Raw genomic sequence first — 144179 nt, 5'->3', positions numbered from 1 at the left:
ATTTTAGAACCTTAGCAAGAACCTTCCAAATGGTCAATGCTCAACTTTTTTCTTAAATTACCCAGCTTACCATTCTGCTTATTGAAATATATAACCCTTCAGAAAAAAAACACTTCATGCTATTTATTTTGCCAAAGTGAAGTCATACAGGGAGCAGAGCGTATAAATACAAGCAATATGAGGTGTTTTAAGGCTGTCCAACAAACAACACCTGCCTCCCTTCTAGGGCTGCAAAAATGCATTGATGTGTCATAATACAGGTTCCAATTCAACGGTACAGATTTTACTATGTTGGAATTATAATTTAGTAGAATAATAATAACTGTCTATATTCAACTACTACTACAAATACAGTGCAGTGAAAAAGTACTTGCCTCCTCCTGATTTCCTCTATTTTTGCACATTTGTCACATTAAAGAGTTTCAGATTCTTGTAAAATATAACATGTAATATAGGACATGGTGAATATAAAGAGACACAAAACAGTTTTTAAATCATCATTTCACTAATCGAATGTAAAAAAGTAAGTGCCCCCTAAACTTAATTTTGGATTGTGCCACAATTAGCAGCAATAACTGCAAACACTGGAGATCAGTCGAACCTCTGTTTTTCTCTTGATTCGCAGTAGTTTTTGCCTCTCAACTCTCCCATAGATGCCATTTTTGTCCAGTCTCTTTCTAATGGTGGAAACCACTGACCTTATCTGAGACAAGCAAGGCCTGGAGTTCCATGGATGTTCATATGTGTTCTTTTGTGATTTCCTGGATAAGTCGTTGCTGCTACTCTCTTGGAGGAATTTTGGTAGGCTGGTCACTTCTGGGAAGTTTCCTCACTGTTCCAAGTTTGCTCCGTTTGGAGATACTTGCTCATGCTGAGGTTTGCTGGAGTCCCAGAGCATAAAATATGGTTTGTAACCCTTTCCATACTAATATATTTCAATAACTTACTTTCTCATCTCTTCTGAAAATTCTTTTCTTTGTGGCATAATGTGCTCCTTGTTGAGACCTTTTAAAACAATTCACACTACTAAAATTTTCTATTTTAGTGGTGTTTAAATGCAATTTAGTTGATCTCAATTTATCCCAATGGCTTTGTCTTATATTAAATCTTATTTAAAGATCTAAAACAATTGTGTCAAATATGCAAGCTAGAAAATATGAAATCAGCAAATACTTTTCACAGCACTGTTGTTTCTCACTCTATTGCTACCTTTTGTTACAAAAAGGCATCAACAACATAAAAAAAAACTTTAATGTGGACATGTTTATGATAATCCTATAATGAATGAATAATTTTCAATATCTGCACTGACACACCCAGCAAATCACATACATAACAGTAATATTATCTACCACTAAAACTAAAAATCAGTATTTTTGCCTACTGGTATACTGGTGTAGACGATATTGCCCAGCACTACCCTGCTCTGTTCACTTCCACCCTACCCACTCACCCACTCAGTCCCCTCCTCCAGTGTTGCATAACTCTCAGGGCCCATCTGTGCATTCTAGTACTACATAGACCAAGACATATGCAAGCAGACAGGCTCTATCACATTCCTAATGGAGGACTGAAGGTACAATGCTGTGTACTTAACCTAGAGCCTGACCAACCAAGGCCTAACCAGAAGAAATGTCATTCATATCTTCGAAGATCCTCAAACAATGTCAACAACAACAAAACAATGGTCTAAATACACTTTTAAAAATACTTAATGGATCTTCACTTGGATGTACATTTCTAGGAAAGTCCATTAATTAATATAGAACCTTTGCAGTAGGTGGAGGTTCTTCAAGGGTTTTTTAGTAAATGGAATGGCTAATTGTAGAGCTGCATAAATGGTTCATAAATACAAGTACACAAGCAGCTAAAATTAAACACCATGACTATGCATGCATGCTCACACACATCCACTCCTTCAGTGTTTCCCAAAACTGCTCCAGAAGGCCCACTGCCCATCACATTTTAGTGCTTTTTAGCACTTGCTCTAAAACACCCCTTTCAACTTAGTATGGGTTTGGTAACCTTATCAAATTGAGCATCTCGCCAGCAATCCATTCTGAGAATTTGTTGATGGCCCCTTATACTTTGTTAAATCTGCCACCAGAGGAGATAGACCATGTGCGCATTGGCCAAGTTAAAACGTATCAGCATGCAGAATTGGCCCTTGCTCTGGGCTGCTGTGTTTTCTATCTGTGTGTAAAAGATGCACAAAGCTTCTTTATTGTTGGATGCATGGTGATTCATTCAGGGTCGAAGTGCTTATTGTTGTATTGTTTAATTAGAATGCTAAAATAAAATGTGACTGACATGATTATATGTGTGTTATATTCCTATTAATGCAATTTTTAGTTAAAAAAAAATTTTGTGAGACAAACAATTAAAAAGCAAACATTTTTGCTTCTTTACATAATAAATAAAAGCAACACTGGAAAACTGTGTTATTTATGGGGAGAAAATATCAGAAATAGCCATGTTTCTGCATTAGCCTTAAAGGGTTAAAACTATTTTCTGTATACCAAAAAAGTTTTTATATTGTACAAGTTACAAGTTTTTGGTACTATGTAGAACTTCAAAAATGTTCTTCACACATGTGCCTATCACTTACAAACATGTTTCTTTAAGAAACCATCCACTGCAAGGTTCTTTAAGGAACCAAATGTGGTTCTTTTATGGCATTGTTCCAAACACCCTTATTTAGTACCTTTAGTTTTAAGTATATAGGTCTGAGAGATGGTGTAGAAGAGTTCATGGATGCCTTTATCAAAACCATTATTTTTCCAGCTGGATGGATGGATCTTTTAAAAATAAAAACTTGAAACTACTCAAATAAACAGTTCTTTAGGGAACCAAATGTGGTTCTTCCATGGTATCGTTCCAAAGGACTTTTTTGGCACCGTTTTTTAATAGAGTTTAGGATATGCTACCCATGACTAAACCATTAAAAGAACAAAGAATAAGCAATGCCATATTACAATCATGATTCGTCACAAGTAGATGGTGCGAGGAGGAGGAAGAAAGAATGAAATATTTAACACGTTTTCCACAACTCCACAGCATCTGTGCTGAGGCTAGAACTGGGGCTCTGGCAATGTTCAGTTCTCTAAACTGGCTTATGTAAGAGCCTGCAGCAACCTACTGAAGAGGGCGGAAAAACAGAGAGAGAGAGAAGGGAGAGAGGGAGGAGAGGAGAGAGAGAGAGAGAGAGAGAGAGAGAGAGAGAGAGAGAGAGAGAGAGAGAATGAGAACAAACAGAAGCAAGACACTGAGCTTTCTCGCTCTGCAACAGCAGTCTTATCGGTTTAGCAGCTCCCATCCTATTTGCTGCTCCCTCGCTTACCGTGGCTCCACGCTGATTTGTGCATGGCTGGACCGTTCTCCCTTCAGCCAAACAGCAAGAAAATAACACAAATAAACAAGGGAGGAGAAAAAATTAGATAAATATATACATATTTACACACATATCCATGTATAAATATATACACTATACAGCCAGAACTGGTAAAATGGACTGTGTCCAGGTCTGTGTAGGAGTAGCCCCCAAGTAGTAGTTTGAGACCAGCTTCAATCACCTAAATTCTATTTTTGAGCAGTGAAGGAAAAACACTGCAGTTCACAATGACAAGTCGTCTTTTAATAATACCTAAAAATATGGCAAAAAAATCTACACAAAAATATGTAGTTTATTAACATTGTCATTGGGTGACATCTACACCAATTTATATTTGGTTAACTCCAGCGTATGTTAGTTGTTGGAGGCTTCATCCATCCATCCATCCATTTTCCAAGCCGCTTCTCCATCAGGGTCGCAGGGGGGTGCTGGAACCTATCCCAGCAGTCATTGGGCGGAAGGCAGGACACACCCTGGACAGGTCGCTAGTCCATCGCAGGGCGCTGGAGGCTTCAGAACAGTTGAAATTCTACAAAAAACTAAACTAACGTGATTTTTAGTAATGTAAAAGTGGTTTTTAGTTTTAGTTTAGTTAGTAATTAAAAGAGATGAAAACGGAACATTCAAATCAAAACTTGCAACATCGGGCCATTTTTTCATTGAGTGCCAGTACACAGAAAACATGGATTCATTATTTTTATTATTATTTATAGCTTTACAGAATAATCTGGGTCCAGGCCCCATGAGCAAGCCAATGGGGACAATCACAAGAAAAAAACTCCCTTGTTAACACCAGATAGCAAACAATAACAAAAGTGCAATATGTACAGATAATAAGGTTTTGACATTAGTGTAAAATACTAAATTACAGAAAAAGGGGAAAAGCAGGTGTATCGTCAGGAGGGTCAGTGGCATGCAGGTGAGGTTTTCACTTCTTAGCTAATATTAAGTAAACAAATAACAATTGCATTAGTTATAGTTCTTTTCACATTGTGTTGACTAACATTAAAGATTGCATTTGTTAACATTAAAAACACATGAAATACAACAATAAAATTAGTAGCTAATATTACAGTCCCTGTCAACATAGTTTCAAATGTTTACATTTTTGTTTTAATAGTAAAGATATGGCGCATTTAACAGTGTTATATTCATTAAATAGTGTCAGAACAGAAGATAACATGGAAAACAAGGCATGTACAAGCAATTGCTCTTGTTGAACAGGTACTTCAACAGCGAGTCTTTAAAAAGACTAGAAATCCTTAGCCCAACGGCCCCCCAAAACAAGACACATGGAAGTGGGGATGCATGAGAGGGCACAGCATCCAAGGAAGATAGGTACTTCTAACACACAGTAAACTCACCTTCACTACATAACACAATAACACTATGTACTCCAATAACAACAACAACGAGCATACTTTTTACCTGGAAGCGTCACTTTGCATAGCCACATCTCCCAAACTCCCCACTTCACTGTGGCCCATGGTAGACGCCACAATGTATGTATGTTTTTATATATGTATATATATATATATATATATATATATATATATATATATATATATATATATATATATACACACACACAAGTACAAGTGAACAGTACATAATTCCAACCTGCTAGTATACCTGCTGCATAGCTGTGTGGCCGTGTTAAAATTAACAGTGGCTTCTCCCAGGCAACATAAACAATTCAGCTGTTGTGGTAGTTGTGAGTGAACAATTTAAATGGTGTCTATTTTAGACATCTTATTAAATTTTGCACCTAATTCTCGAAAACTCATCTTCATCATATGACGAGTAGCTCATGGACATATCATGTCCAATATCTAAACACTTAGCAGCACTAACATAATATCTGTAAACAATAACTATAGATAGCAAGCTAACTGCAGGGCGTGCTTCTGAAACTGAGATTATATGCGCACCCATTATGATCATATGACCACAGTAATACTCCAGACACAATGAAGAAATTTCTTCTCTGCCTTACTATGTGTCACGACTGTGAAGTACAATTATGGGTGGGTAACATAATATTAAGCTAATGTATTATTTTATTTCAGCAGTTAAGGTAAATCGCTAGCTATCGAAGTCTCATAAATCGCTAATAGTAGGATCCTGCAGCTGGGCTACACACAACAGTGTAATAAGCATTCATAACAAGCACTAAATTAACAAATGCAGTATTCTTTCAATGCAAATAATCAGTTATATGGTACAATATGCCAACCAGTATTGATTCAGCTTTCATTACTGACATTGTATCTTTTATTTTAGGGATGGGGCACACTTTTTTACAATCTGTGCTGTATATGATACTCTGTTCCTCTCAGGTATCCTGCAACCATGTGAAAACTCAGCTTTTTGTAATTGCTTTTGCACTGTAGGTTTAAAAATGTGTTTGTGGAAAAATGTGAAAAACAGTCCTCCCACGCCTGTCACTGAAGATGCTGATGTGGATATAATTTTCTGTCTTATGTCCAATAAACAGTTCTCAAACCCATGATTTAATTTTTTTTGAGTCAACACAGATGATGGCAGTAATAACGGTAGCAAAATCTTCATGATATTGTAAAGGCAAAGGGTAAACTTGTTTACAATGTTTTTTTATGTCTTGAAAGGGCAACACTATACAAGCTCCAGATGCCCTTAAGATGCACCTAGAATAATTTTTGCTACATTTTCGGTGTTGGGAACATAATTCACGAAAAAATGCAGATGTACAGGCAAAAGTACAGTATAATTTCAAAATGATATCTGTGACTAAGTGAGAAGGCTACATGTGCATGGCTTCATAAGCTAAAATGAAAAGTTACTGACCACTCGTTGACCCAGAGAAATTCCCCACATGCAATACACTGCTTCACTTCCTGCTGTTGACTTTTCTGTCTTTGTCTCTGTGTTAGTAGTAATGTCACGACTGACATAGTTACCATATTTATTAATGAATGCAGGAATGAAATAGCCGTGTCACTGTGAGATTCTCAAAGCAGACCTAGAGGGAGAGAAGAAGAGCGAGAGGGTGAAGATAAGGGAACTGCTATTGGATAAAGGCAACAATTGGACTCCCCAGACTCTTCCTGGACACTTCTTTGGATGGAAGTCATGTCCCTCCAGGTCAAGGAATCAGAACTAGTACAGGCTACATGCTTCACTCTAAGCCATAGATGATGGCTCACTATGGAGTCAGCCTCTTAAGCCTTGGATGCACTACACAAATTCACATATTGCAAAAAAGACATCTCACAGGACCCATCTGACTAGGGTAGTTTTACAGTGGCTGAAATATTATATAGCATTTAAAGGTATATACTATATTTTTATTTTAATAGAGGTGGCAAAAAGTGTCTTTGAGGGATTCTATAGAGGAACAACATTTAGTTCCTTAAAAATCTTGAAATATAGCAGTTTTAATCAAGTTTTTTATAAGAACTATCCACTGAAAGTTTTATTTTAAGGAACCTAAAGTTGTTCTTCTATGAGATTTCTAAACAGACCTTTTTGGCACCCTTATTTTTAAGAAAGTAGAAATCACACACCACCCAGTTTGTAACTTGTGTGCAGAACAAACCCGAACAAACTCAAAACATTAACATACAACATGAAAATAAAAACATGTTCTCTCCTGTTACTTTGTGACGACAAAGAAAAAGAAGAAAACATGGAGGCACAATAACTTGCTGCTGTTGTTTGCACCATCATTTGCCCTGACAAAAATGCCTATGGCAGGCCAAGTTCTATAAGAGTGCAAAATCATGCAGTCTATTCGCCTAAGTCCTACCTAAGACCAGTTTTGTATCATACAGATAGCTTGTTATGTACATAGAATGGCACAGGAAGACTACAAGGAATAAATCTCAATATAATATATGAAAAAACCTCAAATGTTTTTGTTTTCCCCACTAATGTTGGGAAAATTAAGCAAAGCAAACTAGCAAGAAGGTTCACTATTAAGACATAAGTGCTAATGTGTGCACTGTGAATAGGTAGCTTTTGTTTACTTGATTACCACTGTTAACGTAATGGTAATTACTGCTAGTGTCTATATGGCATTTGCAGTGTTATAGTATCCTCCCTTACTTACTTCCTCAAGCATTCAAATGTTACTGGAGAAGTCTGTTTACTTTTTCACAAGTATTCAAAACAAATAAAAAATTATTGTGTTTGAACTTTAAAAAGTAAGTAACCTGATTGACTTAAACATTTGAGTTCATTGAACTATCAGTAAATGTAAATAATAATAATCTGTATTTTACATTCTGTTAACATATTATTTCAAGTTTACTTAACTCAAAATTTTGAAGGACCATTTTTTTAGGTTGAAACACTGCATTTTGTACAGTGATATCTCTATAAAATAAGTACACTCAAAATAAGTAAAAATAAGGAAAAAGGGAGAGTGCTTATAATAACTATTATATTCATAATAATAGCAATATTAACTTATAAAGCACATTTTAAAAGTATTTCCCAACTGCTAAGCTTATTTATGTCTAACGCACCCTTAGTGATTTGGTTCTGGAACCTGACATTGTCCACAGATGTTTATATTGTTTTATGTTTATCTACATAAAACAAAGACAACCTCTGTTTTATTTTGTCAGTATTTTTCCTTCTGTATGCCTTTTTTATGCTCACAGTTTCCAATGGCTACTGGTAGGATAGATTCAGATATGACTTATGGATGAATATACACTCCTAGATTAGGTCCAGATTGACCTAAAACTAGAGGCAAAAATTAGAGACAGTGCCCATCACACACTTCTCTGTTGCAACTGTGGACTACAACTGCTTAACAATCTGCAGAAAAGGACCAACACAGACTTATGCAGATTGTAAATCGTAGCAGTAATTGGGGTAGAACTCCTTTACACACACAGTTAGACCACATATGCTTCAAAGCACGGATGTTATGTTCAAACTCAACTGAACAGGTGGTGTTGGTTATTTGAACTACACCAGGTAGTTTCTTCATTTCTTGCTCTTTTTAGAGTAGATTTATGCCAAGATTTCTAAGTGTGTGTGTGTGTGTGTGTGTGTGTAGGTGGAGAGATTTACATGCAGTAGGGACGGTAAACATATTTTATCACTTACTCAAGCACACAGGCAGTAAATCGGGTTTGGTGCCGCATCCCCCCTCATCTCAGGGCCATAAAATGGATTAATGAAACCTGCCCCCTCTTAAGGATCTGCCACATACACTTACATTTACATGCCGCCTCCTCTTCTTCTTACATGTTTATTGCCGAAGAAGATAACCTTATAACAGATTTATAAGAACAATTATAAATGCCAAGACACGTTATAATGGTTGCACAATATATTGGTGGTTGACAAATTATTCACAGAAAAACTGGAAAATGTAATTATTATTATTGGTCTGAAAATGGATTCACATGCAATAATTAAAGCCAAAAATGTGGTACCCCACTTTGTTACTTCAGTTCATTGGTCTTATTTCTCAAATACTGAAACATAAGAAACATCCTTTCTTGGCTGATGTTACTTTTAGAGGTTAGCTATGGTAAGGAGAGCAGGGCACAATTTAACATGGGATAAAATCCTGTGGAGTTTGTGAGCTGCTCTCTGACAGAGATGTCTTATCATTAAAGTTACTTTGTTCTTTTTTTTAGTTGTTTATATGGTCACAGAATTCACACCTATATAACTTCCAACAGGATCTTGGAGTCTGTGACACAGCAGCATTTTGAGATATATAACCAAAGTGGTAGCTTTAAGTACAGTGTAAAATAGGCTGAAGTACTACTTCACTGTTACAACTAAGCCTCCTAAAGTGAACAATGAGATAGGTTGTTTAAATTCTACAAATGTTGATTTGTATGGAATTCACTGTGTTTGCATACATTTACCAGACCTTTCTAGCAAATATTACAATTAATCCTGCCTATGGGGTTGGTTCTAACATTTCCACTCAATCCTCTTTTGGCTAGATTGTTCACAAACAACATTTCCATTTTCATTTCCAGGTTGCTCAATCTTGCTCAAATATTTTAAAAATGATTTAGACAAAGCCTAAATGTGTTAGGCTGCCATCTCCTGCTCCCAAACTGTCAAGGTAAAAAGCTCCCAGTACTGCTGTAGGATTACGAAAGGTAGATGAAATAACCCAAAAGAGTTTCCTTGCTCTCTACCCAAGATACTTATACAGAGGCCTCAAAATATTAGTGAGATTCTGTATCATTTAATATTTCAGGCCTCTGCAGATTATATTATATACATTTCCCATTAAATGTTTTTGGACACATTGACATCTTTTGAAATATCCTGAGTAATGTTTGATTTTCCCTGTTACTTTCTAAATGAAGTAAAAAGTGTTTACTACAGATATATTATCTACATTTTCTATTTATTATCATATATGACAATTTCAACATTGTTATCAATCTCCTCAGTTTTTCATGTTTATGTTTTCACTTTTACTTTACAAATTAAGTAAAAAGTAGTAGCAAAAATCTTGTTCACATGAAATGCTTCTTTGGTCTTTATGTTGACCTAATGTCAAGCACGTCCTGCTTCTTTTTAAGCACAACATGCAATGCGTCTCACATTTAAGTGATGCCTCCTAAATGTGAAAATAAATCAACTTGCAAAGCTTTACAATTCAGAAATGTTATGGTTGTCTGTACTGTTGCAGAGGTGTAAAATTCAGGTCCAGAAAGTAAAGGTCCTTCCCAGGATTTTGTTCCAACAGGCTGGCTTCTCTAGTTACATCACACCACCAGCAGAGCTGTCCAGGCAGTTGGAACAAAATCCTGGGAAGGACTTTTACTTTCTGGACCTGGATTTTACACCTCTGTAAATGAGTATTAAAATATAGCATAACATAAACAAAATGACCCCATTTGCAAGTAACAGCTCTGTTGTTTTACAGTTGGAAGTAAAAACCTAATTGCACCTTCCAGTCAGCACTGTGTGTCTGTGTATACGTTTGTGTGTATGCGTTTGTATGTGTGTCAGTGTATGCTTTTGTGTGTGTGTGTGTGTGTGTGTGTGTGTGTGTCATGGTCAGTTAAAGACAGCGTCATAAATCTGCCACTGGAGGCACCAAAATCACAGCTTCTTCAATGTGGATAAACATCTGACACACACAAACTCACATACAGATGCTTACATAGGTAAAACCATCTGTCACTGTAAAGCATGGTAAAATATTTTATTTGCTGATGAGTGCAGTAATGCAAAAAATAAAAGAGAGAGACATAAAAAAAGACAGAGAGAGAGAGAGAGAGAGAGAGAGAGAGAGAGAGAGAGAGAGACTGGAATTCATAAATAAATAAGGAACACAATACTGGTTGACCTCAACTGTACAGTTCACCATCTAGCATCAAGAGACAATAATATTCAAGGGTTATTCACATGTACATTATGGGTGCATTGCAAAGTTCACACAATATGCCTCAGGATAAAGATCACCAATGTGTTATGGTGGTGTATGTACTACGTATATTCAACAAACGCCTCAATGAAGAGCCACATTTCTCAGCCTGGTTTGTTTTGGCACAGAAAGCATATTTTAAGATTTATGAAATATTCATCACAGCAAAAAACCTGTTTGCACACTCAAACCACAAAAGCAACCGACTGGAAGCAGTTACTAGTCACACATTATGGTACTGATTTTTCAATTACTAGTAACTCCATGAGGAAAACGTCTTTGAGTGTGAGTGCTCTTATATTTATTTTCAACCAAAGCTGTTTAAATATTACCCATGAAGGGTTATACAAGTACACAAACAGCTAACATTAAAAAAACTAATGAATGTGAACACAATGAAGGAAAAAAATCAAGGTGAACACACCCTCACACACATCCACTACTTTCTTGTTTTCCAAACCTATAGGCTTGGAGGCCCACTGCCCTACACATTTTAGTGCTTTCCTTGTACACAAGGAAACACGCCCAGTTCGACTCAGTGAGGGGCTGTTAAACGGCCAGGCCAGGGCCCATCGGCAGGCCCAAGTTTATTACACACTTATTTAACCTAAGAATAGCTCAGCCAGTTTGCACTGAAGTCCTTGCAGTTACTGAATAATAAGCTTAAGTATGTAATAAGGCTAGGATTTTAAGAGGTTAAGCGCTTTTTATTAGAGTAACGAAGAAACACGCTGGAAGTGTGACTTACATTCCTATTCTTGCATCTGCCTGTTCAAAAATGTAGATTGTGAGACAAACAACATGAGAATCTATACATTTTCAGATTTTCAGCTTTGTCACATCAGGTGTGTTATACATCAAATAAAGATATCAGCACTGAGGAATTTAATTATTCACAGAAAAGGAGACATTAAATGGAAAATGAGCTGATTCGGTGAAATAAGCCTTGGGAGCAGAGAAAACACTACATTGTGCAGAACAGTAGGCCACTACTTCTATACCACTCTTGTCTGCAATCAAACATGCCTAAGAAAACAGATATGATATCCTTAAATTTCCCACTGACGTGATTAGAGCTGGCACAATCCTCTTTTTGCTTTTGTGAAACCGATACTGATATAAAAACCTTGACATACATACCAATCTTAAAAAAACAAACTCCTAAGCTTTAAAATTAGCGATTTTAATTGAAACACTGTAATTAAGAAATTAATGAACATCTAAAAACAAGCTATCGTGCTCTAATGATTCAAAAACTCTGTTAGCCAACAGGACGAAATATACAGCCAACATGACAAAAGGTGATTGTGAGCTATTTTATTCTAAATTTGTGGCACGACTGGATTGGATTCATTCTCTGCTTCCCTCTGATAACTAATCAAGCATTCTCTAACATCGGATCTCTAGATATGATATGAAATCATGACCTCATGGACTTTCATTGAAACTATAAATTCTGAGATGGAAACACAATACAATTTTCATCAAAGAGGCAAGTGTGTGATAATACAAATGTGTCATAATTTTAGCTTGCGGTTTGCACAGTGCTTATTGGTGGGGTACGTTTTGTTTACTTGTTCGCTACATTAGCATCATATCTTCAGTACAAAGTTTAAAAATAAATATGCCCTAGCTAATTGACAATATTTGGGATTAGAGCAAAAATATGTAAATTAGATTTTTTTATTCTTACTATATTGTTTCCTACTTTTTAGCATTCTTTTTTGTGTAAGAAGTTTGAACGATTTTGTGAAGACATTCAAAAATGCTGCATAGCTGATAGCTCGAAAACATGCCATGGCAGACTACACTTCCACTGAAAGAGCCATGTGGTGTCATCCCCCCACCCCCACCACACTTCATACACACACATGCACAAGCACACACACACACACACACACACACACACACACACACACACACTGGTAGAGCTGTTATGTGTTGTGGGAGAAACCTATTACACTGCTACACTGGAGCAAACAAAAAACGTCAGCTAATTTACTTAAAATGAAAAATACAACATAATTATTTTTATTTTATTAGTTACTTATAGTAACTTATAGGATAACTAACACTTTTCAGATAGTACATAAGCAACAACAGACCTAGTAGATCAATTGCTACTGTAGTAGTGTTTCATTCTAACTTTCCGACTTCACTGATGACAACGATCCACAGAACTGCTTTCAAACACTGCATTAGTTTAACAAAGATCTGATCTGTCTCTTTCAAAACAATTTTGTGGTCCTTTGTGCAGTTTAACCCCTTCAGAGTCATTCAGAGTGGTCTGATGTGAAAAACACCATTCTAGAGAAGCTTACAGAGTAAGAAATGTTCACGATGATGGTCACAGGAAACAGACAGCTGAAGAATGTCTCTAAAGGCTACTTCACACAAAGTTATTATATCAAATGGACATAGATACATTGCCAGGATCTTTTTTTTTTTTTTATTCAATCATTGCTAAAAGCGGTACTAGGTAAATGGAATAATCAATCTTAAGGTTAAGCCGTTAAACCTAAAGGTATTTTAATTCACTGACTCTCTTTGCTATGCAACACATAAAACATTCACAGTAGATACTGAATAATACACAGTACTTAGCCTAGTGAATAATGAGTCTTAAGATTAATAACTGAGTTTAAGGGGTTAATAATTGGGCCTGATATACTTGTATATAGTCTTTTGCATCTAAACCATATGTGTGTGCAGAAAGAAAGAAAGAAAGAAAGAAAGAAAGAAAGAAAGAAAGAAAGAATCTTTCAAGGGAGCCACATCTATGACCTGTGTTTACGCTTGCCGACATAGTAGAAGAGGGAAGAAGGAGTTGAGGAGAAACAAGCCAGCACAGGGAGCACCTCCGCCTGACAGGGGATCCGGCACAGGCCTGCCTGTACCCGTCCCACCCCCAACCACTGCTGCACACCTGGGCCTCCACTCAACTTTGAGGTGGCTCCTTAACACGACTCAGCATGCCTCTGTGTGTGTGTGTGTGTGTGTGTGTGTGTGTGTGTGTGTGTATACAAGAAAGACTGAGAGAGAAGAAGAGAGAGACAGTTTGGGAGGTCTGAGTGTAAAGGGACTTCCCCCACTCAGCCTTCTTTGACAGACACGAAGATAAGCATAAACACAAGAAACTCAAATGACGTATTTTTGGCAAAATTGTACTTTTTATCTTAACTGTTAACCTCTTAAACCTTAATGCCATATTACTCAGTCATTATTCTTAAGGTTTATAATTTATGAATTGACCTATTCATGCTCAAATTGCATTCTTTTGTCACTACTGCGAGGTCACTACGAATCCCATTCAATCTAAAGTGAAATCACACTTTGCTTAAAGTAGTGATATAGTGTGTGGTTTCCTTTTTAAAAAGTTACTGAGCTGGCTATGTTGTTGTAGTTATCAATCCTAGACAGATGGAACAACAACAAATTTGCCACTATACTAGTATCAGATCTATTACCCAACTGAAAAAAATACACTATCTGTATCTAAACAGTGTAGCATTTCACACTGAAATTAATCATTTGAATTTAATAATGCACTGAAAGTACTTCTGAGGAGTTGAAGTGTGAGCCCATATACAGATCCTTAGAGTTAAAGGGGTTAAGGTTTGCTTTCATGCCTTATGTACCTTTACCTGAATGAGTAATTAAAGTGAGAATTAAAACAAACATTTCTGAGCAACTGAGACACAAGCTGGACCTCTAGTGTTCCTCACAAAAACAAGGCAAGAAAGTTTCTCTCTCTTTCTTTGCCCAAGCCCCTCCTGGTGGGAGGGATAACCCCCCCACCAGCACTGCCGTGTCAGACTTCAAAGAGGAGACTGAGCTCCCCCTGCATTCATCAGAGGCTAACAGCTTAACCACTGAGTTCAAACAGCGCACCCACACCCTCAGTACTGAGGAGTTGAGGAGCACTCACATAGAACACACTTACACAAAAAGCTAATCTATAACTACATTCTCAATCTCTCTCATAAACACACACACACAGACACACACACACACACACACACACACACACACATACAGTGTAAGCTAATCTGTAACTACATTCCCAATCTTTCTCATGCATTTTGGCTTCCTAAGGAACATTTCAGTACATGGTTCATGTTTCATGTACTATTTTTGTAAACAAGATTTTAGTGGTTCAAGAACCTTTTTGAAATGTAAAGGTCCAAGCCAAGCCCTTTCATTTTATATATACAATACTATGGAAAATGTTTTAAGCACCTGAGGAAAATAGATTTAAAATGCTGTGTATCTGGGCAGCAAGAATATGAAAGGTCAGAAATGACTAGTATTATAATAAATAGAAATAACACTAAAATAATAACTGCTGATTTTACATATGTCTGTATTTGTTTAACCAAACCTCTCCAGCTGTCCAGTTTTATTTATAGTTTTCATCCAATATCTGGTTTGGCTAATCAATGCTTCATTATGTTAAATCAGGTGTGCTGGTAATGGAGAAATCTGAGTCAAACTTGGTTTTGTTAAATTAGCTCACAAGACATCAACTACTTTTCAAAAGATTTTTATTTACATTTGACTGTTTTTAGGTTTATTTGCATTAATTCTAATCGATTAACATTAAAAACTTCAACAATGACCTCAAAATGCATGATTCAAGCCACAATAACACATTTTGAAGTGAGGATTTGTGCCATTAAACTTCTGGGCTGTTTGATTTGGGCCATTTTGTACCAGGTGCTGGATAAACATTACACTAAGCATGCTGGGTTACTTTAACCTAGCCTCTCAGGTTAGAAGGGTTAACCCAGCATGACGGGTTACATCCTTTGGCTAGGAGCTCGGTTTTAAAGCCTGGGATATATTTGCCTTATTTGAGTTATTTTAGCAGCTGACAGTTAAAATAGTGATAGGCTTTTATTCTCATGCACAAAAATTCAACACAAACTGAAAAATGATGATAACTTCCTAAAATGTGACACAAGAAATGCAAAAAAAAAAAAGTTATTTCTACTGACGAATGGGGTTTTATTCTTTTTGTGAAAAGAAGCTGTTAATGAAACACTGACATAAACAAAGGCTTAATTATGTTACCTTGTACCTTGTTTTTGGCACAAGAAAGCAATATACAAGTTAATTTAGTCATTTGTGTGGTCTGTATTGTTTGTGTAACAGTAGAATCTGTTCCAAGTGACTCCAACAAATAAAGATGTGTGTGCACAAAAGCTGCTAGGAAGGCCATTCCATGTGATAAATGGTTACTTAAATTGCTGTTTCAATTAGGTAACATGATTAAAAACATGCACCACAACATACAAATGCTCATACAAACTGTACTTGACTCCATAAACATCTGACTATAGTGGAGGGCACACCCTCTGCCCTAGATTCCTACTCTCAACAAACCGTCCTACAGCATCACAAGTGTTGCTGTAAAAAACACTGCTGAGAACACATCCGCTGGAGAAAGGCTGAGAGTCAGCCTGCACTTATTACTTTAGTGCCTTTTTTTGGGGTGACATGTTAATGGCCATCCACTGGTCCACTGCAAAGCAACAGAGCAGAATCTCACTAGATCAAGTTCAACCTGACTTGGACAAATTCTGCCTTATTTGGTTTGGAGTTCACCAATAACATTCTGACAAAGACCAGAGCCAAACAATCTTATGTGGATGTTAAAGCAGCAGTACCTTGCATATTTAACTAGTGTGTGGGAGTAGGAACAAGTTTAAAGTATAAGTAGCTGCAGTGCTACAGAACACAAACTCCACTGCAAGCTGAAGCGTTTGAGAAGCCAGAGCAGACTTTCTCCAGGAAAGGACTTGGAAAGTACCCGCTCCTTCCCAGCATCCACCCCTCTTCGTGTGCGCGAGCATGTGGGTTCTATTAGCGTTTGCAGCAGTATTTGTTTATGGAGCACTCTCTTGCGCAGGCCCCTCCTCTGGAATTCCGGGTGTTCCAGATTTCCTGAACATGCTTCAGGAATTCTGTGACCTGATTCTACAAACTCAGATTTCTCTCTCTCTATCACAAAAGTGTTTAAATGTTTAAAACCAAAACTGAAGACATGAGCATTGTGAAAAATGAAAGAAAGAAAAAAAGAAACTTCTAACTTTTTTCAAAAACAGTCGACTGTAAAACTAATATCTGGGTACAACTGAAACAAAAATGCTCTTTTGTTTTTAGCCAACATGTCTAGTTAATCCTATTAGCCTACAACAGGAAGTGCCCTTTTGCTCTGGATACAATAATGCCATTTCAACCCTTTCACTTTCAAACCTCAGCATGAAAATTTGGAGAAAACTGCATGTGTCCTTCATGAGACGAAAACAGAAGTACAAGACCCTGGATTTGACATAAATAAGAAAGAGAGTGACTGACTTGGGAAAGTACAGCAGTACACATACTACTGTATTGGTCTTTCTTTCAATATTAAGTACATGAAGCATTCCTCCTTCCTCCTCTCTGCTTTGCTGTTGGATTTGTACAGCTCTAAGTCTCAATGTGAGGGTGACAGAGTGGACACCAGTAGAGGGAGTGCATTAAGGCAGGATGGCAAACAAACACACACACACACACACACACACACACACACACACACACACACACACACACACACAGCTCGCTCACTCACCACTTCCTGAGCTGTTTCCTCAGTGCAGGGACACTCCCTACAGCAGCAGCTAACCCTCGGCTGCAAATAGGCTAGCACCTCAGAATTAGAGCTCTGACAATCACTCGACATGAGTGCGTGTCCTCAGATGGGTAGACTTTTGGGGAATATGTTCGCTTTCTTTAATATGGTATAGTAACGTTGATAAATGATTACAGGCACCTTACAGGCTAAAGAAAGCTGTCTAAATCAAGCTCAAACAAATTATATCATGGGGAACTTTCCACTTTTTTGAAGTAAAAGTTTGACATAGTATGTAAACTGGAGGTCTGTACAGGTGTGAAACTGAAGCCTGAAATGGACAAGTACCCACAAATTTGAGTCCTACATTTGAAACCAAAACCTGACCCTGGGACAAAGTGATACTTTGCACAACTGTAATACGCAAGAGAGAAATGTGTGAGAGTATATGAAATCTACTACAGAAAAAATGATTAGAAAACAAACCCGAGCCTGCCCTGAGAGGTCAGTTAGCAGACCTCTAATGTGAACACTTGCTGAAGTTTCAAAATGGACCATTCAAGCCCCTTTCCATACAGTCCATTGATTTTGGTTGAGACACAATACACAGTTGCCAATCATAACAGAGGTCATTTACATATATCAGTCTGAAAGACAAAGTAACAAAACCAGCCTCTTTCTTCTAAGAAATAGAAAGAGGCTGCAGTGTTTGTGAAAAAAGGCACTTAAACATCACAAGTGGACAACAAAATTGTAGCATATTAACCCATTAAGTCAAAATCATCTTGTTTTAAAACTGCACAGCAATACAGAAAAAAGTGTGGTACCGTATATGTTTATTATTTATTATTATTAACAGCCTACATGCAAGCTATTTTATTTGCAAGTGTCAGGCACAAAATGACTAAGAAGACTGATGAAAATATTCTTTCAGAACTTGACTTTTTTACTTTTCCCTTGTTGATTTGAAATATGCCATCACGGACAGTCTAATTTGGCAAGTCTAACGCTTTTTGGGGTGCAGTGTTGGAGCTAATAGCCTACTTCACACATGCTATGGACATCAGAGGGAAATGGGCCCTCTGCAGGAGAGCGAAAACAGGAGAAAACAGACGAGGGGAAGAGCAGCGTCGTTACACTCATCACTGTCATGACGCAAAAGACCCCTAAAATGATGAAAATATGAATCCCCCGTAAGACCGCCTAGTCATTACAAACCGTTTAAATGTATGAAAGCTGATGAAACGACGTGTGTTTGTTGGGTTTTTACCTCACGTAAATGTGTTTTTGGGGAGATGGGCTTTTTCTCCTCGGCGCTGTTTGTTAGCCGCTGCTAGCGACGCGCAGCCTCCTCGAGCCTTCCGAGCGCGCGGGCCCGCGTGGGCGGTATTTGTGCGCGCGCTTGCGTTCGTGTGGCCTGGTTTCTGCCTCTTCGAGGGGACCAAATGCCCCCAGCAAGGCAGCAAATGTAAGCTTTTGACATTGAGTGGTCATCGTTTAGACTTAACAAAACGTTGTATTTTCTATTTGAAAGAAGTGAAAAGTGTGTTTGTTAAGGAAGATTGTGGATTTGGTTTAAGATAACGAGCTGTATAGGGCCTATACTAGTTTTAGCTAAATCAGCTAGGATATTGCACTACCTTATTTATTAACGCTTAGGAATATGGTTAGAGATATTACCGTGTAGAAAGGTATCAACATATATTCCTTAGTTTGTAGGAAAAGGAGAGATTGAATGCCCCTCCTCCTTGACCATTTTAAACCATCAGAAATGACTTGAAAAGGGAAAGAAATATGTCAACAATTTGGATTCTATATATTTTAAATATGCAGGTAAGCTCTGGCCTACAAACTAACCCCAGAGTCTACCAAACCAAAGTCTCATACAGTTTTCGGCTTTGTGACTGAAGTCAGTGTAAGTCTTTTTCAGGGCTGATGTTTAGCTGTTATTGTCATGTTATGAATTGATTTTATGAGAGTTTTCACCATGCACTGACATACTGATCAAACATTTGCGATATCACTTCGCCTGTAGAATGTAACACAGAGCTCACAGTTTAGACAGTGGTATATCTAAAATAAGAGTGTTGAGATCAACTGTGAAGGCCTTAAATAAAAGTGTACCATGTGTGTCCGAGAGAGATACAGCTCCCTCTTTCTTCCACTCTCCGCATCTCTCCCAATTATGCCCCCTCTTCACTTGCCCCCCCCCCCCCCCCCCCCCCCCCCCTCCTCCTCATCCCCACCCCCACCGAATACGCCCTCAGTCCGGGCAGGCAGATGAGTCTCGACAGGTCACAGAATGCCGAAATTCCAGTTGAGCTTCAAACCTACATAAAAAAGGGAGCTGGTAGAGAGAGAGAGAGAGAGAGAGAGTGAGAGAGAGAGAGAGATTATATTAAGGTAGGTTATTAGAGAGAGAGTGATTCGGTGTATGTAAATAAGATATAGCGTGAGCACGTGTTCTCCTGGGTGCGGGTGAGAGAGCGTGCGCGTGCTTGTGTATGTGTGTTGGAGGGGGGGGGGGGGTGCGTGTGCGAGGGTAAGAGAGAGATACTAATGGAGCAGAATATGAGCCCTACAAACATCACGTCACAGCGTCATTTTTTTATAATCAGTGACTGAACATAATAAGGAGGATCTACCAAGTGAAGAACTAAATTATTCACAATACCGCAATCTGCATTTGTCCGCCTGTTTACACATTGCCCCCACCCATTTCACTCCCCAGCATGCACACAAACACGGTGCGGACCCTAATTTTTAAACTTTTCAAACTTTCCACATTTTTGGACAGTTTTTGTAGGAAGCTGCTTTACGGGAACAGATAGGCTACAGTGGTTGTTATGGAAACCAGTCTCGCCTGAGGGGGAGTGTGGAGGTCAAGCCGACCGGTTGCCGTGGAAACCGCTGGAGCGCGGAGCCCCGCCCCTCTCAGAAAGGCGAATCGCGAAAGAGGTCGACAGCTTTTAATTGGCCGAAATTCAGCAGCTGCGGTGCTCGACCCCGCCCCCTCCCCCCGCACAGCTCGAGTTCTTAAAGGGGAAATAAATTAGCCTACAGTTTTGAACCGATGTGGAAAACGTGATTCATGCGTAGATATTAAAAACGCCTCATAATATTTTCCTATCATTATTGTATTAATCGAAAACCGGTTTTAGCACTTACAAGGCCTACATTCCCTGAGAAACGTCTGATCTCTGTCTCTTATCACCCTACCCTATTGCACAACAGAATAACAAAGGGTCGCTCTCAGAAGGGCACACTTACACACTGTTACATATTTTTAGCCTCGGCGCAATAACTGTTGCAAAGCTCAGCGTAGCACAGCCGTCCATATTCACGTTAGCCCACAGTTTCGCGTTGAGGGCATGTTTTGCATTTCAGTGCCAAATATGATTTTCCACATTACTATTACTATTATTTTCAATTATCATCAATTTGCTAATGACCGTACACTCTTCTCCTGTCGGCCGTTACAACGTGATAAAATACAATAAAGTCTATCAGTAATCGAAAAGCAGCGAGGACGTGTATTTTGTTCATCACATGTTAAATGATCTGACCTAATACTGAAAAGCATCCGTACAAAAGTGTAGCTTACCGTGCAGAGCACCATCGCATCAGACTCAGACCTCAAGTTTAGGCTACTCGAGCTTACCTGACCACGAACGTAAAAAGCAAACAACGGATCAATGCACTCGCCCCACAAATTTACACGCAGCTCTCGGGGAAATGTCGAAGATGCACTTTTACACTGACTGCCTTGTAAACGCCATGTCTGTATCATGAAAGGAGGGCTACTACGGTCCAGGACGTACGGTGGCGTACGACTGTGAAGTTGAGTGTTGCGATTTATGTTCAAGTTGATTACTTTGCCTTTAAGTTCACAAGGCATCTATCTGCCAAGCAGAGGAAGCTCCGCCCTCATATTTCACCCACTGGCCCTCCTGCCACCGGAATGCCTTAAGAGTGTCCTGGGCAACGCGCAACACACTTCAAATCCCACAATTCTCCTTTGATGAGAAGTATCCCCAACCGCAAATCCTCGCAGAGCGGGGAATGTAGTCTTTGCGACTTTTAATTTGGAGCAGCGTTGAGTAACAAGGGACTAGTTCAGGGCTTTAATGTGACAAAAAAAGGACATCTAAATAGAAAAGTATTGCAAAACGAGCAGGTCAGTCAACGTTTTGCCTGAATGAAGCTGAATGAATATTTGACTCTTAAGGCTTTTTTAAAGCAAAATATCATATCCAGAAATGTAAATATTATATGGACCGGTGAGTAGCACTTCAAAATATGAACAATGGATGAGATATTAATGAGAAAAATATAAAATCAGTGTTAGTCAATGTGGTTTAATGTCTGTGAAAAGAACATGTATTGCTGTTAAGATAAAATTACTATGAAATGATTCGTTTATTTTATTAGTTATGAGATCGTTCATTTTAGGAGCTGGCAGATTGATTTTTAGGGACAAAATATAGTGTGATATGCATTAAAACATAGTGGCTCTAGTTAGTACTAGTAAGCTTTTAAACAGCAATCATAGCGATGATTACCTTTTAGATTTAAGTTGCTACCACCAAATACTATAGCATACTATTGCATTACCCTGAGTGAAGTTTATTTTTTATTTTTTGACGTCACTTTAAAGGTACTGCAAGACTTTTTAATGAAATGCTACAATGAATGTTATTAGAAGTTTTGATATTACTGCATATGAAGTGGGAAATTTCAGACCATGAGTCATCTGCTTTTTCAGCCATGTAACCAGCAGAGAACCATTAATATATGATGTACAACTGAAATACCAAAAAAATACATATTGTACAGCGGAAAACAGGGTGGGCCTGGGGCTGTGAAACAGTAAGCATTACATGCAGGACCCTGCTGATTCAAACTTAAATTGAAGGCACATCTCTCTTACCTGCAACTACCTGCTATCTTGTATGATGTCACAGATTATATGTGTGGCAAACATTAGGCTTGTTTAGTAGTTGCCTTGGCAATGGTAACTTGTTATAACTCTGAATCCCATTTCTCACACATGTTTATGGTTACCCCTACATTCATTCAGTAGCAGAGCTAAACTGCATAATACTGACAATGCATTTCTCATAGAATGGGGTTTAGTGCCTTAACCAAACTTGTTTGTAGGCAAGATATGTTTATTGGGGAAAATATTGAAATATTTTATATGAAAATATGAAATATTATAGTTTTTCCCAAAAACAAATATAAATGGTTTGACCTGAAACATCATTCCATTAGTTTTCATGACTATCAGTGCTGTATCAGTCATTCTTATACTGAAAAAGAGATTCATTAAATTTACTTCATTCAAGTGTTATATTAACATATGTTATATTAACATAACTGTTGCTAATAGTAAGTAAGCTGAAAGACAAAACTGTTCACTTTATCCATGTGGAAATGTGCAAATGTGCAGTGTAAAAGAGATGTTAAGACACTGGTTGTCAATGAGCTTATCCCAAACAACAAAGCCAATCTCACTGGATTCATGTTTGAAAACAATGTACACTACTTTGCCAAATGACCGTCAACATTGGTGGTAGCTGTGATTATAAAACAGAATTTGGAAGGAAGGTAAGCGTAGTGGAGTCCCATTGGGCTGGAAAACATGGGGATTAAGATTTGAGCATTCACAGACACAAAACTGTTACAAAAGCATTACAGTTCCAATATTGCAAGTGCAATGTAATGAAGCTATGGCTGGACCCGTCAAAACTTACCCTGAGCAGCTTACTCTTCTGGTTCTCTTCCAGCATTGCGAGCTGAAATCAAAAAGAGGTGAGTATAATGGAGGTCAGATGGGTAGACTGAAAACATAGGCTTAGAACAGTAATGCTTTATAACAAAGCTAGCAGCAGAAGGATAATACTGTTTTCATTTACTTTGTGATGGCATTAAAAGTGATATTTTGGTACATCCCACAGTTCTATTGCACCCTACTTAAACTGAAAATCTTTTTTTCATGTCAGAAACAAATAGACACCTATGTAACCGATTTAAGAAAGCAAAACATAATGGTCAATTGTCTACACTGAACAGTATTAAAAAACACTGACTTTTACGTAATGTTAATGAAGGCCTAATGACCTTGTTTTCTCTGAAGAATTGTTGTTCAATAATAGCATGAATTATACATTAACTGCAATGAAACTGATGCCTAAGATATGTAGTAACATAGTAAAACATAATCTTGCTTCAAACCAGCTGTCCAAAAAAGAACAAGCAGTCTGTCAATATCATATTAGGTGTGGGCATTTCAGTCAAATTTGATATATGTGTTTATTAGTATTTATTTAAAAATATTTTAATAACCCCCCCCCCCCAATAAAAAAGGAAAGAATAAAGAATACTCTAATACTGCATACTGGTCGCACTGGGAAGCCATCACCAGAGAAACTAACAGCACTCAGGATTACTATTGCTGTATTAATTTAATAGCAGACCCAGAACTCAAATCTATAGCGGGTAACGTGGCACCAAATTTACACAGAGAAACATGTCAATCTGCAGTCCTGAAGTTTAACATACAAATCTTAATTGTCTCTTGTCACCTCTGCTAATGTTTCTAGCCTAGTCTAGCTTTTCACCTCATAACTTTTAGACAGACAACAGTGAGTTAATGAAGAGATAGTCAGCTGATACCAAACCCGATAGATTCAATTATGTTGAAAGTTTTATCACATTATAGTGAGCAGAGTGTAAAATGAGCTTAAGTATTGTTTATTGGTGCTTTTTGGTGAATCCATCTTATGTGCCATAGCTGCTTTGGCAGTGTGCAGTAGGCCTTAGCCAGCTGCAGTAGTGTTTTTACGCTTCCTTCTTTTAACTAAACAGATAGTAAACTAACAAAAATAGATGCAGGGTCTTCATTTATCTCTAATAGATATAGTTCAGATATGTCATGGTTCCTCACCATAAAATGTATGTTCCAGACAAGCTGATTTGCATGTCAAAAATCCTGACTTACTATTCAACTCACAAATATTCAAAAATTCAGACTCAAATCAGCACCATATTATGATGTGGTCACATGGTCTTTTAGTATTATTTTAAGACACCTAGTGAAACCTCATCTTGAACATTTGTAGATTGCACACACTCCACGAAGAGGATCACTAATGCTAGCTAAGTGGCAACACTAGCACACAAATGACTACTGAAATCTTCTTCAGCCAAAAGCCTGAAGCTATTTCAAAGGTGCAGAAAATACTGTTTGTGTACTCTTAGCAAAAGGAGTTACCAAAAAATGTTCCCTGACCTCCATAATAATAGATGAATCTTTTCTGGTGCTATGTAGAGCCATTTAAAAAGGTCATATAGAACAGGCTCTCCATTACAGAGGAGAACATTTAACAATGTAAAGGGTCATTTAAGTTTAACCATTCAAATGGTTCTTTGACTTGTCATAGTGCCATATCTAACCACTGCCTTTAAAGAGGAAAAAATAACTTTGGACATAAATGAGCACTGTTTTATCTGTGTTGAAACATACCTAGAATAGTGCATCAGGGACCCAGGTAAACATCTGCTGATGCCTCTGAATTCTGTGCTTGCTGCAGAAACCATGAGGGAGTGGTGGCCCAGCAGCAGAAAGACTGAAAGAACGCCACTTAACTCTCAAAGGCTGCGTTCACACTTGCATTGCCTAAAAGTGTAAATAGCCCCACCCGCTACCATTGCCGACCGTTATAGAAACATTACTGCAAACGATGCCTTGTATTCAAGCAACATTCAATGTGATCTCGTCACCACTATTGTTGATCAATAGCTTTTCAAATGATTGCCACATTGATACATTTTGGAACCATCATGAGAGTTGGAGTGGAGTTGAGGAACCAGATGAAGGTAACATATGTGACACCCCTGGAGCAGCTGAGGGTTCAGTGCCTTGTTCAAAGGCACAATGGCAAGACAACAGAAACTTGAACTGAGTTTCTATTAGGACAGCGCTCCTGGTCCCAAACCAAATCAAAAACCCTCTGGCTCAGTCATGCTTTGGTTCCTGGTGTGAAGCAGGGATGCACAATTATGGGAACTGTAGGCCAGTGCTGCAAGCCAGCATTTTTAATGTACATATCTATTAATCCTGATACCTAAATGTTAATTTAAAAAATATGTGAATTGAGAGTATATCCATTTGTATTAGTGTTACAGACAATTTTATATCTATAAAGACATTTATTTCCCAGAAGTGTACAAATAAACTTAAATAGTTTAAAATAAATAAAACACAGGCATTTCAACATGGCAGCCTAATGTATATTAATGTTCTGTTCTTTCAGAGGACAAATACATACAAATACGTCATCAAATATTGGCATGGAAATTATTATCTGCTGGTACCAGTAGGATTCCAATGTCAAGCCTAGGAATCCCAGTTAACCCTTTCAAGTTAGTAAAGTCATGTCTTATATACAGGTTTTATAACAATTATTAGTGCTGGGCAATATATTGTCCCTCCTGGTACAGGTATTGTACATTAACACTTATTTTCAGTTAGCAGTATTAATAAATAACAAAAACCTGCAGTTTATGGTAATACTGGAAGCTTCAAAGTGATTTGAAATAATGGTTCAAAATGTGCAAAAATAAATAAATAGTACATTTACAACACTGTGTGAGGTTTCCTTCAGCATATTTTTATAGATGAAAACAGAACAAAATAGTCTAATCAAACTATGTAAGGTTTGTACAACATTTCTTTAATATACTCTACAAGTACTCAAGCATGGGGTTCTACACTTAACACAAATGTACTGCCCAGTACTAGTAGTTGGTTTATACACTTATTACTACAATGCAGCAATTCAGTAATAAGTAATACAATACTACTTATTACTGAAGAATATGCCTGCAGTTTAAGGCTTATAAGAACAGCAGGACAGCACTTCCAACAGAGCTGTTCTCCATCAGTTATTGCAAACTGTCCTACTGTCTTAGCATTGCATTTGTAGCATAACATAAGTGAGGAACCATCCTGAAATATTTCATTACCACAAAATACCTGTGTGCATTTCTGGTTACTAATGTGTTTTTGTTGTAAATGCGAGTCATTCTTATCATCATGCTACACTGTTTTGTCCTAAAATGAGAACTGTAACACATGCAGAAAGTACACGTACTGCCTTTAACACCATAAAATGAAAAACAATCTACATATCTTTTTTCTTGCTCTGTTCTCTTCTGGACACATACTCCTAATGAATGACTATTCCACTGCCTTATCACCATTCTAGTTTGGTCTGAGACAGTTCCCCTCACATGTGTATTGATTTCTTCCCTTGCAATGCATAGCTAAGAGATGGGTGCTCCTGATCCTAGGTATTGTTAAGATGCAGAGCTGGTAGCTCCAGCACTTTGCCTGTGGTTGCACACTGGAGATCTGAGAGAGAGAGAGAGAGAGAGAGAGAGAGAGAGAGAGAGAGAGAGAAAGAGAGAGAGCTCCACACGATCTGCTGGATCTGCATGATTCACCCACTAATGCTAGAGAGGTTTCATTAGTTACGGAGAGCAGCAAAGCAGTGTGAGAAAAACTGCTACAGTGACATAGTGCAGTAGTTCCTGTTTATAAACCTACTTAGGCTATTAGTTTTGCAAAAATAAGGTAAAGCTGACATAATGTGGGGTTAAGCAAAACAACTTTTAGCAGCAGAGTTATCAAGGAAGTAGCTAGTATCTAATTATCTGAACATGTATGTAAAATATAACTTCTATGGATTTCTAATGACTTTCTTTGCATTTTGAATGATGCTTAAAATGAAAATAGCAGCCTTATCTTCTATATTGATATCTGCACTATCGTGTTATTACATGTTAGTATATAAAAAGATTTAACCACTGTGTAATAATGCTGAATATAATGCCATATTGGTTTGACTGCGTTCATTGATGAGTGGATAAGTACTTTAATTCAAAGCAGAGATGGCATATTGGTATCAGTGGGTATTGGGACGATATCAGCAGAAAAAGCTGGACGATACTGGAGGGAAAAAAATTATGAATAAGATCCAACAGTTAATAAAATCCAGTCCTGTTACAAATTTAATCCATTGGGTGATGTGTTGCTTTTATCTGTGTAATTCCTCCTGTGGGCTAGATGTTTGAGTAGTTTGAGCATGATAGGTTACTTTTAGATGCTCATTTTAAGTGATGTGCTTCTATTACAATAGCTCCATTATAAAGTTTCATTGTTTTTTAAAGAAGAAATGTCAGACTGATGTCACCATTAGATGACACACGTTTTAATACTGGCATCAGTAAATAAAAAGTGCTATCATGTCATCTCAAATTCAAAGTGAATAAAATGAGGGAGTTTGTATACATAGTATACTACTTTTCAATGTTTATATCTAAGTTATATCTGAATTCCTTTAATATGTCATTATTAATGATGTAGAATAAGAGCAGGAGGTAACAGTGATTACTTTCACTCTAAAATTTCTGTGCTACAATACAGTCTCTCTCACAATTTACATGTAATGTGTCAGCATGTCCATGTAGTCCATGCTAACAATTAAAATGAGTACTTTTGGTAGATAACATACAAAACATGAAGATTTCAGTACGTTGTAGGCTACATACTGTGGAATACCTTGTAGAGAAAACTTAACGTTACAACATATATCTGACTTCCTTTAATATGCGCAAGTAGTGCACTGAACATAAAAATATGTTTTCTGCCTCTCCCTTTACATTTAGTTCCATTTAATCAAAATTAGTGTGCAGACACTGGTCAAACTGCATTAAACTGTTCCCTACCCAACATGTGTGCTCGAAGAGACAACCGGGTCCTCAACAGTCTCAGCGCCTCATGAGAACATTCCAGTTTGCTAAAGTCAGTTTGGAATTTGAATAGCACAGAAGAACCGCCTCGCTCTGATTGGCCGGATTCGGTGCGGGTGGACGGGACTTGCCTGCCACTTACTGGCGCTTTCGCCCGCTGATTGGACGACGGCGAAGTGGGCGGGGGACGGCGTTGCCGTATAAATACTATGGCAACGGGTTTGAAGCTAAATGCTCGCTGGCGCCTTTCGCTCGCACTGGAAGCGACGAGCGCGGTTCAATGTTTCTCCACGGAGTGCAGTACTCAAACCTTTGCCCCTGGCCGAAACACCGTGATTTCGACTGAGCTGAGCGCTTTTCCTCGGGAGTAAGGAGGCGTCGGAGGGCAAAAGAAGAAGCAGCCAGCCCCCGAGACCATGATCAGCGCGGCGGAGTGCGCGGTGGACGCGCAGAGTCTCATCTCCATCTCGCTGCGTAAGATCCACAACTCGCGGACGCAGCGCGGCGGCATCAAGCTGCACAAGAACCTGCTGGTGTCCTACGTGCTGAGGAACGCGCGGCAAGTCTATATGAACGAGAAGTACGCCGAAATCTACAGGATGCAGCAGTATGAGGAGGTGATGACCGTGTGCAACGAGATCCAGGAGCTCGACCCGCTCGACGTAGTGGCCGCCGCCGACGAGTGCGAGGAAGTGGGAGCCGCCGAGCAGCAGTGCTGCGCAGGCGGCATGGCGAGTGAGCCGCCGAGCCTGTGCGGAGCGCAGCCGTGCTCTCCCCCCTCCACGCCCGAGGAGGCGTGCAAGCCGTCCGAGGCTCTTTTCTACCGGAGCTGCTGCGCGGAACCTTACCCACTGCCGCCGTCCCCATCGCCGTGCGATTTCTCGCCGGCGCACTGCAACAAGACGACCGTGCTGGACCTGGACACGCACGTAGTCACCACGGTGGAGAACGGCTGCTTGCACCAGGACTGTTGCACGCCGCTGCAGCCGTGCAGCAGCCCGGCTAAAAAGCGCAAAGTGTCGGACTACAGCTGCTGCTACTACGCGCCCGAGCTGGAGGACATTTCGGCGGAGCCCGCGCCGTGCAAGCGAGCCAAGCTCGAGGACTGCTGCTCGGACTGCTTGGACACGGCCAACATCTCCAACCTGATCTCCATATTCGGCTCGGGTTTCTCGGGACTCGTGAGCAGGCAGGCGGACTTGGAGCAGGCGTTTAACGGCCAGTTTTGCAGCAAGCAAGCGCTGGCTAGTTTAGGCGCCTGGACGAGAGCCATCGTAGCTTTTTGACCCCGCGTGTGGTGAAGAGAGAGTGAGAGACAAAAACACAGCCCCGGACTCGAAGACAAACGCTTTATGAAATTGTACAAAAGTCTAAGACACAGATCGACTTTATTTTTGCAGCAAGATGTTATTTAAACGTGTTTTTGTTTGTTTTTAAGTCACGGTTTAGTTTCGTTTCAATGCTAGGAAGAGGGAAGGAGCCGAAGAGTGGTTTGTAGCCTGAGTTAGCTAACCTACCACTTGGGATGTGTCCTTTTAAAGCAGACAATGTTAACATGATTTTTTTTAACCTTACTGAAATAATCTTAACGAAGTTGAATTTCGTTGCCTTAAAGCCCCCCCTCCCCCAGAAAACGCGAACTGCTAGCTAGCTGTCACCACGAAACATGGGCAAGTCTGAATGTGTTTGCTAGTGGATTGTTTCTTTCTGGTTTTTCTGCTCTTTTCAGTTTCACTCACAAGGAACTTTCACAAAGATCTCGTAAAATAACATTACCCATGTCATGTTTGAAATGATCCAAACTAAATCAGCTTAACTTTGCACGTTCTCAGTCACGTTAGAGTGGTATGTAATACTTTTATTAGGCTACATTTACCATCCAGCACGACTTTGTCGAACTTACTGCTCACAGGAAAAACACCATGTGAAGCTCCAGAGGACTGGCATATTTCCGACTACATCTTTAATATCATGTAAGGCAATCGTGTAGGCTAATGAAGGTGCAATATTTGAACTCCCTCTCTTTCTGTCTGGCTTGTTGTCTTCTCTGTATCTTGAAGTGGCCTGGTGCGTTTTGTTGACTGCACTGACTTAAAGCACCAGTTTCCTCTCCAGCGTGTGTGTAGTCCACCTATGCCAGTCGCCTCATCACATTGAACGTTGGGGGCCATGATTTAACACTACAACTCCCAGAATGCACGACGGAATTTAATCAGCCAGGTGTTTGGGTTTATGATTTTGTTTCGTTGTTGACTGTTTGGTCTCCAGAGCGTTAGCATTTCCCTTCCTTTTACTCTCTTAAAAGTTGATTAAGCCTTCACAGTAATTCATGATGCCAGCATTTGCTTGGTTTTGTGGGTTTGATTTTATTTTCTACAATGTTAGACCTTTTGTTCTAAAAAGGCAATCTCATAAGTTAGCCATAAGTCCTCACATTATATAAGCACTATGTGTACTGAATTAAAGACGTTTTCAGACGTACTCTCCATATTTTGTTGGTATTCTTGTATTTTTGTGCATATTAAATTGTATATCACCGGGTAAAACTGTTTTAGAAAGTATTTGTTTAAAATTTATAACCTTAATAAAAAATGAATTTCATTTCTGGTGACTTGTGTTCTTCCTTCTTGTCCTCACTTTACTACTAAAGCAGTGGATTCATAGCAAGCTTCAAGAGTTTTGGGCCACCTCACTGCAGATCCTCACCACAACACTTTTGTTATACACCTGACAGCTAACACACCACTACATGACAGTAAACTTTGCATCCAGAGACAAAATAGTACTTCATAGTTGCTTCATAGGCCTACTGCAACAGCTGCTGCAGTGCTTTCATTGGTAGTTAACATTTGCCACGTTGATCTATGGTTGTGTACACTTGAAAATGAATAAAGTAATAGCACTGTATAAAAAGAACATAAAAACACCTGATAAAGTTGTAAGAAGGCCACATGGGCTTTACCACACTATGAAGGATGTGTGACCTACTCCAATCAGACTAATACTTGACTAGTTTTGTACACCTCTGAACATTACCTTACCCCTTCATCAGTGTCGGCCTTCTGGGGTCCTGCTGATTTTGAACCTTTAATGTTTAGCAGCCTGTCAAAACTTTTCGAACAGACCTCACAAGCAAGTAGAGAAGAGATATTTTGAAGCCACAAGATGCAAAGCAAACACTAGAATTCAGTACAACTGAAGCACAGAAACTGTGAGATGGACAGTGCTGCATGCTGTACTTTCTAACCAGTGCTGTACTGGGCGCTGCTGTGAGCCCTTGTGTTTTTTTTTTTTAGCCAGGCACTTTTGCAAAAAAACTCGCAGGCTGTGTTATCTCTGCTGTGTGCCACATGGTGGTGTTCTTCAAAATCGATGAATGGAGGTATTAGAGCGCCTATGGAGCGGCACCTCGGGCTGACCTCGGATCCGTTTGCTCCCCCATAACCACCCCCACCCCTCCCCATCCTCCTCCTCCTCCATCTCCAGCTGAAACCTCTCGACTCCTCTCAATTTGAGCTGCAGCAGCAGCGTCGAGCACAGGGGGCTGCACCTACTCCGACCAGGCTGTTATAAAAAATAACTTAAACCAAAAAATGCAGGTAAATTGGGCGACATTAAAAAGATAGCCGGAGCTTTAGGCTTTAAATCGTACATAAACAGCGTCGTATCGAGTGTGTGTGCGTGTGTTTTTTGCGGGGGACGGGACGAATGTGTTTTGAGTGTCGTATAATCTGGCAAGGTTAAGTTATAAACAGGTTACTGTTTCGGGAAAGGAGATTAGAATGACGTAATTGCGTCGAGGAGACGTTTCGTTTCCACGTTTGCTCGCACGATTATAAACGTACATCGTCGCGCAGTAAACATTCACACAAACAGCTGACTTTAATTTAAAGGCGTTTCGTGAGTTTTTGTAGGGAATAGTTTTATTATTCTGGAAAATTGTATTCGTCGTACACAAGTGGCTTACGTTCAGCCGTGTGTGGCGAGCTCCCCCCTGTGGCCGTAGATGGGACTGTTTCAAAAACGAATCAGTTCCTTGTAGACGGCTTGTTTTTCAGCAAAGGGACCAAACTCTTTCTACGTTTTGCACCTAAGCAGGATAAAAATCCTAATATTTTAAAGTGAGTGTGAATAAAACCTTATGTATTTAACCACTCGCCAACCCAACAGCCCTCTGGCGCATAAAGGTGATTTCACTGACACCTTAAAACTCACATATTTTGAAGTGGAATTTAACTTTAAACGTCTGATTCTTCTTAAAACCAGAGACACGCCAGTCTTATTTTATCAGGGGTGTGAGTGTGGAGCCCTGCGGTTGAATACAACGGAGCAGGGGGAGGGAAGAGGGGGGAGGGGTGAAATGGCTGAATTAAATCGTTTGCCTTTATCCAAATTAGTCAGCAAAAGCTGAGCTGATACCCACTCTAGTGGGAACACAGGCCAGCATCAACAGTGACTGGGCAGATGCTCAAAGGGCCATAAAAATAGAACATGCTTCATGATCCACCTCTTCATGATAAAACAACAAAAATTCAGACTCCACCAAATCAAGTACAGTGAAGGGAAAAACTGTAACCAAGGTATATGAAAGTACTCTTCATAACTTCGAATAATAATTGGAAATGACCAAATAAAAGTGAATACTACCTCTTTTTTCATAATCTAGTCGCCGAGATGTAGACAGTCATTCAGAGAAGCCTGATGTGACCTGTGCCTAGGGGTTGTTGTGTCTTCAGCGTGAATATAGCCATTTTTCACAATGGAGCTTTCAGAGGCATTAAAAGAGAATTCCACCGATTTATCAAAATGTCTGTGAAATTAAATGATTAAGATGCAATAAAGTCATTCGGAGTAGTTTGATATGAAATGCTCCATTCTAGAGAAACTTGCCAAGTCATAATTTTCACAGTGGTGGAACCAGACGTCTGAAGAATTTTACACCTTTAAAAGGTCCCACACAAAAAGTTTTTACATGAAATGGCCACAAATATGCTGCTTGATATATTGTTTTACAATATATTTGAGATAAGATTTTGGCCTGAAACACTTTAAAAAATACATTCATGGTGGAAAAGTATCCTCAAAGAAAATTTGTTTGACATACTATTATTTTAACAATAGCAACATTACATATAAAAAGAAATACTCAGAAGCCATGTGTAATTCACTGATGGTTTTGGATAGTAATTAAAACTGCTATATTTGTTATGTAGACATTGTGACCCTTGGTTCCCAAGACCACCACTGTAGAGTCTGAAACTTTCTCTAGAATGAAGCTTTTCACATCAAACAACTCTGAAGGTTTTTTTATTTACAGCTCAGCCACTGAATTAAAAGTGGAATCCCCCTTAAAATGCTTCAGACATCTGGTTCCTATCAGCAGTGTTGTCAGTTGTTTAGCTTGTCGAGAACAGTGCATTTCATATCGAAGTTTTTTTGAAAAATCAGTGGAATTCCCCTTTAAGGAGTTTTGTACCTTGTGGTTTCCAAATTGAGATGAAAAAAAAAAAAAGCTGTCAACTTTTTTTAATGCCTTAGAGTTCAGGAGTCCAGCTTGTTACAAGAATGAAAAAAGACAACGACGAGGCCTCCAGTCAGAATTATTTTCTCATATTTTTCAGTGAAAGAAATGGTAACAAGGGTATTGCGTCAGAACTAGACAACGGGTTACGCAGGAAAACAAGTGCCTTGGTAGAAATTTCTTTTCTAGACAGTAGTGTTATCATAACCCTAGACTAGCTACAAGATGTACAAGATGTACAAGGAGTACTTTACGCTACATACTATCAGTACAGGAAATATAGCTATAGCTCTTAGTATTTCACTTAGTAAACGTTCGCATTATGATGTTAAACATTGTCCAGCAGGAACCTCTGCCTTGCAGGTGTATAGTTCTGCCTTAAGTCATCCAGAAAATGCACGAGTTATTCTTTTGCCTTTAATCAATGGTCAGTTCCTGACCACAGAGTCTCTCTCAACCTAGTGGTAATGCTGATGTGTAAAAAGACAGCAACACTGATGTGCCTGATCTCGTACCAGCACTACATATACTACACTTTGTGTCACTTTAAATGAATCCATACAAATAACATCTGGTCCAAAAAAAACAAAAACAAACAAAAAAAACATCAAATATGCCATAAGTTTTGCACTTTTGGTCACAATGAATGATCTCCCCATGCATTAAAATGTGCAGAAGTGTGTTCACTGCAGGAGATGTGTTAACTTATTTTCACTTAGAAAACTGACACTGTACAGTTAACTGTACAGAGATGTAATGTCAGTGAGTGGAAATACAATGAAGTGGACATTGAATTGTTCCAACTCGTTATGAATGATGGGGTGGCTATACTTTGTCCGTTCAAGGCTTAATATGAACTTTGATGAAAGGTCCATCTGTGCTGAACTCTTAGATTACCTTAAAACCAATTATTTACACATTAAATCTGGATGCAATTCACCCTCCTTTAGTGCAATAATGTATGTGAACCCAATTTTTACACCATGTTGAGTTTTTCCATGGAAGACTATGGCAACAAGATGGGTTTTCATTTATCGCACCTTTTTTTTTTCTTTCGGGGGTTCTACATTAAAGGTACAGCCAAAGCACTCAGCTGTAATAATTCAAACTTTGCAAGAAATAAACATTACAAACATGTAAAACTAAAGGCAGGTTATTAATGCCATACAGTGACAAAATGACACATGAGCATAACATACGTACATTCACAGCAAATACAGGCTTCAGCAAGTGGTGTACAAGTCAATAAAGCCATACAAATCACAAAACTGTCCTTTTGAGACAGATGTGCGTGCACACCCACACAATTCATCCATTTGTCAATGATCATTATACACTCTAAATGGGGAAAATTGACAAAGTGCCTGTTTCTTCCACATCAAGACCAAAACCAAGCCTTTACTTATCCTTTCAGGCTAGCTCTACTCTTCATATGTACATTTACATAAATAAATAAGAACGCTGGAGATCAGGAATCAGCACATGAGTCTTATTGCGCCATGGACTATACTTAGGCCTAGAACAGAGCACTGTGATTTTTTTTAGAGGGGGGAGGGAGGACTCTGTTTCCAGCCTGCAGGGAAATTCAGAAATTTCAGCAAAACAAATTCCATCATTAGGGTGGCAGCCATGCTAACTTGGTGTTAGAAGTAGGATTTGGACTGTAGGCACATGTATTAATTCTGAACAATGGGTAAATATTGGGGCTTGATGATTGTGGCTAGGGGGATTCAGTGGTTTACTCAGGGGCTTGAGTTTTGGTTGTGCTCTTTGATTGGGTCTTCCTGCTGCCATTCATGGTTTCACAGACTGGATGGAAAGCAGACTGCCGAACTTGAAGTGCTGGATGACGGGGAACTTTTCTAGACACTGCAGAATTGGAAAGGCAGAAAGATAGAGAGAGAAAAAACAGGCCATTACTTACATTTTCTTATACTTTAGAAGTCACATATACTAGCAGCAATCAGGAAGGAATGTTGTAATTCAACACAAATATTTTTTTTCTCTCATAGCTCACTCAAACAAGCAGAAATATTCAGTCAAAACTGCAGGTTCTGAACGTTCAATCTACACCACACTTGTGTTTGTGAGAAGAATAGAAGATATATTTAATTATAATTTGATTTTGATGAAAAGGTCAGTGTCAATACAGACTGTATGTACAATGTAAATGTAATTCAATATTTAACTACACAATTCATGAGGGTGTAAAATGATGTCAGAATCATAGTGGTATCGGCAATTTCCTTAAAAAAATTTTTTTTTAAAAAATGACATTTTATGTTGTATTTACTGTACACTGGAAAAGCAGAATATTAAGGTGATACTCTGTGCAATTTTACTGTAATTGTAACCTTAATGTTTACAGTGTTGGCAGATATGTCCATGAAATATATTGGATATCAGCCCACAATTCCTGTAATGTTGCATCCCTAGTAGTAATTCTGTAATTACTCTTCTTCTTCTTCTTCCGGCTGCTCCCTTTAGAGGTCGCCACAGCGGATCATCTGCCTCCATCTTGCCCTATCCACTGCCTCCTCTACTTTTACACCAACCATCTCCATGTCCACCTTCACTACATCCATAAACCTCTGAGGTCTACCTCTTCTCCTTCTACCCGGCAGCTCCATCTCCAACATTCTTTGACCAATATATCCACTATTCCTCCTCAACACATGTCCAAACCATCTCAACCTGGCCTCTCTGGCTTTATCTCCAAACTGCTCCACCTTCAGTGTCCCTCTGATCTGCTCATTTCTAATCTTGTCCATCCTTGTCACTCCCAACGAAAATCTCTGCATCTTCATCTCCGCCACCTCCAGCTCAGCCTCCTGTCTTTTAGACAGAGCCACAGTCTCCAAACCATACATCATAGCAGGACGCACTACTGTCTTGTAAACCTTCCCTTTCACTCTTGCTGCTATCCTTCTGTTACACATCATTCCCGACACCCGTATCCACCCAGGCCTGAGCCTTTGCCTTTGCCACCATTCTTTTAGCTATGCGACTAGCCTCACAGTACTCCTGCCTACTTCCTTCATCTCTCTGGTTATCCCACTTTTTCTTAGCTGCCTTCTTCTTCTGAATACTCTCCTGGACTTCCTCATTCCACCACCAACTTTCCTTGTCTTCTTTCCTCTGACCAGACAAAACACCCAACACATTTTTGCCAGTTTCTCTCACCACCTTAGCTGTAGTTTCCCTTTCTTCAGGTAGCTCCTCACTGCCCCCAAGAGCCTGTTGCAATTTTTCCCTGAACTGCATGCAACCATCCTCCTCCTTCAGCTTCCACCATCTAATCTTTGGCTCTGTCTTCACTCTCTTCCTCTTCTTTGTTTCAAATCTCATTCTATAGACAACCACCCTATGCTGCCTTGCTACACTTTGCCCTGGTACCACTTTACAATCTCCAATCTCCTTTAGGTGGCATCTCCTGGTAAGGATATAATCCACCTGTGTGCACCTGCCTCCACTCTTGTATGTCACCCTGTGTTCTTCCCTCTTCTGAAAATACGTGTTCACCACAGCCATTTCCATTCTCTTTGCAAAATCTACAACCATCTGACCTTCCGCATTTCTGAATTTCACACCATACACACCCAGCACCTCTTCATCCCCTCTGTTCCCTTCACCAACATGTCCATTGAAGTCTGCACCAATCACTAATCTCTCCTCTCTAGGGACACAATCTTTCACTTCATCCATCTAACTCCAAAATTCCTCTTTCTCCTCTAACTGACAACCAACCTGTGGTGCATATGAACTGACCACATTCAAAATTACACCATCAACCTCCAACTTCAGGCTCATGATCCTGTCTGACACTCTCTTTACATCCAGAACACGTTTCCCAAGCTGTTCCTTTAGGATTATCCCTACTCCATTTCTCTTCCTCTCTACACCATGATAGAACAGTTTGAATCCACCTCCAATGTTCCTGGCCTTGCTTCCTTTCCATCTGGTCTCCTGGACACACAGAATATCTACCTTCCTTCTCTCCATCATGTCTGCAAGCTCTCTGCCTTTACCAGTCATTGTCCCTATGTTCAGAGTCCCTACTTTAACCTCCACACTCCTGCCTTTCCTTCTCTCTCGCTGCCTTCTAACCCGCCTTCCTCCTCTCCTCTTTGATGGTCTTCAACCTACAGTAATCCAATTTCCACCGGCACCCTGCTGGTCAACAGCACCGGAGGCAGTCATTGTTAACCTGGGCCTTGACCGATCCGGTATGGCAATCATATTTGTGATCCGCATGATAGTTTTGGCACAAGTTTTACGCCGGATGCCCTTCCTGATGCAACCCTCACCATTTATCCAGGCTTGGGACCGGCACCAGAAGTACACAAACTACACCCCTAATGGCTGGTTTAATTCTGTAATTACTCAATTACTATGAATAGCATTATATAATAAAAGCACTTAAAAGTCTCAACTTTTAAACGTTAAACACTTTGTTCACTGTGAGAAAAACGGTGATTAGCTTTAATACGTCACATCTTGAAAGGCAGTATCAACGCCCCCTTTAACCAAGATAATTGATAATTGCAGACACACTGAAATTGGGTTACACTGACTTAACCATGTTCGGATTTAAATTAAGTTTTAAGATAAAAAAAAAAATAAATTAAAAAAAAGTCCACTTTGCCAACATTGATGATGTATCCGCTGGGGGGAAATGACATAGCATCACACAGCTACCCATTCAGTACATTTAAAGCCATGTCCCACTCCCGCACATCCTGTTCACGTGGCCTTGACTGCAACCAGTGAATCAAGTGTATGGAATGTGTTTCCTGTTAGTGGGGAATTAACGTTTGCTCCTTTGGTAAAGCATTACATGTTATCTATTTTCTTGAAACTGTAAATATTATCGGAGACCATAGAGAGAGAACAGCACAAATTTGGGCTAATATTAAGAGGCTGAAGGGGTTTTGTACCTCAAAAACATATCTGGACTACTAGAATGTTTACAGAACAAAAGATGTATTTGCATTTTCCAAAAATGTGGATTCTTATGGACATCAGCAGTACTGTGTTGGTCAGAGAACACTATATTGTTTAATATATCAGTATTTAATTAGTCTATTCTGTAATTTTGTGTACCCTACTGTCACAAAAATGTGCACCGTAATGTGTCACTGGCTTTATTTGACCCTCCAAAAGGATACAAACATTCACACAAGCAACAACCCAAACACTCATTAGCTACCTTACAAATTTGTCTTATGTGCATCTAAAATGGCAAAAGGAGATTAGATGTAACATAATCCACTTGCATAGGGGAAACGGGAAGGGGAAAGTGAAAGAAAAACGGAAAAAGAGAAGTTTCCAAAACTGGAGTTCAAAATATGATTATGAGACACTTTTGCTTCAGACCTGGAAAAAGAAAAACACAAATGTTTCTGTCCATTTTTCCCACTGTGAGAACACAACTCAATCCTATGGGCCTGAAAGAATGTGAAGCTCTCAAGAAGAGCTGTTAGTGAGAATAGGAGACAACAAAACTGGACATTTGAGGTGCAGAGTAAGGGTTTACAAACCGATAAGTCTAAATTTGAATTTGAAAATAATTTATTGGAAGTAGCAGAAGGCAGTATGCAGGCTGGTGAAGCAATGAAAGACTGTTCAAACTATGTCTGGAGGTGGTGCTTTGTTTTTGATTGAAGGCATCCTGAATGCTGATAAGTACAAACAAAATTTTAATATGCAAAACATTCTCATCAAGCAACGAAGCTGCTGCTGTTCTCAGAACAATAGACTGAATACTTGAGAGCCCAGACCTCAAAATCAATGCATGTGCTTGACGCTACTTGGATTGTGAGAAGCACAGAACGCAGCCAACTTCTTAGACTGAACTTTAGAGATGTTTACTGGTTATGCTTAGTTGTTGATTTGTCAAATTTCTGTTTCCTGCATTGTTTCGTGAAGTCAAAAACAAATAACTTGTACTTAATGGCTGTTTTGACTGGAAATTACATAAATAAGGTAGTCCCTGACTTTTGCACTGTACTTTATTCAAATTAGCAATAAAGGTTTCAAGCCCCCTGAGGTTCATCATTATGTTGGCTCAAAAGTATAGTGTATTGTGCAAAAATAGATGCCGTAAAAAGTAAGCAGAATTTCAAAAAGTAACTGACATCTCGGTTGAAATAACAATAAAGATGGCACAGGTTTTGATTCCATACTTCTCTGTGCACTCCTGCCACTTATCTGAACTAGATGGCAACTGTAAACGCTGCACTTCCTTGGAGGGCTGTAAATGGTTAAAGCTAAACACACTCACAAACATAATAATTAATGTATTAATTCTAAAGTTATGGCCCATATAACTGGCTTTACATAACATTTCCTCAGATGACCTACGACATTACCATAGTGTTGTATATATTATATACTAAGCGTTAAGTAGGGATTGACCTATATATATATATATATATATATATATATATATATATATATATATATATATATTTGGGGCCAATACTGATAACAATAATCAATTTATCAAAGGACATCGATAAACGACAATTGGAGTCGATATCAATTTACCATGAATTTTATGTTTGTAGTGTAAGAAATTACAAGAATGCAATTCTTAGAACTTACATTAAGTAACCATTAGAATATTACAAGCAATAAAGAGTTTTAGGCAGGTACAAAATGGTAACTTTTTGGTAACATTTGGCAAGTTATCTTTAAGATGATAACCAGATAAAATAAAGAACTTGAATAGCGCTTGATGACATTAAATAGTCCCTGACATTTGTAAGAAAAATGGAGCTCAAAAAAAGGGATGAGATGAACAGTAGTTGCATGCGTTGAATACATAAAAGGTATACTGCACTGTATGATTCGATGGAAATGGCCTGTTCAGTCCAAGCACAGTAGTGAAGGTAATGTTAGCAAGCTGCAGCTGTCTGTACTTTAAAATAGCACAAATAGAAATTAAGTTGACCAGAATTTACATGTAACTTTATCAAAAGTAAAACAATGTTACAAATAATTTACTGCTTTCTGGAGGCTGGTCTGCACAATTAGCAATCACCCAGTGAAGTTCTGTTGTAGCCATCACACTTTCTGAACACGTTGAAACTACTACAGAATACAGTACAGGTGGGGGGAAATTCGATTCTTAGATGCATCGCGATTTGGACGTGAACGATTCTCAATCGATTCACAAATGTCAAAAATCAATTTTCTAAATTTTATTTTATAATGTAATGTTGACGGAACGCAAAAGGCGGAACTTGAAAGTGCAGAAGTGCAGCGCCCAGACACTCTGTGATGTGCACATAACAAAAACACATCTGGAAGTGCAAGTAATTCAACCACCACCCTCTGCATTAAAAAAGTAGGTTAGGTCAGGAGTTGACAACCCAAATGTTAAGAAGAGCCATATTCAACAGAAATCAAACCACCTTGGAAGCCACAACATTTAATGTACAATATGTCTCAGTATGTGCTGATGTCCTAGTATAGGCTAAAAATATAAACAAAAACGCAGATTTACTTTGCTCTGCTTTAAGCTTTAGCTATAAATGCATTCTTTCCATCTCCGCCAGAAAACTTTTCCTTAAACAGTTTCTTATAAAATGTCTCTCAATGTTCGACTGTTTTATGAGGCTGAAGTCAGCTTCTCTTTCTCTAGCTTCTTGTTCGAATTTTCTTGCTCCACCTTAAATTCTGCTTGAGGCACCAGAATGTAAATGCGGCACCCTTTAAAGTGTAACGGGACAATTCTAACAAGAAGCTGACTTCATCTTCACAACTTCTTAGTGTTTGACAGTCTCTCACTCCAGGTTTAAAGCTCCAGGAAACCAACTGCGCAGATTATAAATGTGAATAAGTCCATTTGTCTCCAAATGTTCATCTTAAATCTCTTTCTTTGCCTTTTCGTTAGCTACTGGCCAGGTGAGATTGCGTTGCTGTGTGATATACAGTCTGCATGCCAGTTCTAGGTCCTTGAGAACCAGGGCTTTCCTACTATGCTGTACACTTTTAAACCAAGATGCAGCATCCAGTCTCAAAGATAATTTAGCGACACAGCGATCCCCACACTCTACGAGACCAAAAAGTTACAAAATAAAAACAAAAAAAAATGTATAAAAGAAAACGGATAGAACAGCTGTAACATGTGCTGTATCAACATCTACTGCCACTGGATCTTACGTCACCGTAACAGTGCATTTTTTCGCAGATGAGTGGCAGCCTGTGTCTCGTGCTCCAAACAAGAGCAGTGAATGAGAGCCTTCTAGTTTACTTGCCACATGACTTCCAAAGATATTGGAAGTAAATTCATTATGGATCATTACAAATACTTTGCTTTAAAAGTACCAAGTCCTCACACAGTGAAAAAAAAGAAATTCTGTATATAAAAAAAGATGTATTGATATTCATTTTATAATCATATCGCAGCCCTTTGAACTGTAATCGAATCAAATCGTGAGCTGCCAAGATATTTCCACTCCTAGAATATACCGTCTACTCCCACACACAGAAACCTCATTCTCACCAAACACATGATGTTATGGTTAGGGCTCGAGCTGCATACACAAGTCATGTTTCTTTGGCTAGAGTGAGTGAATTTTACATGGCCGAGTGTATTGAGCATTTTGCCAACCACATTGTTCAACTGGGACATTTTTACCTTTCCTCTTGCTGTGAGAGCGAAGCAGGTGCTCCTTCATTTCCTCCTGCATGTCCCACAAAACCAAAAAGCACTTTTGAATGGATTTACTCTAAGAGGGGGTGGGACATGTAAACAAACTGTAGAAGCGCTGGTTGGTTGTATTTGATCATCTACATTTCAAGCAATCAAGTAAGACTGTGGGCAGAGCACTGAGTTAAATTTTTTTATTGTGGTCAAATATTTGCAAAAATAAAAAAAGCACTTTTATTGGTAAGGAAGCTAGTTCATATGCCGATTCCAATAACTGGCAAAACGCTGAATATCAGCTTCAAGTATCGTCAAAGACGATCACTGAATAAATTGTTGTATGCAAAATTTTACACATTTTATTGATGTTCTAAATGAAAATTTATACACATCCTCTACACAGAACACACTTTGGGACATTTAAATACATAATTACTATTCATTTGCTTAACATTTAATTTAACATATTGGAAAAAATAACATTTAGCTTTTTTCAGTATGTAAAACAACCAACCAAAAAACTGCACTAAAATTTTTGTAAAAATGCTATTTCAATTAATTCCCTGTAGAGGATGTGCTTATTTACATTCAGAATATCAATTAACATGCTATTAGACAAGAAATATTCAAACTTTTGCATATGGTCCTCGGTTAATAAAGTCATCAATGACCACATGCTCCTGCATGAACAAAAACTAGGCCGCAAAACTATAAAGAGGAATTATTGGCTGTATTTCCAATATGGGACCAACAATAATAATTCAATGTTCTTATCGGTAAATAATTTATCAGGGGCCGATTTATCACACACCCTGAGTTTTATTCATTCATTATTCACATCTTTCACATTTCTGCAACATAAACCACAAGATACATTTTCAGAGCCTTAAATTCAGCTTAAGTAATAGTCAGCCTCAAGACACTGAAGACTGCAGTGCTAAAGCAGCTGAAGAGGGAATGCAAGGGTGTGTGTGTGTGTGTGTGTGTGTGTGTGTGTGTGTGTTGGCTATGTGGGGGTGGGGAGGTTTGTAGACAGACTGGCCCCTCAGCCAGCTCTCTGCTGAGGGAGGGGAGGGACCAAAAGGCCTTCTCTCTCAACAACACAGGATGTGGCTCTGGAAGAGGGGGTGGGGCTTTACACACACAAATGCACACACACCAAATCATTTGCTTAACCCTTTCTTACTCAACACTGAAAGCACTAAAACTTTACAGGGTGTCTGGATTTAACTCAGCTAAAAGTTTTCTTCCACACCTCCCAACATTCATAATAAAACAGCCCTAAGGAAGTGCAATGAGCCATACAATCCTAATTCTACCGTGTTTCCACAAATACAACTTCTCCGAAATTACGCTGCGACTTCTCCAAGAGGAACATGCCTGAGTCTTACTGCTAGTAAGCACACTACATATCTTTGCTGTCGTATCAACACCCCGTAATGCCATTTTGTCATTTGTTTACAAGTGTTTTTACACTGTTTGAAAATGCCAGCTGCCCTTTACTACTCTACTAGATAAATGTGTTATTACAGGAATAATTTCATGTTACAACAAAATTAAATACATGTTTTTATAAATAAAAAGAAAGTAGTGGGCAGTATGGTCAAACTAAATTCCAATGTAACATTTCTGGCAGTGGTTTATTATTCTGCCAGTCTCTTCAAATATCTTTCAACACAAAATAATAACAGAAATACACAATACGTAAATAAATCTACGGCACTAGTGTATGCAATGGCTTTTCTGGGCCCAGTGAATATTGTTATATTTTGCCAGTCATTTTTCTGTGTTCCAATATTGTTAAATAATGACAGATCGTCTAGTATGTGCATCCCAAATCTAGGACCATCAAACGGTGCTTGAATCTGGTAAATATTACAAATCATCCATGCTGTTATTAGTAGATGAGACCATGGTGTTGTATCACACAGGTGGCCAAGGTTCCTGGTGCTGTAGGCAGTCCGAAAGGAGACTGAAGCACGGCAAGTGGGCTAAAGTGACTGAAAGAGATCTGGAAGCCATTTCTTCCACATACCTCTTTAACGTCTGCTCCGTCAATAGCAAACTGGAAGACATTAAGATGAGGGACTGCTCAAACTACTCCAATTTAGCCATTTGGTTTGTCGCGTTATTGGTGCTTAGTTGTGAAGACTATGACAAAACTCATACTTCAAGAAGAAATTAGAAGCAGTGAATTGCACACTATTACATAAGAGCCATCAAAGATGACATGGATATGTGCCAACGTACCAAAGTATTTACACCATTAATGTGTTTCTCATTTTACCCTTCAAAGAATCCTTAGTTCCTGCCTGAAGCCCAGCTGCTCAGGCACGGCTGATACAACTCCACAACTGTAGTGCTCTCATTACAACACAGCTTTTAAATGGTATTCCAATGAAAGCTCTCTTAATAAAACCTCTAGAGAAGCTGGAAATACCACTACAATGGTGATTTTGTTCATCACTGAAGGGTGCTATGTCTTAAGTAATCAAAACAAAAATATACAAAAATATAAACAAAAAATACTGGACAGTGCATATAGGAGAGCCAAGGATGAATCAGCAATAAGCAAATTAACTGCATTCACCCTATGGAAATGACTTGATTTTCACGCTCAGACATATGTGAGCCCTGAATGTAATAAAAACATACTTTTCTCTACTCATATAGCTATAACAGAATGCACTACTTTTTAAATGGATTTTTATGCTAAAGTTTGGGCAACTAAATTTGAAAAATCACAAAAAAAATGCACATCATTTTCTTGATTGCTTGACAGCCTTATATGTGTGTCTGTATTCATTGTGACATTATACTTACTTCAGCCTTGTACATTCGTATAAGGCCTTGGTTGACTTTGGACCAGGAAGGGACAGCGCTAATGTTCCACAGCTGGTTAGAGTGCTCAGCAAAGGGACCCGTTTTCATCTTTAAAAAAAAAAAAGAAAAAAGTGTGAAATAAGAGAAGTGCAAGATGAGGAAATATACTTGAACAATAAAACAAAGAAACATTTTACAGTCTGCTATGTTAGAAGGAGCTAAAGTATCACATTCAGTTTGTATTTACCATTTTACTGATGCTTACTCCCCATATCTATGATCAATATGAGAAAATCATGAAAGCAGATAAATATCTCAGCATTTTACAGTTTTCTTTTCTGAATTAAAGAATAGCACAGTTCCACAACACAGCAAAGAATAACATGCTAAGAAGAAAAAAAAGCTGTGTTATGCTGACATAACAAATACCATATCTCCAAAATGGTAACTTTACAGGAAACAGAACAAACATTTTACAAAGTTTGATTCAACTGCGATGGCACATTACTTTTCTAACTTGGGTAAACTTTCAGAAGCTTTGACTACAGAAAGAGCAAAAGTAAAAGCAGAAGGAATGGGTGGTCATTGAGACGGAAAACCCTGTAAGTATAGTAGTCAGAAGATAGTGGTATGTGTTTGCATGACTGTGATGGCTGTAATTGCTGTAGTATGTAGTAATTAGAGCTGTAAGGTAAGCATAACAAAGTGTCTCTTATTGCTAATAGTAATGTTAGTAATAATATTAGTAGTATCTGTAGTTTAGAGTCCATTCAAAGGGCCAGTGGGGGAAAAAGTCAAGGGGGGCTGCTCTAAGGAAAGACGAGCTCATGAATGGAGTGCAGTGTAGCTTTAGTCCACGCATACACACACAACTTTCCCAGACTGCCCTCCTCAGGCTGGACTTTCCAGTGGGGCCCAGCAGCCCTCCACAGAGTAAAAGCAAGAGAGCAAAGGGGGCGAGTGATTCACAACAGCATGTGTGAAAGGAAATGACTCATGAGAAGTAGAGTGCTCCACACATAAACTCCCTCAGAGAGAGAGAGAGAGAGAGAGAGAGAGAGAGAGAGAGAGAGAGAGAGAGAGAGAGAGAGAGAGAGAGAGAGAGAGAGAAGCAAAGTGAGAGGAGAAGAAGACACATAAGGAGAACACTGGACAGAGAAGGGAAGACAGAAGGAGAAACATGAAGAAATAAAGAGATAAAGGAGAGAGATAGGGTGTGAGAGAATGAGAAAGAGGGGTAGGGGAGGTTGGAGAGAGAGAGAGACAGAGAGAGAGAGAGAGAGAGAGAGAGAGACAAGCCCAGACACATTCAATAGTGCGAGAGAGAGAGAGAGAGAGAGAGAGAGAGAGAGAGAGAGAGAGAGAGAGAGAGAGAGAGAGAGAGACAAGCCCAGACACATTCAATAGTGCGAGAGAGAGAGAGAGAGAGAGAGAGAGAGAGAGAGAGAGAGAGAGAGAGAGAGAGAGAAAGAAAGAAAGAGAGAGAAAGAGAGCGGGAGAGAGCGAGAGAAATAACTAGAAAAAAAGAGATAAAAATAAAGAGGAAGATGAGAGACTGAGAGAGAGATAAAGAGAGATTATGTTGCCGTGTATAGCAATTTTGTGTTCATTCTGGGCTTCACCATCTCTACACACCCCACCCCCCCACCCCCCCACCCCCCCACCAAACACACCCTTCACACTCCTTTCTGCATTCTGGGAAGTTGAGTCACTCTGTAGCCACAGCTGCAGCATCCTATCCTCTCTTCTAACACACACTCCCACACTAACACAAACGAGTGCACGCACACACGCACACACAACTGAACTTCATATTTTTCAGAGCCAAACCAGTCTGTGTACTATATACAACAAATCGTCACAACTTGATCTTAAATTTCAAAAATCCCGAAAATAGATATGTACAGTCAGTCTTCAATAAAATGGTGACACAACAAAACCACACCTGTGTGATAAAACGTTCAGCAGAAAATGCTGTGTTGCATCAAAGAAAGCAATGGAAAGTATTAGTAGAAGATGTTATTCTGTGAAAGGCTAACTGTAGTTATGGTGTACAGAATATGTTACTGCTTGCTACTGCAGAAGTGCCTACACTCGAACGTGTGGGTAGATAACGGAATATCTGAAAGTTAGCCGTCTTAGTACAATACATATCAGATGGTTCTTGTACCTCTAAGCACAGAGCCTCTGAGACTGACAGATTTAATCACATATAGTATATTTAAAAAAGATACACCTGCCTCTTATTATAAAATTTTAAAGTGAGCACTTTTCAAATAATCCAACAATTATCCCAAAAAGTCTCATTTGGCCTGGGCAATATCTAAAAAAAATATAAAAAGTTGTATAAAAAAAAAAAAAAAAAAAAAAAAATTAAAATAAAAAAATACATGTCAGCTGCAGCTCTGACTTACTTTCTATTCTATTTTCAGTTTACATGCTTTTTTAACATGAACTATTCTAATAAAAATCTAATAAAATCACATTAAATAATACAACCCAACATCTTTTTGAAAACGACTTCTTGTTTCTTGTCTTAAAAATGTTACTGTAAATATTCACTTGAGTGAATCCTTCTGGTGTAGACTCATGGCAACTTGCGGACTAATAGCACTCTCTGCTGGAGAAACTTCACGTTGCAAGCAATTTTCAAAGCCATTTTCATCAAAGTAATTTTTATGGAGTTAATTTTGTGCCAAAATGTTTGAGAGAAGATCATGAAGTTTGAGAGAGGATGCCATTATACAAGATAAATTTACAGGTTTAACAAGATGAGCCTATGAAGACAAGTGCTATAAGAGAGTTAAGATTTTTCACTAGAATACTATCGGTAGGACTTTTAGACTTATAGACTTTTCAACAGGATTTTGTTAGCTACATTCAAAGAAACCTTGCTCACGTCAGCTTGGTTGATTAATGTTAAGCTATTTATTTGAAGCTAGGTAACGTTAAACCTCTGGTAGGAAACAAATGGTTTAACTACCAACGTTAATTAGGTTAATACAACCCCAATTCCAATGAAGTTGGGACATTATGTAAAACAAATAAAAACAGAATATGATGTTTTACAAATCCTTTTCAACCTATATTCAATTGAATACACTATAAAGACAAGATATTTAATGTTCAAACAGATAAACTTTGTTTTTTGCAAATATTCACTCATTTTGAATTTGATGCCTGCAACACGTTCCAAAGAAGTTGGGACAGGGACATGTTTACCACTGTGTTACATCGTCGTTGTATTTTGCGCTTCAAAATGCGCCACACATTTTCAATGGGAGACAGGTCTGGACTGCAGGCAGGCCAGTCTAGTACCCGCACTCTTTTGCTACAAAGCCACGCTGTTGTAACACATGCAGAATGTGGCTTGGCATTGTCTTGCTGAAAAAAGCAGGGACATCCCTGAAAAAGACATTGCTTGGATGGCAGCATATGTTGCTCCAAAACCTGTATGTACCTTTCAGCATTAACGGTGCCTTCACAGATGTGCAAGTTACCCATGCCATGGGCACTAACACACCCCCACACCATCAGAGATGCTGGCTTTTGGACTTCGCGCTGATAACAATCCAGACAGTCCTTTTCCTCTTTGGCCCGGAGGACACGACGTCCATGATTTCAATTTGTTTTTGGAAATATGGTCTCGTCAGACCACAGGACACTTTTCCACTTTGCGTCAGTTCATCTCAGATGAGCTTGGGCTCAGAGAAGCCGGCGGTGTTTCTGGGTGTTGTTGATATATGGCTTTCACTTTGCATGGCAGAGTTGTAGATGGAGCGACAAACTTTGTTCACTGACAGTGGTTTTCTGAAGTGTTCCTGAGCCCATGTGGTAATATCCGTTACAGAATGATGTCGGTTTTTAATGCAGTGCCGCCTGAGGGATCGAAGGTCAAGGGCATTCAATGTTGGTTTTCTGCCTTGTCGTTTACTTGCAGACATTTCTCCAGATTCTCTGAATCTTTTGATGATATTATGGACTGTAGATGATGAAATCCCTAAATTCCTTGCAATTGCATGTTGAGAAAAATTGTTCTTAAACTGCTGGACTGTTTGCTCACGCAGTTGTTCACAAAGTGGTGAACCTCGCCCCATCCTTGCTTGTGAATGACTGAGCCTTTCAGGGATGCTCCCTTTATACCCAATCATGACACTCACCTGTTTCCAATTAACCTGTTCACCTGTGGAATGTTCCAAACAGGTGTTTTTTGAGCATTCCTCAACTTTCCCAGTCTTTTGTTGCCCCTGTCCCAACTTCTTTGGAACGTGCTGTAGGCATGAAATTAAAAATGATTGAATATTTGCAAAAGCCAATAAAGTTTATCCGTTTGTAAATTAAACATCTTGTCTTTGTAGTGTATTCTATTGAATATATGTTGAAAACCAGAGTGTTTTGTTGAGCAAATCCAAAGGCATTTACTTTATTCAAGTTGCATTAGTTGTACTCTCAGAGCTCCGCTGTCCTTTCAAACTGTAACATTCCTCTCTGAAACATCATGACCTTCTCTCAAACATTTAGGCACAAAATTATCTCCATACACTTTAGTTTGGTAGATCTCCTGCAGTGAATGACACTAAAGCAAGCTGTATTTCCAAAGCACCCCAGCATTTATTTTTGATTCTATGCACTCAAGCTGAACTTAATGTAAAGTTAAATATGTAGATATGGAAGATCTGTGGAAGACATAGCAAAATTCTAGCCAAAAAAAAAAAAAAAATTGCAGATTTATTTAGCAAGCTATGAAACGGTATGTTAGTCTTCCAACACAGCGACTTTTTCCCTTTAGGTACTGTCATCGGGTTACCTGTTAATCATAGACAATATCCAATTCCACTGCCCTATCACTCAGGCTTAGCTCCCACATATGATTTCTTGCCCTCCTTGCCCCTTCAGCTTCAGCAGCCACATGGAAAGTGGTGCAATTTGTTGCACTCTAAAGCAAGTTAATGTGGACGCCTGGCATGAATCCAGCTAAACCATCTTAAAGATAAATACCAATGTAACAAATGAATACTTTGATCAACCTTACGAATATTCACGTTATACAGGCCAGCCTGAGAAAATACAAAGAGCCTGTTAATTAGAGAAAACAAGGAATCTTCCTCATTTGCTGACTACAGTTAACCTGAGACATAGCCTGGAAATATCGCTACAGCATAGTGAAAAACTTTTGAGTGACAAACTTTGCCTTCTCTTTCCATTCTGGAAAAAAACCTCTCTTCACATTCAGTCTAATGTCCATAACCTTTTTTCTTCCCTCAGTTGTCTTGATATCTTATTTAGAGTGTTCTGCTTGGTGTCCTGCTAAAAGGAGACATCACCTGAGAGAGAGAGAGAGAGAGAGAGAGAGAGAGAGAGAGAGAGAGAGAGAGAGAGAGAGAGAGAGAGAGAGAGAGAGAGAGAGAGAGAGAAAGAGAAAGAGAAAGAGAAACTCACACACTCATTTGTGCACACACCTCATTGATGAACTTGATGCACTCCAAGAACATGTAGTCCTGGTGGTATTCATTCACCACCTTCTCTTCCACAAAGTGCCTGGGCTCTAGGGTTGGGTGGTCTAAACAGATACAGGGAGAGAAACAATACACACTCAGAGGACACACCATGGAAAAAAAATAACACTCTCAGAGGGCACACCATGGGAGGAGGGGAAAAACACACACACACACACACACACACACACACACACACACACACACACACACACACACACACACACACACACACACACACACACACCACTCCATGCGATTCCTCATTGCCACCAGCAGGTGTCTACCTTTACCCCCCAACAGTCAAGGCCTAATATGATCTTTCTGACACATAGCAAGACTAAAACACAACCCTCAGATATTACAAGTGCTGGTAAACACAACAATTAAGTTTGTATGTCTTTTTCTATTGTTTCAGTTTGTTGGTCAGTACAGACACTTTGAGAATTACAACTGACCAAATTAGAGCTGTTATAGTTCATTTACCCTCCCAGGCATGTCTTATTCTGAAATAAAAATGCTCCTTAGGGTTGTAGCTGAGGCTGAATAATTAATCGTTTTTATATCAAAACTGCAATCTGAAACTGCAATTTTCATATCGCAAAAGCTGTAACTTTGATTATATCCTACATTCTTCAACACAGTCTTCACAATTGGAGAAAATGAACCTTTGAAAACAGTGATTGTGACCTGGTATTCTGGCACACTACTTTGTGTTCAAGACACAAGTTAAAAATAGACTGGTGTTCTTGGCGGGGAAAAAAGGCCTGGAGCTTAATTTATAGAAACTATTACATAATGTTACAACATGGTCAGATAATTCACAATGAGATGTTTTTCCCAAACCGTTCAGCTCAACCTGCAAAGTCAACACCAAACAACAAAAGCACTCTATAATCTTCATATAATAATATGGTCAATGTGAGAGACTGACAGTGCACAATGGGAAGCGTAGGGGGATAAGAGTTTGTTGCTTTGTTGATAAAAGTTAAGGTAAGAAACTTTGAATGGCAGCACAGTGACAAGACATAGTGAATAGTTAGATTAGATTATTGGTCAAATCAATTAATTGATTATAGTAATAATGGCTATTTGCACCTGTATCTAGACCTGTCATAATTATTACAGTCACGTAATTGCAATTATTTGATATGATCACATTTATGCTGACTGCAATCATTTTCCAGTCATTAGATTTCACAACCACATTATGTTGCAACAAGCATGGGCAAATATTCATAAAAATGAAAGAAAGCATAAAAACAATACATCTTGTAACATTTAACTTTTAACATGTAAGTAATGTTTGTATTTTGGCTCAAGAAAATTTGTAGCTTTGCTTGACTCTACACCTGATTTTGTCTAACTAGACATCTGTTTCAGTGTGCACATGCACACAGTAGCGTAATATAGTAGAAATTGCTAAAATGCATGATGGCAAATATATCGTTACTCTCTATCCACCACTCTTTACCACAAGGAGAGATTAAAGACAGTGAAACAACAACACTGGAAGTAAAACTGCAGCAGAAGAATTACCTATAAGCTGGGAGCTGCCCCAAATGAAGGGCAGAAACTGGAAGTCATCAAGCCCCCACACGCCCTGGCTGCCCGCCGGCTCCATCCTGTACGTCTTCTGCAGCTTCCGCATCACTTGCAGATACCTGCACCCATTAGCTCAAAGCTCATTTACATGTAAATGTGCATTACATGCAGCATTTTTCACACTGCCAACCCCAATACTCACTGTCCAAGCAGTTAATATGCTTCTAATTGCTTGTTACCAAACAAAAGCGTTAGAACAAAATGGTCATGTACCTAAGTGTATTCCCAAGTACACTTATGTAAATGCTTGTGCATATTAGGAACAGCAGCATTGACTACTGATGAAATAGCAGATCATAAAGAGAAAAAAAAATACAATTTATATTTTTGTACAATAGCTAACCTGTCAAATACTTTAAATATTAAGGCCAACTGGTCTTCCACTCGAAGAGCTCCCACTTTGCAAAGACAGCAGAGGAATGCTGCAAAGGCAGCTTCGTGACCTGCAAACCCACACAAATATAAATACAAATATAAGTATTGGCAATGCAAAAATGACAGTCTATACATTTCACACACTATTAACACCACAGACAGAAGACAATGGAAAAAAGGTGAACAATCTAAATATTCATTGGGTCTTGCAGTTGTTTACTGGGCCAGAGAGAGGGTTTGTAGCATTTTTGTTTCAACAGTGCCCCCCAGTGGAGCTACAAAAATATGTTTCTATTACAGTTCAGTTAAAGGGGAATTCCACTGATTTATCAAATGTTTTGGGTTTTTTCCCATTAAATCAATAAGATATAAACAGGCAGTCATTCAGAGTGGTGATGTGAGTTTCTCCACGTACAAAGTCAGAACTGTTCAAAGCAGTGGTGAAAGGAATCAAAGAGTTTTATGCCTCTAAAATCTTATTAAAAAAGTTATTACAAGACATGTTTAAGAATACACTGCCTGATTCCTGAGACCTCGATGTAGATTTCTTAACACTTTAATGATACAAAGGTACATTTATTATATACTGGTCATTTTGGATGGTACTGGTACTACTACTACTACTACTACTACTACTACTACTACTACTACTACTACTACTACTACTACTAATACAGCTATATTTGCACTGCAGACATCATGGCCCTTGGTTCCTCAACCACCACTGTAGTGTAAAGATGATTTTCTTTACATTGCAGTGATTGAATTAAGCAGAAACTCTGAAACGTAGATGAAATTCCCCATTAAGTCATGCATGTTTGCAGCTTTGAAATGAAATAAGTTTTGTTCCTGTGCATGTGACATGACCTAAAAGGACCTTGATAATGGACGATGTAAAAACATTCAAAGCTAATCAGAATGCAGAAGAATATACAACAATAATAAAATGACATAGTGACTATTTATAGAGCACTTGTATGATAAACTTTTCTAAATAAGGGGGTAAAAATATGTAAAGGAAAGTTAAGTGCCTTTTTTAAACTATATGAAGTCATAGGGTTAATTAAAATACATAAATACAAAATGAGAGCTGAAGAAGAAATGTACAAATAAACACAAACACAGAAAAAGAAAAGAAAAAGGCTTCTTACATTGCAAATCTGAAAAGACAAATATTTCAGTGGTTTAGTTTGTATGTACACACACATACATGCGCACCTGTGCCATAGTCAATCCTGGTAGAGTTGCCTACAGCCTCCTTCAGATATACAGCGATTTCTGGAGCAGCAGCACTGAGATCAGATGGAAGAACTGCAGAGACTAGATTCTCAGCCTCCTAGACACACAGTTTCTTCATTTTACACAGTAGTTGTGAGTTCTCAAAATTAACATAACCCCATTAACGCTGCACAAGAATCAGTCCATAAGGAAGTACACTAAGCTGATATGGAAGACAATCACATTATACAAAAAAGTATCAAACCATAGACATACATATTAGAGACCTAAATCTTATCTTATTACTGAACCCCTCACGCAAATACTACCCCCACGTATCGCCATACACTTTTGATATGTGCACATTTTTAAAAAGTCTTTCTTTAAGGCATTTTTCTGCAGAGAACATAATTAGAGCCCACACTCCATTCGATTAGTTACCAGCTAAATTGTTAAATTGATCAATCAGTTTCTGAAACTCCTGTTTTCACTTATTTTCACTTTTTCATCTTATTCATGTTCTTCTCATAAATATATCCTGAAAAAGAAAAGTACTCATTGACTGGAAATTGTGTACTCAGAAAATTTCAATTGCTGTGAAATATCATATCACCCACCCTCAAATGTCTTGCGACAAGCCTTTAAATGGATACTGCTACAGGAATGCCTTGCACACCTCAGCATTTTTATTATAACTGAATCTTGTGAGAGAATTCTTACATGAAGACATCTCGATGGACGTTTACATGACCATAGACAATTGTTCCGTGAGTACCAATGTGGTGGCTAAGTGACTTCACGTTATTAAATACAGAATGGTGTCATCAGTAGATCTCTAATGTATATGGGAGTCAAACACACACACACACACACACACACAGTCTGTACCTGGTCTAGTTTGGCATACCAAGTACGGTAAGCTTTATTGCCAAAGCGTGAGGGCTGGTCTACAGGTGGCGTTTCATCTATCCAACGATCTAAGGTCCCCAACAGTGACAGCAGCTTCTCCACTGTCTTATAGGGACAGATGGGGGGGGGGGGGAACAACATATTTCTTAATGAAGAAAAAGGACCACCATGGCTTTTAAACTTGGGCCTGCACAGTTCTGCCTGTAACAGGACGGAAGAAAACTGATAAACTGATTTTGCTCTTACCTCTGAAATTGGGTATTCACATGTGAGCTTCTTTCCTTTCACTCCTTCATTCAGAGTCAGAATGAATCCCATGTAGTCTGCATACGCCTACAAATTTAGGAGAAACTCAGATAAAATCTCAGAAACTTGATTTCAGAATGATTCAACCAAAAGTAGTAATGAGTATGTCTAGTGGAAGAATATCTTACAGTTAGGTAACAACTCAAATGGAACCATTTTGCTATGAGTCATCTGACAGGTTGTGGAAAGCAATTTCGGGAAAGCAAGTTTCAAAATGCAAACAAAACACCAGACCTTGGATTGGGGGAAGGAGTCACAAACTTATTAACTTTTCTCCAAATGCAATCAATTAGCCAATACACTATATTGCCAAAAGTTTTCAGTCTCCCATCCAAATCATTGAATTCAGGTGTTACAATCACTTCCATGGCAAATTTCCTCACTACTAAATATTCCACAGTCAACTGTCAGTGAGATTATAACAAAGCGGAAGCAATTGGGAACGACAGCAACTCAGCCACGAAGTGGTCGGCCACGTAAAATGACAGAGCGGGATCAGTGGATGCTGAGGCCCATAATGCACAGAGGTCGCCAACTTTCTGTTCAACTTTCAATCGCTACAGACCTCTGAACTTCATGTGGCCTTCAGATCAGTTCAAGAACAGCGTAGAGAGCTTCATGGATTGGGTTTCCATGGCCAAGCAGCTGCATCCAAGCCTTACATCACCAAGCGCAATGCAAAACATCGAAAGCAGTGGCGGAAAGCGCCGCCACTAGACTCTAGAGCAGTGGAGATGTGTTCTCTGGAGTGATGAATCACGCTTCTCCACCTAGCAATCTGATGGATGGATCTGGGTTTGGATGTTGCCAGGAGAACGGTACTTGTCTACCTGCATTCTGCCAAGTTTAAAGTTTGGTGGAGGGGGGATTAAGGTGTGGGGTTGTTTTACAGGAGTTGGGCTCAGCCCCTTAGTTCCAGTGAAAGGAACTCTTAATACTTCAGCAGACCAACAGATTTTGGACAATTTCATGCTCCCAACTTTGTGGTAACAGTTTGAGGAAGGCCCCTTCCTGTTCCAACATGACTACGCACCAGTGCACAAGGGAAGGTCCATAAAGACATGGATAAGCAAGTTTGGTGTAGAAAAACTAGACTGGCCTGCACAGAGTCCTGACCTTAACACAATGGAACACCTTTGGGATAAATTAGAGCAGAGACTGTGTGCCAGGCCTTCTTGTGTCTGCACTCATAAATGCGCTTCTGGAAAAATGTCAAAAATTCCCATAAACACACTCCTAAACCTTGTGGAAAGCCTTCCCAGAAGTGTTGAAGCTGTTATAGCTGCAAAGAGTGAGCTGACTTTAAATTAAGTCTTAGGGATTAATAATGGGATGTCACTCAAGTTCATATGTGTGTGAAGGCAGATGACAGAATACTTTTTGAAATACAGTGTTTGTTTGGTCTCCAGATTTTACTCCTATAAGAGGCTAGAAACCAACAGCCAACCCTCACTTCTACATACTTCTCTCAATTCGTTCAAACATGTGGGTCTTCACTGAGGACTTGTCAATGTTTAAGACATGGTACTATGCTGTGAAAAAAGTATTGGCCCGCTTCCCAATTTCTTCTATCATCGCATATTTGTCACACTTGAATGTTTCAGCTCTTAAACTACCTTTAATAATAGACCCAAGTAAACAAAAATGATGGTTTCAAAAAATGCTGTTCAGCCCTACTTGGACCTATGTGAAAAAAGGAACTGCCCCTTAGCTACTAAATCAACCAGTTAACCAAATTAAATTAATTATTGTATTCAATTTCACTAGTCACACCCAGGCATGATTACTACCAGATCTGTTGAATCCAAATATACTTAAACAGAACCTGTCTGGCAATGTGAAGCAGAGTAGAATGTATCAAAAAGCAACACATGATGACATGCTGTAAAGAGATTCAAATACAGACATGAAACTAAGTCACTGAAATCTACCAGTTTAAGGAGATTTATAAGGCCATTGACCTTATAAATTGACTCCAGTGAACCACAGTCAGGGCCTTTATCTACATATCTAGAAAGTTTGGAACAGTGGTGAACCGTCCCAGGAACTGTCAGCCTAACAAAATGTCACCAAGAGACAGACTGACAACTCATCTAGGAGGTCTCCCAGAACCAGAGCCGGCCCTGACCAATGTGGTGCCCTGGGCGAGATTTTGCTTGGTGCCCCCTGCATCACGAATCATCAGGTTTATACACTCACACAGACACTGCAAAGCTTTATGTTTTTGAGTTTTTTTTATTTTAGAACGAAAACAACAGTAAAACAGTAAAATCAGTATTAAAGAAACAAATAAAAAGTAAATGAATTATAAATATAACCGTATAACAATAAATAAATATAAAGGTGTTGCACAAAAAATATTTTAAAACTATTTTACATAAAGTAGTGCAGAGAACAACTTTCTGCTTATTGTAGAGAGTCTCTAATCAACGAGGATTAACACCTGCTTATTTAGTGAAAATGGGGGGGGGGGGGGGGGGGGGTCTTAAAATTTCTTTAATGAGTTTAGGGAAGGGGGTAACTGATGCTATCACTTGCTAGCTAGTAACTTTTTTTCTGAAGGGAACTTTTACTGTACAACATACATATGGTTAATTCACCATATTATATTACCTCTGTTTTTTTGCCACCTTTCTTCCTCCTCTTTTCTCCTTTTTCTGCCCTGGGCACCAGAAGACTTCTGCCTTTTAGACATCTTTACGGTGAGATGTCACTCACTCTGTGGCTTTTTCCTCACAGAGAAACAGTAACGAGGTGCGTAGAGCATGCGGCGGCGGGAGGGAGGGCGCGTGGGTGATAGGTGTTGTGTGTTGTTATTATAACAATTATTAATTTGACTAATATTATTAAACAATGAAGTTATGATTATATGGACTTTGCTTGTTTTCATATTTATTAATTGTTCATTTGTTAATAAAAAAAAAAAAAAAAAAAACATGCACGCAAGCACCCCCCGCCCCTAGCATTTGCCTATATCGCCTAATGGAAGGGCCGGCCCTGCCCAGAACCCAGATGAACATCTAAAGAACTGCAGGCCTCACTTGCCTCAGTTAAGGTCAATGTACACAATTCCACAATAAGAAAGACAATGGGCAAAAATGTCCATGGGAGAGCTGGAATGCGCAAACCATTGCAGACCAAAAAGAACATAAAGGGCCTTCTTGCATTTGCCAAAAAACATCTAGCTGACCACCAAGACGTTGAGGATATTATTCTGTGGAAAGATGAGTCAAAGCTGTAACTTATTGGGTGACATGGGTCCCTTTTCATCTGGCATAAAGCTAATACTGCATTCCACCATAAGAACATCACACCAACAACACAGTAGTAGTGTGCTACCACAGATGGTAGTGTGATAGTTTGGGGCAGCTTTGCTTCTGCAGGACCTGGATGACTTGTAATAATTAATGGAACCATGAATTCCGCTGAAGGAAAATGTCATTTGTGACCTAAAGCTCAAGCATAGTTGAGTTATTCAGCAGGACAATGAATCAAATCACACAAGTCCACCTCTGAATGGCTCAAAATAAACAAAATACGGTTTTGGAGCGGCCGAGTCAAAGTCCTGTCTTCCTACTGAGATACTGTAGCAAGCCTTAAAAGGGCAGTTCATGCTCAAACTAGCCAAATTAAAAAATAATTCTGAGAGAAGGAGTGGGCCAAAATTCTTCCACAGTGATGTAAAAGACTCAATGCAAGTTATTGCAAACTTTTGATTGCAGCTGTTACTGTGATGGGTGGCACAATCAGTTTTTAGGTTTATGAGTAATTACTTATTTTTTTATATGGGTTTGCATAAATCTTTATATTTAATAAATGGAATCATCATTTAAATGCCATATATTATGTTTACTCGTATCGTCTTTATCTTATATTAAATTCAGTTTAACAATCTAAAAGATTTAAATGTGGCAAATTAGAAAAAAAAGAGGAAAACGGGTGAGGGGCAAATACTTTTTCGCAGCACTGTATGTCTTACTGTAAGCTATACAAATTAACAAAATGCTAACTCCAGTTACCTTGCATATAGGCCACACAGGTATATGGAGGCTACATTACATTTTTTTGTGAAAATTCAAGATTACACGTGCATGGCATCACAATAGCTGATGTGCTTGTAATAGTACAATTCAGATACCTTGTTCACCAAACAATTCCTTGGAGTTAATATATTAAAAGGAAGGACACAAAAGGAAGGTCTAACTAATGGGTTAGAAATAATGCAGTCTTAATAAGACAGTGGTAACACACACCTGAGATCTCTTCCATTTGCCCATATCAGGAACCATGCTGATCTCTTTCTTTGGCACCATGAAGTTGACAGGTATGGGAGGTCTATCATCTTCAGGAGAGGCACCTGTGCAAAGGGCAAACCCAAGTTCAAAGTTAAAGCTCTCTCTCTTTTACATTTATAAAGACAACAGCTTGCTTTCTGGGTACTTGTACTCCATGTTAGAAATGTCTTACAAACCTGACAGTTTGTTTTGTTTGTTTTGTTATTTCTCATAAAATGACACCAAATGAAACCTTACACAATAAGCATTAACCAGAAGAAAGTGACATTTACAGAAATGAAATTTAAAACTTTATATTTTTCTTTATTTATATTCATTTAAATATATTTAATGCTATTTAACTTTCAATGCATTTGTACCTCCCAAATCAGCCAACTATGGACAATTCCCACTTGATGGCTAGAAAGCCCCCTGTTGAACTGTTCTTCAAAACAACAAATTACATGCATTGCAGTCAAACACATTGTACAGCAAACAAAAGCACTAAACAGCAGATATTGTCTAATTTATCCTTGGGCCCCATGATGCTGCATATTGTTTGCTCTATCTAAGCCCTGGGAAGTGAATAGAGAACCACTTCTGTGTAACAGTGAAGCATATATGCAAACTTAAGCCACAACAGCTGACAGCTATCTACAAACTAAACCTTTTCAAGATTAAATACCAAACTTATTGTGGCTGACCTAGAAACAGGGCCAAAGGTTACATAACAGAAGAATAGACTTCTAATGATCCAAATTCGACCTTCATTAGACTTTTTTTCTGGCAGTTACATTGTATACATATATGATATGCAAGATCTGTACTCTATGCTGATAACATAACCTATGCCACAGATGTTAATCACTGACTATCTAAAGCCAAAATCCATGCATACGATTATAATCTCAGAATTTGTACTGTAATCACAGAAAGAAAGGAAAACCTCTAGGATTAACGTCCTCCTCCCTAGCTCTTTGTTAGATCAATCTGTCAGTCATGCATGAATGAAAGTACCAATGGAAATTTTCACTCATGCTCATTCACTCACTCTAGCTCTTTCCCAAACAAAACAAAATCAATATTGCAGAAAGAGAAAACAGACTTTTACAGAATTGCTGCATAATTCAATTGTTGAGCTGTAAATAAAATTATTGAGAGTTTAGTTTGATATAAAACAGTGGACTGAAAGTGAAAGTTACCAACTTAGATTTCTATAATTTCTTTATACACACACACACACACATTTTACTTACATACATACACACAAACATTATATATGTGTGTGTGTTTTTTTTTAACTCCCTATTCTCCTATTTTGCCCCACAATGCCCTGTATGTACCTCCCCACCATGAATGTATTTATAAAACATGTTTTAGGGCAAAACTTTTTCAATACTATAATATTTTAATACTACAATAAAAAATGTTTTATGCACCAGGGAGCATATTCATAAACATATTGTGATTTCAGGTTACTATCAACATGGTGACCAGGTATGTTGGTCTGTTCTTTTTCTAGCATGGACATTTACTATTCATGCTTACCAAATAGTGTTCTGTTACTGCACATGTCAAAAACAGGAAGAAAAAAAAAACCCAACCACAGATATTTTCTGCTTTAAAAATCCAATCTTTCAGACATATATTATACTGATGCACCAATGTTGTGCACTGATAATACTGGTAGAAGTACCAAAATAGTATGGTAGATAAAACTTGGCAAAAAATCAATAACGTTAAAATGCCTAGTGTGCTGAAACATGTGTTACAGTCAGTTTTACACAAAAAAAATGCAATAACAATTTAATTTAATTTGCCAACATATGAAGGAACGTTCTCGATTTTGTGTGGAACAGGACTGAACCTTCCAAAGTAAATAAGAATAGCAGTGTATTTTATACTTATCAATTCAAATCACACAAAGAGAAACACTGTCCAGCGACGTTATTCAGAGTTAATCATCACTATTCACAGCTTATTCTGGGTTTAGTCATAGTTATTAAAGAGATGTTCAATGGCAGCAAAAAGGAGGAGAGCTAGTCCACAAGAGCTGGACCAAAGCAGACCTAGTGCTTAGGCAACATCCAGTTATGAATGATCAGACACATACCTGTCAGTACATCCACCACACCACTACGCTCAATAAAATGCATAAAAATAGTTTTGTAATTTTCAAGTAATATGGGCTTGATTCAAGTTAATGAGAACCTACTCAGTAAAGCAGAACAAGCTCTTCTACGTCTGTAAAACTAGCTACAACTCTAAGTTCTCAAACACAGCAGACTGCAATAATTATTAAATATGATTCAGAAGTTCAGATCAGTGAAGCTCTGACTTAAGACTGTTTCTCAATAAAACGCCAGCTAGCTTTAGCTATAGCAGCTAACGAGCTAACTGCTAAGCTAGTGTTCACTCGTCTGCAGTGAATGAGGCGCGGTAAAAATATCCGTCTCCAAACCAGCAAGCCCTCGGCTTCTCATAAAATAATCGTTGGTCGCACTTTTAATCAGTATTCGCCCCGCATGAACCTATTTTAGAGAAAAGTGTGGCGGGTTGCAGACGCTATTTCCTTCATAATTTACCTGGCTGCTGCTCGCTCTCCGCCATGTTGGTAGAGGGCTGGGCAACACGACCTTTCACCTCCAATAAAGTAAACACAGCGTTTTAAAATGATTTTAAATTGAATTTAAAATAATATTTAATCTATGTTGTGGTTTCACATATTAAAAATTGTTTTAAAATGTAAATTATTTTCGAATGTTTAGTCCATCCATTTTAAAATAATAAAAGTATTTGCTTTTACCCCGCGACCCTGGGGGAAGAGTGGCGCGTGTGTGTGTGTGTGTGTGTGTGTGTTTTATATATATATATATATATATATATATATATATATATATATATATATATATATATATATATATATATATATATACATATATATATATACATACATACATATATATATATATATATATATATATATATATATATATATATATATTTGTGTATGTTTTATATATATATATATATATATATATATATATATATGTGTGTGTGTGTGTGTGTGTGTGTGTGTGTGTGTGTGTGTGTGTGTAGGGTAGGTTGCGATTGCTTTAAAATGAATCAGTTTTAAAATGAATACTGCAATTTTGCCGCACGTGAACAGTATTTATTTCCATGTGAGTCCTGAGTGCAAACCTACTGAACTGATCCGCAAACTTATATTAAAAAAATGACCTTTCAAGGGGTCTTTAACGTTGAATTTCAACACCATTAACAACTGATGTAATTATTTGGACGCTTTATTATAGACTTTAATATTCATTTTAATTATGGTTATGATTTTGTATTTTTGAATAAACAAAATAACTTAATTATAAATATCTTGTCAATGAAAATTGTATATATTACGAATTCGAACTTTTCATTTACTTACTTGCTTATTTATTTATTTATTTTATTCATTCATTCATTCATTCAATCAATCATACATACATACATACATACATACATACATACATACATACATGCTGGTGTCAGATGTCTATGGTGGCATGCTGTGCCAGTTGAGCGGCCCCCAGTGGTCGTATGGTGGTGCTGCAGCAGCAGCAGCAGCAGCAGTACAGCTGAATCTGCGCGTCCTTCGTTTGAGCTCGGAGGCCTCTTCTCTTCTTGTGTGTTTAGGGGCGTTTCAGTCAAATAACTTCCACAATGACTGTATTAGGTTTTCTGGCCAGAACTCTGGTGAGTACAGACCATATAAAAAATGCTAACTTACGCACTAAACCGCCGCAGTTTGAGGCTGATAAATAGCTACAACTTGTAAGCTTAGTTAGCTAAAAGGAGCATCATTCTTGTGCTAGAGACGGTAAAGTAACGTTTCTCTTCCATTCGAGAGTGTAGCATAGCAGCTTAGCTAGCTGAAGTGCGGCAGCGACAGAGTGAACTTGTCTAACAAATAGACCTTTGGAACTGTATAACCTCAACATGCACCGCACACTAACTTAGGTCAGCTCAGTGACTGAACAGCTGAGTGTCTGATGTAAGGTAACGTTATCTTAAGTGGCTATGGTAAGTTACGAGTGTCTCTAACTGAACTTTGCCGTTAACGGTTCACTACGTGTTAGCAATGATGTTATGGAGTGTAGGTTAGTTAAGCTAGCTAACAGCTAAATCTGTTGACTAACAAAACAAGTACCACGTCGTACATCCACCGATTTAGCTCCCAGCGTAGGCTGTTGTTTTGAGGTAAGACCGTCAGAACTAAATACATATATGTGTACATATATATGATAGTGACTGTACATTGGTATTTTAGAACACTTTGGGTTTTCTCCACAAAATGTTTTGAAATACCAATGTACAGTCACTGAAATATACTCGTTAGGGTACCTTATATTTAGATGCTGCCTAGTGTTTTTTTTTTTTTGCTGTAAGCTGCAGTATTTAGTAAACTATCCTATCTTGAGCCATATAATTAGCAGAAACTGTTTAGTATAATTGGGCTAACTGGAGTTCTGGAGTGTAGATGGTAAAAGTGCACTTGACTGTCAATTTTTAGTCTGTTTCATAACACCTGTAGTCAGGCAGGTGTTACAGGATGTTAATCTTTTTTTTTGGGCACCACTTTCATTTAGAGAAAGACCGGCATGGTGAAGCCCTCCAGCCTTTTGAAACCGGTGGCTTTAACAAGGATTCCAGGGCGCTACCTGGCCCATCAGGAGAGTCTCCCTAAACTCCCTGTGCCGCCCCTGAAACAAACATGCGACCGTTATCTGGCTGCTCTGGAGCCAATAGTGGACTCGGAGATGCTGAAGAACACACAGGAACTGGTGAAGGAGTTTCAGGCACAAGGAGGGGTTGGAGACAGGCTGCAGAAGGGCCTGGAGCACCGATCGCGCAAGACAGACAACTGGGTAGGATGCTCTATGGACAGATTTAACTTTCCAAAAGTGGAGCAATTAAATTGCCATATACAGTTTTGTATCACTACATCACCAGTCTGCTACCAGTTGGCAGTGCAAAACAAAGTTATTGCAATCCAAAAATCCACTGCAGTAGATAGGGTCTAAATGATCTGCACTGCAGGACACAGAATACCCACAGTGCTTTGTATCACATGCATCAGAATGTCACTGTCGTTGTGGAGTGATGACCAAACTTGAATTGCAAATACTGTTCCTGTAATAGTTTTCTATATAAATATATTTTTGTACAACTTCTTTGATAAAGATGTTGCCCTTGATTTTCTGAATTGATTTGGCAGCACTGTTATTATGAGACCCCGTGGCCCAGAAGGAGAAGCAGATTAGAAGATGTTTGTGTGTGTGTGTGTGTGTGTTATTATGAGATATAGTTTCACAATATGTAATTTACACTTTGGCCTATAGCTGTTTCTTACTGTTTGCACAGCTTAATGATGGGGACACACCTAGAGGAGTATGCAGTCTTTCTTTTTTTTGGTACTTACGAAAGGCAGTTAAATTAAGTTCAGTGTAGTTTTGTTGACTGTCTCAACAAAAATGTATACATGAAACAGTAACTCAGATCAACAGTGTATTACTGTAGTTACTGCATTACTTTCTTTTCCTCTTCCCTTTTTTCTTCTTCTGTAGCTGTCTGACTGGTGGTTACAGACAGCCTATCTGGACTATCGGCTGCCTGTGGTTGTCCATTCCAGTCCTGGAGTTGTCCTCCCTCGTTTGGAATTTAGTGACCGCCAAGGTCAAATAAGGTCAAAATATTGACTTTATCTGTACACTGAAGGATTAAAATAATGAATATTATTTGATTAGGCATTGAGAAAGTAATATGCAAGTGATCTGCTTTTGTGCAGATGAATTATTGTGGATTTTAAAGAAGTAAAAAATGGTATACATAGAAATAAATTATACTAATTAGAGTATTAGTTGAGACACAACTATGTAAAATGACTTAAAACATGATGTTTTGCTTGAGTAAGATCAGGTTCAAGATTAGTGAATGTTTCCAAGTCTAATAATAAATATGGCTCTGGTGCTGACCTTTGTACACACTAACCCGATCTGGGCTGAGCTATTCAGAGAGCACACACTGCTGTTATCTGCAGAAAGTCCTAAACTAGTGCTAGGTCTCTTTCATAAATCCTCACTTTTGATTAATTATTGACTGGCCTCAGATCAGCACTGTGGAGTCTGCTAGCCTGTGATAGGTTGAGCACATGGAGTAAAAAGTTATCAGATGATTATGCAAGTACTATGTACACAATCCTGTGATGATATTATTTGTTTTGATCTGCATGGTAGACCAAAGTCTATTAGGAAATCATCACTGTCCAAATAACAGCAAGTATGTGAAAAATGGCAAATTTAGAGGAAAGGACAAAAACCTTCTTTACTTTCAGTGTACATTAATGTGATGGTAATTAGATTTTATTCCAAGCATTTTCTATTGGTCAAGTCATCATGAAATTTTCACACAATATAAAGTACAGCAGCTGTGCTTAGATGGCATAGAACAATAAAAACAAAAAAAGTTACTTTTTTTGGACAGTGATAAAATATTGGCCTTTGTACATCCTAGTATTAACTTGCAGTTTTCTCTGATCCTCACAGATATGCTGCTAAACTGATTGCTGGAGTTTTGGATTTCAAGAGTATGATTGACAAGTGAGTGATATATTGCAGCCTTGATTTCACTTTAAAAACTATTGTCAAAGTACACAATAACCTGCAGCCCTTGACCTTTATTCATCTTCATTCCATCAAGTTCACTGGTATATTTGTACGTTCAAATTTGTGTCTATACAGAATGTGAGAAAATTAGTATGTAATAAAACAGCTTGTCCATATTGTTATATTATTATGATTGTCAATTATCATTAATACCAGTAAAGATATAAACATACATTCCAAAAAAAGTTGTGACAGTGCAGTGCAGTGATTTAGTTAATTCAGTTTGACATAAAAAAATGTTTTCACTTTAATTTCTTTTTGGTAAATGTACACTTATTTCAAACTTGATGTCAGTAAAACATTTCAAAAAGGCAAGAGTGTGTTTACAGTTGTGTTATATGATCTTCCTTTTAGCAACACCTGAAGGTAGAATTGGTCCAGTTTTTTTTAATTAAAGACTTACTTATTTACATTTATTTAATATTTAAGATGTATGAGGTCATTAGTCTATAATTGAGGGGTTAGTATTAGTATACATGAGAATAAGGCATGCAAACACTGCATATTTAGGTATCCTACAAGACCTGGGGCAGAGGTTTTTTTTTTTTTTTTTTTAAGAGAAACTGTAAAATAACGGACAGTTTGTGCTTGTGGGGGAAGTTCAGCAGGTTATCTACAAACACCAGCGTAATATACCCCCTCTTTAGGAAACATCTTTTTTTGTATAGGAGCCTGACTTATTTTGACATGATTAAAAATTTTTGAGAGGTCAAACATAAGCCAAAATTTCACATACTGCTGCCATCAGCTTCAGCAGAAATGGGTTTCCATGTTGGGGCATTTCTGAGCAGCAACAATGGTAGCCATGTTAGTATCAAAAATGAGACAAGCCTTTCACAAATTTTAAATGTAATCATCAAGTCAGTATTTATAATCAGCCTTTGTAAAGCAGAGTAACACATTTAAGGCCGAGATTGGGTTTATGGCAGTAGATCTGTCTTTTGGGTTTGTAGTCTCTACATTACAGGTTTGTGTTCTGTGTTGCAGTGAAACTTTGCCAATAGAGTATCTGGGTGGGAAGATGCTGTGTATGAACCAGTATTACCAGGTGCTGTGCTCTTGCCGTATACCAGGAATCAAGAGCGACTCGGTGGTGAACTATGCACTGAACAAGAGGCCTCCTAGTCACATCACTGTGGTGCACAATTACCAGGTTAGCAGTGGAAGGCACATGCCTGAGTTGCACCAGTTATCGCTGATTAACTTTCCGAGTGTTTGAGCATTGCTTCTCCGCTATGGTGTATTATGCAGTTTTTATTTTATAAAAATAAAGTTGGGTAAATTTATTCTGTAAGAGTGTAAAACGGTTTTTATTTGGGCAGTTAACCCACATTTTATTTCTGCCAATGTATATTTGTGTTATTGTATTTCATTTTATGTCTATTTCTGTTATTATTACCATATTACTATGTATGTTTTCCCACAAGTTGGTTCCTAGCTAATAACAGTTACAAGGTAGTAAAATACTATTCAACAGTACTCAAAAACCTTCCTACTGAAGATCTACTTCCCTGCAGAGTTTAGTTTCAACCTGCATTTGCAGTTCCCTAACACTGCTTAACACTAATGCATCTGATCCAGCCAGTAAGGGCCTTCTGAAGAAGTTATTTAGCTGGAGCAGGTGTGGCAGATTGGTGTTGGAACCAGACTCCACAGATTCATAGATCTCAAGGACCAGAGTTGGTGACACCATGCATTATGTCCCATTGTTGTGATAGCAGCATCATATAAGTATTTAAGCTACCTTTGGACGAAAAAAAGTTATTAATGTTGTTTTAAGAACAGTTTGGAGGTATTGATTTGAACCTGCTCTTCATAGTAACATCAAAAGTGTTAGAAAATATACACAAAATTAATGTTTAAAAAAGCTTGGCAGATGTTTTATTCTTACTTAAGTAAAAAAAACACTGAGGATATTTACATTTCAGAAAAATACCATGTTATTAGGGGAAGTGTATATTTCAGAAGTCTGCAGTCAGATATAGTGCAGCAGCGATTATTATGGTACATAGCAAAGTACTTAAAAATTATTATTACAATGTTCTTCAAGAACATAAAACCTAAAGTATTCTGCCTGATTAGCCTCAGTAGATAGACTTTCTGATTTACATTCCTCATGCGTGTTGTTAATGTTAGCCTTTTATGGTTAATATGCAGTCTGTTGCAGTCAGTTATTATATCAACTTCCTGCAGGTCATTTCTGGTATTGGTGTCAATATCAAAAACATTTGAATTGGCCTCTTAGCAATGTCCTTCTTGTGACTGATGATCCTCTACTGCAGCTCTCTTTCTAAGCATTTTCTCAAAACCATATAGTCAGAATATATGCATGCATTATTCAAGATGCAGGGTCATGAGTAAGAGCATCACTTTTGACATAAACCTTTTTCTTCTATGCTGCTGTAGTTCTTTGTTCTGGATGTATACAACAGTGATGGCACGACACTGACCGTGGATCAGCTCTACATTCAGCTGGAAAAAATCTGGAACTCCTCCCTACAGACCAACAAGGAGCCAATCGGCATCCTCACCTCCAACCACCGCAACAGCTGGGGCAAGGCCTACGCCAACCTGATAAAAGGTTAGCACTGCACATTGTTACTTCGCTCTCAGAAGGCCTAACAGAATGTATGCACAAGTGGGTTTACTCCAGCATCAGGTGGATTTAGGTTGCAGGAAAGAAAAAAGGTATTTTGAATTGTTTTGGGAAAGCATATATTACTGTCATAATGTATATGGACAAGGAAGTATTTACAGTATTTAGTGATTAATAGTATAAAATCTCGGACTTCATTTAGATTTCAGTTCAAGGGAAGGGAATCCGTGCACTGAGAACCACCTCAATCTATAATATGTCTAAATGTGTCAACCACAAACTAAAAAAAAGTTCCATTACATAGCAGAGAGGTACTGAAAAAAGCTGGTTTGGTTAGCCTTCCTTCGATGGCATACTATAGCAATAGTCGTATATCACACTGACATTTGCCATTTATCTGAAGTAGACTGGAAAGCAGGGCGCTCGCGATTCATTCACAACTTCAGTTTTACACATCAATCAATCAAACGAGTCACTGAATAAAAAAGAGCACAAACAAAAAAACTAGATTACTTCATTAACAGCTATTGGCGCTGCTCTGTAGGCGACCCTGCCAGTCTGCAGTGACAGCAGAGGAGGGGAAAGTTCAGCTACTTACTGCTTAAATTCATTTAGGGCATCATATACCTTCAAAGAGGGGGCAGATATTTATTATCACCACCAAGAATTCTACGGTGATATGAAGCTAAACTTAGCTTTTTAATTACCAGCTTCATGATCGATTTCCACCTTAAATGGTGAGGCAACCTCAGGTACCAGAATGTGACTGCTGCACCATTTAAGGTGGAATGGGAAATTTCTCTAGGTAATGACCGGGACATCAGTGGATTACTAGCGATTTTAATGCATGTTATGAAGGAAATGACCATAAAATGCTATTGCAATGGTTCTCTTACAATACAACGGCTTTTTAACAGAGAAATACTTACAGTTATGTGTCTCTTTGGTCACTTGTGCAGCCATCTTGCCGATGATTCGCAGGGCATTCTGGGAATTTTCTCATAACACTCCGTTTGTAGTGTGCCTCTGAAAAATCTCTGTTTGAAGGGACAAATAGCCCCAACACTTCACCCTACCCCTCCATCTCAACAACAATCGGGACAACCCTGCCCCTAGACGTAAACGTGCAAAATGGAGGGTAGGGCTAAGTATTACGGGCAAGGGGTGAAATGGGACTGGGCCTAAATGTGCCAGTAAACAGCAAGGGGAAAACACAAAGAAAGAACGAGGGGAAAATTCACATTTTCCATTTCACCTCAGTAAGCCAACTTCAACCTTTTGGAGCAAATGCAAACATCAGCAACTAAATTTAGCACAAAAAGTAAGGAAATTTGTGTTTGGTAGATTATTACTTTGTTGTAAAAAATGCTTCTTGGCATTAAATCTTATACTGTTGGAAAGCCTGTTAATTTCCCTTTTAAATGGTGCAACATTTGTAAGGAACATGCATTTGTGGGATGCTGAGTTTGCGGGTTGTGCCCATGAAAAATTTGCCAAATCTTCTCTGCCATTGCCAAACAGCTTATTTTGCTGTTGCTATTGACAGTTGTTTTGAGCTTCTTGTACCCCCAGGTGCTGCCAGTCAGGTGTCAATCAGGCACCTGTGAGCATGGGACCTGCTACTTTGGTCAGTAGGTGTCTGCTCCAAGAATCAGCATGCCACATTTGATCTGGATAGGGCAACTTCAAGCTGGTGTGCCACAAAATGTTTCAGCAAGTTGCAGCATTATTTGGAGTGAGCCTTAGTGCCATCTTCAAACTGAAGGCCAAGTTACATAAAATGGGGGATGTCAGAGACAAGCCGCGAAGTGGGCGTCCCAAGAAGACGACACCCCAATAAGATCGTTTCCTCACCCTGTCAGTACTTAGGTACCGTAGGCTGTCTTCTACAAATTTGTAGTCAAGATTTGCAGGACGATATGCCTGACGGCTCTCTGCCCAGACAGCCCGGAACAGACTGCACGCAGCAAATCTCTGGTCTCACCGGGCTGCGAGGAGGCCTGCCATGACTGCCCTTCACCGTCAGGCCCATTTGCGCTAGTGTCGGCAACACGTGCACTGGAACCTGAACATTATGTTCAGTGATGAGTCCAGATTCTGCCTACAGCAGTTGAATCGAAGGGTCAAAGTGTGGAGGAAGTGTGATGGTATGGGGAAAACGAGGCTTGTCATCATTGGAGGCAATCTCAATGCAGAGAGATATCGTGATGAAATTCTGCAACCAGTGGCAGTCCCATATCTCCACAGTCTGGGCCCGAACTCTATTCTCCAAGAAGGCAACGCTTGCCCCCACAGAGCGGAGTTTATCAGAGACTACCTCCAGAATTTTGGAGTGGAGAGGATGGAATGACCTGCTGGCAGTCCTGACCTCAACCCCATTGAACACTTGTGGGATCAGCTTGGGTGTGCAGTTTGTGCCAGAGTGACCAACACAATCACGTTGGCGAAAAATGCTGGTTGAAGAATGGGATGCCATCCAACAGTAGTGTGTGACCCTGCTGGTGACCAGCATGAGGAGGAGGTGGCAGGCTGTTATGGCTGTGTATGGTTCTTCCACATACTACTGAGGCTCCTGTTTGTTAAATGAATAAATTGTTAAATTACCAATATGTCTTGTTTCTTCAAACTTCAATCATCCAATCCATCAAACACCAAACAAGTCAATGGCAGAATAAACAGTTTGGCATTAGCAGAGAGGATTTGGCAAATTTTTCATGGGCGCAACCCACATACTCAGGTCTTCTGCTCATCCCACAAATGCATGTTCCTTACAAATGTGGCACCATTTAAAAGGGAAATTAATAGGCTTTCCAACGGTATAAGATTTATTGCCAAGAAGCATTATTACAACAAAGTAATAATCTACCAAACACAAATTTCTTTACTTTTTGTGCCAAGTTTATTTCACCCCACAGCATTCAAGTGACCGCTGAGTTCTGAATAGCCGAAACAAACAACTAGCTCCACAGAGATGTTGATAGCTACCAATTTTTATCTATGTTTGGCCCGCTTCAGTCAGCAGTTAGGCAGAGTATTCATTTCAGCCACACTTTAGTCAAGTCAAGAGACTTTTATTGTCATTCCATCTATGTACAAGTACACAGTGGAGTGAAATTACGTTCCTCCAGGAACAACACGGTGCAACAAGGAACAAAAAGTACAAAGTGCGAACGTGCAGACACAGTGTGTAAACAAAAAATTTAATTAGAAACAATAAATACGATAAATTAAACAGATATTAAACACAGTAAACAGGACAGTGCAGCACCGACACAGCACTCATTCTGGACATGAGGTAGTGGAATAAGGTGCAGATATATTAACATGCTGTGATCTGTGAGTCACGCAGTCAGATGACATACATAAACACAGCAATTACTGAGGTAGAAAAACCTGAGTAAAACAGTGAAAACACAGTGTAGCAGCAATGGTCCAGAAAGTGCAAGTAGAGCATCAAATCTAATAGAGCATGCACAATATAAGATTGTAAATTATCTCATAGTGCTTACCTGTAGTTGTTTTTGTAGTGAGCCTTTAGTTTACATTTTTTATTTATGTACAGGTACTACACTTGTTTGTTTATATATATATATATATATATATATATATATATATATATATATGTATGTATGTATGTATGTATATATATATATATATATATATATATATATATATATATATATATATATATATATTATTTTTATTTATTTATTTTTTTTTTTTTTTTGGACTGTCTTCTAATAAAAGTGACTTGTGCCAGTTATATGTTACAGACATACTTGGGAATTACCAAAAAAAAAAAAGAAGCAATGTTTTCTAATTCTGTATGAAAAATTTATTGTGTTGCAAAAACAATAATGTATCATTTTGTGAAATTTGTGCATTGTTACACCCCCACTCCCCCACTAGTTATTTATAAAGCCTTATTATGCAATTCAGGGTGCTGCTTCACTTATCATAAACTAGCTTGGGTCTGTACCTTTCCAAAAGCCTTTATGTTCTCATCTTTCAGATAAAACAAATAAGGAATCAGTACGGGCAATTCAGAAGAGTATCTTCACTGTGTGTCTGGATGCTCCTATGCCTCGAGTCTCAGATGAAATGTACCGTACTCGGGCAGCTGTGCAGATGCTACATGGAGGGGGCAGTCGGTGGAATAGCGGAAACCGCTGGTTTGACAAGACACTTCAGGTTAGTATAGACAAACATGCACAGTTAAAAATCCTTATCAAGCCACTTTGCTCAAACACTACTGTTATGTTATTCTAAAGCTGTTGAAGAAGTGCTTAGTAATAATACAAACAGTGCATAGTATGGGAAGTTGTAGCAACATGGCAATGTTATAAAATTCCATACCAAAATTATTTGTGTGATACTAAAATTCAGCATTATATAAAAACCTTTTGAAAAAATAGACCCCACTGTGCTCACTAAATGTATTATCCAGCTTTTGTATCGCAGTGTCTTAAAGAAGGTTCTCATTCACATTACTGTTGGATATGCATCCAGGGAATGCTGGCATGGTCTTGTTGAATGAATGAGCAGGCAGACAGACAAACAAACAACTGGCAGACAAGCAAATATACAAACAGATGGCTGGACAGCTAAATGGACAGACAAACAAAGAAAAGAAAAGAAAAACAGACAGACCAATATACTAATTTAATATCTATGTTTCCCTGACTCCTACAGAGAGAAAGAGCCTGTAGGGCAGGGGTTCCCAATTCTCTACCACCTGGCAGAGTTTAGCATCACCTAATACACCTGATCCAGGTGATGAATGCCCACAAAAGTAAGATTAACCCACTTATTTAATTAAATTGAGTTTCCCAGTGGGGTGCGTGTGTGTGGGTGTATAAATATACACACAGCTGCACTCAAAACTCATTCAACTCCATCAAAGTGCAAGGCAATTTGGTAATAGAAGTAAAATTTGATGGAAAAGGTTTATTACTGTTTTGAAGCAATTTTGAGAACATTGAGTTGAGTATACTGCTAAAAGTTCAATGAAACCTCCATGGCTGTCCAGTGCAAAATTGTTTTGTGGCACATCCTTTACAATTCATAAACCCCAATAAATGCTTCCAGTAGGCATACCCACAGCTTCCTTTAAGTCCCATAAAAGACTTTCAAAGGGATTTAAATTCGAGAACTGAGATGTCCACTCAAGGACATTCCAGAACCAGTTCCTGAACCAAGTTTTGGTTGACTTGAATGTATGCTTGGGATCAATATTGTTGAAAAGTACAGTGATCACGAAGCTTTAATTCACACACTGAAGACAATACATTCTTTTCTGGTATTTTGAAGAATCCATGATGCCAGTCAAATGCTCAATTTCCTGTATGTTCATGATGCCAGTCAAATTGCCAGTTCCTGTAGCAGCAAAATGCCCCTTCCATAGGACTGCCTTACAAGTATAAGGTAGTATGCCAGCGCATATACACTTCCAAATATACAATTTCCAAAAGTATTCGGTTGTCTGCCTTTACATGCATATCAACTTGACATCACATTCTTAATACATAGGGTTTAATATGATGTTGACCCACCCTTTGCAGTTGAAACAGCATCAACTCTTCTGGGATGACTTTCTACAAGGTTTAGGTTTTTTTTGTGTTTTTTTTTCTTTCTTTTTTTTTTTTTTTAAACCCTATTTTCTCCTCAATTTAGTGTTCTTCAGTTCCACCCATTGGTTAGGACTCCCCCAATCACACAATGCTATCTACGCTAGGAGGGTGAAGCACAGGCTTCCTCTGAGACCTGTGAAACCAGCCACCACTTCTTTTCGAACTGCCGCTCACGCAACATACACGCACACACACTCACGCACGCACAGCCAAATGTGCTCGGCGGAAAACCCCAACCGTCAGATCTGTTACGTTATCTAACAGACACCTGCTCTAACTAGGCATTGTGTTGAGTGATGGGGGGACAAGGGGGCCCATCCTGCCCACCCAGAGAGAGCGAGGCCAGTTGTGCGTTCTTGGACTCCTGGCTACGGATAGAAGTAGCATCACCAGAGATCGACCTCCTGAAGATGAGGCCAACGCTTAGATGTTTGCGCCACTCGGGAGCCAATAGTGTGTTTATGGTCATTTTTAGCCATTCTTCTAGAAGCGCATTTGTGAGGTCAGACACTGATGTTGGACGAGAAGGCCTGACTCACAGTCTCCACTCTAAGTCATCGCAAAGGTGTTCTATCAGGTTGAGGTCAGGACTCACTGTGTGCAGGCCAGTCAAGTTCTTCCACACCAAACTCACTCATCCATGTCTTTATGGACCTTGCTTGCCGTCCCCAAACTGTTCCCACAAAGTTTAGAGTACAAAATTGTCCAAAATCTCTTGGTCTGCTGAAGCATTGCGACTTCCTTTCACTGAAACTAAGTGGCCGAGCCCAGGTCCTGAAAAATAACCCCTCACCAAATTTTACAACTGGCACAATGCAGTTAAAACAAGTATCATTCTCCTGGCAACTGCCAAACACAGACTCGTCCATTGGAGTTCCAGATGAAGAAGCGTGATTCGTCACTCCAGAGAACATGTCTCCACTGCTGTAGAGTCCAGTGGCAGCATGCTTTACACCACTGCATTCGACACTTTCCATTGTGCTTGGCGATGTAAGGCTTGGACGCAACTGCTCAGCCATGGTAACCCATTCCATGAAGCTCTGCGCACTGTTGATGAGCTAATCTGAAGGCCACATGATGTTTGGAGGTGATTGGAGTTTGGAGGTGATCTTTAGTGATTGACTGCAGAAAGTTGCTGGCACTATGCGCCTCAGCGTCCGCTGACCCTGCACTGTCCTTTTACGTACCACTTCGCAGCTGAGTTGCTGTTGTTCCCAATCACTTCCACTTTCCACTATAATGTCACTGACAGTTGACTGTGGATTATTTAGTAGCAAGGAAATTTTACGACTGACTTTTTGCACAAGTGACATCCTATCACAGTTCCATGGTGGAATTCACTTAGCTCCTGAGAGCGACCCATTCTTTCACAAATGTTTGTAGAAGTAGTCTGCATCTAGCATATCACAAAACTGGAAGACATTAGTGAGTGGCAGTTCCCCAATCTAAAAAATCTGTGGTGTTCTTTTTGCCAGTGTGTGGGTCGTCATGGCAGAGTAACAAAAATTCTGTTAAAATCTGTTTAGATTTGAAAGTCATTTAGTGTAGACCCATTTAAAAAGAATTCTGTTAACAGCGCTAATAAGTTAGCATGAATGCACCTTTGTTTATTTAATTAAAAGTTGTTCACAAAGGGACATAAGTGAAAGGTCACTTTTAGTAGACTTCAGTACACCTAACTCAAAATTCTTTTTGTGTTCCATCATCTCTCTCTAGTTTATCATTGGTGAAGATGGAACATGTGGTGTGATTTATGAACATGCCCCTGCAGAAGGCCCACCAATTGTGGCACTGATTGATCATGTGGTGGAATACACGTAAGTAGTGTTTTTTTTGTTTGTTTGTTTTGTTTTGTTTTTTAAACAGGGTATTTTAAGTAAAAATGTTTTTTGATGGTGTGTCAGGTTTGAAATGTGAGATTTTTAGCAACAGTGATAGCTGCTAAGTCCTGAATTTGGTTTTCTTCATTAGGAAAAAGTCAGAAATGGTGCGTACTCCCATGGTTCCTCTTCCCATGCCTAAAAAATTGCGCTTCAACATTACTCCAGAGATTAAGAGGGACATTGAGGAGGCCAAGCAAAACATGAACATGTGAGAAGGAAAACAGCTTTCATTCTTTATTGTTTAGATTCTTTAGATATGCATGTTTTGTTAATTATCACTCTTGTACATTTTACAGAATGGTTCATGACTTGGACATGAAAGTCATTGTGTTCTCCCATTTTGGCAAAAATGTTCCAAAGTCTTATAAGATGAGCCCTGATGCCTTTATTCAGGTTGCTCTGCAGCTTGCATATTACAGGTAAGCCCTATTAATATGGCTTAAAACTCTTTCATTAAGAGACATGCATGCTGTCTTTCTGGAAGCTAAAATCCAAGTCCTGTAAACACTGACTTTATCTTTTGGAAAGATATTAAGAAAATTGACCCTTAAGTGTGTACCGAAAATTTTAGGGGATTTCAGAGTAACATTTTCTCTAAATAGACAGATTGAGAGAGATTTAATTGTATAATTTGCCACAGATTATGTCTTTTGACCTCCATCACTCTTGACCCTCAGGACGTACAAGCGTTGCTGTGCCACTTATGAGAGTGCCTCTCTGCGCATGTTCAAACTGGGCCGAACCGACACTATCCGCTCAGCAACTAGTGATTCTGCCAATTTTGTCAAAACCATGGATGACCCTGTTAAACAGGTTTGCTCAGTTGTATCAGTTTTTCACTTTCGGGAGTAGTTTAAAATAAGAGCACAATCTGAAATTGAATATGTACTCAATTAAGACAGAGGTAGACACAGGCTGTGTTTACATGCAAATATATTTTTTAATACATTCTCATTACAGATTAAAACTAAGGTGTTACATGCTCTCCTGAACAATCTGATGAAAACTACAAGTAATCTGATCCAAAATTACAAGCATGCACAGAGTACCACTTAGTGTAGACGTTACCACGATAACAAGCATTATGTGTGTTGTGTCAGAGTGAGAGGAGCAGCAGTGTGATATGTGAGTTTTCTGTTGGTGCACTTGTGTTTTTAATTGCTTTAGAATTATGGCTGACTCAGAAAAATGTACTTCACATGTATTTAGTAAAGAAAGGGGGAGAGGAAGACGTCATGTTTTGAGACGCATAAGCTGGACACCAGTCCCACCGCCATCCTTTAAAGTGAAAGCATGAACTTTGAACTTCTGTAGACCAGTTTCTGGCTCCCCCCATCATGAACTTCATAAACTTTCGCTATGATGTGAACACATACTTAAACCTTTTTCCAATTGGGAATGTAATCAGTTATACTCATTACATACATGGCTATTATTCTTCTGTTTAACAGATTATTTGCAGGATTACCCACCTTGTTCAAAAGGATAAAAATTTAATTCCGAATGGCCTCAGTCAGACTAGTGTTTTCCGACTGAGGTGTATACATGGATGAATTCTATTCCAGTCGAGCTAATAGTTTAATTATTAAAGGATTATCAGGCTGCATATAAACACAGTAGCCCTACACAGTCATTCCATTTAAACTGCATTCTGACTTGTGAGTCACTAGAGCTTGAGATGTTTTAATTATTTAAATGATACAGGTCTTTTTTTTTTTATCAGAACAGCTAAGCTGTTGCTATGTGAAATTGGTGGTGGGCAGGACAGATAAAATTCAGTATCATGCTATTTTTCTTACACACTCTGGACAAAAGTATTGGGACACACTTCTAAATCATTGAATTCAGGTGTTTCATAGGACTTTTGGGTATTGGAAATGTTGAGTGACAAATTATGCTTCTCTGTCTGGGTTTGCTGAATGCCAGGAGAATGTTACCTGCCTGACTGCTTTGTCCCAACTGTAAAGTTTGGTTGAGAAGGGATAATGCTGTAAGTTTGTGTTTCAGGGGTTGGATTTAGAAAGTGTCATAAAAGCTCCTGTCGGTGTAATGTGTAGGTGTCCCAATACTCCAGATAGCCTAACTTAACTGCCTCAAACAATGCTGAATTGTTAAGTAGACTTTCTTATGTAGATTTTGCTTCTCTGTCTTGCTGTTTTGATTACTAGAACACAGAAAAGGTGGCACTTCTGGAAAAGGCAGTGAAGGCACACAGAGCCTACACAGATATGGTAAATGGCACTTTCCTCCTTTAAGATTTTTTTTATGCTGATTGCAATTGCCCAAGAAAAAATGATCAATGGTGAGATAAAGCATGTAATTGTACTGTTTTAATCATATTTTTCATTTATGTTCTTTATTTAGTTACTTTTTAAGTTATAATTTGAAATGTTTTTGTATTTATTTAATTTGTATTTAATTTAATTTGTAAAGCAAGTTTATAAATAAACTTGCCTGTTGAACAGTGATTAACAGGCCCAAAGTTTCTTCTGTTAAAAACTTCTGATTTTGGGACAATTTCATGAATATGCATGTGATTGGTCAGGATACTCATAGAACCCTCAATAGGAGTGTCACACTAATCATATATTTTCATGATTAACTGAAAGAAGAGATATATTTATAACTGCACAACCTCAGTACTGACTCCTTAGGTTTGTTTCTGTCTTTGTGCAGGCAATCCGTGGGCAGGCCATTGACAGGCATTTACTTGGCTTGAAGCTGCAGGCCATTGAAGACTTGTCAGCATTGCCAGATATTTTCATGGACACATCATTTGCTGTAGCCAACCACTATAACCTTTCAACTAGCCAGGTATTAGCAATCAGTCATTCCCGCTTTTAATAATAAGGATGTCCTTATCAAATATTTTTGCCCCGACCTCAATCCAAGTGTTTTAATATTAGTCTTACAGTACTAATTCTGACGTATATATTTTTGTGAATGATATAGCAATAAAACACACCCTAAAATATGTTAAAGTACCAAACCACTTTACCTAACATATTCTAGGCTGTCTATGGCTGAACGATTTGGCAAAAATATCAGATTACCCTTTTTTTTTCTTTTTCTTTTTTTTTTTTTTTACAAATATTGCGATTTTAAATGCATAGAAAATCATTTTCTATAAAATAACTAGTTAAATAAATTAGGCCTGTATTTTTCGCTAAAAGAAAAACCCAGAATATTATTTTTATTGCATTAAGCGTAAATGTTAAATGCATTACACTAGTTGTGATGGGTATGATGTCACATGCATAGAACATGGATGCTTTGCTGCTTCTAATTGGTAAACACAGGCAGTTCACATGCTCTGTGCTTTTAGGCTAAATGTTCTCAATTTAAAACTTAGAGCAAAAATTGCTGATAATGTGTTCTGTCATAAAATTTGAAGGGATTGTGATTTTAAATTTGACCTCAAATTGGAATTTCAATATAAAAATTATTAATCTTTCAGCACTAAGGTTGCCAAATGACTTTGAAATGCTACAATAGCTACACTTCCATCCAAAATATTTATAATGAAATGTTTTAATGCTTCACAAAATTTGGCAGTGTAGGCTATGAATATGGAATTTATTGATATTTTATGAATGTTGTTTTCCTTTAACTTTAGCCAATAAATTGTTTGAGCATACCTGATATACTGTGAAAACCTGTGTTGCCCCCCCCCTGTGTTCCACCTTTCCATGTGCCTCACACAAAACGCATGGCAGAGAGGTATAGCTGGGCAGTAAAGCACTAAGTGTACAAGTGTGTTTAATAGAAGCGTCCTGCCAGGTCGCAAAAAATAATAGAACATTTTTTGCATTTTCATTTAGTCACTTGCAGTTTGCTCAAAAGTTGATGGAAACACATGTTAAATTCCTTGCATTACAGATCGCATGAAACCTTGATTATTTCTACATTTTTTTCTGCTGTATTTCAGTATTTCTGTCTATTGAAGTAAAAGTTTTAAATCTTTCTGGCAGCATTTTGTTTAGACACATGGCTGTTTAATCAAGACTGCTTAATTTCAGTTATAGTTCTTTGACTTTACAAAAATCACTCTTTTAAGCCATTTCTGAGATGATGCATGATTATTATCTATCGTTTTTTTTACCAGGCTGAAAAATCTTGAGATAGTTTTTATCATTTGGCTCGGTCCCTCCACTACACCACTCACATAAACAAAGCACATAATAATATTCCTAAGCAAGAACCAGAATTAGATCAGGCTTAATATAGTGGTGAAATGGAGGGAAATCCTTCCAAACGTAGGTATTATCTTTATCCAGCAGCCTTAAAAAATATGTCTTGATCAGCTCTGATACCTGTCTTCTAACTTAAAAAGGGGCATCCCTTTTAAATGTGTTCTTTACTTGTTCCCACCATTAAAACACTGTTACAGTAGAATGTCTTTAAAAGAGCATCACATCTTTTCTCTCTGTACCTCTTCAGGTTCCAGCAAAGACCGACTGTGTGATGTGTTTTGGCCCGGTGGTACCTGATGGATACGGCGTGTGCTACAACCCCATGGAGGAGCACATCAACTTTGCTGTGTCTGCTTTCAACAGCTGTGCAGACACAAATGCTGCACGAATGGTCCAGGCTCTGGAGGACGCTCTGGTAGATATGAAGACCCTTCTGGACCAAACACCCAAAGCCAAGCTGTGAAGACCATAGACTGACCCTGTGGGCAGCACTCGCTGAAGCACTAACAGTTGATGAAGCACTTTTCAACAGGTCTTTGAACCTGGCATCACACAGGTTTTGACTGTAAATCACTTTGCAAAGTGCCATTCTTTGGTGTTCTTACCAAATTCACAGGATGTTTCTCAAAACTGGTGAACTGGTGGTAATTTTTTTTTAAGAAACATCACTGGATTCTTGAGTTGTTTGTTGTTTTTACCAGAAAAGTCAATTTATCAAAATTGTCAAACAGTTTTTTTTTTATTTCTGTTAGATTTCAGTTTTTGTGACTTGTCAAGAGATTTTTTTTTGTGCTTTTACACATGTAATCATCAATTTAGTTAAATTTATGGCCATTGAGTGATTTCCTCTTTTTCTTTCTTTATTGCAATGTATAGAATATAGTAATAGAGTATACTACTCTAGAATAAGTGAAGCAGAAAGCTATCTAGGACCTTGTGCCATTTTGCTGCTGTTGTGAACATGTGTGTATGCATGTGTCTGTGTGTGTGCCATGATCCTTTACTCTTTATTTTGTAATAATATAATTATGTAAATACAGAGAGAAATGCTCATCTTTCTTTGCACACAGCTGATTTACTATAAAGGGAGGTCTTATAAAATGTATTTAAAATCTTTATATTGTAACGTGTTACATGTTCAGGTTGCAACCTATCTAATGCTGCATTGTGGCTCATTGTTTTAACTAACATGTGCAATTGATTAATTGTCTCATCTGAATTGTATGAAATAATTTCTAGTGTAAGAGAATATTATTCAGTGACACGTTAATAAACAAATGAAAATTTGTCATGAAAAGCCATATTTCTGCATGATTCAGTCATTGAGAAGTAGACGAAGTGATGCAGAGTGGTTTGATGCGTGACCATGTATTGTAGAGAATTTAGCTTAGAATTTAGCAGAAAATTTAAACCCCCCCTAATTTAAGTGTAAATCTATATTCAACACCGTGAAATGGTGTCAATCCTTTCAGTGTTGTTTACAGTCAAATTTGCACCAGTGAACTCTCTTACCCCTCAAATAAACTTGCAAGCGCTCTCTTAATAAGAACAGCCTGCCTGTCACAGCTCAACTCGTTTTGTCACGTGATCGTTGGAATCCTTTTCAATCCCCGTCTCAATTAGGTCCCCACTCCCTACCCAGTGCGCTACAAAGCCTATAATGGTGTCTGCGTCCAATACAATGTCCAATGGGGAGCCGGTTGGGATTCAGCCGGCGCATGTCTGCATATACCTGCGCTGATGATGTCACACGCGAGGGACGATCACGTCTGCTACCTGAGAGCTGCTGAAGGGTGAGCGGTCATTTCAGTCTGAGAATGAAAGAAGTTGAAGACATTTTTCCAGACTACCACGATGGGGAATTTCTGGCTCCTAAAAGCGGGTAAGACCCCTGACAGTAAACAACAGCATTTAACACATCACATCGGGTGCATGTGATATAATTCTCTCTGCAGTTCCTTCGCTGAAATACTGCAACATGAAGTGAGCTAGGCTAGCTAACCTAACCTAATTAACCTGATGTTTGACGGCTGCGTAGTTAGTGCCAGGAAAGCTCGACATGAATCGTCCCTGGATTTAACTTTCAAACATTTTTAGACCAGACCTGTTAAGCGTGCATCCCTTCAAATGTGTGAATTTAATTCGAATGTCATTTGTTCATATTCGCACACATTGGTTATTTCTCTGTGGGGTTAAATGGGTAGGTACCCTGGCCAAAATGAAAAAAGAGAAAAATGTAACCGTTGCAACACGTGTTGTAAACATGGCTGCTAACCACCAAAGTTACAGTGGTCACACATAATCCCAGAAGTAAGATTTTGTCCACTTAAAAACGAGTGTGTGTTGAAGGTGGGAAGAATTTGTGAAAGACTACAAGTACTTTCGGGCAGAAACATAAGGGCAGGTTTTTGTTTGTTTTAGTTTCATTGTTTTTCTTATTTGTTGTTTTTTCTGCTAGCTGGCAAATACAGAAGGAAGGACGCTCGTGTGATAGAAACACGAAAAGCATACAAAATTGTGTATTCCAGCTGATGAAGCTGAGGCATACAGTGCTGTTCTGCAGAACACTACATAACACGACCTATAACATTTAAAATGCTAATTTTAGGCTAGAATGCCTCTTTAATCACTAAAATACTGTAAATTGCAAGTGGTCTGCCCTGAGGTAAGGGATATATAAGGTTCACTAGTGTGTATTTGTCATGCCAGTGTTTTTTGTTTTTCTTTTTCACAGAACTGTTTCTTTGTTGGTGAGGTTTGTGTTGTTTACTCTGCACTCAAGATAAACAGGGTACTCAATATATGCAAGCCAGAGTTCTTGCTGCAGTTTGGGGGGTGGGGGTTGAGGGGTGTTTGTTTCTTTTTGGTTTGGCTTTTTGGTTTGACGAGTGTGATGACAAGCACTCTGGCTAGGGCTGCACAATATTTCATTTGTTAATCTTTGTGATTTTAGGCTCTGCAGAACTGATATCTCAGAAGGCCGCAATATGCAAATAAGCTGTCTAGCAAATTACCGATTTTTTTGACAGTGTGCTATGAATTACTTGATCAAGTAAATTAGTTCATGATTAGTTACAAACACAAGAAAACACAAGAAATTGTGACTAAAATAATGCTTACTAGTCTTTAGTCATATACGAGTTTGCAAGTGTGCTTTACTATATTTAAAGGCATATCACAATATGTAGCAATATAATGTAGTACTAGTAATCTGTCTGTAGGTGCAGCCCTAGTAGAAATGGAGGAGGAAGAGAGAGAAACACACAGACCAAATCAGTGGAGTGCATGTTAAATTCAGGAGCTGTTCCTCAGTCTGTATAATTTCCCTCACATGCTAGTTATTACTGGGAATTGAGAGAGGGAAGAGGCTGCTGAACACTTTTCCTTGTCATACAGTGCAGTACACCGCTAGAAGAAAAGGCACAGACTCTTAAATTGGAGCAGAAGTTTTTCTTTTCTTTCTTTTCTGCTTCAGGCTGTTTGGCCTGCTGGGTAACGACTGAAAGCTGGCGGTCATGTCAGCTGTGTGGGACACTGACTATCTGTGGAGAGAGGTACAAGGGTCAGTATACTCACTTCTGAGCTCTAAGGGATGGAAGATATCCCTTTCTGTTGCATATACTGAATAGGAACATGTTGATTGGAAGTTTTTTTTTTTTTGGAGGAAAGTTTGAACAGGCCATTTATATTAATAAGGATAACAAGAATGTTTTAGTTATTAAAAGAAAGCTGGAAGTGATGAAGTGGTGAATTGGTGGTCATGAGGGCTTCCTGTTTTCTCTGCTCTACTCTGATTTGGTAGGTTGGATGGTGGATGTTTTTTTTTTTTTTTGCTTGTTGCTGCATGTTGTTGTTGTTGTTGTTATTGACTTGCAAGACATACTTGTGTAATGCTGATGCAAATGATATCCCAATTGTTTCCTTTGAGGTCATTTTGTGTTAATGCAAGACATATACATGAAAGTAGTGTGTTGGCTTGTTTGTGTTCTAGATATTATCCCTTGGACTTTGAATGTTGTCTGCTGAGAGCTGTATTACACTGAAAACAAACAGCCCATGTGATACCATTTGTTCATGCTAATGATCTCACCCTCCAAACCATCAGCATATACTGGGACAGGTCACTGACTGGTGACTTGTATTGTTGTATTTTAAATGGACAAAAAAACAGATTTTCTTTACGCCTTACCACACATGCACTCGATTAATCCCAAGATGTGTTTGGAGGTATGAGACTAATGTAGCTAACAAGTAATGAAAACTTATGGCCACCAGTTTGCATAAGACAAAGTGGCTTAAACTAGAGTTATAGACTTGGTAGAAAAATTGACGGTTCTGTCTAAAAGCTGGACTAAAGTACAGTTAAAATTCAGATTCCTACAAATGCCATAAAATGCGGTTAAAAAAAGAATCTGCTTTTTCCATTGTCTTGAGCATTTATTTAACTGACATGCATAAAAAAAAGATTTCCTGTGTTTTCACTAACCAACATATTTACAAAATATAATTATAAACAGAGTTGCAATTTGATGCCTGGGAGTCACAAACTCAGGATAGATTCATGTTTTCCACTTTTGAATTACTCATAAATGTTAGCTGTTACCAGTAAACCTGCTTATTGTAGAAAATTTCAAAACAGCACAACTTGAATAATCTAGACTCCTTTTTTTTGCCCCATCACAACTTTTTTTTTTAAAGTGTTAAATGCATCAAATTCAAAATAAATAATTAAGTTGGCCAACCAAAGCATTAAAATGCATTTCTTTTTACTTTTGTCCTTTAAGTGAAGGTTCAAGAGAATAGACAAATCACACATAAGCAAGTCTATATGAGATTAGTTGAAGCAAGCATGTGATTGTTTAGATAAGCAGTTTGCACATTACTAATTGATGAGCATTAGCTTCAGTTTCTAGCTACATTAGCCTCTTACAGTACTGTGCAAAAGTCACAAAAGAGACATTTTATTATTTTTTCACTCAAAATAGACATTAAGTTTAAGATCATGAGGAGATTCGATAAAAGATAATATACTTGAAAGGGGCTCCCAACAACTATGCAAGACCTGACAGTCCAAAGATTGGAAAAAATCAAGCTCCACTCTTGCTTCAGCCATGAAACAATCTACTGGTGTTTCTGCCCATCTTGCCACTGTGAGAAGACAGCTCAACACTATAGGTCTGAAAGGATTTGTAGAATTTAAATTACTATAATTTAGATGAAAATAGTGCTACTTTTGTTTCCAAGATATCTTCATTACATAAATGTAACTGTGTGTGCATGTGTGTTCGCACAGGGCAAAGCTGGCCTCTCTCTTTGACCTGGACCGGGCTGAGAGTCAGGGAAATGAGTCCTTTCAGTTCACCGCCCCCAAGCAACCCAAAAAATTCTCCACCACCACCGGTACACTGACATTTCTGCAGTGTTTTTTTCCATAGTTATTTTTATTATGTTAATTATGTATGTATGTAAAAATCTCTAGATCTCTAGCAGTAATGGTTAAACATGAATGCATGTTCTCTGATTGAAAGTAAGGTGATTTGAATATAACTTAACAATACTTGTCACACTACATTTTCCCAATATACAGTGTGCATGTTTAAAGTGTTCCGTTTTAAAGCTATAAAATACTATAAATATACTTATTTTGGGGATGTTCAATAATATTAGAGTTGTGAAGGTTATTTGCTAGTTATTATAGATGGTTATAGATATATAGGTTTGTTAGTTTTGCAAACAAATCTTTATACAACACAATCTGAGTAAACACAAAATAGAGTTTTTAAATGATCATTTTATTTATTGTAGGAAAAAAGTTATCCAATACCAACTGGCATTATGTGAAGAATAATTGCCAAAATTTAGTTGATAAGTGGGTTCAATTAAACTAGGCACACGGTGGTTGGATTACAGCCAGCCCTGTTAAATGTAAATATCACTTATATTCATCGAAATGAATCATATATTGCAGATTTTTAGTTGAAAGTGTTGTGGGCTGTTTTAGGTCCGCCTCCTCAGAAACCAGCCCCTTCCCCAACAGCTCCAGCCGTCCTATTTGCTGCTGGTGTCCACACATTCCGCTTGTGAGTAAATATGCTTTTTGAAAAAAGATCTTTACTTTACTTTTTCTTTTGTTTGATTATAATTGCTGAAGAACCTCTAACCAAGTTGAGTTTTCAGGGTGAATGGACAATACATGAAGCAGGGCAAGTTGGGTGCTGCTGTCCTGGGAAACCATGTGATCAAGGAGGTGAGATGATGAGTCAACAGAATAAATAATTCAGCACAATAAAAATGAAAAACAAAATGTTTGGAGCACATTTGTAAAAGTGATGGACAGTTTTCTTTGTATTTTTGCTTTGCAGTATACTCTCCTGTTGTATGGCAGTCAGCAGAAGCACATCACCACAGCAAGAATATACCCTGGATTTGTCCTCACAGTAAACTTGTCCGCTCCTCTCCCTTTTTTCTTCTTTTCTTGTCTCTCTTCTCTCTTTCATCTCTTCATCATACTTTCTTACGATTTGCTACTTGTGTACTTTTATTCTCTTCCCTTTTTCTTGTTGTTTCTTCTCTTTTCTTATGTCTGTTTATTTTCTGTTCTTTTTTCTGTTATTAATCTCTGTTCCCTTTTGCCTTTTTCTATATTCTGTTCTTTTTTTTATTCTTCTCTTACATTCTTCTTTTGTCTTCTTTTCCTTTACTTCTGTTCTTTGTTCTCTTCCCATTTTCTTTAGCTTTTTCTCATCTCTTCTTATGTTTTATATTTTGTTTGTTTTTTTGTTTTCTTTTCTCTCTTTATTCTGAACTCCTCTTTCTTCTCTTCTCTTATGTTCTCTTCACTTCTCTCCTATCCTATGCTATTCTTCTCTGTGCTATTTTATTACTTATCCTGTCTTCAGTGACATTGTTCATTGTCCTCCGTAGGTTCAACCTGGTAACTACACAATGTTCTATGATGATCAGCATCAGAACTGGTCTCTGAAGTTTGACACAGAAAAGGCTGTATTAGATTTCTCTAAAGAGGTAACTCTGAACTTAAAACCAATTATGTGTTGTTTAAAGATAGTTTAATGTAAAGTTGGGACCATGGGGCTGTGAGGTCTTAAAGGTCTTTCTTGCTTGCTCTTTGTTTTTCACATTTGTAGCAGAAGCACCCGACCTTAAGTTTGTTTGTTGTAAATAAATTCCAGCTTGGCCATTATCCAAATGTTTAGTTCACAGTTCACAAAACTCTACATCGCATAGCGTATGTAGAGTTTTACTGCAAATAGACATCGAGTTAATACCATTCAGGTTACAGTTTTAAACTTCTGATGTGCATTATTTGTTTTTGCTTGACTAGCGCTGTACAGTATATTACTTGTTACTTGTTATTGACTTTATCGCAATGTTGACTTTTGTGCATTGATATCTTAGGAGGCTGCAACACAGAGGAAGCCGTTTTGTGTTGAGGATGCTGAAATTTTTAAGCAGCATTTATGCGACATGCATCTACTAGATGATTTGCCAAAACCTTCTCCTATTTTTTTTTTTCCAGTTTAGATGTCTTGATTTGATGTCAATCAGAATCTTCAAAAAAGAAAAATAAGATCTCTGCAGTGTCCTGTCTGTCTCTCTCAGGTATGTTTGGCCAGATGGAACAGCCAGGCATGTGTGGACACACTGATGATCCAAGACCTGCTCCAGGGTGAGGGTCAGGCTGTAGATGTGGGAGACACTGTGGAGGTGGTCTTCACTGGCTGGCTGTTTCAGAATCACACTATAGGACAGGTGTGACTACTCTCTCTGCTGTGTTCATATGTAGATTGTGCACATCAAATAAGTTTTTACAGTTAACTGTTTTACTTGTTTTCACCGTTTCTAGAGCCCCAGTCTATGGCTTGAATGGAAAAAAAACAAAAAATTGTTCAAATGTCTCAATTCAAAATGCAAAATTCTGTGAATAAATGTTTTGTATAAATGTATCTGTAAGTAAATGTTGTTTTTTCTTTCGTGGTCCTGTGCTGCTGTCCATTAGTAACACAGGTCATGCGCTCTTCACCTAAATGATATCCTGCAGTTTGTAATTAAGTTTTCTAATTAAATTTCTGTTGTGAATTTTGTACCACCAAAAGTTGGTAACAGAAGGCAATGTGTTTCTCTCTTGCAGATCTTTGATTCCAACATAGGCAAAAACAAGCTCCAGCGAGTGAGGCTGGGGTCTGGGAAGGCACCAAAAGTGAGGGTTTTTTTTTAATGCTGAATGCTGTTCACTTTTATACAGTTGTATGCAAAAGTTTGAACACTCCTGGTGTAATGACATATTCTGTGGCTTTTCTAAGAGTAAATAAGTTAACGCATCCTCTACAGGTCACTTGAAAATGGGATGTTTCTGTAAACCTGGGTGTAAAATATCTTAAATATCGTAAATAATTTTTTTTAGTCGTTCCAATAATTACTTATTAATAATTTACTTGTTCCAATAATTAGAGGGAATTTAAATAGAAAGTTATTGCTAGCGAACACCACATATAATTAGAAGGGTAGGCTCGTCTACCCTTAGATCTTTGTCTAATAGTAGTAGTAGTAGTTGCTGGAGGAGTTGCAGGGAAAGTCTTTGATATTCTAATACCTAAAGAGCCTTTAGTGTCATTGTTAGGATTTGTTCCCCATGGATTTGATAGTAGGTATTTTATTTGCAGAAGCAATTAAAGGTTTACCTGTCTCCTGATTCTCTTAGCCACCCCCCCCCCCTTTCATTTTTAATCTAAGGTATTTTTTTTTAAAGTTTATTGAAAACGGCTGTTAATATATGTGTGTTTACATGTACACACCTGATAATTAAGGTAACAATTACAATGACAGTTAGTGGTGAATCTTTCTATTAATTCTTTAATAATCAGTTTATTCCAAAAAAACTAAACTTGCCCACAGATGTGATGTAGCTTTACATAAAATGTTTTTTTTTTTAATTCTCTCCAATTTCTAATGTGATTCCAGTCTTTTGAATATTAGTGTAGATTCAAGAACACTGACTACTCCTACTCTGCAATAGACATGGCAGTTTTTACATCCCCTTCAACTCTAGTCAAGTCATTAAAAGAAAAAGAATATCTCCCTTTTTCTCTCTTTCTTTTAGGGCTGGGAAGAGGGGATGATAGGGATAAAGAAAGGAGGACGGCGTCTCCTCATTGTCCCTCCCAGTATAAATGGGTCAAAAGGTATTCCAGGCTGTGTACCACTCGCAAACACACTAGTGTTTGATGTGGAGATTTGTCAGGTATCTCAGTAGCCTACATTAACTGTCGACAATTAACGACTTTGCTGTGGTATATGTAGTTGATGTTAGACTAAGTGTTTATTTTTTGACGCCACCTACTGCTTAGGCCAGCTTTTCCAAACATGGAGACTGCCTCAGTGGTGGATCAACAGACTCTACCAATGCCTCTTCAGTCCCTTCTCTGGACAACACAAGTACTGAACAGTCTGCCATCTGTATTTCTTCTGACCAAGGGTTTGTCCTTAAATGTCCAGTGGTGTTTTTACACATTAATCAAATTCTAATTTAACCTAATTGTCTGGATCATTGACATATAAGTGTGTATGATTTACTGATTGTTTAATCTTTAGAGTTCAAGGACAGCGGATAAAGTCTGGACCTGTAAATGAGCCTCCAAAGGTGAGTGATGAGACCCTTTAGTGTTAAAAGCATTATCACAGCAAAAAAAGATGTAAGAATATAACCAACTACTGCTTGCACTTTTACCATTGTCACTTTCCAGAGTCCAGGCCCTCCCTTTTTCCTTAGTGATGATCTCCACCAACGAAAAATATATTTATTCAGTCCATTTTTTAATTACTTAGAAAGCAAAGCCATGTCCACAAAATTCATGAGCATTTCTATAAAACCCAGTTGGCTAACTAATATACTGACATGCTTACTCTTGAGCAAACTAAAAATAATGTATTAATGTAATAATGTAATGTAAAAACTGCTATTTTAATTAACTGACAATATTTTGTTTACTGGCTCACAGGCCCTAATTTTACAGCCATTGTCGTATATTTCATTGTGAACTATAGCACTCTAATGCAGCCAAAGCCAAGCTGATCTCACGCATGGCTAAGATGGGCCAGCCTATGTTGCCTTTCTTCAAAGGGGCCATCCCAGCTCAGCCGGACCCCTGTGATTCTGAGACACAGGTAATGAGACTTGTGGGAAATCTAGGGAATGAGCTGTACATATAAGTTAATTAGCCAAGACCTGTGTCTTGGGTCTGAAACTTGCTTCTTTAGTTTTTCACTTTAACTGCTAGGCTAGAGTACTAGAGGCTTATACTCTCCCAAAGGGCATTGTGCAGACTGCAGACTAAATCATCACATGAGTTCAGTTGTTAAGTACTCTCAAACAAACTTGCTTAGGTACTTTCTGACACTGAATACATACTCTTCTCTATAAAAATGGACAAAAGTTTGTCGCATAGCTAAAACCAAGGAATTGGGAGGCTTTGGACTCAAATCCACATGGAGATATTAGTTTACCCGTACTAATGCACACACGAGTGAAATATTTTTTTACTGTATAAAGAAGCTTTCAGAAAATGTAATCTTTTCCTTAACACACAGTGACTGTATTTTACTTTAGGCAAAGAGATCCTCACAAAAAATATATGCGTTGCTCGTCATGCTTTTGCACAGTAGCAGCTGTGCATGCATGAGGTGCACATTTTGCTCATTTCGTATGCCGTGGTATTATATGCTCCTAGCATCAAAATACACTCCAGTGCCATATTTCATCCTCTCAACTCAACATTTTAAAAACAAAAGCTCCCCAGAAATATTCAGTTTTGCTGGTAATAATCAAGACATCATTGTTTTTCATTGTTGACTTGAGAATTTCTGAAATCAAACAGCCTTAATAAAAACATTAACAGCTTGAGGCCTGAATCTTTGTCTGTACATTGTTATAGATAAAAAAATAAATGCTGTGCATATATGCGTTGTATTTCTATAATAGTATTATTCGTTCCATTTAATTTGCGCAGTAAATGTCCACAAGTGTTGAGACACCCCCCAATCTGTAAATTCAGCTGCTATAGGGTGTTCCCATTGCTTAGATAAACATTCAGTTGCCCAGAAACTGCTTGTATAATATTCACAGAACCCAGTGCCAGTAGAATAGTAGACTCTGAACAGCTGCATATGAGCCTAAGGTCAGCATGCTCGTTGTTGGCTCTGAACCAACGTTGGGCTGTGAACCAGAGGAACAGTGTTCTCTGGAGTGATGGACCACCATCCAAGACTATTGGGATGAGTTGGAGTTTTGTGGACTGAACCAAGCATCTAACATAATTACCTTAACCCACTATTGCTCTAAGGGCTGAATAAAATCAGATCTTCACAGCAGCATTGAGAGTAGAGACTGTTACACCAGCTTCCCTATTAATACTGATCATTTTGGAAAACATTTTGGATGATTAGGTGTGTACATACTTTTGTACATGTTGTTTAATTACAAAATGGCTATTACAACACACACCAATTTGATGTATATCTGCTTTCTGTCTTACTGTATAGAACATAAGTGAGTCTGGGATGGTTCGTGACTCGTCCCCTCCAAACATCATCCCTTCATCCTCTCCACAGCCTGTTGAGATCACTTCCAAACCTATATCATACACTGGTGAAAGTGAGTACCATAATTTTTCACTATTCACCTTTGCCTTTTCCCAAAAGTTCCCTTTCTTACAACCCCAATTTCAATGAAGTTGGGATGCTGTGTAAAACAGAAATAAAAACAGAATACGATGATTTGCAAATCCTTTTCAACCTATATTCAAATGAATACGCTACAAAGACAAGATATTTAATGTTCAAACATAAACTTTTTGTTGCAAATATTCACTCATTTTGAATTTGATGCCTGCAACATGTTCCAAAGAAGTTGGGACAAGGGCATGTTTACCACTGTGTTACATCACCATTCCTTTTAACAACACTCAATAAGCGTTTGGGAACTGAGGACACTAATTGTTGAAGCTTTGTAGGTGGAATTCTTATCCATTCTTGCTTGAAGTACAACTTCAGTTGCTCAACAGTCCGGGGTCTCCGTTGTTGTATTTTGCACTTCATGATGCACCACACATTTTCAATGGGGGACAGGTCTGGACTGCAGGCAGGCCAGTCTAGTACCCGCACTCTTGTACTACGAAGCCGTGCTGTTGTAACACGTGCAGACTGTGGCTTGGCATTGTCTTGCTGAAATAAGCAACGTTGCTGAACGTTGCTTGGATGGCAGCATATGTTGCTCCAAAACCTGTATGTACCTTTCAGCATTAATGGTACCTTCACAGATGTGCAAGTTACCCATACCATGGGCACTAACACACCCCCATACCATCAGAGATGCTGGCTTTTGAACTTTGCTCTGATAACAATCCGGGCAGTCCTTTTCCTCTTTGGCCCGGAGGATACGACTTCCATGATTTCCAAAAACAATTTGAAATGTGGACTCGTCAGACCACAGGACACTTTTCCACTTTGCGTCAGTCCATCTCAGATGAGCTCGGGCCCAGAGAAGCCGGCGGCGTTTCTGGGTGTTATGTGGCTTTCACTTTGCATGGCAGAGTTTTAACTTGCACTTGTAGATGGAGCGACGAACTGTGTTCACTGACAATGGTTTTCTGAAGTGTTCCTGAGCCCATGTGGTAATATCCGTTACAGAATGATGTCGGTTTTTAATGCAGTGCCGCCTGAGAGATTGAAGGTCAATGGGCATTCAGTGTTGGTTTTCTACTTGCAGAGATTTCTCCAGATTCTCTGAATCTTTTGATGATATTATGGACTGTAGATGATGAAATCCCTAAATTCCTTGCAATTGCATGTTGAGAAACGTTGTTCTTAAACTGTTGGACTATTAGATCATGCAGTTGTTCACAAAGTGTTGAACCTCGCCCCATCCTTGCTTGTGAATGACTGAGCCAGAGATCAGAGATGCTTCCTTTTCCAATGAACCTGTTCACCTGTGGAATGTTCCAAACAGGTGTTTTTTGAGCATTGTTCAACTTTCCCAGTCTTTTGTTGCCCCTGTCCCAACTCCTTTGGAACATGTTGCAGGCATTAAATTCAAAATGAGTGAATATTTGCAAAAAAACAATAAAGTTTATCCATTTGAGCATTAAATATCATGTATTTGTAGAGTATTCAGTTGAATATAGGTTGAAAAGGATTTACAAATCATCATATTCTGTTTTTATTTATGTTTTACACAACGTCCCAACTTCTTAGGAATTGGGGTTGTATAATAGATTCTTTTATAGTCTCCTCAAAACCCGTGGCTATCCAGCACTCAGAGGCAAGTACTGCATGCTTTCCCCAGCGGGTGGATATCAGCTCAGGTCAAGCTTTCCAGGTGAGGCTGCATCTACAGTATTCATTTTGTTAATGTCTGATTGCAAAGAATAAAGGTCCACACAAAATCAGAACATCATCCATCCGTATTATCGTACATATTATTTATAGACATTTACACTGCCTTTGCAGAAGTTTGGGACCACCTTGCCTTTTTGTTTTTTTTCCAAATGTTTGATTAGCTTTTCAACAAAAAAAGCTTTTCAACAAAAAAAGCTTTTCAACAAAAAATAGTTATTTAAGTGTTGTAGTGATTTGATTTTCACTGCTTTCTTGTAATTAAATAAGAAAATAGCTGGCCAAAATAGCTAAAGTGCTGATGAGGGCTGGTTATTATATGTGGGATTTGGCATTAAGGGTGTGCTGTCAAAAATAATGTCACATAAGTTAGCATGGTCTGGGTAATATTATTTCTTTAAAAGCATGGCTAGTCAGTAATATGTTAAATTACAGCAAGTTTACAAAAAATGCTCATTTGTATTAAATGTATTAAAAACATTTTAAAAAGTACCCTACAGGTTACAGAAGATGAACATTAGTAAATTAGTTACAAAATTGGACTTTTGATTTGGTGGTGAAAGGGGCACCATTGTCACAAAGAAAACATTGCACAGTTTATATATTTAAAAAAAAAATGAAATATTTACTCTTGTCTTGAGAGAAGCTGGAGCTGCCTTCAGGATTATTAAGTTCTGTTTTTTGCTTTGGTCTTCTAACCATTTTCCCTCTTATGTTACATCTAGCCTTATGTTACATCTCGGCTGCAGCCTTTTGCATCAGTCTTTCCACCCCAACACATGCTGTGCGAGGGTGAGCATAATAAGCACCATCCCAGAGCACTCATCCAGTGCTATCTATTTCTTTAGGGGTGTGCATTTAAATGCATTGGCACACAGCGATGAATCAATGAAACAGTAGTAATGTAACTGCAATGTCTTTTGGAATGCCAGAATTAATTACAGTTGATTTGTAATAATAATATTTGAAAATATGTGCTCTTTAAAATTCTCAGGCTATTTCAGGCAGAATAAAAGTGAAGGGTATTGTTTTTATTGTTTGTGTTCCTTTACTGTCTGAATAGTTACTCCAGTCTAATGATTAAATTTTATAAAAAATAATTTACAACAATTTTCAATCAAAGAATCAGATCAGATTTCATCATACTGGAGTTTCATAATGCATTGAATAATTTTCTAAAGAATTGTGAGGTCAGGGATTCTTTATTTTTGCTGTTACTCTTACAATGTGGTGCCTCTGCCTTAAGGATTATTTTTGCACACATACCCTTTAATGATCATTATATTTTTTTCAAGCTGCTGACCTCAGCTCCTTCTTGATGACAGAGGCAAGACAACATAACACTGAAATCCGATTAGCTGTTGGAAGGGTGGCCGACAGAGTGGACCAGTTGACCTCCAAGGTATAGCATATTCAGCACAAATTTAGGCAGCTGATGTGTTTATCTAAAGAGGTACATTCCAGGAATTAGGTTCTATAAAAGACAGGCAAAAAATCTGACAGAAAACTATAAAGAACAATAATAATGTGTTGCATTATTTTGCATTGTGCAAATATAGATAGCCATCCTGTTCCTAGTGTATTCACTTTGTGAATTAAAACTTGAATACATTTGGTAAAAACAAACACACTTGATCCCAAGTATGTGGATCAAATTCAGCAAAGTATGATCTTTCTCTTCGAGGTGGATGACTTACAGAAGCAAGGATTCTGTTCTTTTGGTCTATCTTCGGTATCTCTGGAAACAGCCATGATCTTGCAAAGCATACAGAGAATCGTTCAGGTGTGATTTGCCTCATTAAACATTCAAAATGTGGTCTGGAACTGAGATTATTGATGAAACTCTGTGCTTCTGATCTGCAGGAAAATACTTGTCTGAAGAAGGAGGTTTTTGAGAAGGGATCCAAAGTGGAAGAGCAAAACCACAAAATAGGAGAGCTCATTGAACAGAGGCAATGGCATGTTCTCCAACATAGTCCTCTCTAATTTTAGAGTCTGTTTCATACACTATATATCACCATAAGTATGCAGACACCCTAATTTCTGGATTTTTGTTTAAGGCACATGCATCACTACCTTAATTGTTCAGTTGTGTGCATATGGCTGTATAATCTCCAGCATTACTGGAACAGCACTGCTAATAGAATGTGACATTTGACGCATCATTGATCATCTTTGAAATCCTGTCCATTGAATGGAGTTAGGATGAGTTGCGGGGAGGTTTGCTTTTTTTTTTTTTTTAAACCTAATCAGCCAACATCATTAATGCTCTTGTAGCTGGATGGTGTCACATCTCAGCGGTAATGTTCCAACATCTGGAAGGACATCTTCCCAGAAGAGCAGAGGCTGTTACTGCAGCAAAGACTCACTATTAATACTCTTAATGTCAGTGGACAAGCAAGTGTCTGGATACTTTCAGACACTTTTTACACCATTAAAGCACTATTTGACCTTCATGTGTGTCTTGAAATGGTCAATAGAGAATTATGAAAATTTCTGGTTCATGAATTGTATACAGGCTTGAATTGTATTTGCTTTAACATTCAGTGTCAGCATTTCTCAGCTGTCCCTGTCTGTGTGTGTGTGTGTGTGTGTGTGTGTGTGTGTGTGAACATTAGGTACATGGAGCAGAGCAACATGCTGATGGAACAAAGGAACAATGCTATGCAGAACAGCAACCAGCACAACCATGACAGGCTACTACAAGCTGAACAAGAAAAAGTACAGTCAAATTCTTGTGCCAGTGGACTTTACTGATAGCCAAGCTATTTATTTATCATTGGTTATATATAAACCTCAAAATAGTGAAGGGTACATAAAAAGTTTAATCATATGAATAAGACGCTTCTTGTTTATTGTTTGTTAGGGGTGTAACGCCACACCATTTAACAGTTGATGTGATTTTGATTATAAAGTCAAGGTTCTTGTGTCTACAGAGCTCTGACTGCATGTACAGATTGGTTTTGCTCAGAGAAATACTCATTTTATTTCAAAAGATACGTTTGCAAAGCATGTCATTGCTAGTGTTGGGGTGTAGTTACTCAAACAGGTCATTACAAATTATTTCTCTCTGTAATGACATTACTTCTAAAGGCCCCCCATCATAAAGTTTTTTTTTAAGCAATATGTAAGCTTATAAAAGCACTAGTCACTACCCAGTCTATACGGTAAACTGCAAACACAGGGCATTCTGAATACATTGTTTACATGTCACCAGAACCAACATATGTACATATATCTACCTATTAAGCCGACTGCAGTTCTGTCCACTTACATTAAAGTTCTAAGGAATGTTTAATGCTCTAAATGCTTTTTGAAGGAGGGCAGTCCAGGATAGCCTGTCAGAACAGAGCTCATTTATTGTATTTCACTCTTAAAGGCACAGAAGCACAAAAGTACATCGACATTGGTTTCTGTGAAAGACATTAAATAAGATAGGAAGCAACTAAGTTTTATATTTTAATGCGTTGTTCTGAAGTTCATATTTCAATCCAAAATTGGTGACACCCTTACTCTGTAGCCATATGTTTACTCTTTTTATAGTTTATTGTATAGTGTATTGTAGGGGTGGCCAATATGATAATATACTGTGGATATTGGCAATATTTAAAGAAGACTGACTAATTTTTTCATTTATGAAAATTAACAGAAATTTAACAGAAGCTTCCAAGTGGTGTCCTGTTGTCAAATAGGGAGTACAAATCCTGTCGATGCAAGATGTTCAAAACAGCATAATTGGCTATGGACAGTGAATTATAAAATATAATTTATAATGTCAAAACGTATAGGCTGGTTTGCACCTGGCTGAAGAGCTGAGTTCCTCCTCATCTCGTGTGTGTGAGCTGCAGGGTGAAGCAGTACATCACCAGCAGAGGACTGCAGAGCTGCAGACCAAACTCGATGCCGCCCTGGAGGAAGGCCGCAGCTGCTGTGCTCTCATCAACTCCCTGGAGGCTCAAGTGGAAGGTGGAGAAATGGTGGCCACTCCTGATGGTGGTTATTAATAGCTTGCAGTGATTGAACTGCAAGGTGACGCTGTTCAGACTGATGAATCTAATGAGGCTGTCTAGATTTGAGCAAAAAGCTTAAAAAACAAATGTGTGAGCAACATGTGGAGCGTTAAGACTGTGAGGTCCTATTTTTTCTTTCTCAAGTTCACATGCATTTATATTAGGGTCGGACAGATAAGAATTATTGTAAGACAAACCACTATCTGTGCTTTTATTGGTGGGCCTTTTGCTAATACTGGTCTGTGGGACCTTAGTATCTGCCAAATTTATCGACCAACCACTATCAGCTAATTTACATTTCATACAAAGTAGGGGAACCCAGTCCCAAGCCTGACCAAATTTAGTTGGATTCTGCCTCTGCAGGAGTGGAATTGGGCAATCATCACCTAAGAGGGGGTTTAGTTTTATTTATGTTAGTTTTATTGGGTTATATTTATGCAATATTAGTGTTCTTAATGGTTTTTTTTTTTTTGGATTTCATTTTTTACAGTATTAGTCTTTATATTAGTTTTATTGGAGTCTGTATAAAACATCACAAGCACAGTAATATATTTGTGTGAACAGAGCTGAAAAAAGAGGGAGATCAATCTCAACAGCAGTGGAGAACGGAAAAACAGAAGTACAGAAAGATGGAATTGAAAATGAAAATTATGGAGGAGGAGATCCACGACCTGAGAGCAGAGAAAGAGGCCCTTAACCAGGTGTGCATGAGAGAGAAATGGAGGATCCGATTTAAAACACTTCATATGAAGAGTCTCCTCAAACTATTGAATGAACTGATGCATTTGTTTTATGTCATGTGTTTGTTTGCGCACTACCAGAGGCTTTTAGATAGGAAAAGGAAATGGCAGCTGGAGCGGGAACGGCTTCTGATGGAGCACGAGGAGCAGCGCAGGAGCAGTGAAGAGGAGAACCAGCAGCTCTGTGGGCAGCTCAGGAGGGAAAGAGTCTGCACTGAAATGCACACCAGACGACAGGTGAGCTACATGAGGATGAAATATGTTTCTCGGTGTTTTATCAGTTTCATTATGACTCAAAGGTAATTTCTTTCTGTATTGCTTATTTTATTTTATTTTATTTATTTATTTATCTTGTGCAAGGCTGGCACATGCTATTCTGCCGCTTTTGGCAAAAGCTAATCCCTGCAATTTGGCATCATCACAACAAAACACAAAAGCCATGATCCTTTTATACACACATTCACGCTAGTGTGCTCACGCATTCAACATTTGTTAAATAGGCTATAAAACGAGCAACATGTGGCCTGTAAGTCCAACACTGCAGGATGCTAGGCGGCACAATCCAAATAAGTAACTGCTAAGTAACAACTTGTCTTTTCACAGTGGAAGGACAAAAACACCTGTTTTTTCAAATCTGAAGCAAGAGGGGAGATTAAAGAGCTGAAGAGTTTGTTCTAAAAACTACCTCACAGAAAGTTATTATATGAAACGGTTAGAAATATGCACACTGATGTCTGAGACCATTGCTTTACGATAGTTTAGAGCTAAGGTTTCAGAAAAAATATTAAAATCCATTCTTAAAATAGTCCCCCAAAAAATTGAAACTATTATTTTATCATTGCCAACATTACATATAAAAACTCCACATGCAGGTTCATATGGAAGTGTTTCAGTATCATAATTACAATGAAAATTAAAATCCAAATTCAATAATTCCGTTTTACATTTGCCATTTGGTTCACTAGTATTAACATTTCATTTGCACAGAGATTTAGATGCTTTATGAAATAGCTTTTTTTTAAAGTTACATGTATTTCCAGAACTGCATGTTCATGCTTTATGTGATTTACTATGGAAGGATCTTAGTGTTAATGTTATCTTGACTGGTAGAGAGAGTGCTTACTGTGATGCTCTCTCTGACATTTTAGAACTGCCTTTGTGCTACAATGGTTTTGGGATGTACAGCAATGATTGTGTGTTTTGGTGTTTAACATTCCCATTTTTTCTATATATTTTTAGAAGTTTTTGAACTAATATTTTTGAAAACTATATTTTCCTTTGACTTTCTTGTTCCTAGTACATGCTAATTATCTTATCAAATCTCAAGATCACCCAAAAAATGAATAACTTAATTGATGTCTGTTTTGGTGGTCTCTGACTTTTGCACAGCACTGTAGTTATGTAATGAATTATATTCATGTTCAATTTGCATTGTGTAACAATTTTACCGGTACATGGCCATTTAAAGCTGGGGAAATAAGGCTAATACAAGTTCTCTATAAACTCTGTCATGCTCGATAATTCTATCATGCTCAAATTTTGTTTTTTACTTTGTGTTTTTTAGGATTTAGTAACTTAAAACACCATTTGATCAAACTGAAGGTGGTGTATACTGTTTTACAACCCCATTTCCAAAAAAGCTGGTTTCTTGTTTGCGTTTGAGTTTTAACTTGCGTTTATGAACGCAGCGGCTAACTGTTTTCATAGACAGTGTTGTCCAGAAGCGTTTCTGAGCCCATGCAGTGATTTCCACTACAAAATCATGTCTGTCTTTAATACAGTGCCACCTGAGGGCCCAAATATCATGGCCAACAAATACTAGTTTTGGTCTTGTCTCTTGCATACAGAGATTTCTCCAGATTCTCTGAATCTTTTTATGTTGTTATGTTCCATAGATGATTTTTTTTTTTTTTTATCTATTCATGTTATTGACCAGTTGTAAATCAACGACCAGGTGTGTTTTGTTGTTGTTGTTGTTGTTGTTGTTGTTGTTGTTGTTGTTGTTGTTGTTGTTGTTGTTGTTGTTGTTGTTGTTGTTGTTGTTGTTGTTGTTGTTGTTGTTGTTGTTGTTGTTGTTGTTGTTGTTGTTGTTTGTTTGTTTGTTTGTCTTTACCAGTTTTTTGTTGCCTGTCTCAACTTTTTGGAACGTGTTGTTGGCTTCAAGTTTAAGGGGCATATATTTTTCCCTACAACAATAACATTTCTCAGTTTCAACATTTTGATATATTATTTTTGTACTGTTTTGAATTAAGTATAGGGTTTAAATTTTGTTTTTATTTACATTTTGAACAGCGTCACTACTTTTTTGGAAATGGGATTGTATAAGCTCATGCCGCACACGTACAAAAGTGTGTGTGTGTGTGTCTGTCTTTTGCGCTCTCTCTCTCTCTCTCTCTCTCTCTCTCTCTCTCTCTCTCTCTCTCTCTCTCTCTCTCTCTCTCTCTCTCTCTCTCTCTCTCTCTCTCTTTATTTATTTATTTACTTACTTACTTACTTACTTACTTACTTACTTACTTACTTATTGGCATTAGCATGTGAGAGACATATACATGTCTGATACTTTTTGAGTTTAAGCCCTGATCAAATACTCTGTAGTAAAAAGCATAATTTATGGTGATGACGATAATTTTTCACTAAATCTGTGTACAGCTACAGACTGAGCTGGAGTGGCAGGAGAGGTGTGCTGCTGCAGTGCAGGAGCAGAGAGTGAAACTGGAAGAAGTCATTAATCAGCTGCAGGAACAGGTACCTGTCTTTTCTAAAGAAAAAATGCATCAGGAGACTCGTAGTCAGATTTTTTTCCCCCCATTATGAACACTTTTATGCATAGTGTGTTTGTTTTAATGAATGTTCTTTTTTATGTTGTAGTGTGCAACATTACAGAAAGAAGTAGAGAGTGAGAGACAGCAGCTTAAGGGCCAGTTGGCTGTTCAGGTAAGGAGCACTATTGATGCTGTTCTTCTGCAGTGGTCAAAATCAAAGTGAAGGTATATATTTAAAGGTATAAAAAACTGGTAAGAAATGCAGGTTTGTTCATGTACTGTTTTGAAATCTGCATTTCACTGAGACATGAATGTGTGCGTAACATGTCTGATACAGGTGAAGCAGGTGATGAATGGACTGTTCCACTCTCTGAGGACGCAATTTGATATGCAGGAGTTCTACTCGGGTGACTCTGTTCTAAAGATTCTCCTTAAAACTATCAAGGTAGGCTCTTCCGAGCAATAAAGAAAACAAGAAGCGCAACACCACTGTTGCACTGATGATGGAAAAGTTGATGCAACATATTATGAAACTTCCTACCGAGTTGCAGGCATATGTAACATGGCAACGATTTTTAATCATATGCAGTCATACGCAACCATCCTTTTCAGAGTTATTGAAGAGTAAGTGATGAGTCATGACTATACTGCAACAGTAATACCTGCCATACCTGCCTCCAGTATCCTAAAAAAAGTTTTTGGCATTTTAACCGTATAATCATTAGCAAATTTTAACTAAGTTCTTTGGATCAGAGATTTTCAAATCCAATCCTGGGGAGCAACTGCTCTGCACAGTGTCAGTGTCTCACACACACACACACACACACACACACACACACACACACACACACACACACACACACACACACACACACACACACACACACTCTCTCACTGGCCACTTTATTAGGTACAGTTGGTTCAGTTGCTTGTTAACACAAAAAGCTAATCAGCCAATCACATGGCTGCAACTCATTTAGGCATGTAGAGGTGGTCAGAACAACTTGCTGAAGTGCAGACCGAGCATCAGAATGGAGAAGAAAGGTGATTTAAGTGACTTTGGACGTGGCATGGTTGTTGGTGCCAGACGGGCTGGTCTGAGTATTTCAGAAACTGCTGATCTACTGGGTTTTTCACGCACAACCATCTCTAGGGTTTACAGAGAAAGGTCAGAAAAAGCGTAAATATCCAGTGAGCTGCAGTTGTGTGGACGAAAATGCCTCGTTGATGTGAGATGTCAGAGGAGAATGGGCAGACTGGTTGATGATAGATGATAGAATGATAGAAAGGCAACATATGATAGACATACATACACACACACACATATATATATATATATATATATATATATATATATATATATATATATATATATATATATACATACATACATATACATATATATATATATATTAGTGTGTGTATATATAGTTTTTTTTTATGTGTATATGAACTTCAATGTATATAATTTTAAGTATGACACACATGTCCAAAAAATGTCTGGATTCACTGTATGTCTAGATAGAATTTCTACGTTCTGAAGCAGAAGTTACACTCATCCTTCACAATAAGACAATGGGGTTTTAGAATGTTGTGCATGGCATTGTACACTCTAAAATGATACTACAGGGTGAGTCAAAAGTCACAGGACACAGTTTTATTTCAGAAACGAAAGGGGAAATGACAGATCTGAATACCGCAGCAAGTAATGGGTGAGGGGGCCTATCTTTTAGGCTATGTCCGGAACATGGCCACCATCTTGAAAGCCGCCATATTGGATCAAGGGCAAGTTTTTCCAATGGGAAGGTGGTCGTGTAGCAGATCAAGTAAGAGCAGTATTGTCTCAGAAATTGATTGCCGCAATCAATCAGATTTGCAATATCTCTTGTGGTTCAAAAGTTGTGAACACAAAATTACAACAACTGGGAATGTTGCCTATGATGCACAGCTATGTGACGTGTTCAATGTGCTGTCCCTGGTGCTGAACACAGAGCTGAAGGTGCAGGATCCAATCGTCATGAACCCGCATGTGAATCTCTGGAGAAATGCTGTCCCAAGCCTCCACGATGCAGTGCTGAAGGTGGTGTGTGTTTTGCAGATTTTCTCAGCATACACAATGGGTCCACAATTTGACCATCTCTGGTCAGAATGCATGGGAACACTGTTTCCTGTAGCATTGTCAGTTAACGCTGAGCATTTAGGGTCCAATTGCATGGGTTAGGGTTAGTGGCTGACACCACAATCTGCTGTGAGACGTCACGTGCTGCGTCGTGGACTTTTTGCTTGGAATTTGGCTATGAAGGATGTAGCAGTGCTGTGTGAAATTGGTGGTCTTTCTGAGTGTCAGTTGTTCAAGTCTGTGGCTATGATACAGCAGCTGTGTTCTCTGGACCTCAGAATCACCTCCTCTCTTCTTTCGTCAATTCCATCTTCAGTTACCTGTGACGAACAACAAAAGTTTCAAACTTCCTGTGTTACTAACCTTTCAACCACAAGAAATATTGCAAATCTGATTGCGTGGATGGATGGATAGATAATATTAAAAAATATATATTTATTAACTAGTTGGAGAAGGAGATCTGTACTCTGTTCTTTGTACTGTTCAACATTCTTTTTCAAACGTATTGTAAGCTTGTTGTGTGTCAGTTGATCAAACCATAAGGTGGGTTTAAAACTTTCTAAAGCCAAGGTATCTTGTTTTAGTGGGGATTCCAAGTCTTTATTGCAGTTATAATGCTGTAGAAACACTATAATGATGAAAAGCTTAATAATGCTGAACATATATGAATGAATGAGGAGTCTTTACTGAAAATGTCAGTGACTGATCCTTTTCTAGCAAGTGACCATGCAGCTCCTTGAAGGGCCACAGGAGATGAAGTCTGAGACAGGTGATGATGAAGATGATGAAGAGGAGGAGTATCTCTCTACAGAAGAGACAGATAAGGGGGAGAACATGGAAGAAAGTGGAAAAAAACATGATCCTTTTCAGATAAGCCTGGACCAAACCTACGTGACTGCAGATGAAACAGCCGACCTGGAATCACCTGAGCTGAGCAGTGATTCCTCAACAGCTTCAGTTCTAGATGGGCAGCCAGTGGATACTCAAGAGTGAGGGGCATGAAAAGGAGAACACTGGATGAGGCCAATCAGAACCCTCATCACTCCCCTATGCAAAGGCAATAGATGGCTGCTCAAGAGAAGCAAGTGGAGAAGGTGTAGAACCATTTTTACTCATTATCAGCCTCCGTCACGACTAATAGAGGCAATGGACACTTGCTGTTGAATGTCTCTGACAAAGTTTCTAATTTTTGGACCAACACAACTCTGGACTAAGAGTGATTGCTACAGAACTAAATGATGATTTATGCTGAAATAATCTCACCATTTTAAACAATATATCTGCCATGAAACAAATCAGTTACCTTATTACTTTGTTAACTGTTAATGTTGTAAATTTTGTTAATTTGTAGCATTTTTATTATCCAAGCTAAAGGAAAAAAAAAACATTCAGGCAGATTTTTTTTATGGCAGCTATATAAAAAATCTAAATGAATGAGAATATTTGCCATCAGATGTATTTACATGTAAGTGTTAAATAAAAAGTAATTTTAAGATTTTCTTCAACATTGCAGCCATAAAGGGACACTTTAGTTGGGTGCTGTCAAGCAAGTTTATTTTGAAGATTCCTAATATCACACTAATAATGTACTAATTTTACAATTTGACAAACTTCACACACAAAATAAAATTACATAAAAACCTATGGTAGACTTCTACCACAGGAGATACAAAAAGTCACAATCTATCCACAATCCATACAGAGATGCAGTGTATGATGATTGGAAACACAAGACAAAATGACTGGACTTCACATGTAAGGCAAACATACACAGCATAATGTCCGTTAAAGAGAGTCTAACAATAGATGTTGCATTAAGCACTGGACATGGGTAGAATAGAGGCAATACTTTAATATTAAACAAGTATCAATGACTGAAGTCATATTTTTAGCCAGAACATGCTGTATAAGTTAAACTGTAGACTACTTGGTTTCAGTACATTTTGTACATAGGTAGGTTAATATGCATGAAAGATTGTACAGCATAGTGAAACTGATCCAGGGAACCTTTTCTTGTTTTAATATCATGTTGTATACTTAACATTTACAGTTACAATATGTATGTAAGTGCCAGAACAAACTGGGTTTGTTTCATAGCTGGACTGCATCATTAAACAGAGCACAAAAATACAGACTGAAATGACTGAAAGACAATTATATTCTAAATGTTTTTGAACATGCAAATAGATAGTTATTTATATTAGCTAAATCATTCAAATCCTTCATATACATTTAGTTCTAAATTACATTATATTTGCTTTCTATATGAGTCACATAGTTCAAAGCATGCTTGGGTATAAGAGCACTTAAGTGGAGCGAAGTAGGTAGGGACTTCTTTAGTTAGTGGCAGCAACCAATTTGAACCAACTGTATTGCAGTGGCAAAAAGGTTTCAGGTTTTGTTTTGAATCAAATTGTCTGGCCTAAATGTAAAGAAACAATCATTGTATAAAACATGAAAGGTAAAAGGTCTTCGAGGGACCAAAAATGATGCAAACTATGATGACCTCAGAAGTGGTTTTCATTGCAACAACCAAAACTGACGGAACATCCACTGGCCATCCACTGAAAAGTCATGTTGAAATGACGTGATTCACATTTGTACATCATTTATACATAAATAAACTGTTTTGTCTTTGAGTTTACTTTTTGGCAATAACTTCATTGAGCTCTTAGTTGGTGGTATCTGGTAATATGTGAAACATGAGGACTGTCTATACAATTTTTAGTGATTGTTTATGTGCAGCTTGGAGGGTATATATGGCTGGAGGATGATGCAATAAGTGAAAAGAACATACATATTTAACATAAACGTGAAACACCTTAACGACAAACACAACTACTGGTACGAATGCTGTATTCCTATTAAGTGAAATGCAACACTTCAGTGGCCTATAGCAGGGATATACAGTTCTGGCCCTGATAGGCCAGTGACGAGCACACTTTGGTTATTTGTCTGCTGTGACACATTTACTAAACCTGACAATTTAGAGATGGGCTTAACCAGGGAAATCACCAACACACCAGTTAGACACTAGCCCTCCAGAACTAGAATTGAAAACCACTGGTTTATGGGCTTTTAGGTTGGAATACAATCTATGAATGATGTTTACTGTTTTTCAAACTGATGTTTATCTGCTGCATACTTTAGATTACCACAGACAATATTCTGAGTGAATTTCACAAGGGCACACATGCAACAGATGCCTGAAAACATGTACAGTGACCACTTTTTTATACTGTTTTTGAGTCATTGAGTTTTCTAGGAAATTAACAAATTACTGTCCATGGTAATCAACTGTTTGTTGTACACATGGCAGACAGAGATTACTTAGATTAAAAAAGCAAGAATATTCCTTTCATCAGGTCATTAGTAATATGCAATGGAAATCATTTTAAGGCACAGACAGAAAGAAAAACCGCTGACTTTAAGTCAGAACACCAAAGTATGACATGGTTAGAAAGTGATGTTTTTAAGCTTTCTTTCCTTTTTCATGGTATAAAGCAGATGAGTGTTGTGTTGTAACAGTCATGTTTTGGTCAGAACAGACATAAGACACAAAAAAAGGCACAAATACTTAAAATAGTGCAAGTACATAACATTGGAAACATTGCCAGGTAATCAGCCAGAGTATTTCCCTTTCTTTTTTATATCAGTCTACGTACATGGACAGCACAGCAGAATCTTACAGTTTCTGGTGTTTTATATAATAAGATATAATGGTTAAATGAGATTATTTTCTAGTAACATCTAGCTTTCCTGCAAGAAATACTCCTGTTTGATTGGCCAGTTGAGGTGTGAAAGTGCAGTAGTGAATGCACTGTATAGCATTTTAAATGACAGACGAATCGCATCCTACCACTTCATGCATGTACAGTGAAACGGGACAAGTTGTAGGAATGACCCAAGTGCGTGAATGGTCAGACCAGATGAAGATGCAGTTTGGAAGGTTGCTGGGTTTATCCGTGGTAAAGGCGGATGCGCTGAGAGATGGTGCTGCGGCACAGCGGGCATGAATGCAGGGCGTCACTACACACCTGGCAACAGCACACATGTCCACAGGGCAGGAAGACCACTTGACACTAAAAAAAGAAAAAAAGACATCTGTCCAGAATTGTCTCATCATGAGTCTTTGCCTTAATTCTGTAGAGAGAAGCCTTTTTTATTATGTATTTCATCATTTTATTTATTTTTAATTTTTGAATACTGTAATGTTGTCCAGAGCTTGCACCTAAACATTTCACTCACCCATTACACTGTATATACTGCAAGTATATAAACTGTAAATAGCAGGATTTAATTCCAAACATGTTGAGATACATTGGAGCAAAAATCTGGACCGTCTGGGAGTCCCTTAGGACTGGTTTGAGATCCACTGATTTAAGAGAACAGGAAATTTTCATGTGGTCTCTGTTCAGTTGCCAAGGGCCGTGCAACACATATAAGAAATGTTATAATGTGAATCAAGTGTGTAGCCTGATGACAAAAAACAACTTGATTATACATTTTGAATGGGTGAAAAGGTCAGCTCCAGGCCTTACCCCAGCCTCCATGCACACTACACACTCAGAGCTCCCAGGTCCATCCACAGGGCTGGGTGCTATAGGAATGAGAGGGGTTTGGGGTGTTAACGGCGTGTTAGGGGTCAGAGGTGGGGTCAGCTGCTGTTGCAGGGGGGCAGTGGGTACAAGTGGACCAGCTTCCGGTTCCTCCTGGAGCTTCTTAGGAGAACCTAAGTAATGAGACATTTAAACTCCAAATAACTTCTAAATAAACAACTTCAAAATATAGTTTTCTCCTTCTTTAAACAATTATAACACACAACACAAATACTGCATACATTACACAAAATAACTGGTTCACATTCTCACTTTGACACATATTAGGTACATAACATATAGGGTAATTTATGTGAACTGGGTAAGATGCACTGACCAGGAAGTAAAGTATATTATATGAACTCCGAAAACATCTGTAAGACCTGAACTCATCACTTCATTTAATAAAAGACTTGACACTCTTAAGAAAGTATGGTTTTGCTTACTTGGCTGTTCTATAGCCCAGTGGAGGAGAGATTTTTGCACACCCACTTCACTGATCCCCAGCTGAGATAGCAAGAAGACAAAAAATATAGAATTTAATATTCAAGTCTGTATGACAAAGGAATAGTTTGGCAAAAAAAAGTATACAATTCTAAGTTAATCAATCAAGAAGCTAACTTCAGGTTAAGTTTTGTACTTGTGCTTTGATGCCAATATGACTAACAAACATCCCAGCAATTAGCATACCACAATCTGCATGCCAAAATTATCACACATCTGCATCAAACCACATCTGTTCGTTACATGATCTCTAACAAATTTGCTTGTGTTGTCTGACAGTCCACTGCATAGTCTTAGCTACAAAAAGAAACAAAAGTAAGCTGCACAGTAAAACAGCAAAAGCAGCCATCTTGTAGCCTAAATTTTAACCCTACTTTTGTCCATCTCAGGATGAGAGGAGAATAATGTTTTCTTGTTAATGACAGCTGATCATTAACAATAACATAATTTTTCTGCTAGATGAGGTTACCAATTACCATAAAGCTTCAACATTTGTAACATTTGCAGAAATAAAAATCCACAGGAGAAGTAGGAGAGACCTTGCTGAGATCCCTGGTGGTCATGTGACGCAGGGCCTCCGCTGTGATTCGATGATGAGCTATGATTGGCAGGTAGTGTTGGGCAGACAGTTTACACAACAAACTGCCTAGATCTTTATCCACACCAGCCTCCTAAGAGGAAGGAAGAAGAGAGTGTAAATGCTCTTAGTAGAGATTAAGTCCTGCACTGACTAGTCCAACTGCTGAACGGGCTGCAAGTGTGCTAACCTGCATTCGTAGAGACAGCGGCTTTGCATCCAGCAGCCTTTGATACTGGATCATCCAGTAGTTTTGCTGAGTGGAGTCACTCTTGAGCTCCATCTCCATCTAAAAGAAAATGACATCCATACCTTTAGCCAACAACAGAGCTTGGCTTAATGAGGACGTAGTACATAAATACACTGCTCAAAAAAATAAAGGGAACACAAACAACACAATATAACTCCAAGTAAATCAAACTTCTGTGAAATCAAACTGTCCACTTAGGAAGCAACACTGATTGACAATTTCACAGCTGTTGTGCAAATCGAATAGACAACAGGTGGAAATTATTGGCAATTAGCAAGACACACTCAATAAAGGAGTGGTTCTGCAGGTGGGGACCACAGACCACTTCTCAGTACCTTTCTGCTTTCTGGCTGATGTTTTGGTCACTTTTGAAAGTTGGTGGTGCTTTCACACTCGTGGTAGCATGAGACAGACTCTACAACCCACACAAGTGGCTCAGGTAGTGCAGCTCATCCAGGATGGCACATCAATGCAAGCTGTGGCAAGAAGGTTTGCTGTGTCTGTCAGCGTAGTGTCCAGGGGCTGGAGGCGCTACCAGGAGACAGGCCAGTAGACCAGGAGACATGGAGGAGGCCATAGGAGGGCAGCAACCCAGCAGCAGGACCGCTACCTCTGCCTTTGTGCAAGGAGGAACAGGAGGAGCACTGCCAGAGCCCTGCAAAATGACCTCCAGCAGGCCACAAATGTGCATGTGTCTGCACAAACGGTTAGAAACCATCTCCATGAGGATGGTATGAGGGCCCGACGTCCACAGATGGGGGTTGTGCTCACAACCCAACACCGTGTAGGACACTTGGCATTTGCCAGAGAACACCAGGATTGGCAAATTTGCCACTGATGCCCTGTGCTCTTCACAGATGATAGCAGGTTCACACTGAGCACATGTGACAGATGTGACAGAGTCTGGAGACGCCGTGGAGAGCGATCTGCTGCCTGCAACATCCTTCAGCATGACCGGTTTGGCAGTGGGTCAGTAATGGTGTGGGGTGGCATTTCTTTGTGCTCGCCAGAGGTAGCCTGACTGCCATTAGGTACCGAGATGAGATCCTCAGACCCCTTGTGAGACCATATGCTGGTGCGGTTGGCCCTGGGTTCCTCCTAATGCAGGACAATGCTAGACCTCATGTGGCTGGAGTGTGTCAGCAGTACCTGCAAGATGAAGGCATTGAAGCTATGGACTGGCCCGCCCGTTCCCCAGACCTGAATCCGATTGAGCATATCTGGGACATCATGTCTCGCTCCATCAACCAACACCACGTTGCACCACAGACTGTCCAGGAGTTGGTGGATGCTTTAGTCCAGGTCTGGGAGGAGATCCCTCAGAAGACCATCCGCCACCTCATCAGGAGCATGCCCAGGTGTTGTAAGGAGGTCATGCAGGTACGTGGAGGCCACACACAATACTGAGCCTTATTTTTACTTGTTTTAAGGACATTACATCAAAGGTGGATCAGCCTGTAGTGTGTTTTTCCACTTTAATTTTGTGTGTGACTCCAAATCCAGGCCTCCGTTGGTTAATAAATTTGATTTCCATTGATTTTTGTGTGATTTTTATGTCAGCACATTCAACTTTGTACAGAACAAAGTATTCAATGAGAATATTTCCTTCATTCAGATCTAGGATGTTATTTGAGTGTTCCCTTTATTTTTTTGAGCAGTGTACTTCACAATGCTATGTAACAGTTTTGTTAAATACCAGAATTGAATTCTAAAGAATTAGAATTAGAATTGAAGTCTAAAGTTTTTTGAGCATCATGGTAGTAACATACTCAGTGGGTTATACGAAAAGTATTAGCCATTAACTATTCTTAATTGTTTTACAATAGTTACATCTGTTTACAATAATTGTACATGTCAATTTACATGTCAACCACTGAATTATGCAGAAATTTAGAAATGATGGTGAAATTCCCCTTAAATTTATGGAAACTATTCTTGGATCAGTAGTGGCCTTACCAAGACCTGCTTGAGCTCCATCTCTCTCTGGTCCCTCTGCTTCAGCAACTGCTGCAGCATGTCCGTCAGAGCCGTCCTCTGCTCCGCCAACACTTCCTGACACAACAAAATAAAAAAAACTGAGATCAATAAAAATACAAATATAACTTGGTTTGATAAATATGGTGCCAGGTGGACAGTGACAAAATCAGAAGAGCATGTCAAAAGGAACAAAAAATATTGATGGATGCAAAAATGGACAGGGAAACTGATGCAACTCATCTACAATTTATAGAATTTTTTTACTAGGGGTGTAAAAATGCATGGCTGCATCGTGGTGCATTGATCTGAAGGTGGTGAGTCAACTTGACTGATTTTGCAATAAAGTGGAGTAATATGTATGTATGCCAAAATAAATTTATCAGCTATTTTGAATACATTTATAATGATTTTAAAAAAGGGCTTCTATTATGTATTGTTTTTATTATGTATTGTGCAAAAGTTGTGGCCATTTTATGCAATATTTAATATTAATATAATAGTATAGTAATTATATGTATACTAATCACAATATGTGATATTGATATATTTAAATCAAATCATGATGAAATTTTGATTACGGAATAATTTTCTGAAGAATCACAAATGAATTTAAAATTTACACCCCTAATATTCACTGAAACAAAACAACTGGGTTCTACATCCCTGAATAACACAACTGCTATTCCACACACACAAAAAAGCATTAGACTACAAATGAAGTCAGGGACATGGGAAAAGGTGGTGGTGCTGAGGGGCAGCAGCACCCCAAATTTCACAACTATTTAACTGCAACAACTAAAAGTAATTACCAGATAATAATTCAATCACGGTAACGACCTGTCTGCTTATTTTAGGCTTTTATATTGTTTGCATTTCATGATTTGTTTATATACTTTCAAGACATGCAGTAGCTGTGCATTTTCATTATAGCGAGGTGAAACACTTCCCTCACCAACTGTTGGCTGCTTTGGGGATGTGTCACTAAAATACAAGCCTAATATATATATATTTTTTTTAATGTAAAAAATTCAACAACTATGTGCCACATTTTAAATTCTTTCCAACCATTATGACATTATATGCATTCAGGTATTCAATTTTCAGGGTGTGGGTGTTACACCGTTTGCTTGCCACATTTCAACAGTCTGACTGGTCACCACTCAGATCATTTGAATACAGTTTGTCCAGCTTGAGCAGTGTGTGTAACTGTGGTTTGATGTGTCAATTAATTATGTGCACAATGGCATATCTCACCTATTTCATGTAAATTATCAAGACAAAAAGCATATATTATTCATGGGGGCATGTATATGCTGTACATACACTGCTTAAAATTTCAGAACCCCAACTCAGAACACCTTCCCACATCCCTGAATGAAGCCACCACAGCACCTACTTTCCAAACATACCTGCAAGTTCTCTGAATCCAGATTCTTCCTTTTAACCTCCAGCTTTGTCAACTGCATTAATTCTGCCTCAATTAGCTTAATCTAGAGACATGGAGACACAGGGAGGGTGAATGGGCCCGATGGAGCCAAAAAACAGAACAAATGAGAAATTACAGCCACCAGTAATGCCTGAGCAATATGAGCATTGATTTGGTGGTGATAAGCAGAAGAGGTGGACTGAAAAAGCTAGCCAAATCAAAAGAATAAAAGGAAGAAACAAAACATCTGTAATGGAAATGATCTCTGAGCATTTCACTTCTAGAGCCCTTTTTTATATCTGACCATAAGCCAACGGATAAGAAAATGTTTCTCCTGGGATAATGTAGTTGTAGTCATTCCCTGATCATGTCTGATTTTGTAGCCAAGTAGATCCACAATCCAGTCCGCTCTGCCAATGTTTATTGTGAGGGCATGGACCAGACAAAATCAAGCAAAGCAGATATAAACAGATGCTTCATTTGTTTATGTATACAAATGAATAAAAGTATGTTGTACAGCTAAAAATGATAGTAACAAGTGTGAATTTTGCAATTACTTTTAACTATTTTTATTGATAAAAGTTTATTTCAGTGGTAAGCTTCCATTACGTTTTAGCTATAATAGCCTTGTAGTTCCAGTGCAAACTTAAATAAACAAATTTAAGGCACCAAATGTCTTGGCTGATCAACTATATTTGGGCTGAAGGGAAAACTGTATTAATTCAGTTTTGCTAAACTATCACTTTCAAGCTATTTCCAATTGTATCTACCTGATTGCGGATGTACCCATGCACACTGTCTTTTTGGAGCTGCAAGGCTTCAAAGGCTGCTTTCTGCATCTCCTCCTGGAGGACAAAGCAAAAATCAAGTTCCACAGGGTCATACTGTCATTAACTATGAACAAAAGCAAAATTTTGGTAAAAATAAAAAATTTAAAGAAATCCTGGGGCACCCTCTCTTAATACATTTATTTACTGGAAGGTTCTTTACCTCCTGAAGGATCTGGCTAATGGCTTTGCTTTTATCTAGCTGCTGCAGGGCCAGCACATTCTCAAACTTCTTGTCCAAAGTCTCCATGCTAGAGAGAAAGAGACATATTCAGAGGTGGACTTTTTTTAAAGAAAAATTATTTTTATAGAAATCCAACAGTGAAACTTGCTTGTATTGTAACTGGTGCATACCAGAAGGATAAGCAGCTTAGAAAATATGTGTGTGTGTGTGTGTGTGTGTACCTCCTGCAGGCTTCAGACACCATGCTCTGCCTCCTGTTCTCACTAGCCTCTTGCAGTAACCTCATCGAGTAGCTCTCAGATAGCATGGTCTGCATGGCAACTACAGACAGATTGTGAGTTATTATGGTGATATTGCCATATCTATAAATGATAGTCGTGTTTTATGTATGGAAGTGGCAATTTTCCATTGCTCATTACCTACACAGCCTTGTAGCTAAACTACAGAAACTAACTTTGGATACCCAACATGTCTTGGCTAATCAACCACATTTGGCTAAATCATTGCTTTTTAAGATAGTATTTTTGTCCTTTCTTTCTGAGTGAACAAAACTGTTTCTCTTGTTTCATGCTGTGAGAGCAGCAGCATTTGGGGATTCATTTTAAAACAATAACATAAAATAATAAAAGAACTACATATCCCATGCTCACCTGCTATTTCCCTCTTCCTCAGAGAGTTTGCTTCTTCCTGTGTGATGACAGTAAGGTGTTCCATACGAATCCTTTAGACGGACAAAAGTCAGTTTAGTAATTACGTCAAGTACTAACTGAGTGATCTTGTGACTATTTTGATTCAAAAAATGACCACACATTAAAAACAGTCTTAACTGATTTATGAAAACTATAAACTCACTGAATACTTTGTTAGGAACACCTGTACATCTACTTATTCACACAATTGTGTGTGCGTGAACACGCATAAAAAAAATCCATCAGTCTCTTACTATAAGAGAAACCAGAACAATTTAAATATGCATTACTATCAGGTGAAATACTAAAAAAACACTCCTGATTTACAATGAAGGAAAACTTTTTCAACTCAAAACAAAATCTATTACTATACAACTCAAGGATTAGCCTCGTCCTTGGCCACGCTAGTCTATAGCATGAAAAGATGTTAAATGCCACCTACATCATGAATCATAATAACTTAATCTAGAAATAGATCTGAAAGGTTCAATCTCTTACATCATGGACCAGAGACAGTGGCTTAATGCATTTTGTGTGGTTTTGTGAGTGAGTGTGAGTGTGAGAGAGAGTGAGAGAGAGAGTGGAGAGAGAGTGGAGAGAGAGTGGAGAGAGAGAGTGAGAGAGAGAGAGTGAGAGAGTGAGAGAGAGAGAATGAGAGAGAAAGTGAGAGAGAGAGAAATCTTTATAACAAAGTTATCTTAAAAGGTGCCATTTAGCGTGGATAAATGATAATGCACATGCTGTCTATGCCTAAGCCATGATCAATAGGCTGCAGTCTGTACTTACCGGTCTTCTTCCAGAGCCTGCAGAAACTCAGCACTCTTTGCTTGGCTGTAAACATAAGAATGCATGCATTATGAGAGTCACAACTAGTGCTGCAAAATATATTGTGTTTATCTGTTAGCATGAGGGCTCCCTTTAAAATAATGCAGTAATGATATCACAGAGGTGTGCAATATGTTTTACTGTGTGCTGTGAGCATAAACGCCAATCACAGATCAGTTCAGCCCAAGTCTTTACGTAACAAAGTGAACACAGAATAGATCACTGGAATTCTGCAATTATTATGAGTAACAATTTACTTTAATTATTCAGTGTAGATGCTTTGCAAATGCTCACTTTGGCATTTACTAACATTTACCCAACTAACTTAACATTTCTCTGAATACAGTTTCTGGTTCCAGATTTTGAAAATGACTAGTAGTTAACTGAACTGTTATGTAAGCAATTGGACATCTAATGTTATGCCCATCAATGATTACAAAATCTAGGACTGGAAACTGGATTTAAAGTCTGGCTTTGAAGACCTCTCCCCTAAGCCTCAACCTAATCTTAACCTTAATCCAAAACCTAAACCTATTACTAAGCCTAAGTTTGTTTATAATCAGCATAGTTTCACCAGATAGCACTGTAATATTGCTCAATATTTTTAGAATTAGCAAACATAACTGAAATTTACCTCTCCATGGATCACCACCTTATCGTGGTGGAGAGGTTTGTGTGCTTGAAGGACCCTAGGAGCTATGTTGTCTGGAGCAAAAGCTCCTGGTAGGGTCTCCCATGGCAAACTGGTCCTAGGTGACAGGCCAGACAAAGTGTGATCCATAACCACCCCTATGAGGACAACAAAGCAGGACTTGTGTACCCTGCCCGGATCAGGGTTACCGGGGCCCCACCCTGGAGCCAGGCCTGGGGGAGGGGCTCGCCAGCGAGCGTCTGGTGGCCGGGCATTCACTCATGGTGCCCGGCCGGGCCCAGCCCGAAGGAGCTACATGAGTCCCCCCTCCCATCGACCCACCACCGATGGGAGGGGCAGTAGTAGGGGTGCGGTGCATTGTAGATCGGGCAGTGTCCGAAGGCGTGGGCCTTGGCGTTCTGATCCTCGGTTGCTGAAACTGGCTTTTGGAACTTGGAACATTACCTCACTGGCGGGGAAGGAGCCTGAGTTGGTGTGCGAGGTTGAGAGATACCGGCTAGATATAGTCGGGCTCACCTCAACACACAGCTTGGGCTCTGGGTCCAATCTCCTTGAGAGGGGCTGGACTTTTTTCTTTTCTGGAGTTGCCCATGGTGAGAGGCGGCGGGCAGGTGTGGGCTTTCTCATAGCCCCTCGACTCGGCGCCTGTATGTTGGGGTTTTCCCCGGTGGACGAGAGGGTAGCTTCCCTACGCCTTCGGGTTGGAGAACGGGTCCTGACTGTTGTCTGTGCTTATGCACCGAACAGCAGTTCAGAGTACCCAGCCTTCTTAGAGTCCTTGGGAGGGGTGCTTGAAAGTGCTCCTCCTGGAGACTCGATTGTCCTACTGGGGGACTTCAACGCTCACGTGGGCAACGACAGTAAGACCTGGAGGGGTGTGATTGGGAGGAATGGCCTCTCTGATCTGAACCCGAGTGGTGTTCAGTTTTTGGACTTCTGTGCAAACCACAGTTTGTCCATCACGAACACCATGTTTGAATACAAGGATGTCCATAAGTGCACATGGCACCAGGACACCCTAGGCCGCAGTTCAATGATTGACTTTGTAGTCGTGTCAGCGGACTTGCGGCCATGTGTACTGGACACTCGGGTAAAGAGAGGAGCTGAGCTGTCAACTGATCACCACCTGGTGGTGAGTTGGATCAGGTGGTGGGGGAAGATGCCAGTCAGACCAGGCAAACCCAAACGTATAGTGAGGGTTTGCTGGGAACGTCTGGCAGAAGAACCTGTCAGATTGATCTTCAACTCACACCTCCGTCAGAACTTTGACCAGATATCGGGGGAGGTGGGGGACATTGACTCAGAATGGGCCATGTTCCGCTCCTCCATTGTTGAAGCGGCTGACTGTAGCTGTGGTCGCAAGGTAGTTGGTGCCTGTCGGGGCGGTAATCCTCGAACCCGGTGGTGGACACCCCAGGTGAGAGATGCCGTCAAGCTGAAGAAGGAGTCCTACCGGACATGGTTGGCCTGTAGGACACCAGAGGCAGCTGGCAGGTATCGACAGGCCAAGCGATCTGCGGCTTCAGTTGTTGCCAAGGCAAAAACCCGTGTATGGGAGGAGTTTGGTGAGGCCTTGGAAACTGACTTTAAGTCGGCTCCGAAAAGATTCTGGCAAACCGTCAGGCGACTCAGAAGGGGAAAGCAGTGTGCCACTAGCACTGTATATAGTGGAGATGGTGTGCTGCTGACTTCGACTGAAGACTTCATTGGGCGGTGGAAGGAATACTTTGAGGACCTTCTCAATCCCACCGACACGTTCTCCAGTGAGGAGGCTGAGTCTGGGGACATGGGAATAGGCTTGTCCATTACTGAGGCCGAAGTCGCTAAGGTAGTTAAGAAGCTCCTTGGTGGCAAGGCTCCAGGGGTGGATGAGATCTGCCCTGAGTTCCTCAAGGCTCTGGATGTTGTGGGGCTGTCTTGGCTGACACGCCTTTTCAACATTGCGTGGACATCGGGGGCGGTGCCACTGGATTGGCAGACTGGGGTGGTGGTGCCTCTTTTTAAAAAGGGGGACCGGAGGGTGTGTTCCAACTACAGGGGAATCACACTCCTCAGCCTCCCTGGTAAGGTCTATGCAGGGGTACTGGAGAAGAGAGTCCGGCTTATAGTCGAACCTCGGATTCAGGAGGAGCAGTGCGGGTTCCGCCCTGGTCGTGGAACACTGGACCAACTCTTTACCCTCTCCAGGATTCTGGAGGGTTCATGGGAGTTTGCCCAACCAGTCCACATGTGCTTTGTGGATTTGGAGAAGGCATTCGACTGTGTTCCCCGGGGTATTCTGTGGGAGGTGCTTCGGGAGTACGGGGTACATGGCTCTTTGCTACGAGCCATTCAGACTCTGTACAAACAAAGCGGGAGTTTGGTTCGCATGGCCGGCAGTAAGTCAGACCTTTTCCCAGTGAGAGTTGGACTCCGTCAGGGCTGCCCTTTGTCACCGATTCTATTCATAATTTTTATGGATAGAATTACTAAGCGCAGTCAGGGGATGGAGGGTGTCCGGTTTGGTGACCTCAGGGTCACATCGCTGCTGTTTGCAGATGATGTGGTCCTATTGGGGACATCAGGCCGTGAACTTCAGCTTTCACTGGATCGGTTTGCAGCCGAGTGTGAAGCGGCCGGGATGAGGATCAGTACCTCCAAATCCGAGGCCATGGTTCTCACGCGGGAAAGGGTGGAGAGCCCTCTCTGGGTCGGGGATGAACTCTTGCCTCAAGTGGAGGAGTTTAAGTATCTCGGGGTCTTGTTCACGAGTGATGGTACAAGGGAGCGGGAGATTGACAGGCGGATTGGTGCTGGGTCAGCAGTGATGCGGGCTCTTTACCGGTCTGTTGTGGTAAAGAAAGAGCTGAGCAATAAGGCAAGGCTCTCGATTTACCGGTCGATCTACGTTCCCACCCTCACCTATGGTCATGAGCTTTGGGTAATGACCGAAAGAACGAGATCGCGAATACAAGCGGCCGAAATGAGTTTCCTCCGCAGGGTGGCTGGACTTTCCCTTAGAGATAGGGTGAGAAGTTCGGCCATCCGGGAGGGACTCGGAGTAGAGCCGCTGCTTCTTCACTTTGAGAGGAGCCAGTTGAGGTGGTTCGGGCATCTTGTTAGGATGCCTCCTGGACGCCTCCCTTGGGAGGTGTCACAGGCAAGTCCACCAGGGAGGAGACCCCGGGGAAGACCAAGGACACGCTGGCGTGACTATATCGCCCAGCTGGCCTGGGAGCGCCTCGGAATCCCTCCCAAGGAGCTAGTGGAAGTGGCTGGGGAAAGGGAGGTCTGGGCTTCATTGCTCAGGATGCTGCCCCCGCGACCCGAACCCCAGAGAAGCGGAAGATGATGGATGGATGGATGGATGGAACTGAAATTTTAAAAAAAGATACTCCTCATTCACATCCAACCTCACCATTACCTCACCGTTTGTTGTCCAGTTGCAGGTTGGCAATGCGGGTGGCTAGGTTGGTCTCCGCCTGCCGAACTTTCTCCAGCACCCTCTGCCTCTCAGCCTCCTGGGCTTTCTGCTGCTGACACATGTCCTTCTCCAAACGCTCCTGCTCCTGAGACACACACATACAGCTGATCTTATACAGGGCTCTAAAGTGATTACATATCTAACAATTTTACATGAACTACAAATCTAAAGTCTGTCTTATTTGGGCTGCAAACATGACATGCTGAAACCATACTGCCTTTTTTTTAATTAAGTAAAAAACAAGCTGCAAAATGTAGTCAACATAAAACATATGTTTACTTCTTCAAAACTCAAAGTGTCTTTCTTAGTATAAAGAATAAGTTGTGCCTAAATAAGGTTTTCTTTTGCAAATGATTATTTAAAGCAGATTAATAATAGTAACCATGATTCATCTGTACTATGTTAAATAACTGCAAGCCAAAAATGCTCATTTGTATTTAAATAACTGTGAATAAACTATGTGTCCCAAAACTTTTAATGGAGTACATAGCAGCAGTTACTGTGGGTACCAGTTTCACAGACAGCAGCATGCCCTCTTTGCGGGAGTTGCTGAGGACAAGGAGTTGCGCTTGTTCTCTCTGTTTTACTTCCAGTTCCTTCTCAAAGTTCAGCTTCTCCAACTGCTTCTGCTCCTGATACAGCCAGTAAGAGAGACAGAGAGAGAGGTCTAAAGAGTCAAACCGCTCCAACACTTAAAAATGAATCAGTTAAGACTAATGCAACATACCTTTCTCTTCTCATAATCCATGAATTTGCTCTGCAAAGTGAAAGACATAGTATCAGATCAGCTGCCAAAAATCATACACCTACAAAGCAATTCCCTGTCTTTTATATTACTCCCTGCCTCAATTTTCATCCTTACCCCAAATCTAGTTGAAAAGCAAAGACATTTTTGATGTCTGAATTTTGCTTCTTTAGTTTGGTGCTGGAACTACAAAGCTTACGTAGCTACCAAATATGCATGGCTAAATCATAACACGCTTGTCTCAAACAATCTCATATAGACTTAATGACACTGTATATATACACATATGAATTTATACACAGGAAAATATTTACACGTCAAGACCTCATTCAACATGTTCAGATTAGCAGCAAGATAACGAACACAAAATCCTCTCCTTGGATCACCACCTTATCGTGGTGGAGGGGTTTGCGTGCTTGAATGATCTTAGGAGCTATGTTGTCTGGAGCAAAAGCTCCTGGTAGGGTCTCCCATAGCAAACTGGTCCTAGGTGACAGGTCAGACAAAGTGTGATCCATAATAACCCCTATGAAGACACAAAAACAGGACTTGTGTACCCTGCCCGGAACAGGGTTACCGGGGCCCCACCCTGGAGCCAGGCCTGGGGGAGGGGCTCGCCAGCGAGCGTCTGGTGGTCGGGCATTTACTCATGGTGCCCGGCCGGGCCCAGCCCGAAGGAGTTACATGAGTCCCCCCTCCCATCGACCCACCACCAATGGGAGGGGCAGTAGTAGGGGTTCGGTGCGTTGTGGATCGGGCAGTGTCCGAAGGCGTGGGCCTTGGCGTTCTGATCCTCGGTTGCTGAAACTGGCTTTTGGAACTTGGAACGTTACCTCACTGGCGGGGAAGGAGCCTGAGTTGGTGCGCGAGGTTGAGAGATACCGGCTAGATATAGTCGGGCTCACCTCAACACACAGCTTGGGCTCTGGGTCCAATCTCCTTGAGAGGGGCTGGACTTTATTCTTTTCTGGAGTTGCCCATGGTGAGAGGCGGCAGGTGTGGGCTTTCTCATAGCCCCTCGACTCGGTGCCTGTATGTTGAGGTTTTCTCCGGTGGACGAGAGGGTAGCTTCCCTACGCCTTCGGGTTGGGGAACGGGTCCTGACTGTTGTCTGTGCTTATGCACCGAACAGCAGTTCAGAGTACCCAGCCTTCTTAGAGTCCTTGGGAAGGGTGCTTGAAAGTGCTCCTCCTGGAGACTCTATTGTCCTACTGGGGGACTTCAACGCTCACGTGGGCAATGACAGTGAGACCTGGAGGGGTGTGATTGGGAGGAATGGCCTCTCTGATCTGAACCCGAGTGGTGTTCAGTTTTTGGACTTCTGCGCAAACCACAGTTTGTCCATCACGAACACCATGTTTGAACACAAGGATGTCCATAAGTGCACATGGCACCAGGACACCCTAGGCCGCAGTTCAATGATTGACTTTGTAGTCGTGTCATCGGACTTGCGGCCATGTGTTTTGGACACTCGGGTAAAGAGAGGAGCTGAGCTGTCAACTGATCACCACCTGGTGGTGAGTTGGATCAGGTGGTGGGGGAAGATGCCGGTCAGACCAGGCAAGCCCAAACGCATAGTGAGGGTTTGCTGGGAACGTCTAGCAGAAGAACCTGTCAGATTGATCTTCAACTCACACCTCCGTCAGAACTTTGACCAGATATCGGGGGAGGTGGGGGACATTGACTCAGAATGGGCCATGTTCCGTTCCTCCATTGCTGAAGCGGCTGACTGTAGCTGTGGCCGCAAGGTAGTTGGTGCCTGTCGGGGCGGTAATCCTCGAACCCGGTGGTGGACACCCCAGGTGAGAGATGCCAGTGCGGGTTCCGCCCTGGTCGTGGAACACTGGACCAACTCTTCACCCTCTCCAGGATTCTGGAGGGTTCATGGGAGTTTGCCCAACCAGTCCACATGTGCTTTGTGGATCTGGAGAAGGCATTCGACTGTGTTCCCCGGGGTATTCTGTGGGAGGTGCTTCGGGAGTACGGGGTACATGGCTCTTTGCTACGAGCCATTCAGGCCCTGTACAAACAAAGCTGGAGTTTGGTTCGCATAGCTGGCAGTAAGTCAGACTCGTTCCCAGTGAGAGTTGGACTCCGTCAGGGCTGCCCTTTGTCACCGATTCTATTCATAATTTTTATGGATAGAATTTCTAGGCGCAGTCAAGGGATGGAGGGTGTCCGGTTTGGTGACCTCAGGGTCACATCGCTGCTGTTTGCAGATGATGTGGTCCTATTGGGGACATCAGGCCGCGAACTTCAGCTTTCGCTGGATCGGTTTGCAGCCGAGTGTGAAGCGGCTGGGATGAGAATCAGTACCTCTAAATCCGAGACCATGGTTCTCAGGCAGAAAAGGGTGGAGAGCCCTCTCTGGGTCGGGGATAGGCTCTTGCCTCAAGTGGAGGAGTTCAAGTATCTCGGGGTCTTGTTCACGAGTGATGGTACAAGGGAGCGGGAGATTGACAGGCGGATTGGTGCTGGGTCAGCAGTGATGCAGGCTCTTTACCGGTCTGTTGTGGTAAAGAAAGAGCTGAGCCATAAGACAAGGCTCTCGATTTACCGGTCGATCTACGTTCCCACCCTCACCTATGGTCATGAGCTTTGGGTAATGACCGAAAGAATAAGATCGCGAATACAAGCGGCCGAAATGAGTTTCCTCCGCAGGGTGTCTGGACTCTCCCTTAGAGATAGGGTGAGAAGTTCAGTCATCCGGGAGGATGCCGCTGCTTCTTCACGTCGAGAGGAGCCAGCTGAGGTGGTTCGGGCATCTGGTTAGGATGCCTCCTGGACGCCTCCCTCGGGAGGTGTCACAGGCGAGTCCACCTGGGAGGAGACCCCGGGGAAGACCCAGGACACGCTGGCGCAACTATATCGCCCAGCTGGCCTGGGAGCGCCTCGGAATCCCCCTTGGAGAGCTGGTGGAAGTGGCTGGGGAAAGGGAGGTCTGGGCTTCATTGCTTAGGATGCTGCCCCCGCGACCCGAACCCCGGACAAGCGGAAGATAATGGATGGATGGATGGACAAACACAAAATGGGTTGTATATTATGTTCATAATGTTATGCTACTGAATAAAACATCTGTTTGTGTTAGATATGTAAATGAAAATACCCATCCAAATGTAATGCTCTTTTAAAAAAAAAAAAAAATTCAATGAAAGAAAAGAAACTTTTTAAAGGACGGAACAGAAAGTTTTAAATAAAGCATCAAAAGTATTGAAACAGAGTATTGAACTGTTTTCCACACTGCAAGTACTGAAAAACAATTGGACTTTTGATACATTGTGCAGCTCAAGCTGCTGGACTCTTACCTGCCAGGCTATATCCTCACCATCCACACAGTCAGCATTCTGCTTGCCGTCATCATTTTCCAGTACTGGCAGCAGATACTGAGAGGGAGGACAGTACTCCACACCCAACTCTGCAAAACCACATCACTAATCAGTCATACTGACTTCACCTCTACAATGTCTTTGCAATTAGATAAAAAGTCAGAACAGGTTGGAGAGCCTTATACCCCACTTAGTGACTCTTGCTATTCAGCATGGTGACCTTGCAGCTACAGTGTGACTCAATCTATCAGCAATGCTTTTTTTGGAGAGTATACAAGCTGCTCTGCACAACTGAATGCCGGTGTCTGCAATGTGTGCACATTAATATAACTGATTCAGTAATTAGAAGGTGAGTCTGGATATTGAAATGGCATCCTTACCTGAGCAGAGGTAGCGCTGGATCTCTTCTGTGCCTGCTGTACAGACTGAGGCAGGTGGGTAGTTCATAACACATGCATCCAGAGTCAGACTCTGCACAAACAAACCGAAAGATTCTTTATTGGTATCTTTTGGCTGTGTCTTAACTAAAGAGGCCTAGCTTTAACAACAACACTTCATTATAAACATTCTGCACCAAATACATCCAGCACACAGACCAAAGGCATGCCTGTGCTTAAACTAATCTTAGGCTATGGTCAAATTTTCACTCTGAAGTACAATTTTCTACCTTAATGTAATACAGATCAAATATTTTCAATTCAGATCTGTCCCAATTTGGATACAATCAGGTCTTAATGCCCTGTTTTTCAGTCAGGACCAATTTTGCCTTAAGAGATCACATATGTGTGTGCTAAACTAGATTCAGACTGCAGGTAAAAACAGCCCAAATCACCCCAATCAAATTTTAGTGTGGTTGGTCACATTTTCTTTTTAAATGTTGCATGTATCTGACATTAGTCTGAACAAATCATACGTGCAAAAGAACACTGATCCAACTGGCACACTTATTCAACAGACACAGCTGTCATCTGTCTTCCCTGAAGATGAATAGACTCCTTTCATATGATGTCAACACTGGAGAACAAACAGTAGACACCAAAACAGCAGCACTTAACAAAGTTTGCAGAAAAGAGTTTTTAAAAAATGAATTTCAGTGCTTTTATGTAAGTCTCTCAGACAATGAATGCTCAATATCTATCATATAAGTGCTATATATATATATATATATATATATATATATATATATATATATATATATATATATATATATATATAAAAAAAATCATCACATGTCTTCACCACAAATATTCTTTCCTCTGATTGGCTCATCAGCTGTTCATGATTTGGTATGAAAGCTGAAAAGGGCCACATGCATAAATGGTTTTGAAATTGGCACTGCTATTAACTTCAGCCAGCACTGCCACCAGCACATCAGCACAAAAATGCGTTGCGGGCCTTATTATATCGGCGCAAAGGCATGAAATGAATTTCCAGGGCTGAGTAGCTGCAAACAAGCCTTAGATCATTATTCGCAATGCCAAGTGTTGGCTGGAGTGGTGTAAAACACACTGCCAATGGATGCTGGCAGTAAGTGAAACATGTTCTCTAGAGTGATGAATTATGCTAGACTATCTGGCAAACTGTTCAACAAATCTGGGTTTGGCTGGCTGCCAGGAGAATGCTACCAACCAGAATACAGTAAAGTTTAGAGGTAGAAGGATAAAGACCTGTAGTCATTTTTCAGGATTTGCACTCAGCAACTTAGTTTCAGGGAAGGTTAATGTTAAGGCTGCAGCACACAAAAAACATTTCAGACAACTTTGTGGCAACAACTGAGAGAGGACCTTTTCCTTTTTCAGCATAACTATGCCCCTTATGCTCAAAGTGAGGTCTAGAAAGACATAGTTCTCCAAGTTTTGTGTAGAGAAACTCCAGTGGCCTCCACAGAGCCCTGATCTCAACCCCATTGAAGACATTAAAGATTAATTATAATGTCAATTGTGGGCCACGCATTTCTTATCCAACATCAGTGCCTGACCTCACAAATCCTTCTTTGACTGAATGGGCACAAATTCCCACAGACATATTCCAAAATCTCCAAAGCCTTCCCAGAATGGAATAGGATGTCCAACATACTCCACATATTCATCTATAACCAACCTGGGATCCAATATGAAAGTTGATGAAATCTGATTTGAAAAGATCAGATTTTTGTGCTCATACAGCACTAAAAAAAAAAAAAAAAAAAAAAAAAAAAAAAAAAAAAAAAAAAAAAAATCACACTATGACAAAAAATTTTTCTGTTTGAATCTAGACATCATAAAGACATCCATTCACATGTGGTCCTATTGGATAGCTCAACTGTTAAGAAAAATTCCTAGGCTAGTAATTAATTAAATTGTGGTTGTTCTTGGCACAGAGACTGTAAAAATGCATGCATCCAGCACCTTCTAGGACAGAGTTTTGTTCATAGTAATAGCAGATATGGGTCACTTACAAACACAAATGTGAACCATCAGAGCAGAAATATCTGCTGTGAAAAATGAGAACTAAGCAATACAGCTCACAAGGTGAACATAGCTTCAGTCTCACCTCCAGCGTGCGGACATTGGCCAGTTCTTTGGGCAACTCTCTGATGTTGTTCTCACTCAAGTCCAACGTGCGTAGACTGCTCATGCACCCCACAGACGAGTGCAGCTCGCTCAGGCAGTTCCCTTCACATAACACAATTTCACCATCATTTACTTTCTGACTTAATTTAGTCAATAGATGTTACGAGTAATATGACAATATGCTTTACTGTGACAATTACATCATGATACACTGATCATTCTAAAATATCAAATTAAAAAAACATTATATAATGATCTAGTTTTTCATAGCAATGTTAACATAGTTTTGCTGGTGTGTTTTGTTCATTTGCAAAGAGTCACACAGGTAACTATGCAGGAGGTTGCAGCAGTGGTTACCAGACAGGGTCCAAGAGCTGAAACAGATGCACCAGTGTCACATGAGTGGGGACAGCATGTAAGATGCAGCTTGGGACTAAACTCTGTGGGGAAGAATATCTCCAGGATGTGGGTTGGAGACCACTGCATACACCAGTGAGCCAAAACATGATGACCACTCACAGTTGAAGCAAATAATGGTGATTTTCCTTATCGTAGTCTATGTATTGGATGTTGGAGAAAAAAGTAGACGTGAAGACCTGAGTAAGTGACAAGGGCCAAATTGTTATGGTTTGAAGCATCTCCAAAACAATAAGCCATGTGGGGTTCTCCAGTCAGCAGTGGTGAGTACCTAATGAAAGCAGTCTGAGAATGGACAAACCATGAACGAGCAACAAGGTGTTGGTCACTCAAGGCAATGAAAAAGGGCAGTCTATCCTATCTGGTCCTGACTGACAGAAATTTTTAATGATGGTTATGGGAGAAACATGCCAAACCACACAGTGCATTGTACTCTTCTGTGGAGTGCCCTGAGGAAATGATGGCACCAGGATGCACTGTGGGAAGAAGACAAGCAGGTAGGCAAGTGGAGGGTGTGTGGCTCAGGGGCAATGTTCGGCTGGGAAACCCTGAGGCCAGGCACTCCTGTGGATGTCAGTTTGACATGTGCCACCTGCATAAACATGGTTGTGGTCTAGGTACACCTCTTCATGGAAAGGTGTTCCCTGATGGCAGTGGCTTCTTTTAGCAGAATAATGCGTCCTGCCAGACTGCACACACTGTTTGGGAATGACTTGAGTAGCATTCGGCAGGTGGTCATAATGCTTGTGAAAGCCTAATTTGATGGAAACCTACCTGAATAATAATTTACACATTCAGAATTCCTTAATGGGTCAACATGATGTACAGTAGCAGTTTGTGCAAAGGTTCTACACTTTTTAAAGTCAATATGAATAAAAAATGATATCACTTTTTTTTTCCATACCAAGGCACTACATTAGTGAAACTACATTAGTGGTATCAGGGAGCTACATCAGCATTTCACTTGATAATGGAGGGGTATGGAAGAAGAGGAGTTTAAACATATTATTGGTTAATATTATTTTCTTTCCCACTGGAGCACAGTGACAATCAAAACACAGAAGACCTTTTTAGTGCAGACATTAGTCAAAACACTTAAAATATTATGTGCAAATAAGAATTTTGTCTTTTAAATGATATTATACGGCAAACTGTGCTTAAGATAACCAGAGACATGAAATAAAAATGTTGATTTTGATTTTAAATTTAATTTAAAATATAACATAAATGTGCTAAACATGGCACTTCAGAGCAATGCCACAGAGGGATCACTTTCAGTTCCCTAAAAAATTATTCTTTAAGAGGTTCTTTAAAGGAACATTCATTGGAAGCTTTTTTAGGGAACCAAAAGTGGTTAATTAATGGCTTCACTTTAAAGAATTTTTAGAAATCATAGCTAAACCTGACCTTTCACATTTAGAGTCTGCAGATTCCGAAGATCACCTATAGAGTCTGGAAGTGTCTTGATTTGGTTATGTTCTGCATTCAATACCTAGAAAACAATATCAACAATCAGTATGGTTGTAGTAACAATAAACAAGCCAATGACAATTTGACTACACAAATGTAGTTGCAAACGGTATAAAAAACAACCTTACCTGCAGGGCTGACAGCTGCCCAATATCATCTGGTAGCAAGGTTAGCTTGTTTTCATGCAGGTCCAATACCTTAGGAAAAGATAAAGTGGAGTATTTGCACTGGGGATAATTGTGAATTTATTTTTTTCCAACTCTTTGTCACATGAATTTCACACCTTTATAGTTGCTAGAGTGCTGATGCTGCAACCTTTGGGCAACAGTGACCTCAGCTCGTTTCCATGGAGAATGAACACCTGCAGTAGGAGTGAAAAATGCTGTAATCTAGGCCTACAGGAATATGCAAATATTTGAGAACCTGTGCTCAAATTACAAGTCTTGTTGAAAAAATAATTTAAAAGTTAAAATAAGTTAATACCTCCTCTACAGAGAGGACCATTTCTATTTCTGCTGAGTTTAACATATTGAGGAAAAAAAACACAAAATGCTTAATTTTGTGCACAGTCCACATTTTATTAACTTTTAATTTTTTCAAATATGAAGTATGCTCCCTGTAGAGGACGTGTCCTTATCCCCCTTCCTTGGAAAATCAACAAACATTAATTTGACCAGGGACACCCAAACTCTGCATATAACTGCATTTCCATTTGAGCCAGCTAAAGTAGATCAAAAAGTGGAACCTCACCTTTTTCTGGAGCACTTTGCAGATGGAAAAGGCACTGGAGGGAACCTATACATAAGCAATATATATGATCATCATATAAATATACAGTGATGTGAAAAAAAAAAATTGCTTCTTGATTTTTCTATATTTTTGTCACATAGAACACTGGACTAGGTCTTCAAACAAAAAGTAATATTGGGTGAAAAAAGAACCTGATCAAACATAAAACACATGTTATTTAATTTATTTAAGAGATAAAAATATTAAACATGTGAATCAGGCATGTGGAAAATGAACTTCCTCTTGAAAAAAATAACCTGCTTCATGACCTTTTGCAGCAAATGACTGCAAACGACAATTTGTAAGATATCAACCTTTCACATTGTTTTGAAGCAATTTGAGCCCAGTCATATTTGTTCATTCAGATACTGTTTTACGTTTTTCTAATGTGTTAAAAAATGCTGCAATAAAGTTTGCAGTAAATGTCATATTTTAGTTAGTCCCCTATAGAATATATGTTACCTAATTTTCACTAATAAAATCAACAAAAACAAATGTTATTTGACCAGGGGTGTTATTTGCATGCAATATAGCTGCTTGTTTGAGGTCCTGTTACTGCATCTCTACTTGGTTCAGGTTAGGACTTTGCCAAGACAACTTTTCTTTTTTGGATTACTGTCTTGCTGTATAACCCATTTCAGCTGCTGCTCATGGAAAAACACACTCTGCACTGACATGGTCAATTAACTGCCCAGCCATTATGTATATAAACTATTTATTGCAATAACCAAAGAGGTGGTATGTCATGATATTGCATGGTGAACCAAGCAAAATACAGTAGACAATGAGGACCCAACTTTGCTGAGCCTAGCTGACTAATGAAAGGTGACTGGCTGGTGTAGTAGAGTAAAACATAAGATACTGATCTACAATGCAAGACTGAAAGTCTCTAATGTCACTCACCTCAGAAAGTTCACAGTTTGAAATGTCAAGTATATCATCTGCTCCAGCCTCTTTAGACTACCAAAAAACATAAAGGTAAATTATGTTGTTCATTGCAGCATCATTCACACTCAAAATAATGTGGAGGGCTAACATTTTGTTGAGAAGATCGAAATGCATTAAAAATACACAAATACTCACCAAACACAGCTGATACTCTAGACGTTTCTTGGAATCCTCGCTTGGCCTTTTCTTCTTATAGAACAGAGGCATTCTGAAGTCACAGACCCCCTTTAGTCTGAAAATCCTTTTCTATATGAGGCTTTGCTTCTTGTGGCGGAGCTAAAGCGGAATTCAAATGAAACAGGATAAATGAGAGTGAAACCTTCGTAGCTACAAACATACAACACGTGTCTGTTCAGCATTGCTACTGATGTCATATTAGTCTGTTTTAGTTAAACTGGGATGTAGCAATGAAGCTACGACCATGCTCAGTATAGCCAGCTAACTAGTTATCATATGCGGACCAGCCCCTATCTGTCTATGCGCAGAACAAAAAAAAAACGTTCGAATTTAAAAAAACCTCCTAAAGCCTCAAAACTACAAATAGATAGATGATACGTTAGCCACTTTAACTGCTTTAGCTGTATTTGAGCAGAGATAACCAGGTTGCCTAGAGACAGGTAGGTTAGGTTATACAGAACCAGGTAGACGACTGGTTTATTTCATGTTCTTTCAAATAAGCCGAACTGAAATGATTATCTTTGAAAATATTTCCGATATATACAGTACCTTACAGCGAACTCCTCACGCTATCACACGGATATTTTCAATCTCTACTGAGGCATTTCCTGACATTAGTGACCACAATGTTTTGACTGACGTATGGTTGCGTACTAGATAGCCTAGTCTCGCGAGAGAACAGAGAACAGTAGCGGTATTATAACTGGTATGGCTACAGTCTCGCGACATTTTGTGCACTGCCAGAGAATACCTGGACCGAGATCGCCCACTCTCGAAATACTAGGGGCGCACGTATGAGCTCAAAATGAATTAAAATGAAAGAAGCTGGACTAAAATCATAAATTAGTCCGTTTGGGTTTACTACAGTTCACTCACTTGTTTTGATCTAAGAACAATAAAGTAAAATAGAAACACATCAAACCATTAATTAAAACATTGTAATTTTATATTTCAGCAAGAGTGGTTTTAATTTTGTTAAAACTTCAATGATAGTGGTTCACAACACATATATTGTACATAAAAAACATGTTTAATTGATGTTTTGATGTAATATATCCTGGTATTTTATAATGAAGTTGGTATGTTGACCATACACGTGTTTAATTAATGATTTTAGTTGCTTAGTTCCATTCAAACCCATTCATTTTTGGACTCACTCACGCGCGCATCCTAGCCCCTCTGTGATGTACTGCAGCAACGTTGGTCTCGAGGTCTTTTACAATCTCGCGATATGTTGTAACTATAATAAGCCGCCCCGAGAACGGGTCGTCCTTTCCTTTTTCACTTAGGGGGTGAAGGTGCAACAGTAATCGGTCGTCCCGAATCCGGGTTCATCCGACACCGTCACCAACTCAAACCGAACCGAGCTCAGCTCCAGCAGCAACACCATGCCTCCTAAATTCGACCCCAACGAGATTAAAATCGGTATGTTTTAAAGACGCGGACAAGGCCGTCGGTTTCCCAGTGGAGGCTCTGCAGAGGCCTTGTCGGTTTCAATGCCTCATGATTGGGCCTTTATTTTTTTAGTCTTCGGGTTATATTGCCGTACACGAGAATTATAGGTTGAGTATTATGAGTGGACCATAACAACAACCTCCGCTATGAGGTGTGGGATGAGCTGTACGTAAGAAGTGCGCGAGTTAGCAAACTAGCCGGTTCGAAATTTTGAGTTATGCTCCGTTGAGTTCTCATAACTAACGTTAGACAAAGTTTAGCGACACTGGAGACTCGTTAGTTTTTATTTTGTTAGTGGTTGGGTTTTTCCCGTGGGTTATTAGCGTTAGATGTTGGGAAATGCTGAACACGTGGTCAGTGCAGTGGCTATAGCGAACGTAAAGCACGTGAAAAATACAGCGGGTTGGAAACGCCTATGGTTTGAGATGCCGCTGTTTAAAATCACGCTTAGAGTGACTAGCTAATGATCTAATCTTTCTTGAGATGAATCAAGTGTTGGTTAACATAATCGAGTAGTGACTCTTCATAGAAGTGACCAGTCTAACGTTACATGACCGCCTGGACAGTAATGACGTAAAACCACTCCAGGTTGGAAGTGGTAGTGGGTCAGTATGTGTGGATTGGAGTTAAGAATGTAACTTTCTACGGGTGTTGTGAAGTGTACATTTATATCAAAATGTGGATTGGGGGGTGTGATGTTGTAAGACTACTTTCTGGAAATTGTGTGGAATTTTCAATGGGGAAGTGTAGAAACACTGGTTATGTTGAACCAATTGGGAAGGTCTAAACAGATGATACTGAACTGGTACTGAACCCAGGAGGGCATAACAGGATTCTGATATTGTATGACTAGTTTACTAAATGCTTATGCAGGTGGATCTGTGTCACTGATGTTTCTTGCTTCTTTTGTCAAATTAACATGCCCCTTTTGATTTGTTTATAAAAAGGAAAAAACCTCGAGTTTTGGGGAGTCTTGGGGGATTTTTGACTTGTGTATTTTGGCTTGGCATGAAAAGGTCTCTTTAGAGTAGAAGTTTTCAAATCTGGGCTTTGAATCCAGTTCCTGATCCTAGATTTTGTAGTTGGATACTTGATCAAACTGTTGGTGTAACTGATTGGCCGCCTAATGTCATGTCAGTAACTACAAAATCCAGGATCAGAACCTGGACTTAAGGTCTGGATTTGAAGGCCTGTAGTATAACATTTGAAGAGAAGCCTCCCGCCACTGTGCTAGTCTGTACCAGTGACTTGGTATAGTCCAGTGGAGGCTGCGATCAAACCCAGCTCTAGGAAGCAGGGCTGCCCTCTGTAGTGGGTAGCTCTGTGCCGAAAGGCCTGGAATAAACTGTGGGACTAATGTTTTTCCTGTTTGGGCACACTCGGACAGGTGCATGCTATTAAGTACCTCTTTGTTTTACAGTGTACATGAGATGCACAGGTGGAGAAGTTGGTCCCACTTCCACTCTGGCCCCCAAAATTGGACCTCTGGGTCTGGTAAGTTTTTATTTATTTATTTATTTTTTTTAAATCTCACTTGTTGACCAGCTGTTCTCTATGACTACTGTAGCTGTGTTTAGCAGGACTGCTGAATCTTGTGGAGAACAAGGGGGCTAGTTTTCAGTATGCACATGACTTAACTGCTCAAGTTTGAAAGACCTGCATGCATGTTTGGGCTTACTCACATGAAATCTGCAGATTAGTTTTAGTGGCTATGGATTCTTTTATGATGGTTGCTAATCTGGAAAGTGAATCTTTAATTGACTTTGGTCCTTGCTGAAAATTGAAGCCGTGTCACATGTGTACGGTGGTTTTTGCGTGTTTTTTTTTTTTTTTTTTTTTTTTTTTTTTTTTTTTTTTTGGGTCTAGACAAATATTTTAAATTGGATTAATCCCACTACTTTTCTGGTGTGTATTTTGTAAAGTCATGGTATTTTGGTCTTGGCGTTAAGGTTAATTGTTTGGTCTATGACTTGAGCAGCTTCCCGCCACTATGCCAGTCTGTATGAGTGACTTGGCATATTCCAGTGGAGGCTGAAATCAAACCCAGCTCTAGGAAGCAGGGCTGCCCAATTTAATGGGTAACTCTGTGCCGAAAGGCCTGGAATAAACAGTTTGCTACAGTATTCAGATTTGATTAATTGTATCGGGTGTGTTAAGGGTGAGAACTGAACTATGCTGGGTGGTGGATCACAAGGGCAGGACTTTTGCAGCTCTTGTGGAGTTTAAGGGGTCAGTGTGTGAAACTAGTTTAATGGAGAGCAATAATTTAGTTCATGATTGTGTAATCTGTTAGAGAGAACATTTCAGTGTGTTCTTACTTATTCTTTATCAATTTAGTCCCCCAAGAAAGTGGGTGATGACATTGCCAAGGCAACCGGTGACTGGAAGGGCCTGAGGATCACTGTCAAGCTGACCATCCAGAACAGACAGGCAGCGGTAAGACTTGCCATCTTAAGCACAAATTGAGCGGAATTAGTTGTACAAGGGAACTGGCAATAATGTAGTTTGTGAAAAATTTGACTGGCCATTGTGTATAGGTCAAGGTGTATATGCATGGACAGGTCTATAAAATTTTATGGTGGTGTAAGTCGGGTTTATAGAAATACAAATTGCAATATGGTACTGGATTTAAGGTGGATGTCACTTAAATTATGGTACCTCCTTAGATTGAAGGATATTAGGCAGTGGAACAGTAAGATCAATGCAAAGCTGTCCTCCAGGTGTTTCAGTTTCTCTTTTTTTCCAGATTGAGGTGGTGCCCTCCGCCTCTGCCCTCATCATCAAGGCCCTTAAAGAGCCTCCCCGTGACAGGAAGAAGGTCAAGAACAGTAAGTTGCCCTTTATGGTTCTGAAGCCCTGTTATCCCTTTGTCTTGATCAACATGGTGCATGGCAGCCTCCCGCCTCTATGTTAGTCTGTATGAGTAATGTTGTATAATCCAATGGAGGCTGAGAGTGACCCAGCTCTAGGAAGCAGGGCTGCCTAGTTTAATGGATAACTACCGAAAGGCCTGGAGCAAGCCGTTCACTAATTTATTTTTTTTTGGTTAGTTTTTTATGATTTCACTTTAAGCATATACTTCTAGCTAAACCTGTGAGAACAGAATGGAAATTGAATAAATGTAATTCAATCTGTGACTACATTTTCATAACATAGCAAGTCACTTGACTTCTGCACCCAAGTTGAGTGTACAACCCAAGTATACAGACTGCACACTTAACTGTTGCACACTTCTTGTTGCAGTTAAGCACTCTGGCAGTGTTCCGTTCGATGAGATCGTCAACATTGCCCGTATTATGAGGCCACGTTCCATTGCCAGGGAGCTTTCAGGTACATGGTGAATTTGAGCAATTTAAAGGAATACTCTGGTGTACTTCAGCCTAATCCTCTGCCATACTTGGACCTGTACTGTGTGAAAATGAAACTTATTTAGAAGCCAGTTGATTAAAGTCTGCAGCTTGGGAAAATACTGGCATATTCCCTTAATGGACAGCCTCCCGCCACTGTGCTAGTCTGTTAGTGACTTTGTATAGTCCAGTGGAGGCGAAGATTGAACCCAGCTCTAGGAAGCAGGGTTGCCCAGTCTGGTGGGTAACTCTGTGCCGAAAGGCCTGGAACAACATGCCTGATTTTTGTATTTTTAAATGTTTACTGCTTTAATACTTGCCACTCATATGTAGCCAGTTGTGGATTCAGGGTGAAAATTCAATGAAACTTAATCCACACCGTTTGCCCCTTCCTAAGGAACGATTAAGGAGATCCTGGGCACAGCTCAGTCTGTGGGATGCACCATTGATGGCCGCCTACCCCATGATGTCATTGATGACATCAACAGTGGCAAAGTGGAATGTCCATCTGTAAGTACTGGACATGTTGGTCTGTGAATTATGATTTTCCTAAAGGCAATTGTTACTAAACTGTCCTCTCTCTCTTGCAGGAGTAAAAGGCTGACAAGGAGTAGACAATAAAATTGTTAAATGAATACCTTTGGCGTTGGTCATTATTTCTGATAATTGGCAGGTATTTTGCACAAGTATTAAAAGGTTCATTTTTAAATCTGAAACTCCCAACACCTCATCCTACTCTAACTTCCTGTAATTAAATGCCTTTGTATAAGGGTTGGTGTCTTGTTAAAATTTTGGCCAGTGCGTTTCCGAGTAAGCTTGACTGAGCTGTTTAAGAATTTGTACAATTCTGTGGTAACTGAAAAAATCTAAACTCTGAGCTACTTTGAATATCAAACTTAATGGAGTGTGGGAACTGACCCAGCTATTCATACATGCACCTATAGCAGTGTAGCCATTTAGTGGCAAATTGAATTACCAGAGGAGTTAAATTATGTATTTACCAAGTCTTGGAGGTGAAGCTTCCAGATTTGTCTTTACACTAAGACCTCAACTGGCTACAGTAGATGACTTCTAAATCCTGGAGTGAGGTCCTTAGATCTGCACATGACATTCTTCCAAGACACCTACTGATCAGCTAATTAAAATGTCCTTCCGGTGTTGCTGGTTTATTTAGATCCCATAGAACTGTACTATTGGACACCCTTACCTTAAGTCATATAATCTGCAAAAGGCAGATTTTCACCCTAAACAAGCTGGAGCACACCTGGCCCTACTTGTTTAATTAGTTGGTCTTCTAACCTTTCATCAGGTAATCTGTTGGAGTGAAAACCTGTAGCCACACTATCCCTCTACCGCCGAGATGGATCACTTGACCTTAATTCTGTGAAACTCATGTAACAGAAAAATAGCCCTACTGTATCTGTTGTAAATATTTGAAGTCCACTGTGAAAGCTATTTAAATAGACCCAATATATAAATCAGTGCTCTTCTCGAATTGGCAATACTCAAATCACACAATGTAAGCACATTATACAAAACTTTAATATAAAATGCAGCCACACAGGCCAGGTTCTACAAAAGTACAAATTTAATTGAACATACAAAAGCATTTGGTCTATCGAGCCCTGACAATTCCATTAATGTGCCCCTACCTACTTTTGATGAAAAATTTTAAAGGGGAAAAGTACCAAAACAGCCCTGCCTTGGTTGTAATGTGCATTTTCCACATTCCCTGAAATGTTGGGTGCATTTTTGTTCCAGGAAGTACTGCCAGATTTTCAATCTTGCAATCCTGTTCCATTTTTTTCTGTAAGAACACAAAGCACCATAAGTGGATATTTTCTTTTTCAGAACAGTAGAGCTTCAGAGCAATGAACCAACATAACCATACCAAAAGGAGTGGGGGTGCATGTTAAAAGACAGACATTTAGACTCTCAACCCTAGTCTTGTCTCTGTTGCTGCAAGACAATAAAGAAGCTGTTGATTGTTAATAGCCATAACCTTTTTTTTTGACTCAATCACTTATTCACATTAGGAAGCATTACCAAGTTATTCCCTATTTTCCACTCTTACTGGAAAAAACACTCATGACACTACAGCTACCATAAAGTGAATATATCAAATACAGTTGCAGATAAGACAACCTGAAACACAGACTCAAAGAAGGTATAAACAGGATCATTATCAACACACTTGATCAGGGCCAGGTTAAAGCAAACTGTTTCTAGCTTTCAAGTCCTTGTTACTTTTTCCATTCTCATGAGATTTGTATGAAATGACCTTATTTTATAAAGAACAAGCACCAGCTGCTTGTTTCTTCCAAAAGTGGACACTACCATCAAAAATAGAGTTCCTTAGGAACGAGGCAGGATAGAAACATTGCTGAACCTCCACTGTTCCCCCTCAGTTTTCTACATCATCCTCCTCGCCTTCATTGTCTCCGTCATCATCCTCCATGTGCTCCTCTTCATCCTCCTCTTCCTCTCTGCTCTTGTCATTCTCTGTACCATTCTTTTTCTCTTTGTCTTTCCTTTTCTGTTCTGATGCCTCTTTTTTGCCTTTCTGTCCTTTCTTATAGGCTGTTGAATGAAGGAGAGCGGTTAAGATGTTAGGGCTTAGAAAACAGTGAAATATGCCTAGCAACAATAAATATGAAGACTCCATTATACTGCCTAAAACTGCAGATTTTACAATGAAGCTGATTGTGTGATTGGATTGTTTATGTACCTGAACTTGAAATAAAATAGCCAGCTACGAGGAATGGGGCCTCTCAGAATATTTTGCTGACTTTGAAAGTTTACAATACACTCATGTCCACTACACAAGTCACATGTATTTCATGTACAAACACACCTAAGTATAGTCTAAAGCCTTTCATGAGATTGATCAAGTGTATAGAAAATATGGACTCTACAGCTAAGGAACACCACATGAAATGCTCAAATTCACTGGCCATTTTATCAGAAATGCTTACCACATAGGTGCACTTTGAAGTCCCATCGGTTACTTTGTAGATGTACAATTACTCACTGTAGCCCATCTGATACAATTTATCAGGCCTCCTATACCCCATCCATCAACAAAAACGAACCATCATATGGCCACCACTGACCAGATATTATTTGGTTGGTGGACTACTCTCAGCAGAAACATTGACATAGTTTTGAGTCTAATACGGTGGTATCTGCCTGATAAGCTTGTACCAGTGCAACACAAACTATTGGGCTACAACCATTTGACCTTTGGTCTGACCATTGGTACCCCCACCACCACCCTTTTGACTAACCAGGCAGGCATAAATTTATCAACAGGTGGGCTACAGTCTGCAATTTTAAACCTGTGCATCCCCTGTAGGCACTACCTGGGACCTCCATGACTGAAGCCTATTTGCCTACACCCAAACACACACACAGCCAAAAGTGCTTGGGACTCCGAATGGTTACCTTCAAGAGCCTCCCGCAGAGGTGGTAAGAAACGCTCAAATTCCATCTCCTCCATAGCGGACATCACGTCACCAGCATTGAGTGTCTTCCTTTTGGCTTTCATGGCAAAACTGTTTGCACTGGTGATAAAATAAAGTCACAAATTTATTTCTGAATTCCGAATGACTGACTACTGCGTTATGCCACAGAGTTACACACTGAACTGTGATTTTCAGACATACCATGATGTTGCGTAAAGAACAAATACACTGGCAGCCTGTGATATTGCTCTTCTCGCCTCTTTGGACACGTTTACCCCGTCTGGCAACTGAAAGAACAAATCAGAGGAAATTAATTAATTAGTTAATGTAGCTAAGCTACATGCTGTGATTAGAAAGTCAACCACACAGTCCTCATATTTCCAACTTTGTTACCACATAAAATTAACTGCCAGCTCTGTTTTACAACTTCGCCCTGCCACAAATCCAAACCTACGGATCTGGAGGTTTAACCTCGCAGAAAAAGAGATGACCAGGACAGGTGGCAGGTCTCACTGGCGCTGTGGCATGAAAATGAGCGAAACATCACAGAAACCCCCTGAATCGCAATTCTAAAAGCACACCAGCTTTCTGGCCATTTTACTTACAGCCTCTTTGATGATGCGGGTGATAACGGCATTAGGAAGGTTCAGGTCCTCCGGTCTCTCGGCCATACTCAACGGGAGCTAGCCAGTTAGCTAAATTAACGTGGGGCTAGCTTTCTGTTAACTTGTTTATTTGTGAGGTAAACCCAAATGTGTGGTTGGAGGAATGGACGAGTGTTTCCGAAAGATGCAAAGTGAGTGAAAAATTAAGGTCCTTTTGAAAGGATACGAGATATCAGTCCGCCAAAACTATTAGCCAAGTTAGCGAACTAAGTTAGCCAATTAGCTTAACCTACTGTCTGGCTGGAATGTGTTAACACACCACAAACCCGCGCGAACTACACCGAATAAAAACGGCTGCAGTCTGACAGCTAATGTATCGTATAGCTTCACAGCTGTACAGCGTTAATGATGGGTTTTTCTCCTCAGATTAGACCGTATCTGTGGCTCTGAGCGGAGGAACAGAAGACCGAGGGTCTGTCCCGCTAGAACATCCAAACCCGAGACTTCAACCTTCCACCTTTGCACTCTCACTTGCGACGTCACACAACACAGCCTAAAGAGGGCAAGCGAGATTTATGAAAAGTCTTATTTCTTTTACTTTATTTGTATTTTATTTTATTTATTGTTTAATTATTAATTATTGTTAAATAACAATAATTAGTCTTTGCATTAGTAGAATAGTATAACTGCATACATATGCATGCATGCATATTATATATATATATATATATATATATATATATATATATATATATATATATATATATATATATATATATATATATATATATATATATATATATATATATATATATATATATAGTCATTTTCCAGTTGGAGTATGAAACCATAGCTTAACTTGGGAAATTGTATAAGTCATTCATGCATACTATATACAATCTTTAACATTATACTGCATTCCAGAATGTATTTTATTTATAAAATATATTTGTCACAGATTTTGGTCACTAGTGTTAACAGGGCACTTGTGTTAAATTTTAACATTGTATTTTCAACTCCATGAAACTGCTTCCTCAGATCAATGGTCATCAGAAAGGAAGCATCATAAGTCCATATTGGCTCATTATATTTTATGATTTTGTTTATGAGGCATGCACATAACTTCTATGAGTCACTATTGTTTTGTGCTCTAATGGTTGAGTGATAGAAATTTTGCCAAAATAATGCCATAAATCATTTTTTTCACCAGGTCAATTTATTTATTGCACAAGTCAACTGGCCACCAATGTAGCCGCCAATCAATAACATTTTCAATCAGATTGTCACTGGTGTCACAGCCACTGGCGGTTATTCAGATAACACCAGTGGCAAGTAGTGACATCAGTAACTAATGAAGGATAAAACCACTTGATAAACAAGTAAAAGCGATAATGTGAATTTTATAAATATACAAATGTGTTAGTGCTTATTTTGACATTTTGCTTCCCTAACTTGGTGCAGCAGAGGCTTAATAGGTACTGTAGTGATTCAGATAGGACTGCTTACTTGGCAAAAAACATGAGATATATTGCTCGCAATCCTGAGACTGGATAGTTAAAAGCAAATAATGTTTATTTTTTGTTTTATTTTGTTTTTTTAGACAGATAGTGTTCAATGTCCAGTGTCCTGGAGTATCCTAAAAGAATTATTCAAATAATTTATTTTTGCCCTGATTTTTATCTCAGTAGTTCAATTCCCATGTTTAATGTGCAACAATTTAATCATATTTTTAAAAAATAGTAATAGACGGAAGTTTAAAAAGGTTATGAAAGTGTCTTTATTTTCTGAGTATTTTTGGAGTATTGCAGTAGTGCACAATGTAAATAAAAACAAAATGCAATGATGTGCAAATATTTAAACTGTGTTTAAATAAAAATAGTACAAAGACAACATATCAGATGTTGAGGTTTGAATTTGAATTTGATGCCAACAACACCTTCCATAAAAGTTGGGACAGGGGCAACAAAAGGCTAGTAAAGTTGTGTAATGCTGAAAAAACAAATGGTGGTGGATTGTCAACAGGTCAGTAACATGATTGAGTCTTTCAGAAGTAAAGATGAGGAGGGGTTCACCACTCTGTGAAAGATTGCACAATCAAATAGTGCAACAATTCAAGAATAATGTTTCTAAACATAAAATAGCAAAGGGCTTTTGGTTTTCATCATCTACAGTACATAATAAACATGAAAAGATGCAGAAAAATCTCTGTATGCAAGATGATAAGGCCAAAAACCAGTATTTGCCTTCCATGATCTTTGGGGCCTCAGGTAGCACTGCATTAAAAACAGATATAATTCTCTAGTGGAAATCACTGCATTGGTTTAGAATTACTTCCAAAAACCATCTCCTGTGAAAACAGTTCATCACTGTATCCACAAATGCATGTTAAAACCCTAAAACGCAGTGAAGAAACCTAATATAAACAACATTCAGAATCACCACAGTCCTGGTCTGACAAATTAACATTTGAAATTCTTTTTGGAAATCATGGACACTGTGTTAAGTGTGCTTGTTATCAGCATACAGTTCAAAAGCCAGAATTCATGATGGTATAGGGGTTCATTAGTGCACATGGCATGGGTGACGTGCACATCTGTGAAGGCGCCATTAATGCTGAATGACATGTACATGTCAACATATGCTGCCATCCAGGTCTTTTTCAGGGAAGGCCTTACTTATTTCTGCAAGACAATGCCAAACTACATTCTGCATGTATTACAACAGCATTGCTCTATATTAAAAGAGTCCTGGTGTTAAGGCCGCAACATTTACAGAGTGTTATTTGAAGAAGAGGTGATGAAACACAGTGGTAAACATGCCCCCATCCCAACCTTTTTGGAATGTGTTGTTTGCATCAATTTTAAAATGGCCATATATTTATAAAAAAACAAAAAAAACAATGAAATGTCTCATTTCCAGCATTTGATATTTTGTCTTGGTAGTATTTTCCTTTAAAAGTATGGTTTACATGATTTGCATATCATTGCATTCTATTTTTATTTACATTCTGCACAGCATCCCAACTTTTTTGGAAATGGGGTTGAACAGTACATATGTATATTCTGTAATCAATAAAACAATGTTTTATATTGATTAGGTTTCAGACAGTTATGATAAAAATTTAATATCACTATATGCTGACATTTCTGCTGAACTCAATAACAGTCTGCAGTGTTTTTTAGGACTTAGTTTTGTCTATAGTTTTGCCATTTGCAGTTTAAAGCTGGTGATTGGTCTGTTTATCTCAAACTCAGATCGTGTGAAGCGTATGTTGAAAATGGGCAAAGCCTTGAAAGTGGTGTCTAAAATGTGTTTTCTGTGATGTCAGCTCCCCCTTACTGTTTTATCGTGGTTGCATGAAGACCTATACTGTTGTTATTTTAGTACTGGCAAGGCATGCTGAGTGTATACGATGGTCACGTAGCATTTTAATAGTCATTAACTCAAAGGTCAACACTGAATTCCAGTTGGGTTCAACAATTGTATGCTTGCATGGTTATATGAACATAAGGAATGATTATTTAAGACTATGCTGAGGCTTTACGGTTGTTTCCAAGACTTTTCCCAGGCTGTGTGTCTGCTTTCATCAGAATGAATGTGAGGAAAATTGCACTGCTTTGACTAGAGGCCTTGCTGTACAAGCAGAGTGGTGAGCAGCTCAGATGGATGCTGCATGAGGGCATTTGTTTACAGAATCATAATAAAATAGTACAAAAACAAATGTAATGGGACTGCCATTTGATATCACAAATACACAATGTATTGTATTGTAGGTCTGTATTTTGCTGGCAGGGTTTTTACTTTTTATTTTGCCATGTATGTTACACATATAAAGAATTTGTCTTGGTGAGTAGACACATGTATGAACATGTAACACACTGAACAGACCAGACAAGCACACAGACTATTTATAAATATTTAACTAAGGGAGAAATTATATAAGAATATAATAAATAGAACAGAGAAAAAGAAAAAATAATGAAGAGCCAATGTGAGAAGATGTGGTATATCTGTACACGTGCAGATGTGAATATCTATAAAAATGCTGTTCTTGGGAGACATAATAATTCAAAGGTAGAGTTTTACAGGATGATATTAAGAATTGATAAAAAAATAACAGTTGTACAGTTGTGCAAATAAACATTATCTTACAGAGGGGTTATATTGCTATACAGTAATGGAGGTTTATTGGTTTCAGTTCAAAATTAAAGTGCGAGATGTCCGCTGTGGCTAATAAGCCACTACAGCTCTAGGGAAAAAGCTTATAGCTCTGTGTTTGTGCTGGTTTTGATGGACCTGAATCTTCTACCAGAGGGGAGTGGCTAAAAGAGGTGATGTTCAGAATGAGAGAGGTCAGCTGTAATTTTGCCAGCACGCTTCATTACCCTGCTGTTTTAGATGTCCTGAAGCATTGGCAGACTACATCCACTGATCCTCTCTACTGTCCTGATTACTGCACTGGAATTTAGTTCGTTTTTGCTGACATGAGGATGGACCTGATGATCGCTGTGTAGAACTGGATCAACAGGCTCTGCAACAAGGTGAATTGCTTCAATTGGCTTAGAAGAACATGCTCTGCTGTGCTTTGTTTTTTATATTTACATTTACAGCATGACTGGCAACCTGTCCAGGGTATATCCTGCCTTCCGCCCGAAGACTGCTGGGATAGGCTCCAGCATCCTCCCCCCTGCAACCCTGATGGAGAAGCGGCTTAGAAAATGGATGGATGGATGGATTTACAGCATGTAGCAGATGCTCTTATCCAGAGCGACTTACAAGATAGCTTTCTTGGCTATGGAGACTGTGCTGCTCTTCCACTTCAGGTCCCTGTATATGATGGTGCCCAGTAACTTGAGTGACTCCACAGAGGAAACTACAGAGCCATTAATGTTGAGGGGGGTACGGAGGGTTGGGCCACCATCATCTCTATAGTGTTTTGCATGCTCAGCACCATCTGCTCAACTTCCTTTCTGTATGCAGCCTCATCCTCATTGACTATGAGGCCCACCACAGTGGTGTCACCTGCAAACTTCACAGCTGGTTCCTTAGAGACACAGTCATTGGTGTAGAGAGTGAAAAGATGAACTGACAGCACACAACTTTATGGTGCTCCAGTACTGGCTGTCCTAGGGTATGACGTGTGTTTACCAAGTCGAACTTGCTGTTTCCTGTTTGGGAGGAAACCTGTAATCCCCCGGCAGATGGGATGTGGCACAGACAGCTGGGACAGTTTGAACTGCAGCAACTCTGGCACTATGTGTTGAAAGCTGAACTGAAGTCCTCAAACAGAACTCTAACATAGGTTTGAGGACCGTCTAGATGCTGTAGCATGAACTACAGGACAAAGATGATCCAGCAGAGGGTTTGCAATGGCTTTCAGGTGTGCTAGGACCAGGCATTCAAAGACCTTCATAACTACAGAGGTCAGGGCTACTGGTCTGTAGTCATTT

General features: G+C 39.2%; 7 protein-coding genes and 3 non-coding genes across 20 annotated transcripts; 7 read left to right on the top strand and 3 right to left on the bottom strand.

Moving 5' to 3' along the window:
• Positions 1-28462: 28462 nt before the first annotated feature.
• ier5l (immediate early response 5-like) lies at positions 28463-30825 on the top strand. Its single transcript, XM_017697843.2, has one exon. The coding sequence runs from the start codon at positions 28641-28643 to the stop codon at positions 29508-29510; it is 870 nt and encodes a 289-aa protein (XP_017553332.1). The 5' UTR covers positions 28463-28640; the 3' UTR covers positions 29511-30825.
• A 2993-nt stretch (positions 30826-33818) lies between these two features.
• ptpa (protein phosphatase 2 phosphatase activator) lies at positions 33819-63077 on the bottom strand. Of its 2 annotated transcripts, none has more exons than XM_017697830.2 (10): positions 61992-62054; positions 59386-59489; positions 55073-55159; positions 54806-54931; positions 53918-54035; positions 52668-52767; positions 52259-52383; positions 50684-50784; positions 45225-45332; positions 33819-35614 (listed from the first exon to the last, which is right to left on the bottom strand). In XM_017697830.2, exons 1-10 carry the CDS (start codon positions 62014-62016, stop codon positions 35540-35542), a joined length of 969 nt encoding a protein of 322 aa, XP_017553319.1. In that variant the 5' UTR covers positions 62017-62054; the 3' UTR covers positions 33819-35539. The 2 variants fall into 2 exon arrangements, with proteins under 2 accessions (XP_017553319.1, XP_037389333.1); XM_037533436.1 differs by lacking the exon at positions 61992-62054 and adding an exon at positions 62937-63077 and having other exon boundaries at positions 34149-35614.
• On the top strand, positions 63024-81725 carry crata (carnitine O-acetyltransferase a). Of its 3 annotated transcripts, none has more exons than XM_017697808.2 (14): positions 63024-63153; positions 64047-64325; positions 65025-65143; positions 66003-66056; positions 67110-67275; positions 68529-68703; positions 72731-72909; positions 76065-76165; positions 76320-76439; positions 76528-76650; positions 76909-77044; positions 78400-78462; positions 78908-79045; positions 80672-81725. In XM_017697808.2, exons 1-14 carry the CDS (start codon positions 63121-63123, stop codon positions 80885-80887), a joined length of 1902 nt encoding a protein of 633 aa, XP_017553297.1. In that variant the 5' UTR covers positions 63024-63120; the 3' UTR covers positions 80888-81725. The 3 variants fall into 3 exon arrangements, with proteins under 3 accessions (XP_017553297.1, XP_017553306.1, XP_037389332.1); XM_017697817.2 differs by lacking the exon at positions 63024-63153 and adding an exon at positions 63412-63480; XM_037533435.1 differs by lacking the exon at positions 63024-63153 and adding an exon at positions 63557-63657.
• Positions 81726-82084: 359 nt separating this feature from the next.
• Positions 82085-105577, top strand: fkbp15a (FKBP prolyl isomerase family member 15a). Of its 5 annotated transcripts, none has more exons than XM_017697767.2 (26): positions 82085-82217; positions 85718-85824; positions 86426-86504; positions 86602-86671; positions 86787-86861; positions 87349-87447; positions 88045-88194; positions 88574-88642; positions 89543-89683; positions 89790-89917; positions 90034-90082; positions 90487-90606; positions 91981-92092; positions 93723-93814; positions 94557-94623; positions 95127-95233; positions 95516-95614; positions 95695-95789; positions 96450-96552; positions 97680-97797; positions 98406-98542; positions 98663-98818; positions 101231-101326; positions 101450-101515; positions 101681-101788; positions 104180-105577. In XM_017697767.2, exons 1-26 carry the CDS (start codon positions 82165-82167, stop codon positions 104453-104455), a joined length of 2772 nt encoding a protein of 923 aa, XP_017553256.1. In that variant the 5' UTR covers positions 82085-82164; the 3' UTR covers positions 104456-105577. The 5 variants fall into 5 exon arrangements, with proteins under 5 accessions (XP_017553256.1, XP_017553263.1, XP_017553249.1 ...); XM_017697774.2 differs by having other exon boundaries at positions 82094-82306; positions 95157-95233; XM_017697760.2 differs by having other exon boundaries at positions 82095-82306.
• lrsam1 (leucine rich repeat and sterile alpha motif containing 1) lies at positions 102986-130539 on the bottom strand. 4 transcript variants are annotated; one of them, XM_037533521.1, is made up of 26 exons: positions 130408-130539; positions 129817-129957; positions 129637-129693; positions 128695-128739; positions 128228-128305; positions 128073-128141; positions 127882-127966; positions 126038-126159; positions 123886-123976; positions 123485-123594; positions 120162-120191; positions 119944-120066; positions 119380-119519; positions 115281-115325; positions 114456-114526; positions 114027-114126; positions 113785-113872; positions 113565-113639; positions 112778-112858; positions 111348-111443; positions 109332-109430; positions 109104-109235; positions 108507-108567; positions 108004-108194; positions 107500-107544; positions 102986-103782 (listed from the first exon to the last, which is right to left on the bottom strand). In XM_037533521.1, the coding sequence occupies exons 2-26, from the start codon at positions 129886-129888 to the stop codon at positions 103687-103689; spliced, it is 2202 nt and encodes a 733-aa protein (XP_037389418.1). In that variant the 5' UTR covers positions 129889-129957; positions 130408-130539; the 3' UTR covers positions 102986-103686. The 4 variants fall into 4 exon arrangements, with proteins under 4 accessions (XP_037389418.1, XP_037389419.1, XP_017553283.1 ...); XM_037533522.1 differs by lacking the exon at positions 112778-112858; XM_017697794.2 differs by lacking the exon at positions 102986-103782 and having other exon boundaries at positions 104995-107544.
• Positions 130540-131123: 584 nt separating this feature from the next.
• Positions 131124-135295, top strand: rpl12 (ribosomal protein L12). The gene is made up of 7 exons (XM_017697747.2): positions 131124-131283; positions 132734-132807; positions 133651-133749; positions 134060-134141; positions 134557-134643; positions 135058-135170; positions 135251-135295. The coding sequence occupies exons 1-7, from the start codon at positions 131247-131249 to the stop codon at positions 135254-135256; spliced, it is 498 nt and encodes a 165-aa protein (XP_017553236.1). The 5' UTR covers positions 131124-131246; the 3' UTR covers positions 135257-135295.
• LOC119262317 lies at positions 132532-132659 on the top strand. The gene has a single exon (XR_005129547.1). It is a non-coding gene; the product is annotated as a small nucleolar RNA SNORA65 (small nucleolar RNA).
• On the top strand, positions 133295-133422 carry LOC119262318. The gene has a single exon (XR_005129548.1). It is a non-coding gene; the product is annotated as a small nucleolar RNA SNORA65 (small nucleolar RNA).
• On the top strand, positions 134810-134935 carry LOC119262316. Its single transcript, XR_005129546.1, has one exon. It is a non-coding gene; the product is annotated as a small nucleolar RNA SNORA65 (small nucleolar RNA).
• An 889-nt stretch (positions 135296-136184) lies between the features above and the next one.
• Positions 136185-139253, bottom strand: pole3 (polymerase (DNA directed), epsilon 3 (p17 subunit)). Its single transcript, XM_017697033.2, has 4 exons — positions 138730-139253; positions 138326-138411; positions 138105-138223; positions 136185-137240 (listed from the first exon to the last, which is right to left on the bottom strand). The coding sequence occupies exons 1-4, from the start codon at positions 138793-138795 to the stop codon at positions 137065-137067; spliced, it is 447 nt and encodes a 148-aa protein (XP_017552522.1). The 5' UTR covers positions 138796-139253; the 3' UTR covers positions 136185-137064.
• Between the last annotated feature and the right edge of the window lie 4926 nt (positions 139254-144179).

The sequence above is a fragment of the Pygocentrus nattereri genome, chromosome 23 (genome assembly GCF_015220715.1).
Source record: "Pygocentrus nattereri isolate fPygNat1 chromosome 23, fPygNat1.pri, whole genome shotgun sequence".
Taxonomy (NCBI): domain Eukaryota; kingdom Metazoa; phylum Chordata; class Actinopteri; order Characiformes; family Serrasalmidae; genus Pygocentrus; species Pygocentrus nattereri.
This window is presented reverse-complemented; position numbering and strand designations above follow the sequence as displayed.

Bases quoted from the DNA above. Each gene is read 5' to 3' on its own strand.
- ier5l (XM_017697843.2), top strand. From the start codon at position 28,641: ATGATCAGCGCGGCGGAGTGCGCGGTGGACGCGCAGAGTCTCATCTCC.
- ptpa (XM_017697830.2), bottom strand. From the start codon at position 62,016: ATGGCGGAGAGCGAGCAGCAGCCAG. The intron at 54,932-55,072 runs GTAAGAGCAAAA...TGTCCCTATAAG, and splicing joins GTGAATACCCAATTTCAGAG to ACAGTGGAGAAGCTGCTGTC. The intron at 45,333-50,683 runs GTGTGTGCACAA...TTTTTTTTAAAG, and splicing joins GCATCAAGTTCATCAATGAG to ATGAAAACGGGTCCCTTTGC.
- crata (XM_017697808.2), top strand. From the start codon at position 63,121: ATGACTGTATTAGGTTTTCTGGCCAGAACTCTG. The intron at 67,276-68,528 runs GTTAGCAGTGGA...ATGCTGCTGTAG, and splicing joins CTGTGGTGCACAATTACCAG to TTCTTTGTTCTGGATGTATA. The intron at 78,463-78,907 runs GTAAATGGCACT...GTCTTTGTGCAG, and splicing joins ACAGAGCCTACACAGATATG to GCAATCCGTGGGCAGGCCAT.
- fkbp15a (XM_017697760.2), top strand. From the start codon at position 82,242: ATGAAAGAAGTTGAAGACATTTTTCCAGACTACCACGATGGGGAATTT. The intron at 88,195-88,573 runs GTGTGACTACTC...TCTCTCTTGCAG, and splicing joins AGAATCACACTATAGGACAG to ATCTTTGATTCCAACATAGG. The intron at 98,543-98,662 runs GTGTGCATGAGA...GCGCACTACCAG, and splicing joins AGAAAGAGGCCCTTAACCAG to AGGCTTTTAGATAGGAAAAG.
- lrsam1 (XM_037533521.1), bottom strand. From the start codon at position 129,888: ATGCCTCTGTTCTATAAGAAGAAAAGGCCAAGCGAGGATTCCAAGAAA. The intron at 129,694-129,816 runs GTGAGTATTTGT...GTTTTTTGGTAG, and splicing joins TAGAGTATCAGCTGTGTTTG to TCTAAAGAGGCTGGAGCAGA. The intron at 108,568-109,103 runs GTCTCTCCTACT...TTGCTATCTCAG, and splicing joins CCACCAGGGATCTCAGCAAG to CTGGGGATCAGTGAAGTGGG.
- rpl12 (XM_017697747.2), top strand. From the start codon at position 131,247: ATGCCTCCTAAATTCGACCCCAACGAGATTAAAATCG. The intron at 133,750-134,059 runs GTAAGACTTGCC...CTTTTTTTCCAG, and splicing joins TCCAGAACAGACAGGCAGCG to ATTGAGGTGGTGCCCTCCGC. The intron at 134,142-134,556 runs GTAAGTTGCCCT...TTCTTGTTGCAG, and splicing joins CAGGAAGAAGGTCAAGAACA to TTAAGCACTCTGGCAGTGTT.
- pole3 (XM_017697033.2), bottom strand. From the start codon at position 138,795: ATGGCCGAGAGACCGGAGGACCTGAACCTTCCTAATGCCGTTATCACC. The intron at 138,224-138,325 runs GTATGTCTGAAA...TTTTATCACCAG, and splicing joins GTTCTTTACGCAACATCATG to TGCAAACAGTTTTGCCATGA. The intron at 137,241-138,104 runs GTAACCATTCGG...TTCATTCAACAG, and splicing joins TCTGCGGGAGGCTCTTGAAG to CCTATAAGAAAGGACAGAAA.